Source organism: Mobula hypostoma, chromosome 7, assembly GCF_963921235.1.
Source record: "Mobula hypostoma chromosome 7, sMobHyp1.1, whole genome shotgun sequence".
Lineage (NCBI taxonomy): Eukaryota > Metazoa > Chordata > Chondrichthyes > Myliobatiformes > Myliobatidae > Mobula > Mobula hypostoma.
In genome coordinates this window covers 1,108,942-1,253,120 of record NC_086103.1, presented here as the reverse complement: position 1 = coordinate 1,253,120, position 144,179 = coordinate 1,108,942, and the positions used below count along the sequence as shown (strand labels likewise).

General features: G+C 42.8%; 1 long non-coding RNA gene across 1 annotated transcript; it reads right to left on the bottom strand.

The window, feature by feature from the left end:
- Positions 1 to 43,418: 43,418 nt before the first annotated feature.
- Positions 43,419 to 120,553, bottom strand: LOC134348834 (uncharacterized). Its single transcript, XR_010018497.1, has 3 exons — positions 120,428 to 120,553; positions 106,506 to 106,599; positions 43,419 to 43,550 (listed from the first exon to the last, which is right to left on the bottom strand). It is a non-coding gene; the product is annotated as an uncharacterized LOC134348834 (long non-coding RNA).
- Positions 120,554 to 144,179: the final 23,626 nt, after the last annotated feature.

The window sequence follows — 144,179 nt, the reverse complement described above, 5'->3', positions numbered from 1 at the left end:
GTTTCCCCTCCACCATCAGATTTCTGAATGGCTCGTAAACTCTAGAACACTACCTCACTAGTCCCCTTCTGCATTATTTATTTTATCTTTTTTATTGTAACTTATAGTTTTTTTATGTTTTGTGCGGTACTGCTGCCGCAAAGCAACACATTTCACAACATATTTCATTGATAATAAGCCTGATTCTGATGATGATTCACTGCAGTCACAGATTTCAAAGAGGGTTTGGAACTTGTAAAACTGAATCTGCACATGAAGAAATCAGTGGTATTCTGATCTGCAATAAAATTCTCTCCAAAATTACTCCTTCAATAAAAGGAAACAACAGGAATTCTGCAGATGCTGGAAATTCAAGCAACATACATCAAAGTTGCTGGTGAACGCAGCAGGCCAAGCAGCATCTGTAGGAAGAGGTGCAGTCGACGTTTCAGGCCGAGACCCTTCGTCAGGACTAACTGAAGGAAGAGTGAGTAAAAGAGGGGGAGATCCAAAATGATAGGAGAAGACAGGAGGGGGAGGGATGGAGCCAAGAGCTGGACAGGTGATTGGCAAAAGGGGATACGAGAGGATCATGGGACAGGAGGTCTGGGAAGAAAGACGGGGGGGGGTGACCCAGAGGATGGGCAAGAGGTATATTCAGAGGGACAGAGGGAGAAAAAGGAGAGTGAGAGAAAGAATGTGTGCATAAAAATGAGTAACAGATGGGGTACGAGGGGGAGGTGGGGCCTTAGCGGAAGTTAGAGAAGTTGATGTTCATGTCCCTCTGAATATACCTCTTGCCCATCCTCTGGGTCACCCCCCCCCCCTTGTCTTTCTTCCCGGACCTCCTGTCCCATGATCCTCTCGTATCCCCTTTTGCCTATCACCTGTCCAGCTCTTGGCTCCATCCTTCCCCCTCCTGTCTTCTCCTATCATTTTGGATCTCCCCCTCCCCTTCCAACTTTCAAATCCCTTACTCACTCTTCCTTCAGTTAGTCCTGACGAAGGGTCTCGGCCTGAAACGTCGACTGCACCTCTTCCTACAGATGCTGCCTGGCCTGCTGTGTTCACCAGCAACTTTGATGTATGTTCCTTTAATAAAAGGTCCCAGTTCATCAAAAGCCATGGCATTTGTTTTCTGTAATCTACCTTTTTATTTTACTCGTAGAACCACTGATATAGATTTTGTTATCTCAAGCGTGTGCTCTGTCCCTGCAAAGATTGATAAAAAGCAATCAATCCTTACATTTTTATAAATATATAATGCACCAGGATATGATCAGTCCAGCTCACTGTCTGCATTCAGTCCCACACTAATCCCCTGTCAGCTTCTGTTCACCGCAGCACCGGTGAGATGGCCATGTGAGGGGTCCCAAGATGCAGCATCATGGGCTGTGACTGGTAGGAGCAAAGTCTCAGTCCTGAGCACTGCCCTTATATTATTGTTAAGTGATGTTCAAAAAAATCCATACACATATCAAAGCAGGATAAATGAATTTAAATATCATTAAATGTTTAAACATTAATTTAAAATAAAAATCTGTTACAATTCATTGAACATCTGTAAAATAATTAAAACATAAATATAAATTGATAGAAATAAAAATCTGGAGCAGGAAGAAGAACAGCTAGAGGAAATCAGCAGGTCAGTGGCAGGCACCATCTGTGGTGGGAAACGGGCAGACTACATTTTGGATCAAGACCCTCTATCTGGAAAGGCAGTCTGCCATCTCTCGTTCAGAATTCAAAGTAAATTTATTATCAGAGTACATTTATGTCACCATAGACTATGCTGAGATTAATTGTATTGCGGGCATGCTCAATAAATACACAATGGAATGAGAACCCTTAATAGAATCAATGAAAGACTGCACCAACTTTGTGTCTCTAAACACAATCTGGTCCATGTGAAAAAATAGTATCAGGACTGATTGCTTTTGATTGGGGAGGATGGAACAGAAACTTGAGAACTTAACTGATTCAAGATAGTCAATGAGCGTGTTCAGATGCATGGGGTCACAGTCTGAATGCAGCAAAGTGTGTCGTGCTCTTCAGCTTATTTCCACTTGGCTGGGATCAACAAAGAGTCCAATGGCATTGTGGGAAGTCAGTTACAGTGTACACCAGCATCTGACCTTCAGATACACCAGCATTTGACCTTCAGCGTGGTTATGTTATCCACATTCTATTTTAAAGAAGTGGAAGCTGAGTTAAACTGGCCATTGGGGAACAGAAAGGGTACTGTTCCCATTCTTGGTAACAGCATCAGAGCCTCAACCAGGCCAACACTTATTTTCAACCCTTTTAATATTGCTGATTGCCTTGCTCAATTTCCATTGTGCTGTCACTTCCCTTTGCATCCCTCATACAGTCTGAAACAAGAAAATCTTGGGCATTGTCTTATCAGATGAACAGTCCTGGATCCAGTGCTGAGATGCAATCAGAAGCAAGGTGGGCCAGCATCATTACATTCCTGAAAGGTTAAGGAGATTTGGCATGTCAACAAACACTCTAATGAACATTTACAGATGTGCTAGTGAAAGTATTCTAACAGGCTTCATCTTGGTCTGATATGGCAATTCAATTGCGCAGGAAGGTAAGTAGCCAGAGAGAATAATGGTCTCTCCTTGACAACGGCAGTATTTACCATGAGGCACTGCCTCAAGAGAGCACAACCATTCATCAAAGATTCCACCATCCTATTTCTCACAACTACCATCAGGCAGGAGGTATAGAACTCTGAAGTCCCACATCACCAAGCTCAAAAACAGTTATTCAGTCATTCCGGTCCTTAAACCAAATGACACAACCCTAATCACTACTTCAGTACGGCAAGATTATGCCCTTCTTGACCACTTTGTACTATAATAGATTATTTTTATCATAAACAAGAGAAAATCTACAGATGCTGGAAATCTGAGCAACACACAAAAAATGCTGGAGGAACTTAGCAGGCCAGGCAGCTTCTATGGAAAGAAGTACAGTTAAAAGTTTTGTGCCGAAACATTGATTGTACTTTTTTCCATGGATGCTGCCTGGCCTGCTAAGTTCCTCCAGCATTTTGTGTAGATTATTTTTAAGTTGTTTCTTGTCAAATTTATGCAGAATTTGTGTGGTTCTTTTATATTTCTCTCGTGCACATTGTCTATCTGATGCTATGCTATTGTGAGGCTACCGCAAGTAAGTTTTTCTTTGCACAGGTGCTTGAACACATGTCAATAAGCTTGACTTTTACTTTGATGTTAAACGTAAAGAAGTACCAGGATGTTTAATCAAGGCCAAGTCCACACATACGGATAGATTCAGGATATAGATTGAAGCCTCAGAACATAGGAAGTAGAACACAGAACAATACAACAGAAGAACAGAACCCAGGGCTCACAATGCCGGGCCAACCCCGAAGATGCACATCTGTCTGTATATGATCTATATTGTTCCATTTTCTGTCAGTTCATGTGTCTGCCTACATGCCTGCTTGTATAAGTGCTTATTTCCAAAGATACAGATGTTGCGGCAAGTTCAATAGTACAGAGAGAGAGAGAGAGAGAGAGAGAGAGAGCACGGATCAGTGTGCATGGTAAGTTATCAGTCCATAAATAGTGCAAAGGGGAGTCATTGCTCTAAAAGAAATAGATCCATACATTACAGAAACTATTAAGGGTTCTCCCTTAACTTTAAAGGGCAGTCAAAATACAAGATGACTGAAAACAAAGGGAAGCCATTCAAATGAATTCTATATCAAAGTGGCCAGTGAAAGCAAGAAAAGCAACAATCAAAACCACAGCTTTGTTAACCTAGAAATAAGGAAAGAAATTTAATCTGACTTGCATGTAGGAAGGAATAAATGATTATGTATCAAGTTCAAGTTTAAATTCCAGTTTATTATCATTCAATCATACACATATTTGCAGGTTGAGTCCCTGGGGAGGATGGCAAATGCGATGTTAGCATTCATTTTGAGAGAACTAGAATATAAAAGCAAGGATGTAATGTTGAGGCATTATAAAGCACTGGTGAGGCCTCACTTGCAGCATTGTGAGCAGTTGTGGGCCACTTATTTAAAAAAGGATGTGCTGACATTGGAGAGGGTTCAAAGGAGGTTCACAAATACGATTTCAGGATTGAAGGGCTTGTCATGTGAGGTGTGTTTAATGGCTCTGTCCCTCTACTAACTGAAATTCAGATGAATGAGAGATATCCTCATTGTGACCTATCAAATGTTGAATGGCCTTCATAGAGTGGACGTGGATAGAATGTTTCTTATGGTGGGTGAGTCTATGACCAAAGGACACACCCTCAGAATATAGGGGTGCCAAGATAACAACCTCTCCATCGATGTCCAAAAAACAAAAGAGCTGGTTGTGGATTGCAGGAGGAATGGAGACAGGCTCACCCCGATCAACATCAATGGGACTGCAGTTGAGAGGGTGAGTAGTTTCAAATTCCTTGGTATACACATCACCACATCACCAAAGCTCTCACCTGGGTTGTACATACCAGCTGTGTGGGGAAAAAGCACAATAGCATCCCCTCCACCTCAGGTGGCTGAAGAAGCTTGGCCTGAGCCTCTAAACCCTCAAGGCCTTCTACAGGGGCACCACTGAGAACATCCTGACTGGCTCTGTCACTGCCTGATACGGGAACTGCACCAACCTTATTCGCTGGGCACTGCAGAGAGTGGTACGGACAGCCCAACGCATCTGTGAATGTGAACTTCCCTGCATTGAGGATGTTAGTAGCAACAGGTGCAGAAAGAAGGCCTGGAAGATCATCGGGGACACCAGTCACCCCAACCATAAACTGTTTCAGCTGCTTCCATCTGGCAAATGCTACCGCAGCATTAAAGCCAGGACCAACAGTCCACAGGACAACTTCTTTCTACAAGCCATTAGACTTACAAATTCACATGTCTGTACTTTGTAACAAAGTCATAACACAAAGATTTTCACTCCCTCACTTTATGGGATGGATGTAAGATTTAAATAAATTCAATAATTTCAATAGCAGTTGGCACGACGCTATTACAGCTTGGGGCACTGGAGTTCAGAGTTCAATTATGACATCATCTGTAAGGAGCCTGCACATCCTCCACGTGGAATGCATTGGTTTTCCCTGGGTGCACCAGTTTCCTCCCACAGTCCAAAAACATTTCAGTTCTTAGTTTAATTGGTCATTGTAAATTGCCTCATGCTAGGACAAGATAGGGTGTTGCTGGGTGACGTGGCTGGAAGGACACACTGTGTCTCAATAAATAAATAAAATAATACTAGCAAATGTCCCTGATTAGCATAGACTGAAGATTGATGGTGTATAAGATGTTGTCCTGGAGCCATGTTTCTCTAAGAATAAGCATTTAGCAGCTTCTCATCTCACCCTGGATCAGACGCAGAAGAAGATAATCTACTTTCTTTTCCAGGGATTGAACATTGGAGAGCAGTAGGTTTTGCTACTGCTTTCAGGAGGAGCCAACTAAAACCTCTTGTATTGGTGCATCCCTTTTGCTGACCACAAGATAATTCATTATGTATACTTGTGGCAAGCCTTAAGTCCTCTATGGTGGCACAGCAGTTAGTGCTGCTGCTGCACAATTCCTGTAATTTGGGTTCAATCCTGATCTCAGCTGCTGTCATGAGATGTTGACACATTTTCTCTGGAACCATATATTAAAAAAAACAAACAGCTGGCTCAGACTGCATCTGGGGAGGTATAAATGGACACTCCTCACTTCCACTCGTCGTCTGTAAAAGCTCTGAATGTTTATACTAGACCCTTCATCTGGAGTCCATTTCTCATCAGAGATGTTGAGTTCCTCCAGTAGATCTTCTGTTGATTCAGCTTCCAGCATCTGCAGTCTTTTGTGTCTTTCCTGTGAGAATGTGGGGTACTCCAGGTTCTCTGATTTCTTCTAGCTTCACAAAGAATTACTGGCAAATTACTTGGTTAACCTTTAGTGTAAAATCTCCAAGGTCCATTGATGACTGATAATTGAACAAAATTTCCTACCTCTTTTTTTTAAACATTTGAAATCACATCAGCAATGAATTCAGGAGGTTGGAAAGAAATTGAATTGTAAAATGCACTGAATCCATGATCCTCTGAACCTTGTTCACTGTGGAAGACACTAACAGTATGGTAGAAGTTTTAGGTGGCAGAGGTCATGAAGTGTGTGAAGTTGCCATTACCAGAGAGAAAGTTCTTGGGAAACTGAAAGGTCTGAAGGTAGATAAATTACCTGGACCAGATAGTGTACACCCCAGGGTTCTAAAAGAGGTGGCTAAAGAGATTGTGGAGGCATTAGTAATGATCTTCCAAGAACCACTAGATTCTGGAATGGTTCCAGAAGACCGGAAAATTGCAAATGTCATTCCACTCTTCAAGAAGAGAGAAAGACAGAAGAAAGGAAACTCTAGGCTAGTTAGTCTGATCTCAGTGATTGGCAAGATGTTAGAGTCAATTATTACGGAAGAGGTCTCAGGGTACTTGGAGGCACATGATAAAATAGGATTTAGGTAGCATGGTTTCCTCAAGGGAAAATTTTGCCTGATTAATCTATTGGAATTCCTTGAAGAAATAACAAGCAGGGTAGACAAAGGAGAATCAGTTGATGTTGTGTACTTGTGTATCCCCTGGTAAGCCTTAGGCTCACTCTGCTCGCTTTCGTCTGGGGGAGCAGCCTTCGGCCCCACCAAACTGGGTAATCAAGTTGGTGTAGATGCTGTGTGATGTACCCCACCACGCCAAATAACAGACAGTACACCATATGAGATTAAATGATTACACTTTATAAGTATTTCTTGGTGATGGGTTAGTACAAACAAATACAATAAAGGCGCCAAGTTAGTAACTCTATCAGTTCTATACACAAATAATTTGTTGGAGTTCTTACAGAACTGGGTCTCCCTTTCCTCCAGTCGATGTCCTCCAAACTCCGCCGACCCTTGAATGGGACCACCCTCGGTGATTGACCAAACACTCCACACGAGTCTGTCCTCATATCCTCTCCTCGCCGAAGACCCTGGGCCTTGGACTCCCACGCGGGGTCTGTTCCGTTGCCCAGCTTACAGCATCACATGTCCTCTCTCTGTCCCATCGCGCCTTCTGGCCAAAGCCTGCGAAAACAATAGCTTACAGACACACAAGAAAGAATAACGTCTATCCCAATTGGTTAACAAATGAATACAATTCTTGTTATCAGCAATTATAACCCAAACAAGCTGCTACCGTTAACTTAGCAGTTAACGTTACAGAGAAGCCATTTTATTATAACATAACAAAGAAGCCATTTTAAAAACGCAAACAACAGGAATTCTGCAGATGCTGGAAATTCAAGCAACACACATAAAAGCTGCTGGTGAACGCAGCAGGCCAGCAGCATCCCCAGGAAGAGGCGCAGTTGACGCTTCAGGCCGAGACCCTTCATCAGGACATGAGAGTGACATAGTTAATTCAGAAACAAAGGTTCTGAACTTAAAGAGGGGTAACTTTGAAGGTATGAGACGTGAATTAGCTAAGATAGACTGGCAAATGACACTTAAAGGATTGACGGTGGATATGCAATGGCAAGCATTTAAGGATTGCATGGATGAACTACGACAATTGTTCATCCCAGTTTGACAATAGAAAAAATCAAGGAAGGTAGTGCACCCGTGGCTGACAAGAGAAATTAGGGATAGTATCAATTCCAAAGAAGAAGCATACAAATTAGCCAGAAAAAGTGGCTCACCTGAGGACTGGGAGAAATTCAGAGTTCAGCAGAGGAGGGCAAAGGGCTTAATTAGGAAGGGGAAACAAGATTATGAGAGAAAACTGGCAGGGAACATAAAAGCAACATACATCAAAGTTGCTGGTGAACGCAGCAGGCCAAGCAGCATCTATAGGAAGAGGCGCAGTCGACGTTTCAGGCCGAGACCCTTCGTCAGGACTAACTGAAGGAAGAGTGAGTAAGGGATTTGAAAGCTGGAGGGGGAGGGGGAGATGCAAAATGATAGGAGAAGACAGGAGGGGGAGGGATAGAGCCGAGAGCTGGACAGGTGATAGGCAAAGGGGGTACGAGAGGATCATGGGACAGGAGGCCTAGGGAGAAAGACGGGGGGGGGGTGACCCAGAGGATGGGCAAGAGGTATATTCAGAGGGACAGAGGGAGAAAAAGGAGAGTGAGAGAAAGAATGTGTGCATAAAAATGAGTAACAGCTGGGGTACGAGGGGGAGGTGGGGCCTAGCGGAAGTTAGAGAAGTCAATGTTCATGCCATCAGGTTGGAGGCTACCCAGACGGAATATAAGGTGTTGTTCCTCCAACCTGAGTGTGGCTTTATCTTTACAGTAGAGGAGGCCGTGGATAGACATGTCAGAATGGGAATGGGATGTGGAATTAAAATGTGTGGCCACTGGGAGATCCTGCTTTCTCTGGCGGACAGAGCGTAGATGTTCAGCGAAGCGGTCTCCCAGTCTGCGTCGGGTCTCACCAATATATAAAAGGCCACATCGGGAGCACCGGACGCAGTATATCACCCCAGTTGACTCACAGGTGAAGTGATGCCTCACCTGGAAGGACTGTTTGGGGCCCTGAATGGTGGTAAGGGAGGAAGTGTAAGGGAATGTGTAGCACTTGTTCCGCTTACACGGATAAGTGCCAGGAGGGAGATCAGTGGGGAGGGATGGGGGGGACGAATGGACAAGGGAGTTGTGTAGGGAGCGATCCCTGCGGAATGCAGCGAGAGGGGGGGAGGGAAAGATGTGCTTAGTGGTGGGATCCCGTTGGAGGTGGCGGAAGTTACGGAGAATAATATATTGGACCCGGAGGCTGGTGGGGTGGTAGGTGAGGACCAGGGGAACCCTATTCCTAGTGGGGTGGTGGGAGGATGGAGTGAGAGCAGATGTACGTGAAATGGAGGAGATGCGTTTAAGAGCAGAGTTGATAGTGGAGGAAGGGAAGCCCCTTTCTTTAAAAAATGAAGACATCTCCCTCGTCCTAGAATGAAAAGCCTCTTCCTGAGAGCAGATGCGGCGGAGACGGAGGAATTGCGAGAAGGGGATGGCGTTTTTGCAAGAGACAGGGTGAGAAGAGGAATAGTCCAGATAGCTGTGAGAGTCAGTAGGCTTATAGTAGACATCAGTGGATAAGCTGTCTCCAGAGACAGAGACAGAAAGATCTAGAAAGGGGAGGGAGGTGTCGGAAATAGACCAGGTAAACTTGAGGGCAGGGTGAAAGTTGGAGGCAAAGTTAATAAAGTCAACGAGTTCTGCATGCGTGCAGGAAGCAGCGCCAATGCAGTCGTCGATATAGCGAAGGAAAAGTGGGGGACAGATACCAGAATAGGCACGGAACATAGATTGTTCCACAAACCCAACAAAAAGGCAGGCATAGCTAGGACCCATATGGGTGCCCATAGCTACAGCTTTAGTTTGGATGAAATGGGAGGAGCAAAAGGAGAAATTATTAAGAGTAAGGAACATAAAAGCTGACTGTAAAAGCTTTTATAGATATGTAAAAAGGAAAAGACTGGTAAAGACAAATGTAGGTCCCCTACAGACAGAAACAGGTGAATTGATTATGGGGAGCAAGGACATGGCAGACCAATTGAATAATTACTTTGGTTCTGTCTTCACTAAGGAGGACATAAATAATCTTCCAGAAATAGTAGGGGACAGAAGGTCCAGTGAGATGGAGGAACTGAGCGAAATACATGTTAGTAGGGAAGTGGTGTTGGGTAAATTGAAGGGATTAAAGGCAGATAAATCCCCAGGGCCAGATGGTCTACATCCCAGAGTGCTTAAGGAAGTAGCCCAAGAAATAGTGGATGCATTAGTGATAATTTTTCAAAACTCGTTAGATTCTGGACTAGATCCTGAAGATTGGAGGGTGGCTAATGTAACCCCACTTTTTAAAAAAGGAGGGAGAGAGAAACCAGGGAATTATAGACCGGTTAGCCTAACATCGGTGGTGGGGAAACTGCTAGAGTCAGTTATCAAAGATGTGTTAACAGCACATTTGGAAAGCGGTGAAATCATCGGACAAAGTCAGCATGGATTTGTGAAAGGAAAATCATGTCTGACGAATCTCATAAAATTTTTTGAGGATGTAACTAGTAGAGTGGATAGGGGAGAACCAGTGGATGTGGTATATTTGGATTTTCAAAAGGCTTTTGACAAGGTCCCACACAGGAGATTAGTGTGCAAACTTAAAGCACACGGTATTGGGGGTAAGGTATTGATGTGGATAGAGAATTGGTTGGCAGACAGGAAACAAAGAGTGGGAATAAACGGGACCTTTTCAGAATGGCAGGCAGTGACTAGTGGGGTACCGCAAGGCTCAGTGCTGGGACCCCAGTTGTTTACAATATATATAAATGACTTGGATGAGGGAACTAAATGCAGCATCTCCAAATTTGCGGATGACACGAAGCTGGGAGGCAGTGTTAGCTGTGAGGAGGATGCTAAGAGGATGCAGGGTGACTTGGATAGGTTGGGTGAGTGGGCAAATTCATGGCAGACGCAATTTAATGTGGATAAATGTGAAGATATCCACTTTAGTGGCAAAAATAGGAAAACAGATTATTATCTGAATGGTGGCCGATTAGGAAAAGGGGAGGTGCAACGAGACCTGGGTGTCATTATACACCAGTCATTGAAAGTGGGCATGCAGGTACAGCAGGCGGTGAAAAAGGCAAATGGTATGCTGGCATTTATAGCGAGAGGATTCGAGTACAGGAACAGGGAGGTACTACTGCAGTTGTACAAGGCCTTGGTGAGACCACATCTGGAGTACTGTGTGCAGTTTTGGTCCCCTAATCTGAGGAAAGACATCCTTGCCATAGAGGGAGTACAAAGAAGGTTCACCAGATTGATTCCTGGGATGGACTTTTATATGAAGAAAGACTGGATGAACTGGGCTTGTACTCATTGGAATTTAGAAGATTGAGGGGGGATCTGATTGAAATGTTTAAAATCCTAAAGGGAATGGACAGGCTAGATGCAGGAAGATTGTTCCCGATGTTGGGGAAGTCCAGAACTAGGGGTCACAGTTTGAGGATAAAGGGGATGCCTTTTAGGACCGAGATTAGGAAAAACTTCTTCACACAGAGAGTGGTGAATCTGTGGAATTCTCTGCCACAGGAAACAGTTGAGGCCAGTTCATTGGCTATATTTAAGAGGGAGTTAGATATGGCCCTTGTGGCTACGGGGATCAGGGGGTCTGGAGGGAAGGCTGGTGCAGGGTTCTGAGTTGGATGATCAGCCATGATCATAATAAATGGCGGTGCAGGCTTGAAGGGCCGAATGGCCTACTCCTGCACCTATTTTCTATGTTTCTATGTTTCTATGGTATTGCAGGAAAGATTTTAGCATGGATAAAGCAGAGGCTGATTGGTAGAAAGCAAAGAATGGGAATACAGGGAACCTTTTTTGGTTGGCCGCCAGTGACTAGAGGTGATCCCCAGGGGACTGGGTTGAGACTGATTATTTTTACGTTATTTGTCAATGATTTGGATGATGGAATTGATTACCTTGTTGCAAAGATTACAGATGATATGAAGATGGGGTGGGGCAGGTCATTTTGAGGAAGTAGAGAGGCTATAGAAGGACTTAGACAAATTAAAAGAATGGGCAAGGAAATATCAGATGGGATACAATGTTGGGAAGCGTATGATCATGCCTTTTGGTAGATGAAATGAAAGAGCTGACCATTTTCAAAATGGAGAGAAAATACAAAAAAAACTGAGACGCATAGGATCTTGGGAGTCCTTGTGCAGGATTCCTTAAAAGTTAATTTGCAGGTTGTGTGTGGTGAGGAAGACAAATGTGATGTTATCATTCATTCCAAGAGGACTATAAAAGGAGAATTGAACCAGCCATATTGAGGAATATTAAAGCAAGGGTGTAATGTTGAGACTTTATAAAGCACTGGTAAGGCTTCACTCAGAGTACTGTGAGCAGTTTTGGGCCCCTTATCTTCGAAAGGATGTGCTGAAACTGGAGAGGGTTCAAAGGAGGTTCACAATAGTGATTCCAGGATATGAAGAGCATTTGATGACTCTGGGCCTATATTCACTAGAAATCAGAAAAATTATGGGTAACCTCATTGAAACCTATCGAATAGCAAAAGGCCTTGATTAAGTGGATGTAGACAGGATGCTTCCTATGTTGGGAGTGCCTAAGACCAGAGGACACATCCTTAGAATAGAGTGGTGTTCTTTTAGAATGGAGAAGTTAAGAATTTCTTTAGCCAGAGAATGGTGCATCTGTGAAATTCTTCCTGATCAGTCAGGGCATGAAGGGATATGGGAAGAAGGCAGGAGATTGGGCTGAGAGGAGACTTGAATCAGCCATGTTGAAATGTTGGAGTGGACTTGATGGGCTAAATGGCCTAATTCTATTCCAATATCTTATGCTTTTATGGTCTTATATTCTCAGTGGTCAATTTACCACGTACACCTATACACATGCTCCTTTATGCAAATACAGCATCTAATCAGCTAATCATGTGGCAGCAAGTCAATGCATAAAAGGATGTAGAAGTTCAGGTCAAGAGGCTCATTTGTTGTTCTGGCCAAACACCAGAATTGGGAAGAAATGTGATGTAAATGACTTTGACCATGGAATAATCGTTGGTTCCAGACAGGGTGGTTTGTGTAACTCAGAAACTGCTGATCTGCTGGTATTTTCATGCACAACTGTCTCTTCAGTTTGCAGGCAATGTTGCGACAAATGAAAAAAACATCCAGGGAGTGTCAGTCCTATGGGTGAATATGACTTGTTATTGAGAGAAGTCAGAGAATGACCAGACTAGTTCAAACTGACAGGAAGGCAACAGTATCTCAGATAACCACACATTACCACAGTGATGTGCAGAAGAGCATCTTGGAACACACAGCACACTAAATCTTGAAGTGGATGGGCTTCAGAAACAGAAGACCACTAACATACCTAATAAAGTAGCCACTGAGTGTAGGTTAATCAACAAAAATATCCACATTATCCATTGTTATTAAGTGATACAATGATTATGAAATTGCTATGGTTGACTATTTTTTTGACCCAGAGCAATAATTAACTGGCTTCATGTTTCGGACAAATATTTATGACTTTTTTCTTGAAGGGAAGCAAAATATAAATGATACCTAGAACATTTACTATTCCAAAATTAAATGCTATCCTTGTTAGTTACCTCAAATTTCTATTTTGCTTTCTTGAAGGATGACTGACATGATGTCATTTCTTACAGTGATATTGCCAAGGTCAAACTAAGGTTCATATCAGATTAATTTTTTAAATTCCTTTTTGGGATCTGGCCTCAACCTGTATTTATTGCCCATCACAAAATGCCTTTGAGAAGATAGTGAGCTGTCTTTTCGAGCTGCTACAGGGCTGCTGGTGAAGATGTGGGTGGCTTTGCAGTGTTGCACCATACTATTGCAACACTAGTGACCTAAGTTCAATTCTGCTGTTGTCTGTAAGGAGTTTATGCATTCTCCTTGTGTCCTCATGGGCTTCTTCTGGGTGCGCTGGTTTCCTCCTGTATTGTAAAGATATACAGGTTAGTTGGTTCACAAACTAGAAATCCAAGCAACACACACGAATGGTCGACTCCTGCTCCTTTGTTTTATGGTCATATAGTCTAAAATGCTGGAGGAACTCAGCAAACTGCCAGCATTTGCGTGTATTGTTTAGGTTAGTTGGTTAATTGGACACATGGGTTTACTTGGGTGGTGCTGGCTCATTGGGCTGTACTGTATCTCTAAATAATAAAATATATACATTCAGTGGCCACTTTATTAGATACATCCTTTTTCTAACAATGTGGCCACTAAGTGCATGTTCATGATCTGTTGCTATAGCCCATCCACTTCAAGTCCTGTGTTCAGAAATACTCTTCTGTACACCACTGAAGCGGTGTGCGGTTATCTGAGTTATTATCATCTTCTTGTCAGCATGAATAAGCCTGTCCATTCTTCTCTGACTTCTCTCATTAACTTTGGCATTTTCACCCACAGAACTGTCACTCAGCGGATTTTTTTTTTTTTTTTGTTTTTCACATCATTCTCTGTAGACTCTAGAGACTGTTGTATGTGAAAATCCCAGGAGTTCTGCAGTTTCTGAGATACCCAAATCAAACCATCTGCCCCAACAATTATTCCACGGCCAAACTCACTTAGATGGCATTACTTCCCCATTCTGGTGTTTAGTCTGAGCAACAAATGAGGGTCTTGACCTGAACATCTGCGTGCTTTTATGTACAGTACTGAGTCGCTACCACGTGATTGACTGATTAGATATTTGCATTAAAGAGCAGATGTGCAGGTGTACCCAATAAAGTAGCCACTGACTGTATATACTCACATAAAATACTCTCACAATCCTGTTGGCAAATAGTTCCAGGTTTTACCTTCAATGATTATAAAGGTCCAGCATTCAAGTCAGTATGGTATGTAATTTGCTGCAGTTTGTGGTCTATTGTCCTATCATTCTCAGTGGAAGAGTTCACAGATTTGGAAAGAGATGATAAAGTAGGTGAAATAAATAACTGCAGTGCATTTTGTAGGCGTTGCACACTGTAGCATTGTACATTGGAGGTGGGAGAATGGACGTCTAGGGTGGCTAATGGAATGCTGATCAAGTGAGATGATTTTCACAGGGATGGGTGCCGATCTTTTAGAAAGTTGCTCATATTTAGACATGACATTCATCCTGGTAAGAGGAGGATATTCCATCATGCCCCTGACTTGCATCTTGCAGATGATGGAAATCCTTCTGATGTTGTGTAGAGAGTATTAGTTACAGAACATGGAACATAGAATATAGAAGATTACAGTACAGGCCATATGACCCATGATGTTGTGCCAACCCTTAAACATTGTCTAGGATCAATCTAACACATCCCTTGCTCATAGCCCTCCATTTTCTCAGAGTCGGACTGTGGTCGGATGCTTCCAGGATGCTGCTTTGTCAAGTTTGCGGCGCTGGAGATTCACCGTCTGCGTGAGATGATGGGGCCTTCGAGAGACTTTGAGATTTTTTACTGTGCCATAGTCTGTTCTTTATCAAATTACAGTATTGCTTTGCACTGTTGTAACTATATGTTATAATTTTGTGGTTTTTGTCAGTTTTTCAGTCGGTTTGTCATGTGTTTCTGTGATATAGAAACATAGAAACATAGAAAATAGGTGCAGGAATAGGCCATTCGGCCCTTTGAGCCTGCACCGCCATTCAGTATGATCATGGCTGATCATCCAACTCAGAACCCTGCACCAGCCTACCCTCCATACCCCCTGATCCCTTTAGCCACAAGGGCCATATCTAACTCCCTCTTAAATATAGCCAATGAACTGGCCTCAACTGTTTCCTGTAGCAGAGAATTCCACAGATTCACCACTCTCTGTGTTAAGAAGTTTTTCCTAATCTCGGTCCTAAAAGGCTTCCCCTTTATCCTCAAACTGTGACCCCTCGTTCTGGACTTCCCCAACATCGGGAAAAATCTTCCTGCATCTAGCCTGTCGGATTCCTTTAGGATTTTATACGTTTCAATCAGATCCCCCTTCAATCTTCTAAATTCCAATGAGTATAAGCCTAGTTCATCGAGTCTTTCATCATATGAAAGTCCTGCCATCCCAGGAATCAATCTGGTGAACCTTCTTTGTACTCCCTCTATGGCAAGGATGTCTTTCCTCAGATTAGGGGACCAAAACTGCACACAATACTCCAACTGTGGTCTCACCAAGGCCTTGTACAACTGCAGTAGTACCTCCCTGCTCCTGTACTCGAATCCTCTTGCTATAAATGCCAGCATACCATTTGCCTTTTTCACCGCCCGCTGTACCTGCATGCCCACTTTCAATGACTGGTGTATAATGACACCCAGGTCTCGTTGTACCTCCCCTTTTCCTAATTGGCCACCATTCAGATAATAATCTGTTTTTAAACACAAACAACAGGAATTCTGCAGATGCTGGAAATTCAAGCAACACACATCAAAGTTGCTGGTGAACGCAGCAGGTCAGGCAGCATCTGTAGGAAGAGGTGCAGTTGGCCTGAAACGTCGACTGCACCTCTTCCTACAGATGCTGCCTGCCCTGCTGCGTTCACCAGCAACTTTGATGTGTGTTGCAATAATCTGTTTTCCTGTTTTTGCCACCAAAGTGGATAACTTCACATTTATCCACATTAAATTGCATCTGCCATGAATTTGCCCACTCACCTAACCTATCCAAGTCACCCTGCATCCTCTTAGCATCTTCCTCACAGCTAACACTGCCGCCCAGCTTCGTGTCATCCGCAAACTTGGAGATGCTGCATTTAATTCCCTCATCCAAGTCATTAATATATATTGTAAACAACTGCAGTCCCAGCGCTGAGCCTTGCGGTACCCCACTAGTCACTGCCTGCCATTCTGAAAAGGTCCCGTTTATTCCCACTCTTTGTTTCCTGTCTGCCAACCAATTCTCTATCCACATCAATACCTTACCCCTAATACCGTGTGCTTTAAGTTTGTACACTAATCTCCTGTGTGGGACCTTGTCAAAAGCCTTTTGAAAATCCAAATATACCACATCCACTGGTTCTCCCCTATCCACTCTACTAGTTACATCCTCAAAAAATTCTATGAGATTCGTCAGACATGATTTTCCTTTCACAAATCCATGCTGACTTTGTCTGATGATCTCACCGCTTTCCAAATGTGCTGTTATCACATCTTTGATAACTGACTCTAGCAGTTTCCCCACCACCAATGTTAGGCTAACCGGTCTATAATTCCCTGGTTTCTCTCTCCCTCCATTTTTTAAAAAGTGGGGTTACATTAGCCACCCTCCAATCCTCAGGAACTAGTCCAGAATCTAACGAGTTTTGAAAAATTATCACTAATGCATCCACTATTTCTTGGGCTACTTCCTTAAGCACTCTGGGATGCAGACCATCTGGCCCTGGGGATTTATCTGCCTTTAATCCCTTCAATTTACCTAACACCACTTCCCTACTAACATGTATTTCCCTCAGTTCTTCAATCTCACTGGACCCTCTGTCCCCTACTATTTCCGGAAGATTATTTATATCCTCCTTAGTGAAGACAGAACCAAAGTAATTATTCAATTGGTCTGCCGTGTCCTTGCTCCCCATAATCAATTCACCTCTTTCTGTCTGTAGGGGACCTACATTTGTCTTAACCAATCTTTTTCTTTTCACATATCTATAAAAGCTTTCACAGTCAGCTTTTATGTTCCCTGCCAGTTTCTGGAGAAACATTGTATCACTTCTTAATGCATGCATTATTAAACAACAATAAAAGAGGACTGCGTGTCCTCATGATCTGCTCTAATCTAATCTAATCTGTCATCTATGTGCCTATTAGGCAAAGTTCATAAGAGGTGTGAGCTGCAAGATTTTTGCACAAAGAGTAGTTGGTGGGTGCTTGGAATGTGCTGCCTGGGCTGGTGGTAGAGGCAGATACATCAGGGACTTTTAATAGACACATGAATATGAGGGAAATAGAAGGATGTGCACTTTGTATAGGCAGAAAAAATAAGTTGAGCTGGCCATTTCATTACAATTTTAATTGTTTTGGCACAACATTGTAAGAGGAAGGGTCTGGTCCTGTGCTGTGCTGTTCCATGTTCCTTATATTCGATCTAAGACTCTCTGAATCGTTCCTAATGTGTCTGTTCCTACCACCTCCTGTGCAGCACATTCCTCTCCGTGTAAAGGATCGACCTCTGACATTTTTTTTCTGTTCTTTCCCCTAATCATCTTAAAAATATACCCCCTCGTAATAGACTTTCCCATCCTGGGAAAAGGTATCTGGCTCTCCACTCAATCTATGGTCGGTTCAGTTGAATTTCAATGTTCAAAGTTCATTAATCGTCAAAGTATGTATATGGTATACAACCTTGAGATTTGTCTTCCTGCAGGCAGCCATCAAACAAAGAAACACCATAGAACCCATTAAGAAAAAACACCCAATGTGCAAAAAAAAACAAATTGTGCAAACAATAAAAAAGTATGCAAATAACATACAGAAAATTAAGCACCGAGTCCAGAGCCATGAAGCTGGTTCAGTGCTGAGATGAGTGAAGCTGGTCCTAAAGCCTGATGGCCACAGGCTATAGCCACAGCTGTAGAATTGTTTCAGTGGTGAGTCGAGTACCAATGGTTGCAGGCCCCAGCTGCAGAGTCAATGATGGTGAACTGCTCACCAATGATGCCCTGAAAGATCTGATGATGTTGTAATAGTCACCTCTACTTTATTGCACTGCACAGAGATGTGAGCACTGAAAATGCCAGCACCGTATGTTATAACATTGAATAAATGAATGAGGCCTCTGCCGGTCAGGGTCGACCATGGATGATGCATCCTAGCTGTCTGAACATGCAAGCCAAGGCAATACAATATGGAGAGCAAGCTGTTGCCCACATAGCAAGCTCCCCTCTCCACGCATCTGATGAACCCAAAGGAGCGGCAGAAATCGATACATTTTGGCACCAGCAGTGTCACGGGAGTTGCCAGTCAGCACTGAACTCAAAGTAGGACTGCCCTGGGGACTCCAGCTCTGGATTTTTCCCTCAGGGTTTATTTCCGAAGCCTTCCCCATGAGTGGGTATATCTGCAAGGACAGCGTAGGTTTGAGATCAGAGTTTTCCTTCTCCTAGATGAGCTGCCAACCACGGCTGACATGCCCAAAGCGACTGGTTTTAAGGCACAGTAGCCTGCTTTTGCCCTTTCGCCTGTCAGTAGAAACGGTTCCGCCAGGATTAGTATCACGTGAAGGAACACGTGAAGGCCAGGAGCTGGACTTAGTTATCAGGGGCTATTTGAGTTGCATGCCATTGGGAGAATTTAATAGATAGTGGGAGCTTATCCCCATTGCATACCCTGGCTATAACAACCTTAAGGAACATTGTTCACAGTAATTTTATTTGAGAGTGAAATGCGCCATTGAAAATAGCTCCTACTTAACTTAACAGCTTCCTTGAGGCATTATAGCCAGTAAGTGGAAAAAAGGTGAACTTATTTTGTGTGATAATTGTCTTTTACTGGTATAAAAGTCATGATACATTAATCTTTCCATACTTGCAAAAATATTCTCTGCTAATGGTAATGCCATTGAATGTTAAAGGTAAATAGGTGTCACAGTAGCATAGTGGTTAGTGCAAGTGCTTTACAGCACCAGCATTCACTGATCAGGGGTCAATTCCCGCCTCTGGTAAGGAGCTTATATGTTTTCCCTGTGACCATATAGGTTTCCTCCGGGTGCCCCAGTTTCCTCCCACATTCCAAAGGCCTACAATTAGGATTAGGCTTAGTAAATTGTGGGCATGCTGTATTGCTGGCAGAAGTGAGGCAACATTTGTAGACTGCCCCCCAACACAATGCCCGGACAACAGTGGTCATTGACACAAAGTGACACCCTTCACTGTAGGTTTCTGTGTTTTGACAAATAAAGCTAATCTTTAATATTCACATGTATGCAGTGTCTCTTTGTCATCGTCTGGCACTTTGTGGTGTGAAGTTTATCTAAGAATCCATTCACAAAGCACCTTCATCACAGCAAAATATCCTAAGGTTCTTTGTAGGATATTCAGGCAGATTGTCAATAGATTGATTAGAATAGTAGATTCTGAAAATCTTAAAAGTGAGAAGAATAAGAGTAAAGGAGTGAGTTTATAGAGGCAATTCTAAAACTAAGCCATTCTCAGTGACAAGACAGCTACCAAAGATGAAATATTTAATTTTGGTTTGATCATAAGGACAATATTACAGTATTTTAAAAGAGTCACAGAGTGCTACACCACAGAAACAGACCTTTCAGCCCATCTAGTCCTTGCTGACCTATTTTCCTGCCTAGTCCCATTCCTGGACCATAGGCCTCCATGCACCTTGCATCTCTATACCTATTGAGACTTCTTCTAAATATTGCATCCATCACTTCCTCTGGGAATAAGATATAGAAGATTATCATGGGATTTGAAAACATGGATGATTATTTTAAATCTTAAAAAAATACAAGTACTCTTGTGACATGGCAATCATATATGATTATCGAGTGGTGTCTGCTGATGAATTGGACCAGCTGTAAGCTATGGAGATGAACTAAGTGGATTCCAGGTGACGTTTATAAGATAGATCTTCTGCTGAGATCCACATAGATATCCTCATGGATCCCAAAGGAGCACTGAATATTTTTCACAATTTCCCAACACATCTCTGTCCACTGAAATGTGGTGAGTTAACCTTCATGCAAGAGAAATGGCCCCATAGAGATATATAGCGGTAATCAGCTGACAGGAGAAATATAGGAAAGTTTGAGAGTTTTCTTGTTTAATTTAATTTAGTCAATTTAAACATTTTCAATTATTTTAAGGAAGTTTACATTATTTCTTTAGAGAGGGTATAGAGAAGATATACCAGGAAGCTAAATGGATTCGAGAGCACGTCTTATGAGGAAAGATTGAGTGAGCGAGGAGGTTTTCTCATTGGAGAGGAGGATGAGAGCTGATAATAGAGATGTACAAGATGATAAGAGGCATAGATCAAGCGGACGGCCAAGAGACATCATCCCAGGGTGGAAATGTCTAATGCAAGGAGGAATCATTTTAAGGTGCTGAGATGAAGATAGCGCGGGAATGTAAGAGGTGAGTTTTTTATACGGAGAGTGGTGAATGTATGGAATGCTCTGCCAGAGGTGGTGTTAGAGACAGATACATTAGCGGTATTTAAGAAAATATAGATAGAATATGGATGATAGAAAATTGGAGGGATGTAAGAGGAAAGGGTTAGTTTGAATTTAGAGCAGATTAAAACATGGCCCATCACTATGGGCTGAAGGGGCAATTATATATATTCTATATTCTATTTAGTTTAAAGCATATATTTTAATTTTTAATGTTTTTTTAAAGAGGTTCTGAACATTTTTATAAATTTTCATTAATATTAGAGGTGTTCAAGTTCAAATTTGACAGTGACAGCTGGTCTAACTTATGGCAGTCAAACCATGCTGTCAATTTGGTCAGTCAGTTACGCTGAGAGCGGCTCTGCATTGCCCTATGATGCCCTGCATGGATCTTACCCATCTTCTCTGTATCAGCTCCTAGCAGTAAATGTGCCTTGGACCAAGTCGGAAGAGAGACTGTAGTTCAAGTGTATGTGAAAAGTGATCATGAGGTGGAAGATTTTACTTATTTATTAGATACAGGTTGGAACGGGCTCTTCCAGCCCTTCGAACCACCTTGCCCTGCAACCCTCGATTTAACCCTAGCCTAATTAGGGGGAAATTTACAATGGCCAATTAACCTGCCAATCGGTAATTCTTTGGACTGTGGGAGGAAACTGGAGTACCTGTGGAAAGCCCACGCATTCCATGGAGAGGACAGACAGACTCCTGACAGAGGATAGAAACATAGAAACATAGAAAATAGGTGCAGGAATAGGCCATTCGGCCCTTCGAGCCTGCACCGCCATTCAGTATGATCATGGCTGATCATCCAACTCAGAACCCTGTACCAACCTTCCCTCCATACCCCCTGATCCCCGTAGCCACAAGGGCCATATCTAACTCCCTCTTAAATATAGCCGGTGAACTGGCCTCAACTGTTTCCTGTGGCAGAGAATTCCACAGATTCACCACTCTCTGTGTGAAGAAGTTTTTCCTAATCTTGGTCCTAAAAGGCTTCCCCTTTATCCTCGAACTGTGACCCCTCGTTCTGGACTTCCCCAACATTGGGAACAATCTTCCTGCATCTAGCCTGTCTAATCCCTTTAGGATTTTATACTTTTCAATCAGATCCCCCCTCAACCTTCTAAATTCCAACGAGTATAAGCCTAGTTCATCCAGTCTTTCATCATATGAAAGTCCTGCCATCCCAGGAATCAATCTGGTGAACCTTCTTTGTACTCCCTCTATGGCAAGGATGTCTTTCCTCAGATTAGGGGACCAAAACTGCACACAATACTAGTGATGGATGGATGCTGGGATTGAACTTTGAACTCCAACATCCCGAGCTACAATAGTGTTACACTGACTGCTATGTTACTGTGGTGTCCTTCTTTCTTCTTTTCAGAGAGAATAGCTGGAATGTGATGTTTAGTTTCATTGACATGACCTTTTAACTTTTCTAACTAGATATGTAGCATATGTAGATCCAGAAAAAGACGATCTAGCACGCTGATCTATACATAGTATCTTGGCTTGAAAGTGCCCTTAAAGGTGTGTCTGCCAAAGGAAAAATCTTCTCAATGACATAATGTTAGAATTTAGAAATGCCTTTAATTATCATAAGTCCTGTGGTAAAGGGGTCTTTGGAATGATTGCATTAAATGTTATTGATTTTTTTATAGAGCAACCCACATTATCCAAACCTGTTGCTGCTTTTGTCCTTTAAAAATGGAGACCATTTAAAAAGAAGTCTGCCACCTTCTGAGGGACAAATCTTATGTTACGATCCACTTGGATTCTCAGTGCGTAAACGTTGCACCAAACAGATTGGCAGCTAAAGCTAAGCATGGAAGCAGGGCTTTCTGCACATCCCAGCAATGAAGAACGGAAGACTTGAAGACATGGAATCTGATACATAAATCCTAGTGCTTTCATACTGAATATTGATTTCTTCTTCCAGTGAACAAATTCCACTTCTTCTGTTCCCCACTCTGACCTTCCACTTCTTCTCACTTGCATATTGCTTCACCCTGGGTCTCCTCCTCCTTCCCTTTCCCTTACTGTCCACCATCTTCTCCTATCAAATTCTTTCTTCTCCTGCCCTTGACCTTTGACACCCACCTGGTTTGCCTATCACCTTCCAGCTAGCTTCTTTCCCCTACCTCCACCTTTCTATTAAGGCAGCTTCCCATTTCCTTTTCAGTCCTGATGAAGGGTCTCAGCATGAAATGTCGACAGTTTATTCTGTTCCATTGATACTACCTGATCTGCTGAGTTCCTCCAGAACTTTGTGTGTGTTGCTTCCATATTGTTCTCTTCCTGCTTCCTTGTTTCCTTTTCATGTAAAGGAACAATCTGATCTTAACTTCCACGCCACAGTAATGACCAATCTTGCAGTTACAATCCCTTGGGATTGGGACACCACTGGAATTTTCTTCTGGAATCCTAGATCCTCCTACTAATCTTCTTGCCCTCTTCTTGTAAACCCCTTCGAGACTATCTTCCACATGAAGGAAGCCATTCATTGCCACCGTGACGTGGCTATAAGCATTGCTGCACACTCATTGTGTTCCGTGCTACAATATAATTCCATTTTGGCTTGTATCCCAAGGCAGAAGTGATATAAATTTTGATGAGTGAAATGTAATTGCATCAAAATAAAATGGACAGGGTGACCTCGTAAACGTTACAATTAAAATCAATCTTGCACAGCCTTCCACACGGTAAGTAATGCATCAAGATAGCATAACATCCCATATATTTACCAATCTCTACTTCATCGTACTACACAGAATTGTGGGTACAGTAATCACCAGCACCACCTTTTATAACATTGTTTACGGTATATTGAAGATAGCTCATGCTTAATTTAACGGCTTTCTCAAGGTGTCAGAGCCAGCAGGAGCTGAACTTACTTTGTGGGGTAATAAACTTTTACATGTATAAAGTTCATGATACGTTAATCTCTTTTCACACTTACAAAAATAATTCCCATCATAGTTCATTTTTATAGTTTTATTGGAAATTAACTCCCAATAAAAGCAACTGTCAGGTACAGATGGTATTCAGATGCTGATGGAAAATAACAGAAGGTTTATACACCCAGTTATCTAGCCAGTATATGATCCATCACAATATATAACTACCATAAGTGGATATGATTGCCCCAGATTTCCAAGCATTCTCTTCTTTGGAATATAATATGCCTCACCACTACCAACACCTATCACATCCTGCCTTTTGTCTACTCTCCCCCAAGCCTCATACCCATCCCTCAGAAATCTCAGATGCAGTTTCAGTCCCAGATTGACTGAGGAAGGCTATAGATGCCATTGCAATCAAAGATCCTTCCCACTCCAGTCAATCATTTTTCTCCCCCTACTCCAACAGGCAGAAGGTGCAAAAGCCTGTAAATTCATACTGCCAGGCTCAATGGGAACTTCAGTTCTGCTGCTATATGGCCCTTGAATGGATGTCTAGTATGATAAAGATGAATTCTTGACATGGATGGTAGGGGTATGGAGAGCTACCGTCCCAGTGCAAGCTGATGAGAGTAGGCAGATTAAATGGTCTGGCATGGACTAGATGGGCTGAAGGGCCTGTTTCTGTGCTGTACTTCTCTATGACTCCATGACCCACAGTCTATCTCATTATGACCCTTGCAACTTGCTTCTTATTTGCCTGACTGCACTGCACAATTTCTGTAATGATAACACTGTATACCACATTCATGGAGTCACAGAGCACTACAGCACAGGTAAAGCCCCTTCTATTTATATACTTATTTATTGAGGCGCCACGTGGAATAGGCCCTTCCAGCCTTTTGAGTCACAAAGCCCAGCAATCCTCCAACTTAATCCTTGCTGAATCATGGGACAATTTACAATGACCGATTAACTTATCAACCAGTACACCTTTGGACTGTGGGAGGAAAACAGAACACTCAGAGAAGACCCATGCAGACTCAGGGGAATGTATGAATGGTTCTACCCATATACTTACTGAGACAGCTTTTAACCGTTCATTACACGCCTGCTTCAAACACTATTTCTGGTAGCTCATTACAAATACACACCACCCTATGTGTGAAGAAGCTGCACCTGATCTCCCTTTAAATCTCTTGCTTCTTATCTTAAACCTCTGCCCTCTTGTTTTTTAGCAGCCCTTTCCTGTCAATGTGCTTCCATGTGCTTTAACTTGTCAATGCCCTTCATGGCTTTGAATACCTCTGTCAGATCACCCATCAACCTACATTCTAGGGAATAAAATCCTAATTTATTTGTTTATTTAGAGATTTAAAACCCAGCAATCCCGCAATTTAATCCTAGTGTAATCATGGGACAATGTACATTAACCAATTAACCTACAAACCAGTACATCTTTGGACGGTGGGAGGAAACCAGAGCACCCGGAGGAAACCCACAAGGTCACAGGGAGAATGTATAGACTCCGTACTTTGGGGAGAACTGAACCCAGGTCACCTTTACTGTGCTAACCACTATGCTACTGTCCCGCTCGGCTCATCTAGTCTATGCCAAACTGTTATTCAGCTTCGTCCCATCAACCTGCATCTGCACACAGCCCTCCATACCCCTCCCATCCATGTACCTATCCAAACTTCTCTTAAATATCGCAATCAAACCCACATCCACCACTTCCGCTGGTGCCTCATTCCACACTCGTACCACCCTCTGAGCGAAAGACCTCCCCCTCAGGTCTCTCTTAAAATTTTACCCTTATGTTATGACCTTACGATCTAATCTCACCCAGCCTCAATGGAAATAGCCTGCTTGCATTTACCTTATCATAATTTTGTATGCCTCTGTCAAATTTCCTCTCCTTTTCCTGGGCTCCAAGAAATAAATATGAGTAAATCTGAAGATGCTGGAAATCCAAAGCAACACACACAAAATGCTAGAAGAACTCAGCAGGCCAGGCAGCATCTATGGAAAAGAGTAAACAGTCAACATTTTGGGCCAAGGCTCTTCCTGATGAAGCGTCTCTGCCGGAAATGTCAGCTGTTTATTGAATTGACTTTACTTCTTACATCCTTCACATACATGAGGAGTAAAAATCCTTACGTTACGTCGCCATCTAAATGTGCAATGTGCAATCACAGTAATTTATAATCATTTATAGAATAGTTGATGTAACATAGAAATACACGCAAATCAGCGTGAGTTAATCAGTCTGATGACCTGGTGGAAGAAGCTGTCCTGGAGCCTGTTGGTCCTGGCTTTTATGCAGCGGTACCATTTCCCAGATGGTAGCAGCTGGAATAGATTGTGGTTGGGGTGACTCAGGTCCCCAATGGTCCTCCTGGCCCTTTTTACACACCTGTCTTTGTAAATGTCCTGAATCATGGGAAGATCACAACTACAGATGTGCTGGGCTGTCAGCACCACTCTCTGCAGAATCCTACGATTAAGGGAGGTACAGTTCCCATGCCAGGCAGTGATGCAGCCAGTCAGTATGCATCACTCTTTTCCATAGATGCTGCCTGGCCTACTGAGTTCCTCCAGCAATTTTTGTGTGTTCCAGAGAATAAAGTCCCAATTCAGTTATTGCTTTCCCTTCTGTGCTTCTTCAATGTGCCTGTTCTTCAAAGAATCACGTGGGTGGAATAAAACACGTTTATCATTGTGATAATAATGAACTAATTACCAATTATCAGATTAGTCTGAAGGAATTGCACCAGTGTGGTGGAAAGTTGAAGTGACAAGTCTCCACCATTACAATCACTGAAAGAGAGAGAGATTCATGGCACCCGTCATAGTCTGAGGGCATCAGAACAGCAGACAGCCTTTCAGCTACTCCTATCCTTGCAAATGGAATCTGCTTTAATTGGAAATCAAAAGCTGAAATGTTAACTGTTTCTCTGTCTGCAGATACTGCTTGACTGGTTATTTTTAGCATTTTCTGTTTTTTTTCTTTCTTATACCGAGATGAGCCTGATATTCAATGATCTTGTATCACCAACTGTACAAAGCTCAGATTTCCCCCATTTCAACCTAATCCTTGTCAATATTTGGACTTGTTGAAAGCGTCTGGCCCGAAGAGCAGTGGCCAGTTAGAATTGAAATTGGTTTATTATTATCACAGATACTGAGGTACAGTGAATATTTTGGTTTGCATATTCTTCATATGAATCAATTCATTACACAGTGTATTGAGGTAGTACAAGGTAAAACAATATCAATGCAGAATAAAGTGTCAAATCTACTGAGAAAGTTCAGTGTAGATTGACAATAACGTGCAAGATCATAACGAGAGAGATTATGAGGTCAAGAGTCCATCTTACCGTATTATTAAGCCATTCAGTAGTCTTACAACAAGTAGAATTTTGAATGTCTGTTGAGAGCTGAAAAGACTGTTACATTCAACCTGAACTGATATTTCAGCATTGCTTAGTGATGTTCTCTGTACATCTACACACATTCATGGAAATTATCAGTACGGCTGGAAATTGATATTGACCACAAGCAGTTTAACCTCAATTCTTGGCCTGACTTCAGTATGACAAGATACTGGTATCAGCACCCTGATGCCTCTCATGCCCATCATTGTAATGAAACATACACGCTTTACGAGTGCTCAAGGCACTGAAATTTGATTCCCTGTCAGCATTCGTTCCTTCCCTCCCAGCAATTGGGTTTAAAAATTCACCTGCTCCTTCCTGACAAGAAAAATATATTTAAATTATGCATGAAATAATATTAACGTGAATTATAGAAATAATGTGTTTTATTCAAAGTAATAAAGTGAACATGTGATGCACGTATAGTCCATTAAATGAATAACTCAACATACAATTTCTGAATGGTCTTTTGAATCAACCATTCATTTTTCATGTTAAACCTATTAGTGTAGACAAGCAGAGTGAATTAAGATTGATTGGATTTGAATTAAGTTAACGTGAAGCTGATGTTTGCTTTGGTCATGTAGTAGTAGATTATTATTCTGTGCTGTACTGATGGAGATTTTACAAGATTGAATTCAGCCTCTTAACCTTTTTTCAATCTTTGCCGAATAGTCTAACATTTTGATGCTTCAGAAATCTGGGTTCACAAAGAGTACTGGACAATACTCACATCATTCTACAGATCCACAGTAGAGAGTATTGTATAGTTAATATTTCAGTAATATTTGAGTAATATTAAAATGTATTGTTTAATTAAGCATGCCATCTTCTTTGCATAATTCCTTATGGGTTATATGTAAAAGTACATGAATGGCATTCGCGATTATGCCAAAAAATCATATTATGTGACCTCAGTAAAATAAAATGAAACTCAGCACATGCATTCCCGACTCCATGGTTTTCTTTCGATTGGTTTTATATTTTGTAGTTACAGAACATAACAGTGATGATGAGGTAGTGTTAAAATAAACGCGTGATGGCCACCTGCTTGTTGAAGCACAGCATTTTTTTTTAACAAGAGCAGAGACAGGTTGAGTTTATAAAAAGCAGAGCACGTGTCTCTTCAAAAAGGGGAGGAAGACGGCAAGTAAAAAAAAGGCAGAAAATAGAAAAAGTTCACAGATTCATAAACAGAGAGTATCAGGTGATAATAATAATAAATGATAAAAAAAATCAGAAATGGCTAGCTGTGTCATGCTAGATCTTCTACAATAGAGTCAACCAAAAGTAATTTAAGAAAGGTACTAGATGATGCCACAGCAGTGTTCAAGGACAACTTTGGAAACCAAAGGGCAAAATAGTGTTAAATGATATTGCCACACCCAAGTTTTTGAAGCCAGTCCAGTTCCTTATACCATCTATGGTAAAGTAGCCAGTGCGCTAGATCACATGAAGGCTGAAAGAATTCTTTTGAAGGTTGAGTGGAGTTCATGGGAAACCCCAATGGTCCCAGTCACTAAGAACAAATGGTCATATGAAGTCTGTGGTGATTTTAAGGTCACCATCAACCCAGTACTGAAAGTAAATCACTACCCTCTGCCCAGGTTAGAGGATATTGTTGCAAACCTTTCTGGAGGAAAACACTTTAGCAAAGTGGAGTTAGCTGAGGTCTACCTACAGATGGTGATGGAAAATAATTCCAAAGTGTTTCTCACCATAAACACTCACAAAGTGCTTTTATCACTATAATGGGCTTATATTTTGAAGTAGCACCTGCAGAAAGCTATAGACCAGGTGCTGCAAGGTTGCCCAGGCACTCAGTGTTACCTGGATGACATCACTGTTACTGGTAAGGATGACAAAGAACATCTCCAAAATCCCAAGACTGTGTTAAAAGATTAAAAGATTCTGGGCTCAGAGCACAATACAACAGGTGTGAAGGCCAGTGATGTTGTGGGGATGGAACTGGACTCTTTGACAGTGGTGTCTGAAAAGAGGATGCTGTCCAAGTTGCATGCCATCTTGGTCAATGTCTCCCATCCACTACATAATGTACTGGTTGGGCACAGGAGTACATTCAGCCAGAGACTCATTCCACCGAGATGCAACACAGAGCGTCATAGGAAGTCATTCCTGCCTGTGGCCATCAAACTTTACAACTCCTCCCTTGGAGAGTCAGACACCATGAGCCAATAGGCTGGTCCTGGACTTATTTACTAGCATAATTTACATATTACTATTTAACTATTTATGGTTTTATTACTATTTATTATTTATGGTGCAACTGTGACGAAAACTGGTTTCCCCCGGGATCAATAAAGTATGACTATGACTATGTATGACTATGACTAATTATTTAAACCAAGCATCGCTTATTGTGGTCACACCATTGACGCACAAGTTTTTCACAAGTTTACTGATAAAATTCAAGCAGTAGTGAATGCTCCAAGGCCAAAGGATGCATCACAGTTGCAGTCCTTTTTAGGATATGTCAATTACTATACCAGGTTCCTGCCAAACTGGGCTACTGTGTTCTACACATTGAACTTATCACTACAGGTCAGGAATAAATGGTAATGGAATAAACAGTGTGAAATGACTTTCAAAAAGGTAAAGGAAATGGTGATGTCAGATGCTGTACTCACATATCATTCAGTGAAACTTGCCTGTGATGTCTTGCCTTATAGTATAGGTGTAGTCATCTCACATATCACATGACTCACACCATGAGGTTAAAGAACAGTTACTATCCTTCAATCATCAGGCTGCTGAACAAAAAGGTGATCATCAGCATCTCTTGCCCCATTATTGAAATGTTCTCAAAACCAATAGGCTCACTTTTAAAGACTCTTAATCTCATGTTCTCCATATTTAATGCTATTTATTTATATTTGCCTTCGCACAGTTTGCTCTCTTCTGAAATCTGGTTGAACGACCTAGTTGGGTGATCTTTCCTTGATCCCATTATAGTTACTTTTCTATAGATTTGTTCATTCTGCTCACAAGAAAATGAATCTCAGCGTTGTATATGGTGACATAAATGTTCTTTGATTATAAAATTTACCTTGAACTTTGAACTTTGTCCTGAGTGATGGAAAAGAACACCATAGGCTTTGCATTATGTTCCCTTATAACAGCAGAGAAAAGTTACACACAGATTGATAGAGAGACCTTGAGTCTAGTTTGGGTTGTAAAACGTTTCGCCTAGCACTTGTATGGGAGAGAGTTTACCCTTATTACTGAGCATCTACCACTAGTGCCCATTTTCAATCCACAGAAGAGTGTTCCACTAAGAGCAGCAGCTTGAATGCAGAGATGGGCTCTGCTTCTTGGATTCAAGAAGACAACTAACCCTGGAAATGCTGATGGATTGTCCCATTTGTCCTTAGGAAAGGAAATACCTGAACAATTGACAAAAGAGGACACTCCTGTTGACATATTCTAACGCAAATTGAAAGTATTGCTATCATGGCAGAGATGATTTAAAGGGAAACTAGAAAAGACCCCACACTGTCCCAGGCCTACATGACCACACAAAATATCTGCAATATGCATCAGAAACTCCAGTTCACCCATTTTTTTTTACCAGAACCAGGATGAACTTGCCCTTCACAGGGGTTGCCTTATGCGGGGATTGAGAGATGTTGTACCATTCAACCTGAGAGTTGAAGTATTGGAGGAGCTACATGCTGGTCATCTGAGCATGGTCAAAATGAAAGCTCAATGCTTTGTCTGGTGTCCTAGGATAGATCAGCAGATTGCACAGCTCACCATGCACTGTATAGGATGTCAACATATCCAGAAGATGCCAAGAGCATTACTTCTCCATCCCCGGAAATCGCCTTCATTGCCCTGGCAGTGGATTCATGTGGATGTTACCAGACCATTCATGGGCACAAATTTCTTGGTAATAGTGGATAGAAGTGTTCTCAAAAGTTTCCACTACAGTCTCGCACACTGTTAATGTTTTGAGAAGCCTCTTTGAAAGGATTGGTGTTCCAGAACACATTTAGTCAGTGACAATGGACACAGTTTGGTACAGAACAATTTGAGTCATTCCTGAAAATGGTCTCGGCCTGAAACGTCGACTGCACCTCTTCCTACAGATGCTGCTTGGCCTGCTGCGTTCACCAGCAACTTTGATGTATGTTGCAAATATATTGTTTGATTAAACATTCTTTTACATAATTCATTACAGGTTATATGTAAAAGTACATGAATGGCATACGTCATTATGCCACCACATCATATTGTGCACACTTCACTGAATCAAAATGGAATTGAGCACACATATCTCCAGCTCCATGCTTTCCTTACAATTAGTTCTGGAGTTACAAAGCATAACAGAGGGTATCCTAACAGGTTGCAACACTGCATGGTACGGAAACTGCACTGTGATGGATAAGGAAGCCCAAAACATCACTGATGCTAGCCTACCCACCATCAGAGACATATGTATAGGAAAGTGCTGGGAAAGGGCCAGTAAGATCATAAAGGATCACACCCACTCTGCTCATGGACTATTTGTATCACTCCCTTCCAGGACAAGGCTACATAGCATCCTCACCAGGACCACCAGAATCGGAAACAGTTACTTTCTCCAAGCAGTAAGGCTAGTCAACACCTCCATCCCTAACCCACACCATCACACCTTTATTTATTCCTGTTAGTCATCTTATATACAGATACCCCTGTGCCTAGTGTCACTTTATAAATGTACAATAAATGAATGAATATAAGCAATCTTATGTATTTTTATAAATTGTGTGTTCATTACTATAATTATTGTGCTTTTTTATCTTTTGTGATTTATTTAATGTTACATTGGATACAGAATAACAATTATTTCATTCTCCTCTACATTTGTGTACAGGAAATGAAATTAAACAATTTTGAATTTTGAATCTTGAATCTTGAAATGTACACCCAGTGGCCATTTATTAGGTACATCTGTACACCTGCTCATTAATGCAAAGATCTAATCAGCCAATCATGTGGCAGCAAATCAGTGCACAATAAAATATGCCAACATGGTCAAGAGGTTCATTTGTTGTTCAGACCAAACATCAGAATGGGGAAGAAATGTGATCTAAGTGTGAGAAGACTGCTGGGTGCCAGATGGAATAGTTAGAGCACCTTAGAAACTGCTGATCTCCTGGGATTTTCCCACTCAACAGAATCAACAGTTTGGAAATGAGAATAGTACAAGAAACAAAACACATCCAGTGAACAGCAGTTCTGTGGACAAAAATGCCTTGTTAATGAGAGAGATCAGAAGAGAATGGCCAGACTGGTTCAAGCTGACAAGAAGGTGGCAGTAACTCAAGTAACCACATTTTACAACAGTGGTGTGCAGAAGAGTATCTCAGAATGCACAACATGACAGACATTGAAGTGGATGAGCTGTAGCAGTGGGCTACCATGAACATTCACTCATTGGTCACTTTATTTGGTGCAGGAAGTATGTAATAAAGGAGCCACTGAGTTTATTTCTACATTTTATTTCAAAGCAACTTTTTGAAGATGAACCACTCAGTAAACATACTACTAGAGGAAAGTAGAGATGTGTGAAGCTTGATGAAAGGAAGAGTGAGCAGGTTAATGAATCATTGCATGACTTAGGCTCAAAACTAGACTGGAGTTGTGGCCTTCATCATATTTGTAAGCAAGCACGGTGGTGCATCTGTTGGAAACACAAGTGATGGCAGATGCTGCTTTTGGAGCAACAAGCAATCTGCTGGAGCAGAGTTTCCCAAGTTTTTTTTTTGTGCCATGGACACAATACCATTAACCAAGGGGTATGTGGACACCAGGTTGGGACCCCTTGTACTTAACAAGCTGAGCAGCATCTGTGGGAGAAAAGGAACTCTCAATGATTTCGGCCAACACTTTTGGTTTGTAGCAAGGTTCTAACCCAAAGTGTTGCCGACTCCTTTCCTCCTGCAGATGCTGCTCTGCCCGCTGAGTTTCTCCAGCAGATTGTTTGTTGAGAGTAGAGCTGCTGCCCCAACACTCCAGCAATACTGATCTCTGATGTTGTCCTTGTGGAGTTTTCACATTTCATCATTAACATGTGGGTTTCCCATATCCCAAAATTGTGTAGGTCCATCTGTTAACTGATCACTGCAGAAAAATTGCCTCTGTTGTTTAGGTGAGTGCTGGACCCGAGGGGAAGTTGATGGGAAGGAGTGGATTTTAAAATGAGTTGGGACAGGATTAATGTAAATACCTAGGCATGGACTTAGATCAAGGATCAAAAATCAACTTTATTCACCATATGCAATACATGTATTAGGAATTTGCTGTGGTGTGTTGGTCAGCGTGTTACATGTAACAAAAGACAACGTTCAACAATTATAAAGTATAAAAGTTACATAAAATGTAAAGTTTGAGGTTAAATTGTGGATATGGAATAAAACGTATAAATACATAAATACTAGCATGATTTACAATGTAAAGAGCTTTATAATCAGTGGTTTAAAGTGTTTACAATGCAGTGTAGTGATGTGTATAATAGATAGAGAGGGGGTGAGGGGGTAACTAGAATGGTTGCTAAGGTTAAATCCCTGGGGGAAGAAACTTCTAAGACGGTATGAAGTTTTTGTTTTAATAGCCCTATAGTGCTTTCCAGGAGGGAGCTTTGGGAAAAGGCACTTTGCGGTTGTGGGTAGTGTGGGTAGACTATTAGACATCAGAGCAAAAATGAGGCCCTTAGGCCCCTCGATTCTAAACTGCCGTTTAATCATGGCTGATTTATTTTCCCTCTCAACCCTATTCTCCTGCCTTCTATTTGTAACCTGATATACCCTTACTAACTTTGTACCTATCAACCTCTGCTTCAAATAGACTAATGTGTAAAGTACTTAACCTTAACCTCTCATTGCTAACCTTTAGGAAATGGAATCTCTAAGTAATGTGAGCATTCAGGCAAATTATTCAGTATGACATATCGTATAGCCAATTATTGCTCAATCATGATACTGAGAGACTGAACTATTCCATAACTGTTCTTCAGCTTGAGAATCTCAAAATTCTCATTAAGGACTACAAGTTTTCCAAACCAAACCAAACCAAAGGGCAAGTGATGGGAATCTCACACTATTCAAATTTATAAGCAGAATATCAGAAAGGTAAGTCAGAAATATGTTCCACCATTCCATCATGGCAGATTTATTATCCCTCTCAACCCAATTCTCCAGCTTTCTCTTCATAATCTTTGAAGCCTTGACTAATCAGTAACCTATCAACCTTCACCTTAAATATACCAAATGACTTAGCCTGCACACCTGCCTGTGACAATAAATTTCACAGATTCACCAACCTCTGGCAAAAGAAATTCTTCCTCATCTCTGTTCTAAATGGATGTCCCTCTATTCTGAGGCTTTGTCCACTATATGAAACAACCTCTACACATCCACTGTATCTAAGCTATTCAATATTCAATAGGTTTCAATGAGATCCCCTCCAATCTCCTAAACTCCAGTAAGTAAAGCTCTTCAAATGTTAATCCTTTCATTCCCAGAATCATTTTTGAAAACTTCCTCTGGAGCCTCTCCAATACCAGTTAATGGGCCCAAAACTGCTCACAATATACTGTGTATTCTGAACAATGCTTTATAAGCCTCAACATTACATCCTTGCTCTCATATTCTACTTCCCTGGAAATGAATGCTAACAACTGCCTTCCTTACCAGCACATCAACCTGCAAGTTAACGTTTAGGGAATCCCTTTGTATTTCTGATTTTTAAAGTTTTCTTCTTGTTTAGAAAACAATCTGTGCCTTTATTTCTTCTAACAAAATGTATGACTATACACTTCCCTCGACTATACTCCATCTACTACCTCTTTGCCCATTCTCCCAATCGGTCTAAGTCCTTCTGCACATTCCTGTCTTCCTCAACACTACTTGCCCCTCCACCTATCTTTGTATCATCCACAAACCTCATCCAAATCATTGGCATATAATGTGAAAAGAAGCAGTTTAAACACTGACTAGTGGTTGTGGAACACCAATAGTCACAAGCAGCCAACTAGAAAAGGCCCCCTTTATTTCCAGTCTTTGTCTCTTGCCAGTCAGCCAATCTTCTATCCATGCTAATATCTTTCCTGCAATACCATTGGCTCTTATCATTTTAAACAGCTTCATATGTGGGACTTCAAAGGCCTTCTGAAAATCCAAGTAAACAACATTCACTGATTTTCCCGTCTGTACTGCCTGTTATTTCAACAGATATGTCAGGCAAGATTTCCCCTTAAGGAAACAATGCTGATTTCAGTCTAATTTATCAAGTGCCTCCAAGGTCCCCAAAACCTCATCCTTAATAATGGACTCAAGCATCGTTCCAACCACTGAAGTGAGGCTAACTGACCTACAATTTCCTTTCTTATTCTTCTTCCTTTATTATGAAGTGGAGTGACATTTAAAAAATTTCTTGTACACCGAAATCATTCCAGAATCTAGTGATTCCTAAAGGATCATTATTAATGCTGCCACATTAGCTTATCTGTCTAGTATGTATGTATCTATCTATCTAACTACTGAGTTATTTATTTATTTATATGCCTTTTATATTTGAAGTTTTTCTTCTTTTACATATTCGTTGTTTTTTAGTCTTTCTGTTTAATTTTTATTGATCCCCTTCCCCTTCCCTTTCGCCTTCCCCTTCCTCTTCCTCCTGCAACCCCTGCCTGAAGCCTTGCCTGCAACCTCGCCTGCGTCCTCGCCTGTATCGCTGTCAAGTTCTACCGCCGGGGCAAGACCGGAGCCTTGCTGTGTCGAGATGAGGAACTGTCTATCATTATTTGGAACTGTCTCTGCGTTCATACCTTCGCAAGGTAGGTCCGGCCGTTTGCCACTACCTTTTGTTGGGAACTGTCTCTCTGTGTTCTGTGCATGAGTCCCGGCCCTAAGTCCTGTTCCCAAGAAGGGGACCAAGTCTCTGTGTTCTGAATTCCTGTCTCCCAAGACAAAGGCTCTGTGTTCTGCGTTCCTGTCTCTCAAGACCAAGTCAAGGCTTCGGGGTCTCGTCCTGTCCTTGTGCCTCACCCAACCCAGGAGTACCTCGTCTAGTCCAAGCCATGACCAAGAACCTCGTCTAGTCCAAGCCACGTCCAGGAACCTTGTCCAGTCTCTGGCTCAGAGTCCAAGCCCAGGCTCCTTTTTCCTAGTTCCTTGTCTGGGTTCCCTGTTTCTTGACGATGTCTTAGCCCAGGCCCTGCATCCTAGTCTTGTCCAGGGCTTGTGTCAACGTCCAGTGTCCTTTCTTCCCCACTTCCCTTGCTTTCTTGACACTCTGAGTCCTATTGCTAGTACTTCAGTGTCTGTGTCTTGCATTTGGGACTGCCACTAGCGCCCCTGCCTATGACAAAAGGAAGGAGGAAGAAGTCAGAATAAGAAGGTGAGGTGGGGGGTTGCAGGAGGAAAGGCTAAGGAGTACAAGCTAGAAGGTGATAGGTGAAGCCAGTTGGCTGGGGGAGGGGTGATAAAGCAAAAAGCTTGAAGGTAATAGGTGGAAAATGTAAAGGGCTGGGGAAGAAGGAATCTGATGAGCTGAAATTTTTGGGTTGAAGATTTAACCAGCAGAAAAGAAGGAGAAGAGGGGAGGGGAACAACACACAGAAAATGCTGGAGGAACTCAGCAGGCCAGGCAGCATCTATGGAAAAGAGTACAGTGTTCTCTAACACCGTGAGGAGGTCACACTTAGACTGGAGGAACTGAAGAATCCCTGAAAGTATGCCCAGAGCCATTTCAGCACTCAAGTTAGTGCAGCTGAAATGGCTCTCATCTTATCTCCTTACCTACCCTTTGCCTCCCTCTGGTACTCCTCTCCCGCTTTTCTTTCTCCAGCCTTGTGTATCTTTCACCAGTCCATTTCCCAGCTCTTTACTTCACCTCTCCCCCTCCTAGTTTCACCTATCACCTTGTGTTTCTCGCTCCCCTCCTTCACCTTTTAACTCCGACTCCTCATCTTTTATTCCCAGTGCTGTTGAAGGGTCTCGGCCTGAAATGTTGACTGTTTACTCTTTTCCAGTTTCTCCAGCATTTTCTGCACGTTGCTTGGATTTCCAGAATTGGCAAATTTTCTCTTGTTTCTGATTGTCATTTACATTGAAAAGGATAAACAGTGCTTTTCAGATTGTAATTATGAGACCGTCACTAAACTATTAATAGCAAATTATGACTGCTTGGATTAAGAATAGATCAACCAAACTGAATCTGAAAATGAAATGAGAAACTTACTTTCCTTCGCTACATCGACATTTTGGCTTTGTGGAACAATCTATGTTCCGTGCCTATTCTGGTATCTGTCCCCCACTTTTCCTTCGCTACATCGACGACTGCATTGGCGCTGCTTCCTGCACGCATGCAGAGTTCGTTGACTTTATTAACTTTGCCTCCAACTTTCACCCTGCCCTCAAGTTTACCTGGTCCATTTCCAACACCTCCCTCCCCTTTCTAGATCTTTCTGTCTCTGTCTCTGGAGACAGCTTATCCACTGATGTCTGCTATAAGCCTACTGACTCTCACAGCTATCTGGACTATTCCTCTTCTCACCCTGTCTCTTGCAAAAACGCCATCCCCTTCTCGCAATTCCTCCGTCTCCGCCGCATCTGCTCTCAGGATGAGGCTTTTCATTCTAGGACGAGGGAGATGTCTTCCTTTTTTAAAGAAAGGGGCCTCGCTTCCTCCACTGTCAACTCTGCTCTTAAATGCATCTCCCCCATTTCACGTACATCTGCTCTCACTCCATCCTCCCACCACCCCACTAGGAATAGGGTTCCCCTGGTCCTCACCTACCACCCCACCAGCCTCCGAATCCAACATATTATTCTCCGTAACTTCCGCCACCTCCAATGGGATCCCACCACTAAGCACATCTTTCCCTCCCCCACCCCCCGCATTCCGCAGGGATCGCTTCCTACGCGACTCCCTCGTCCATTCGTCCCTCCCATCCCTCCCCACTGATCTCCCTCCTGGCACTTATCCGTGTAAGCGGAACAAGTGCTACACATGCCCTTACACTTCCTCCCTTACCACCATTCAGGGCCCCAAACAGTCCTTCCAGGTGAGGCAACACTTCACCTGTGAGTCGGCTGGGGTGATATACTGCGTCCGGTGCTCCCGATGTGGCCTTTTATATATTGGCGAGACCTGACGCAGACTGGGAGACCGCTTTGCTGAACACCTACGCTCTGTCCGCCAGAGAAAGCAGGATCTCCCAGTGGCCACACATTTTAATTCCACATCCCATTCCCATCCTGACATGTCTATCCACGGCCTCCTCTACTGTAAAGATGAAGCCACACTCAGGTTGGAGGAACAACACCTTATATTCTGTCTGGGTAGCCTCCAACCTGATGGCATGAACATCAACTTCTCTAACTTCCGCTAATGCCCCACCTCCCCCTTGTACCCCATCTGTCACTTATTTTTATGCACACATTCTTTCTCTCACTCTCCTTTTTCTCCCTCTGTCCCTCTGAATATACCTCTTGCCCATCCTCTGGGTTTCCCCCCCCTTGTCTTTCTTCCCGGACCTCCTGTCCCATGATCCTCTCGTATCCCCTTTTGCCTATCACCTGTCCAGCTCTTGGCTCTATCCCTCCCCTATCATTCTCCTATCATTTTGGATCTCCCCCTCCCCCTCCAACTTTCAAATCCCTTACTCACTCTTCCTTCAGTTAGTCCTGACGAAGGGTCTCGGCCTGAAACGTCGACTGCACCTCTTCCTATAGATGCTGCCTGGCCTGCTGCGTTCACCAGCAACTTTTATGTGTGTTGTGAGAAACTTACCGTCAAGCTACAGTTTATCCATGAACATGGGAAACTAGCACATGATCAACTATTACTGAACTGACTCTGTAGCTGTACCCGACAGGCACTGGGCTCCTGGACCAGCTGCAGCTGTGAATTGGCTCTGTGGCTGTGGGCTCACTTTCAGAAACTCTGCGATTATGTTCTGTGTATTATTTGTTTACTTTTTTATTGTTTACATGATTTTTTTTTCTATTTTCGCACATTGAATGTTTGATGGTCTTTGTGTAAGTTTTTAATGGATTCTGTCGTGTTTCTTTGTTTTCTTTGTCGTGGTTGCCTGCAAGAAAATTTATCTCAAGATTGTATATGATATATAAATTTAGATAATAAATGTTCTTGGAACTTACTCCTGAACCAGTTTTCTTTTTCCAGAGGTGTTGCTTCACCTCACTAAACACAATAAGTAGAGAAATGCGAGCTTGCTTGCTTGCTTAAATCCATTACTCCTGCTGGGTCCTAGGCTGCTGAAAGCAGCTCAACAGAGTTTTCTGTTCTGGGCCATTCTTCCAAGTGTAGTCCATCTTCTCGAATCCTTCACCTCCCAGGGTTGAGGTCTTTGGAGCTCTGGTGTTTCTGTAGCTCTGGGTTTTACCAGATGTGGTTGCTAGCTCCGTGCCCAACCCTCCTCCTTTTGCAGTTAGGATTCCGACCATCCATAGCAAAGTTACAGAGATGCAAGACTTTTCCCATTTCACAATACATAAGTGTTCTTTTTAATGTTTGTCAAGATGTTCAAAAATTGTGCCTTTCAAACTCACGAAGATAATTGCCTATTTTCGACTTGGACGCTACATTTTCTATCTAATCACTTGATTACTTGCAAAAACTTTTGCTTTGAGCAGCAAGAAGGTACAAAAGGGATAAGCACTTTCCAAGTTAAAGGAAGTGCTTACAATCTACCTTCAGTGTGGTTCCTTGTCAAAAATCAGCATACTCTTGCTGGGTTGTGATAAGTAGGGTGAGACGCTAAAAAACAATCTACAATCATTGTTTCCTTATAAATCACAGTTGTGGTCATGTATAGCAATCATCTTCTACAGTTTAAAAAAAGTTTCCCTCCCGCCCTCATGTTGTGATAATTACTTCTGGGAGTAAGTGATTTTCCTTTCTTCCCATTGGTAATTACTATCAATCAGGGCTTCACAAAATACTTGTAATCATTACAATCATTTCTTCTGAATGCAGGAAATGAGTGCTAAGTGATATATCTCAGTCAACTAACTGTACTGCGCATTTAATTTTGCTTTGTAAAGGGAATATGTGTGTGTGATGTTGATTTCTTCATTTTATTTAAAAATACATCATGAAACAGGCCCTTTAGTCTCAACCCAGTAACCCACCTATTTAACCCTAGCCTAATCACACAGGACAATTTACAATGACTAATTAACCTAGTAACTGGTATGTTTTGGACTGTGGGAGGAAACCAGAGCACCCAGAGGAAACCCATGTGGTTTATATGAGAGAACGTATCTACTCCTTGCAGACAGTGCTGGAATTGAAATGCACCGAGCTGTAATAGCATCGTGCTAACGGTTACATTACTGTGGCATCCATCATTGTTTAGAGATAAAACATAGTATTGAGTAGAAAATATGATTAATAAGATAATAATATTTTTAAATAAGAAAATATGATTAATTTGTATAACCCTCTTATTGTGTTTGTATGGAAATGTGGCTCAATAGCCAACTCAGTTAACAACCATGTGACCTCGGCAGTGAGAAGGCCACCTTTTATAAACGATATATGTCTAGGTTTGGTATGATTTGGGTTTCAACCAAACAGGAATGTTGTGATGTTCCGATTAAAACAACTTCCATTTGCGCGATTGCTGTGTAAATACTGCTCATACACAATTATCGGTTGGCAAGAAATACACAGCATAAAACTATAAAGAAAGTATATTTACCTGTTTCAGCTTTATCAAACAGTTACTAGGAAAAAGAAAAGAAAAGGACCCATTTCAGTTAAACTAGTCCAATGTGCATATGACCGTTCAGGCGCATACTGGAGGATTCGGGAGTGTAGCTCAAACTCACGCGCTGGACCCACGGCCTGTGTGTAAGTATCTACCATGTTCTCAAACTCCCCTTGAAGACTATCTCAAGCAAACTCTCTCTCTCTCTCTCTCTCTCTTGCATTGCCCCTCCTCCTCAGAATCATTCATCTGCACAAAGCATTCCTTGCAACAGGGACTCTCCTTCCTATAGCGTTCTGCGGCATCTTCCGTTCTGTCCCAGTCCATAGCTCCCACCAAAAGGCACCAAATCAGACTACTGTCCTTTGAAAAACTCTTCCCCATTGCTCCCTAGAACCTTCTCTCACATCTCACAATCCTGATGGGCTGACTCACATCCCTAAATTGGCCAACATGGGTCCTTATCTTAGCCGAAGCCAAAACACACTTTCCTGCATGGCACACGGCTTTCACAGAAAACTGCTAATATTAGCTAACTCACAGCATAGCAGTAGAAATCTTAACCAGGGTATTACATAGGAAAAGCTATTTCATTTCTAGTAACTAAGTAATACATTCATTATGTTGAATTGGTGATCATCATCATCATTATAGTATGATGTGGGCAATCATGGTTGCATGAGCATGATTGTTCTTGGCAATTTTTTCTAGAGAAGTAGTTTGCCATTGACTTCTTCTGGGCTGTGCCTTTGCAAGGTGGGTGACCCCAACCATTATCAATACTCTTCAGGTGTCAGTGGTCACATAACCAGGACTTGTGATATGCACCAGTTGCTCCCCTGGGTTCACATAACCCTGATGGTGGTGGGGAGAGTGGAAGAATAGGAGGTGCTAGACTTTGTCGAAAAGTAACCTACAGGCTAACGGAGGGAAGGAACATCTTATGCTTCCTTTGGTAGAGATGTCTCTCTACCCTACCACCCCAAGTTAGTGATAGATTTTTATCGACAGCTGTGTCAGCCGATAAGGTTGGATGAGGGTAGAGTTTGTGTTTGGCAGTCTTCTGCTAAAGCCTGAGATAGATTATTGATCTGCAGGGGAAACAAGGTTAATAGTGATTAGGTAGGAGAGTGAGTTAAACCCAATGATCTTACATAGTGGCAGAGCACGGCTTGAGGAGCTATGCAACCTAATTCTGCCCTTTTTCCTCTTGTTCTTTTGAAAGAAAGCAATGCACTCAAATCTGATATTAACCCAAGAGAATGTAGTGTTAGATCTGGTGTAGATGGAATAGCTAAGCTACATAGAGCTACTATTCACCGCATTATCAGCTGATAAATGGTATGCGGCTATGCAAGGTACCATAGTGGTTATCACGATCGCTTTACAGTGTCAGTGATCTTCGATCGGGGATTGATTCCTGCCGCTGTCTGTAAAGAGTTTGCCTGTTCTCCCAGGGACTGGGTGGGATCCCTTCAGTTTCCAGCTTCCTCCCACATTCCCAAGACGTATAGTTAGGGTTAGTAAGTTGTACGGATGCTCTGTTGGCAGTGGAAGCATGGTGACACTTGTGGGCGTCCCTCACCCCCACTTTAGCTACTTCTTCCAGGTTTTCACCACCCTCTGTGTTATTCACAGATCTCCTTTAAATTCCTCTCCTCTCGCCTTCAACCTGTTCATTGGGAAAATGAGTCTGACTATCCTTCCTATCTATGCCTCAAATGTTCTTGGACATCTTGTAAAGAATGTTCTTGAATGTGCTGTTTACATTCTCATGAGGATAAATCCAGCCTATCCAAGCTGTCCTTATAACAAATGCCATCCATTCTGGGCAACTTCACACATAAAATGCTGGAGGAACTCAGCAGGCCAGGCAACATGTATGAAAACAGTTAACAGTCAATGTTTCAGGTTGAAGGGTCTCGGCCTGGAACATAGACTGTTTACTCTTTTCCATAGATGCTGGCTGGCCTGCTGAGTTCTTCCAGCATTTTGTATCTGTTGCTTTGGCTTTCCAGCATCTGCAGTTAGATTTTCTTGAGATCTTGGTGAAGCTTTTCTTCTCCTTCTCTATTGCTGCAAAAACCTTCCTATAGGGATGTTGAGAGGTACTCATGGAGTGGGAATTAAGTTACATATCAACTAAGATCTCACTGAATGCGTGAACAGGCATCAGAGGACAAAATGGATGTTATTTCAGTTGTTGAAGAGTGGAGGAGAGGGATCTCATGTTAATGGGGATAGTTGGGATGAAGTAATTTCACATTAATAAATGTAGAAGATAGTAGGCATTCATTAATTATGAGCACAAGAAATTCTACAAAAGCTAGACATCTAGAGTAACACATACAAAATGCTGGAGGAACTCAGGAGGTATGGAAGCATCTATTGAAGGGATGGTTGGTCCTAATGAAGGGTCTTGGCCTGAAACATTGACTGTTTATTCCCTTCCATATACAGTATGCTGCCTGAGCTGCTGAGTCCCTCCAGCATTTTGTATGTGTTACATTAATTAGGGGGTCAAGATTTCCAAGCCTATAAACTTTACCTCTCAATATGTACTCAGTGTTATTTAGTATTATAACAGATTGAATTTGGCAATGGAGCTCTCCATTAGCCTGAATATACAGCTTAACAAGATACTCTAAATGTGAGGAGATTTATTAATAGATTGCACTTAAAATATACATAAACTCCTTACCACTCTCCATTCTTCCTGGTCCCTTGTAAGTGACAAATTTTCTAAAATCCGACTGTGTCATCTCGTATCACATCTTCCTTTAACATTTTTCAAGTTGACTGCACAATTGAACTGGCTCTTCACCTGGGCTCCTGAATAAAATATAAAGCAAAACACTGAAAGCTCAAACAATATTCAGCTCTGCTGTCCAATGATGATTGCATTACTTAGTTTTCTAAGGGCTTGTCTACTGAGTCCTTATGGGTGGAGCTGAGAAACAGGAAAGGTATGGCCAAATTAGTGGGGTTGTATAACAGACCACCCAATAGTCAACGAGACTTGGAAGAGCAAATTTGCAGAGAGATAGCAGGCAACTGCAGGAAACATAAAGTTGTGGTGGTAGGTGATTTTAATTTTCCATACCTTGATTGGGACTCCCATACTGTTAGGGGTCTAGATGGTTTAGAGTTTGTAAAATGTGTTCAGGAAAGTTTTCTAAATCAGTAAATAGAGGGACCAACTAGAGGGGATGCAATATTGGATCTCCTGTTAGGAAACGAATTAGGGCAAGTGACAGAAGTCTGTGTAGGGGAGCACTTTGGTTCCAGTGATCATAACACCATTAGTTTCAATTTGATCATGGACAAGGATAGATCTGGTCCTAGGGTTGAGGTTCTGAACTGGAAGAAGGCCAAATTTGAAGAAATGAGAACGGATTTAAAAAGCGTGGATTGGGACAGGTTGTTCTCTGGCAAAGATGTGATTGGCAGGTGGGAAGCCTTCAAAGGGGAAATTTTGAGAGTGCAGAGTTTGTATGTTCCTGTCAGGATTAAAGGCAAATTGAATAGGAATAAGGAACCTTGGTTCTCAAGGGATGCTGCAACTCTGATAAAGAAGAAGAGGGAGTTGTATGAAATGTATAGGAAACAGGGAGTAAATCAGGTGCTTGAGGAGTATAAGAAGTGCAAGAAAATACTTAAGAAAGAAATCAGGAGGGCAAAAAGAAGACATGAGGTTGCCTTGGCAGTCAAAGTGAAGGATAATCCAAAGAGCTTTCACAAGTATATTAAGAGCAAAAGGATTGTAAGGGATAAAATTGGTCCTCTTGAAGATCAGAGTGGTCGGCTTTGTGCGGAACCAAAGGAAATGGGGGAGATCTTAAATAGGTTTTTTGCGTCTGTATTTACTAAGGAAGCTGGCATGAAATCTATGGAATTGAGGGAATCAAGTAGTGAGACCATGGAAACTGTACAGATTGAAAAGGAGGAGGTGCTTGCTGTCTTGAGGAAAATTAAAGTGGATAAATCCCTGGGACCTGACAGAGTGTTCCCTCAGACCTTGAAGGAGACTAGAGTTGAAATTGCGGGGGCCCTGGTAGAAATATTTAAAATGTCACTGTCCACGGGTGAAGTGCCGGAGGATTGGAGAGTGGCTCATGTTGTTCCGTTCTTTAAAAAAGGATCGAAAAGTAATCCGGGAAATTATAGGCCGGTGAGTTTAACGTCAGTAGTAGGTAAGTTATTGTAGGGAGTACTAAGAGACAGAATCTACAAGCATTTGGATAGACAGGGGCTTATTAGGGAGAGTCAACATGGCTTTGTGCGTGGTAGGTCATGTTTGACCAATCTGTTGGAATTTTTCGAGGAGGTTACCAGGAAAGTGGATGAAGGGAAGGCAGTGGATATTGTCTACATGGACTTCAGTAAGGTCTTTGACAGGGTCCTGCATGGGAGGTTAGTTAGGAAAATTCAGTCGCTAGGTATACATGGAGAGGTGGTAAATTGGATTAGACATTGGCTCAATGGAAGAAGCCAGAGAGTGGTGGTAGAAAATTGCTTCTCTGAGTGGAGGCCTGTGTCTAGTGGTGTGCCACAGGGATCAGTGCTGGGTCCATTGTTATTTGTCATCTATATCAATGATCTGGATGATAATGTGGTAAATTGGATCAGCAAGTTTGCTGATGATACAAAGATTGGAGGTGTAGTAGACAGTGAGGAAGGTTTTCAGAGCCTGCAGAGGGACTTGGACCAGCTGGAAAAATGGGCTGAAAAATGGCAGATGGAGATTAATACTGACAAGTGTGAGGTATTGCACGTTGGAAGGACAAACCAATGTAGAACATACAGGGTTAATGGTAAGGCACTGAGGAGTGCAGTGGAACAGAGGGATCTGGGAATACAGATACAAAATTCCCTAAAAGTGGCATCACAGGTAGATAGGGTTGTAAAGAGAGCTTTTGGTACATTGGCCTTTATTAATCGAAGTATTGAGTATAAGAGCTGAAATGTTATGATGAGGTTGTATAAGGCATTGGTGAGGCCGAATCTGGAGTATTGTGTTCAGTTTTGGTCACCAAAATACAGGAAGGATATAAATAAGGTTGAAAGAGTGCAGAGAAGGTTTACAAGGATGTTGCCAGGACTTGAGAAACTCAGTTACAGAGAAAGGTTGAATAGGTTAGGACTTTATTCCCTGGAGCGTAGAAGAATGAGGGGAGATTTGATAGAGGTATATAAAATTATGATGGGTATAGATAGAGTGAATGCAAGTAGGCTTTTTCCACTGAGGCAAGGGGAGAAAAAAACCAGAGGATATGGGTTAAGGGTGAGGGGGGAAAAGTTTAAAGTGAACATTAGGGGGGGCTTCTTCGCACAGAGAGTGGTGGGAGTATGGAATGAGCTGCCAGATGAGGTAGTAAATGCGGGTTCTTTTTTAACATTTAAGAATAAATTGGACAGATACATGGATGGGAGGCGTATGGAGGGATATGGTCCGTGTGCAGGTCAGTGGGACTAGGCAGAAAATGGTTCGGCACAGCCAAGAAGGGCCAAAGGGCCTGTTTCTGTGCTGTAGTTTCTATGGTTTCTATGGTTTCTGAATACATTTTCTATTGAACAATATCTTGTTGTCTGTCTCCTATATGAGGAGAAAAACCGTGAAACTAGAGTTAGGGAAGGTGTTGTCAAGTTTTTCATGTGCATCAAAACTATTCTTTTGGAAACATTTAAATTCAATGACTTATGCATACTTCAATTTTTGTGATGTTAGAATGTTAAACTTTTTTGAATTTTTTTTCAGTAAGGATCTTATTTTTTTAAGGCGCACCCTGAGGAACTTGGGGGGACCATCATTTCAGGAGTGGGTCACAGAAGTAGCCAAAGTGGCAGCTTTTGAACGCATGTCTTACAAACAGTTTGATAGATTGGACATCCATACATAAAAATGGGACAAATTATTTGCAAATGTTTGTAGGTTTCCTGGGGGGGGGGGAATAGTGGTGAATGTGTGGTGAAGCATATCGCTGAATGTCAGCCTCTTCTGTTATTAGAGGTCGAAATATTGATACTTATTTCTGCCATGTTTGTTTTTATTTTATGGATATTTTTACTTTTTGTAAGCTATGATTTATGTAATTCTAACACTGACTCAAGGGTTTGGGTTAAAAAAATTTCTAGAAATAAAATTTGAAAAAAATATTAAACTGTCAAATATTTTAGGGAAGCACTAGATTGTATGATAAAGTAGTAACATTGAATGTCAGAACAAATCTACAATTTGTGGAAATGTAAGCAACATTTATTTAGTTTTTTTGTTTGTCATTACGAATTCAGGCAATTAAATAGAGTGGATGGAAAAACCTCTTTTGAGAACATAGTTACAAAGCTGGGCCTTGTTTCCAAACTCCCAATGCAACGAGATGAAAGTCAACCTCTCCAGGGTTTAATGTCCCAGGCAACACATCTTTGGTCTTTTGAGTTCTCAGAGCTGCATCCTTGAAATTCCATATCCTATAATAATAGGTTTGAGTGAAGGTGCAGAGATACGTTTCTACCAAAGGAGCTGTAAGGCATTCCTTCCCTCCACTAGCTTTCAGGTCACCTTTGGGCATGGTGTAGCACCTCCTTAGGCCCCCACCCCTGATGAGGGGAGGTGGTAGGTGATCACATGAACAGTTGGTGTATATCACAAGTCCTAGCTATACGACCACTGACGCCAGGCAGACAATCACTGAAGAATATTGATAAAGCTGGGGTCACCCATCTTGTAAAGACACTGCCCAGAAGAAGGCAATGGCAAACCACTTCTATAGAATTTGCCAAGATCAATCATAGTCATAGACCACGATCACCCACATCATACGACATGGCACATAACAATGAATTAAATAATAAAACTGAGATAGTTCTTTTGATGAGGAGCAAGCTGCAGAGACACAGTGATGTTCTGCAGATAGCTAACGAAACCAGTAACTATTTGACTTGTTACGAGAATACACATAAAATTAAGATGTTTGCTGGCCTGGGCTAGCATCAGTGGCATCAGCAGTTGGTCTGCCACCTGCCCTCAGGGGAAGGAGAGATAAGGAACAATGGAGCAGCGTCTGGAGATGTGTAATGAAGGAACGGGGGAGAGAGAGCTGTCTGGAGCGGCTCCCCCCTTTGAACCCTGAACTGTTTGAAGTGATGGACAGGCGATACCCCAGCAGGGGGATAAAAAGGGGACAGGTTCGCTAAGACAGACACACACGCCACCCGAGGTAACGAGACCCTGGAAGCGGTACGCTTCTCACGAGTGGGTGAGAAGTACCAGACAATGACCAGGGTGGAAAGGTACGATCAGCGGGAACCCGGTGTGTGTCCGCCCTTGCCTGGGTGCCGGGTTCACTGCAGAGGATCGACCGCATCTGGAGGAGGGGTCACAGTCGGTGACCTCAGGTGACATCACCAAGGACCCGCCCAAAAGTTGCTCGTGAGCCATCCCGCCGGTCTGTGAGTGAAGCTGTGCTGAATGATGAGTTGTTCTCTCTGTCTCTCTTCCCCCACGTTGTCCACCGCCATGGCAACGATTACTGCGAACTGAACTACAAACTGGACTGAACTTTGAGTCATTTTGAAATTGGTCATTTACCCCTAGACAACGATAGAGCTTGATTGATGCTGTTATCTTAATTCTGTGCACATGTGTGGTTATCATTGTTGAATTGTTGCATTTATTATCCTTTCGATTACTGTGTTGCTTGTTTCTTTAATAAAACTTTCTTAGTTCTAGTACTCCAGACTCCAACTGAGTGATCCATTTCTGCTGGTTTGGCAACCCAGTTATGGAGTACGTAACATAAGTGGGGGCTCGTCCGGGATTTTGAACGCTAAATTTGGGACGGAGTAAATTGATTGGGTTAAAATTCCCGAAAGAAAGAAAAGACAAACAGCAGAAATGGAGGTTGAGGAATTTATAAAGGCGCCGACCTTGGAGGCATTAGAGGATGCCAGGAAATCGGAATTGATAGCTGTGGCCAAACGGGTGAATCTTGCTAAGGTGAAGTCGACAATGAGGAGAGAGGAGATACACAGAGCTATTGTAGAGCACTATGTATCTAAAGGTGTGTTTCCCCAAGGTGAGCTGGGGGAGGTGTCTATTGAAAAACCTGCTGGAGACGCGGTACAGGTACAGCTTGAAAAACTGAGACTCGAGCACGAGTTCCGGGTACGGCAGTTAGAACACGAAGAGAAGCAGTTAGAAAGGCAGGAGAGAGAGTTAGAAAGGCGGGAGAGAGAGAAAGAGTTAGAAAGGCGAGAGAGAGAGAAAGAGGTAGAAAGGCAAGAGAGAGAAAGACAGTTGGAGAGAGAGGAGAAACAGAGGGAAAGGGAATTTGAGCTGGAGAAGTTAAAGATAAGGGCCAAGCAGGGGCTCGTGCTGAACCAAGGTGGAGGGTTCCGGGCGACCCAGGAGGTTAGGCTGGTTCCCCCATTTGACGATACCGATGTGGATCGGTACTTTCTCCACTTCGAAAAGGTGGCTATAAGTCAGGAATGGCCGAGGGATAAGTGGGTTGTTTTACTTCAGAGTGTACTGAAAGGGAAGGCCCAACAAGCTTACTCCGCTTTATCCGCGGAAGATGCCCAGAAGTATGAGGTGGTGAAGGAGGCCATCCTCAGGATTTATGAGTTGGTCCCGGAGGCATACCGGCAGAGGTTCCGGAATGCGAGGAAGCGGTGGGACCGCACGTATTTGGAGTTTGCTCGTGAGATGCAAACATATTGTGAGCGTTGGTGAGCCTCGAAGGGGGTAGAGGGGGATTATGACAGACTGCTACAACTGATTCTGATTGAGCAGTTTAAAGGTTGTGTCCCTGAGGGTATGAGACCCTACCTCGATGAGAAAGAGGCAGCCACGTTAGCCGCAACTGCTAAGTTAGCGGATGAGTATGCGTTGACGCATAAAATGAAGTTTGCCCCGAGTAAAGGCTACCAGAAGGGTAGTCAGGACGGCGGGGAGAGTCCGCCGGAAAAGTCAGAAAGTAAGCCGGGGACTAGTGAAAAGGATAAGGTAGACCGGGAGCAGTCTGGTAGGAAGTCTCCTGGGGTCGTCTGTTATAATTGTGGGAAAGTCGGACACTTTGCGTCCAGGTGCTTTGCCCCAAGGAAGGAGACGGGGAAAGGAAAAGCGGAAATTTTGAATGGCTGTATTGAGCTGTTAAGCGAACCGCTAGGGAAGGACAGGTCTGAAAAAGTCCAGGAAGGGCGCGAGAGGTTTATCTCGGCCGGACTGGTGTCAGTGAAGGAGAGGTTAAAACCAGTTCCAGTGCGGATCTGGAGAGACACGGGAGCGTGTCAGTCACTAATACTGAAGAGTGTATTAGAGTTTAGCTCAGAGACCCAGACTGGGGAGGTAGAGGTCAAAGGTGTTGGGGAAGGGACAGAGTCAGTCCCTTTGCACCAGATACATTTACAGAGCAACCTGGTCTCTGGACTAGTCACGATCGGGGTGAGGTCCGAATTACCGATGAAAGACGTGGAAGTCTTGCTCGGTAATGACATCGCCGGAGGAATCGTGTTCCCAGTCGTGAGATTGACGGGTCAGCCTGCCAGCATGGAGGCCCCGCCCGCGATGGTGAATTTGGCTGAAACATTTCTGCCAACCTTGTACGAGACAGGGTGTAGTGAGGTAAGAGGTAGTGAGGGAGCTGGGACGGACGTAGCAGTAGCCAGGAAAGAATTTGTGCAGACGCAGGAGCGAGACGAGGGGCTGATGGTTTTTGCCGAGACAGCTCTCTCTGACACAGCCTTGACAAGGGAACTAGTAGGCTATTGTGCGGATGAGGAAGTGCTAAGGAAGAAAGGGAAATCAAGGACAGTATCCGCAGATGAGGAGTGGGGGGTGGTGCAAAAGAGTTATGGGGATGAGGTTTTTAACATGGCCCACGAGGTACCCCCCGGTGGACATTTTGCGGTGCTGGAGGAAACAGTTGGTGGAATCATGAAAGAGATTTACCGGCTGCCCAGGGGGAAGAATGTTATTGATCATGACCGACGCGAACTGAGACGGTCACCGGCTTTTGATATGCTAACAAACCTAGTCGGTGTTAGCGTGGAAATCAATGAAGCTAGGGGCCCCTTGATAAGAGGAAAAAACCATTTTGAAAAGATTAGGATGGGATCGGTCAGATGGGAGAAGGCTATTGTTTTGGCCAGGTCTACTGATAAGGTCTCTCCCTTAATCCCCGAAGGAGTAATTAAACGACTCGCACCCATGTGTTTGATTGTCCCGAGGAAATGCAAAGAACTGGGACGTTGGGTTATGTCTGTTACAATAGGGCAGCCAAGTAAACAACACCCATATTTTTTGAGTAATTCAGTGACTAAAGGGCTGATGAACACAGAGGTGTGTATTGGCAATTTAATACGGCTGTCTGAAGCCAGCTTGATAGTGAACCTTGAAAAAAATGAATTCGGCCACACGAAGGTCACTTACCTGGGAATTGTGGTGGCACAGGGGCAGCTGGCAGCGATGCAAGCTACAGTGCAGGCTATCGCTGACCTCCCAACCCCGACAGACAAGAGGGCCCTCAGAAGGCTCTTGGAGATGGTGGGGTACTGCAGGAAGTTTTGCAATAACTCTGCGGTCAATACCCGTCCCCCTCCTACTAAGCCCTTGCGAGAGAAAATTGAGTCGGAATGGGACGACCCTTGTTGTTGTGGTCCGGGACAAAACCAAATGAGAGGTTACATTGGTCGCAATTCATCAGTGTTTTTGGCCACTATGAAGTTTGCTGAGTTGGAGCCTGGTCTAAGGGATTATTAATAACACGTGTAAAAGGAACAGAAAATGTGATGACTGTCTGTCAAGGTGTTGACAGCTTCAAATTCTCTGTATTAGCTAAATAACTGTTAAAGATGTATATTGTGTATGTATCAGATAATGTAGTCATGTTTGTAATTTTTACCTCCCGGTAAAAATCCTTAAAGGGGGGAAGTGTTACGAGAATACACATAAAATTAAGATGTTTGCTGGCCTGGGCTAGCATCAGTGGCATCAGCAGTTGGTCTGCCACCTGCCCTCAGGGGAAGGAGAGATAAGGAACAATGGAGCAGCGTCTGGAGATGTGTAATGAAGGAACGGGGGAGAGAGAGCTGTCTGGAGCGGCTCCCCCCTTTGAACCCTGAACTGTTTGAAGTGATGGACAGGCGATACCCCAGCAGGGGGATAAAAAGGGGACAGGTTCGCTAAGACAGACACACACGCCACCCGAGGTAACGAGACCCTGGAAGCGGTACGCTTCTCACGAGTGGGTGAGAAGTACCAGACAACGACCAGGGTGGAAAGGTACGATCAGCGGGAACCCGGTGTGTGTCCGCCCTTGCCTGGGTGCCGGGTTCACTGCAGAGGATCGACCGCATCTGGAGGAGGGGTCACAGTCGGTGACCTCAGGTGACATCACCAAGGACCCGCCCAAAAGTTGCTCGTGAGCCATCTCGCCGGTCTGTGAGTGAAGCTGTGCTGAATGATGAGTTGTTCTCTCTGTCTCTCTTCCCCCACGTTGTCCACCGCCATGGCAACGATTACTGCGAACTGAACTACAAACTGGACTGAACTTTGAGTCATTTTGAAATTGGTCATTTACCCCTAGACAACGATAGAGCTTGATTGATGCTGTTATCTTAATTCTGTGCACATGTGTGGTTATCATTGTTGAATTGTTGCATTTATTATCCTTTCGATTACTGTGTTGCTTGTTTCTTTAATAAAACTTTCTTAGTTCTAGTACTCCAGACTCCAACTGAGTGATCCATTTCTGCTGGTTTGGCAACCCAGTTACGGGGTACGTAACAGACTAAATATACATTTTCTGTACTGCAATCACTGTGATCTGCAGCTTGTAATTTCCCAGTGGGAGATGAGCCTTTGAACCGTCTGTACAACCTGACATTTTTGGCGGAATCCTGAAGGATTTGGCAAACTGGTCTCTTGAGAATGCAGGTTCTGCCACAATGGCCATGGCTGGAGTGGTCTTCAAGCCAGATTGAAGCTGTTGGGTCCGGCCCTGAGGGCAACAAATGAACCAACGTTTGCCCGATTCAAGCGGTGAGCCAGATTAAAAAGACTAGGAATCGAGACAGAGGGCGAAGGACAAACCAGTGTTCAGCTCATGACTCCATGAGGCTTTGCTTGTCTCAGCGCTGAACTGACGGCGCAGCTGTGGCCTGCAAATGATCACACTCACCTCAGCGATGAACACCTCTGTGGCTGTGGACTCACTTTTGGTGATGCTGCAGATCATGCTCTGTGTCTCATTTCTTTATTTTGTTTATCATTTGCACAATTTGTTCTTTTTTCCGCACATTGAATGTTTGATGGTCTTTGTGGTGTGGTGTCTTTTGTGTGACGAAAGAGGGTTACAAAAGTACACCTAGACTAAGATGTTAACTGTCCTGTGCTAGCACCAGTGGGATCAACAGTTGATCTGCCACCTGTCTTCAGGAGAGAGAGATAAGTAAGACAATGGAGCTGCATTTGGAAATGTTAATGAAGAGACAGAGAGTTTAACGGAAGGAGACACCAGTCTGAGTATTGTCAAGACCGGCTCCTTTTGAACCCTGAACTGCTTGAAGTGTGATGGACAGGCGATACCCCAGCAGGGGGATAAAAAGGGGCAGGTTCGCTAAGACAACACACATGACACCACAAGGTAACGAGACCCTGGAAGCGGTGTGCCCCCCACAAGTCAGTGGGAGTTTTTGGAGGACTGTCGCGGGTCCAGCCATAGATGCACAGGGTGGAAAGATACGGTCGGCGGGAACCTGGTGTGTGTGTCCACCCTTGCCTGGGTGCCGGGTTCACCGCAGATGAACGATCGTATCTGAAACAGAGGGGTCACAGTCGGTGACCTCAGAAGACATTACAAAGGGCTCGCCCGAAAGCTAAGTGCAAGGAATATCAAAGATCTGTTGAATCCGATTTGAATATCAGCATTCACTCTCTCTCTCTCCAACGGCACAACGGCAATTACTGCCAACTGAACTAAACTGAACTCTGTCACTTGTGATTGATCATTTTACCCCTAGACTGCGATAGAGCTGATTGACCCTATTATCCTAGTTCTGTGTACATGTGTGTTTATTCATTGCTAACCTGTTGCATTTATATCCTTACTATTAGAGTACTGTGTTGCTTATTTCTTTAATAAAACTTTCTTAGTTCCGGTAATCCAGACTCCAACTGAGTGGTCCATTTCTGCTAGTTTGGCAACCCAGTTACGGGGTACGTAACATTTGTGATTCTATTGTGTTTCTTTGTTTTGAGGCTGCCTGCATGAAAATGAATCTCGAGGTTGTATATGGTATACAGTGAGGCCCACTGTTGGTCAAGGCTGACATGAACATTGCGTCCCTGCTGTCTACACGAGCCCGGTACATAAGCCAGGGCAATATGATGTGGAGAGCAAGCTGCTGCTCATGCACGATGCGCCCCCTCTCCACACAGTTGATGAATCGAAAGGAATGCCAGTCAGCTTTGAGCTCAATATAGGACTGCCTTCGGGACTCCAACTGTAGATATTTCCTCAGGGTTTACACCGAAGGCTTTCCCATGAATGAGTATAGCAACAAGGTCGGAATTGTAAGTATTCAGCATGAAGAAGCGGGCAAGAAAAAATTAATTGTGAGCATTGCCATCCAAGTAAACTGCTTTTCCAAAATCTTCCTTCTGGAAAATGCTATCATCATCATTATGTGCCATATTGTATGATGTAGACGATCATGGTCTCATGATAGTTCTTGGCAAATTTTTCTACAGTAGTTTGCCACTGCCTTCTTCTGGGCAGAGTCTTTACAAGACGGGTGATCCCAGCCATTATCAATTCTCTTCATGAGATTGTCTGCCGGCTGTCAATGATCGCATAACCAAGACTGATAATATGCACCAGCTGCTCATATAACTATCCAACTCCAGATCCCTTGGTTTCACATGACCCTGAACGGGGGGGGCTAAACAGGTGTTACACCTTGCCCAGGGGTGAGCTGCAACCTAGCAGGAGAAAAGAGAATGCTATAGGGCTATCAAAACAAAAACTTCACACCATTTTAAAAGTTTCTTACCCCAGGCAGTTAATCTGTTCAATATTTCAAGTTAGACCCCACCCCTTTCTAGCTACTACCTCGTTCTCTGTAATACACTGTAAACAACTTAAACTCCTGTTTTATACTGCTGTTTACATTGTAAATACAAGCTTAACATTGTAAATGCATACTTATCCATATCTGTACTTCAACTTCTACCTTTGTGTGATTCTTTGTTCTTTGTAATCCTGAATTATTATTGTGTTTTGTGGCCTGTTGTGCCAACACACCACAGCAAATTCCTAATACATGTAAATATATATGGCAAATGAAGTTGATCCTGGATTCTTGATAAAGAAAGATAATTATTATTTCATTAGAATTGTGGATTAACAAAGATGCAATGCTTTGAAGCAACTATAGAAGCAGGGAAAGGGAAGATGCATATATAATAAAAATAAAAGGAAAGCTACAGTATGGGTATTTGACATAAGGGATGTTGGTGGCAATTTATTTTCAAACAGCCTTCCAACCAAATCCGGTGGACTTTCCACCAGGAATGAAATCAAGAGTCGATTAATAGTAATTGTAACCTAAACTATGCATTTTTTCTTTTCTTCAAATTAGTTGTGACCCTGTCTTTTTCACAATCATTCATCGACTATAATAACTGAGATATTAATTATTTAAACAAGTAGGTTCATTGGTGCATTAAGTACACAATCAGGGAACTGTCATTTTTCTTGTGTTTCATGTGTTTCAGTGCATTATTTAAATCCAGCCCTGCGTGCAGCATTGAAGGTAAAGAGAGGAAAAGCCAAAGCACACTCGTCAGTATAAAGACAGCCTACAGTATCTTGATGTTAAGTGTTAAATAAATACCAAAAATGTTCTTTCAGGTTATGCTAGGAACAATCTCTCACTACCTATTAAATGCTCTCAATGGTGTGTGCCTTAAATGAAATCTGACAAGGAAGATTCAATATCCTGAGTAGGGAGGGTGAGCAGCCAGAGGTCAGGGTACATATTGGTACCATTGACAGGTAGGAAAAGGGAGGAGATCTTGAAAACAGAATATAGAGAGTTAGGAAGGAAACTGAGAAGCAGGACCTCAAGGGTAGTAATGAAGTGGCCTGATATATGATAATCAGTTTTTGAAAGAGAAAATGTCAAGTTTGAGCATGCTGGAATTGAAATTTCACAAAATGTCTTCAAGAGCAGAGGTTCACCACATTTTATTTGCCACAGACCAATATCATTAAGCAAGGAGTCCATGGACCTTAGGTTGGGAACCCCTGTTCTAAAGGAAGTTGAGTTAAGTAGACTTCATTTAAATAAGTTAAGCATGTTTTCTTAATACATCGTAAATCCAAAGAGATCGTGGATCAAGGAAGAGGCAGGATGTGAGGTGTGGGATTAACTTCAAAATTAATCCAGTCTTCACCACTGAATATGGAGTGATATGGACTTTTCTTAAGAGGCTCAGAGCCTTTCATATCTGCTTCCACCGCCAGTGCATTTCAGGAAACCACAGGCATAAAAACTAGCCCCAAAAATCTACTTTGAACATAGCCCCATCTGAACTAAAATGCACACCCTCTAGTATTAGACATTCTGACCCTGGGTTAAAGATACTGTCTGTGTCTCTGTTGATGTCTCTCATAATGTGATTAACTTCTAGCAGGTGTCCTCTCAGTTTCTGCCACTTCAGGGAAACAGTCCTCATTTGAGGTGAGGGTATCCTCCATGGTGAGGAGGGTTTTGGCTGACATAGAGCTGGTTGAGTCCACAACTTTATTTATCCTCTTGTGATCCTGTGCATTGGAGCCTCCATACGAGGCTATCCCAGCGCAACTGAATGCTTCTAGAATATAAAATTGCATCCTCATTGTTTAAAGTTGAACTTAATATTAAAATTGTGATTGTAAGGTGTGATGGGAAGCATGGTTGAATAAACTAGTGATTAAGGGCTTCTGTGTCTAATATGTAAACTATTCACGCGCTAAGTGTTACTGTTAACTGCAATTACCTGAAATCATGCAATTACCTGAGGAGATGCTACAGAACTGGCACAGGTTGTAAAAGCCTCTTTGAAAAGACATTTTCCCTGTAGTGACTGTCAATGCAATAATTTGCACATTCAGAGAAAAGCCAGAAAATGCCAGTGTGATTATTGAAAAGATAAATTAGCTTTATTTGTCATGTGTGTATCGAAACATGGGCAATTTCAATATGCAGGTAAATTGGGAAAATCAGGTTGGTGCTGAATCACAAGACACAGAACTTGTAGAATGCCTACAATATAACATTTTTGAACAGCTTGTGGTTGAGCCCAATAGTTGGTCAGTTATTCTGGACTGAACCCTATTTGATTAGGGAGTTTTAGGAAAAGTAACATATAGGAGATATTTAAACGCAAACAACAGGAATTCTGCAGATGCTGGAAATTCAAGCAACATACATCAAAGTTGCTGGTGAACGCAGCAGGCCAAGCAGCATCTATAGGAAGAGGCGCAGTCGACGTTTCAGGCCGAGACCCTTGTCTCGGCCTGAAACGTCGACTGCGCCTCTTCCTATAGATGCTGCTTGGCCTGCTGCGTTCACCAGCAACTTTGATGTATATAGGAGATATGATGTAATTCACCCTGCAATTTGAGATGAAGAAGCTAAAGTCAGATGTATCAGTTTCACAGTGAAGAAATGGAAATAACAGAGACATGAGAGAGGAGTTGGCCAAAATTGTTTGAAAGGGAACACTAGCAAGGATGACAGCAGAGCAGCAATGGCTGGAATTTCTGGGAGCCATTCAGAAGGTGCAGGATAGATACATCCCAAAGAAGAAGTATTCAAAAGGCAGGATGAAATCATCAAGGCTGACAATGGAAGTCAAAGACAACCTTATAGAATTTTTTGAGGATGTAACTAGTAGAGTGGATAGGGGAGAACCAGTGGAAGTAGTATATTTGGAGTTTCAAAAGGCTTTTGACAAGGTCCCACACAGGAGATTAATGTGCAAACTTAAAGCACACGGTATTGGGGGTATGGTATTGATGTGGATAGAGAATTGGTTGGCAGACAGGAAGCAAAGAGTGGGAATAAACGGGACTTTTTCAGAATGGCAGGCAGTGACTAGTGGGGTACCGCAAGGCTCAGTGCTGGGACCCCAGTTGTTTACAATATATATTAATGACTTAGATGAGGGAATTAAATGCAGCATCTCCAAGTTTGCAGATGACACAAAGCTGGGTGGCAGTGTTAGCTGTGAGAAGGATGCTAAGAGGATGAAGGGTGACTTGGATAGGTTAGGTGAGTGGGCAAATTCATGGCAGATGCAACTTAATGTGGATAAATGTGAGGTTATCCACTTTGGTGGCAAGAACGGGACAACAAATTATTATCTGAATGGTGGCTGATTAGGAAAAGGTTGAGAGGGAAATGGATCAAAGATGATGAAATGGGGGGAGCAGGCTCTAATGGCCTAATTCTGCTCCTATATCTTATGGTCTCATGGAAACATGCAGTAAAATGCATTGTTTTTGCATCAATGACTAATATATTCCAATGATTGTTCTGTGGCAGCCCAGAAGCGTTGCCTGTTTTGGGGTCAACATAGCATGCCCACAGCTTACTAACCTCAACTGCAAATCTTTGAAACGTGTGAGGAAACTGGAACACCCAGAAGAAATCCACCAGGTTACAGAGGGAATGTACAAACTCCTAACAGAGAGTGGCAAAAATCAAATCCTGATCAGAAATCACTTGTACTGTAATATGATTGATCTAATGGCGACACTACCATGCCACCCCAGTAATATTGATAGGAATGAGGAGATATGAGCAAATGTTATGGAGAACAGAGGTCTCTGAAGATATGAATGGATATGAACAATCTGTGTGACAATTCCAACATTTGAAAGACATTTGGATGAGTAGATAAATTGGATGGCAAAGCAGCATAGATGTTAGCCCATAACTTTACAGTTCCATTGATCGCCAATCGGGGTTTGATTTCCACAGCTGTTTGTAAAGGGTTTGTACATTCACCCCATGACTGCTGGGTTTCCTCCAGGTGCCCCAGTTTTGTCCCCCATTCCAAAGATGAACACCTAGCATTAGTGACTAGTGGGCATTCTATGTCTGAGCTGGAAGAGTGGTAGCTATTGCTTGCTGCCCCCCAGCACATTCTCGGACTGCTCTGGTCATTGATACAAATAATATTTTTCAATGTATGTTTCATTTATTTACTTATTGAGATACAAGGTGGAATAGGCTCTTGGGATCCTTCAAGCTACGTCGCATAGCAGTCCACCAATTTAATTCTAGCCTAATCATGGGACAATTTACAATGAATAAATAACCTACCCAGCAGCACGACTCTGAATTGTGAGAGGAATCTGAAACACCTGGAGGAAACCCACATGGTCATGGAGAGAATGCATCCAATCCTTACGGGCAGTGGCGGGAAATGAACCCTGGTCGCCTCTACTGTAAAGCATTGTGCTCTTTGCTACGCTACCGTGCTGTGTAGATGTGACAATTAAAGATAATATTTATCTTTCTCTTTTCCTGGAAAGATTTAGAAGGATGTGGGCAGGCCAATGGGACCATTCCAGGTAGATTGAAATGGATGAATTGGGCTGAAGGACATGTTTTCGTGTTGTTTAACTCAATGACTTTATGACTGAGGTGCTATTGTGCATGAAGCATAAAGGTCACCCTCTGCAAACAAGAGAAAATCTGCAGCTTCTGGAGATCCGGCAACACACTCAAAATGTTGTAGGAATTCAGCAAGCCAGGCAGCATCTATGGAAGAGAGTACAGTTCACATTTTGGGTCGAGACCCTTGTGATCCTGTGGATTGTTGCCTCTACACCAGGCAGTGATGCAACCGGACAGAGTGCTCAGAATGGGGTACTTTTAACCACTGGAGCCAATAAAATCGATCAGACTCTGTTAAAGAGCACTAGAGCTATTAGTCATAGACATAGAGTGAAGTACCATAGAAACAGCCTGTTGATTCACAAAGCCCATGTCAGCCATTAAGCATCCTCCCACACTAATCCTACGGAAATTGAACTTGTTTTCCCTCCGGGGGATTTGGTATGTCACCCATGTGGCTAGTTGGGGATACGTTAAAGGTACATCTGCTAAAGGAGGTGTAAGGCACTCCCTCCCCCTGCTAGTCTGAAGGTCACCCTTGCACAAGGTGTAGCACCTGCTTAGCCCCCCTCCCCCACTGATCAGGGTCACATGAAGCCATAGGGGCAGGTGACAGATAGTTGTAAGAGCAGCTGGTGCATATCGCAAGTCGTGGTTATGCTACCACTGACGCCAGGCAGACAATCTCTGAGGAGTGTTAACAATGGTTGGGGTCACCCATCTGGTAACCAGAAGAAGGCAATGGCTAATCACTTCTGTAGAAAAATTTTCAAAGGACAATAATGGTCAAAAGATCATGATCACCCACATCATACGATGATGGCCTGTCACCAAAGACTCTGACAAGTTTCTGCAAATGCACCATGGTGAACACTCTGACTGAATGCTTCAGCATCTGGTATGGAGGCACAGAAATTGTTACTGGAAGGGATGATAGAAGGAAAGAGGGAAAGAGGAAGGCAGCAAACCACTTGGTATGATAATGTGAGGCAATGGATTGGGTTGAGTTATGCTGAGGCCAGAAAAAGAGTGCAAGATGGAAGAAGACGGAGGTGCATAGCCACCAACCCTGGATTCAGGACGGCACCCACTGACTGACTGACTGATGGAGGTGCCAATGCACAGGATCAGAAAACATTGCTTCACAGGGCTGTAGGCTGAGCCAACTCCAACACAGCCACAAGCTCCCAACCATTGAGAAAATCGCCATCTGAGCCCCAGTTAGAAAAACTAGACAAACTCAGTTGGCTAATTACTACTCAATTGGTCTATACTTAGCCATCAACAAAGTCATGGATGACGACCTCAACAATGTTATCAAGCAGAAGGCAAAAGGACTGAAAAGGCAGGGTGTCAGGGCCAGAGACAATGATTCTGTGATGATTACTCCGCTCTCTCTGACGCTATGTCCTGCTATGGTGCTCTGGAGTGCATGTCTGCGAGCGTCACTGCGATTTGCCCCACTATGTGATTGTCTGAGGCTGAGGTTAAGGGCCTGCTCCAGCTGCTCCAGGCTTCCAGGCGATGGACTCACTTTCGTTCTGAATGCTGTTGCTTGCTTTTATTGTTTGCAAGATTTTGTGTTTTTTTTTCTCTGTGCATAGGCTGTCAATCTTTTCTTAATTGGGTTCTTTCGGGTTTCTTGTTTTGCGTCTGTAAGCCGATGAATTTCAATGTTGTATAAATTATACGTGCCTGGATAATAAATTTACTTTGAACTTCAAAATTTGAAATACCTCATCAATAGCCTCCTCATCAATGTGTACGTTAGATTTCACTGTAACCTCATCACAGTTTGATCTGAATATAGACCAAGGAGTTGAAGTTTAGTGAAGAGATGTGAGTGACTGCCATTAACATCAAGGCAGCATTTGGTGGATGCCAAAGGAACGTCCAGTGAAATTATTAAAGAACTCCACTGAGAGACAGAGCAATCTTTGTGTGACCTGAGGCTTTCAGAGCTAATGGAAAGATTGGATAAAAAACACACAGCGGTAGTGTTAATTTAGTCCCTTGGACTCTGGTTGGGTATACTGGGATGGCAAAGCAACCATTTCCCTCAGAGAGAAAACTATGATCCAAGGGACATTCCTCCCATGATTTCATAGTGTTGGTATTGGTAAATATAGTTAGTCATAAGTATTTGTAATTTCTAATGTTAACTGGCCGTACAAGATTTCCTCTCTGCTTCCAATCTTTATGAGTACCCAAACATTAGAGTAAACAAAACTCACGATTTGTTTGGAGCATAAGTGTGAGCTGGCCCCCACCAGTTGTATCGATGAAGGACTGGGGGTTGACAATATGTCTGTAGAATTCAAGAGTTTTTGGAATGATTATTCCAAAATCCATCAAGCAGAATTAATGAATTCAACCATTTAGATTGATATAGAAAAATATTTATAAATGTGAACACCTGGTTTTGTTTACTACGAAGGTTTAGATGGAGTGAATGATGCAGAAAGGCGACTAAAACAATTCTGTTGATGCAACCTAGAGAAGTGATTTAAAATATATAAAAATTGCTCCTTATTCTATTTGGGGGAAGAGAACAAACACTGGTTGAGAGACCAAATACTCATGCTCTTAACTGACATGCTTTTTGGTCCAACATGGACTGTTTATTCATTTCCATAGAAGCTGCCTGACCTGCTATGTTCCTCCAGCATTTTGTGTGTATTGCTTTGGATTTCCAGAATCTGTAGACTTTCTCATATTTATATTTTCTTTAGGAGCAACATTGGTATTAGATTAGAAAATGTGTCCATTCTTGCACCTATTCACCCAAAATTAAGTTACACTCTTTCGATTATTTCCCCAGAGACCATGGTGTTAAATGGATGTGAATTAGCATAAACAACCAGAGCTCAAAGCCAAGTGCTGAATGCACAAAATAGATCTCCCTTCTTTTAGTTTTCAGCTCATTTAATCATTGTACGTACTCATTAGCAATGGCATATTTAGGAGCTGTGATTGGCGAGCTTTTCAGTTTTTAACGTGACTAATGTTTCTGCCAGAAAAATGCATTAAAAGAAACAGAAAATACAGTTCAAAGTAAATTGGAGAACAATGCTGGCAAATTTGCAATAAATCACAAGAGAAATAAATCTGATTCAAGCTGTGCCTGAAAATCTGGCTGCAGATTGAGCAGAAACTCTGGGTGAGTGCAGTTGGAAATAGTCACCAAAGGCTTTTCAGTTAAAGGGTCAGGCTAATTTTATTGACCGTAACCATCCAGATTAGAGGGACTGATAAATACATGTAAATGAAGGAAGAGAGCTTGGCTTGTTTACATCCAAAATTAAATCCAAAACACAGCACTGTACAATTACTGGTCACTTTATTAGGTACAGCAAGTTCTTAATAAAGTGGCCACAGAGTGTATTTCTGTATGTTTATCATCTTCTGCTGCTGCAGCCCACCCACTTTAAGGTGCAATGTATTGTCATTTAGTTACCTATTTGAACATCACTGTTGTAACACGTGGTTAGTTGAGTTACTGTCGCCTTCCTGTCAGTTTGGACAAATCTGGCCATTCTCCTCTGACCTCTCTCTTTGACAAGGTGTTTTCACCCACTGAACTGCCATTTGCTTACTGGGTGATTTTTGTTTCTTGCACCATTCTCTGTAAGCTCCAGAGGCTGTTGTCTATAAGAATTCCAGGTATGCAAACCACCCTATCTAACATCAACAATCATTCCACGGTCAAAGTCACTCAGATCACACTTCTTCCCTCATTCTATTGTTTGGTCTGAACAACAACTTTTCACCATGTCTGCATGCTTTTATGCATTAAGTTGTTGCCATCTGATTGGCTGATGAGATATTTACATCAACGAGCAGGTGTATCTGACGAAGTGGCAAATGAGAGTAGAATGTTAATGGCATGTAACAGGCCATTTAGTCCTTCATTCCAGACCAGTTTACTGTACAGACATCTATCTAGTCCTGTTCCTCTTATCTTCCCAATAAGTGTTCAAATTGGGGCGTCACAGTTAGATAATGTTATTACAGTACCAGCGACCACTGATGGAACATATACAACATAGAAATCTACAGCACATTACAGGTCCTTTGGCCCACAATATTGTGCCAACCGTGTAACCTACTTTAGAAACTCCCTAGGATTACCCTACTGCATAGCCTTCTATTTTTGTAAGCTCTGTGTACCTATCTAAGAGTCTCTTAAAAGACCCTATATCTCTGCCACCACCACCATCGCCAGCAGTGCATTCCATGCACCCACCACTCTCTGTGTGAAAAACTTACCCCTGACAGCTCCTCCATACCTATTTCCAAGCACTTTAAAACTATGTCCCTTCATTTTAGCCATTTCAGCCTCAAGAAAAAGCCTCTGGCTATCCACAGAATCAATGCCTCTCATCATCTCATACACCTCTATCAGGTCACCTCTCATCTTCCATCACTCCAAAGAGAAAAGACCAAGTTCACTCAACCTATTCTCATATGACAGGCTCTTTAATCCAGGCAAAATCCTTGTAAATATCCTCTACACTCTTTCTATAGTACCAACATTCTTCCTGTAATGAGGTGACAAGAACTGAACACAGTACTCCAAGTGGAGTCTGACCAAGGTCTTAGGACAGCTGTAACATTACTTCAAGGCTCTTGAACTCAATCCCATGGTTCATGAATACAAACACACCACATGCCTTCTTAACAGCACTGTCAACCTGTGCAGCAGCTTTGAGTGTCCTATGGACATGTACCCCAAGATCTCTCTGATTCTCCACACTGCCAAGAGTATTACCATTAATACTATATTCTGTCTTCAAATTTGACCGACCAAAATGAAGCATTTCACACTTATCTGTGTTGAAGTCCATCTGCCACTTCTCAGCCCAGTTCTGCATTCTATCGATGTCCAGCTGTAACCTCTGAGAGCTCTCCAGACTATCCACAACACCCCCAACCTTTGTGTCATCAGTAAACTTACTAACCCACCCTTCTACTTCTTCATCCAGGTCGTTTATAGAAATCACAAAGAGGAGGGTTCTCAGAACAAATCACTGTGGAGCACCATTGGTCACCAACCTCCATGCAAAATATGAACCATATACAACCACCCTTTTCCTTCATGGGCAAGCCAATTCAGGATCCACAAAGCCAAGTCTCCTTGGATACCATACCTCCTTACTTTCCGAATGACACTTGCATGGGGAACCTTATCAAATTCCTTACTGAAATCCATATACACAACATCCACTGCTCTACCTTCATCAAGTGCTTTGTTACTTCCTCAAAGAATTCAGTCAGGGTCGTAAGGCACAATCTGCCCTTGACGAAGCCATGCTGACTAACCCTGATCAGATTATATCTCTCCAAAGGCTCATAAATCCTGCCTCTCAGGATCTTCCCCAACAAATTGCCTACCACTGAATAAGACTCAGTAGTCTATAATTTCCTTGGTTATCTTACACCCCTTCTCGAACAAGGGAACAACATTTGCAACCCTCCAATCCTCCGGTACTTCTCCCGTCCCTATTGATGATGTACAGATCATCGCAAGAGGCTCAGCAATCTCCTCCCTCACTTCCCACAGTAGCCTGGGTTATATCTTGTCTGGTCCCAGAGACTTATCTAACTTAATGCTTTTCTAAAGCTCCAATATGTCCTCTTTTTTACTGTCTATCTGCTCAAGCATTTCAGTCCGCTGTAAGTCATTCCCACAACTGCCAATGTCCTTTTCCCTGGTAAATACTGAAGCAAAGTATTCATTAAGTACCTCACCTACCGCATCTAACTCCATGCACACGTTTCTACTATTGGACCTGACATCAGGGGTCATCAGGGTTCAGGTTTGCTACTACCTGTAAGGAGTTTATACTTTCTCCAGTGTGACTTTATTGACTTCTTCAGGTATTCCAGTTTCCTCTCACAGTCCAAAGATGGACAGATTAGGGTTAGCAAGTAGAGGGCATGTATAAACACAAAAGATTCTGCAGAAATCCAATACACACAAAATGCCGGAGGAACTCAGCAGGCCAGGCAACATATATGAAGAGGAATAAACATTTTAATGTTTTAGGCCAAGACCCTTCGTCAGGACTGATGTGTAATGTTGGCACCAGAAGCTTGGCAGCCCGTGTGGGCAGCCTAGCACAATCCTCGCTGATTTGATTTGGTGCAAATGATACATATAACTATATATTTCAATGTTGCAACATAGATGTGGGAAATAACAATAGACTTTAAAATTATTTGGAACTCCTCATTGATTTTGCCTCCACCTCCTTCTCCGGCAATGATCCAAGACATTGCAAAAATGGCTGTTTCTTACATTACCTTGATACCCTTCATCTTTGTCTAATTGTAACTGTCTACTCATAGGAACAACTTCTTCCTATTTAACACATCATAATTGTGCACTCTTATTAATCAACCCCCTTATTAATATTTTGTTATCTCTCACAACCATGAGTTCTCTACTCTTGAGGAAAATAATTATAAAGAAATGCAAAATTTAGGAGTATGTTACCCAAAACCAAAATTTTAGCCAAAGCAGAGAACTTAGCACCACAATCAAAGAATTAATTGAAGACAGGGCAGACAGTTATCTTTTGGCCCATAATAACAGTGCTGGTTGTCCCAAATCCAGATGTCCATCACCAACCAACAAACTACTCAGAAACAATATCAGAATCAAGTTTAATATCATATATGTCATGAAATTTATTGTTTTCCCACAGCAGTTCAATGAAATACATAAAAATCCATAAATTTAAAAGGAGATATATTTAATAAATTTTATATAATATACAAATTTAAATTAACTAAGTAGTGGCAAAGGAGAGCAAAGAAAGTGAGGTAGCGTTGATGAGTTGGTTCATTGTCTGTTCAGAAATCTGTTGGTGAAGGGGAAAAAGCTGTGCCTAAAACATTGAGCATTCATCCTTAGGCTCCTGTACCTTCTCCCTAATGGCAGTGATAAGAAGAAAGCATATCCTGGGGAGTTCTGACTGATGAATGCCACCTTTTTGAGTCATTACCTTTTGAAGAAGTCCTTAATGTTAGTGAGGCTAGTGCTAATGACGGACCTAATGGAGGAACTCCAGAGGTCAAACAGCATCTGTGGAAGGAAAGGGACTGTTAACATTTGGGATTGAAATCCTACATCAGTACTGGGAGTGAAGAAGCAAAATGGCCAGTGTAAAGAGGAGAATAAGGGTGATGTGAAAGGAGTCTGAGGTGAGTAATGGACTGGCGAAGGGTAGCAGAGGACAGATAGATAATGCTAGGTAGGTGAGGGAGGCAAGGGTGGTGTTGGAAGACAGGTGAATGATAGATAGAGACCAACAAAGAGAGAGAGATAGAAATAAAAATATGAAGATGCAATGGAGAAATGGGGAGGGAGTAAAATGAAGACTAGAACAAGCTGCTGGAAGGAGATAAGCAGGGGCACGAAGTGTTACCAGTGCTGAACTCTAATAAGTAAAGGAGGTACTTATGTCTGTTCCTTATCCTCCATTGTGTTACCTTTAACATCACAAAATATCATGGGATATACTTTATACTTTATACTTTATACTTATACTTGGTACCAAACAAAATTTGACATAGAGCTACTATCAAGAAGATAATGTAAAGCTTGGTCAAAGAGATAGAATCAAAGAAGTTAAGTAAAATAACAGCAAGGAGGTAGGGAAGATTGGTTTGGAGGAGTCTGGATTTCTCTAAGGTTCAGAAAGCAGTGAAAGTGTGGACAAGCTGCTGGCAGAAGTGGTGGTTGCGGGTTCGATTTCAAAATTTATGAGAAATTTGGATAGGTGTATGGATGGGAGGGGTATAAATTTGCTGATGATACAACCATTGTTGGTAGAATCTCAGGTGGTGACGAGAGGGCATACAGGAGTGAGATATGACAACTAGTGGAGTGGTGCCACAGCAACAACCTGGCACTCAACATCAGCAAGACAAAAGAGCTGATTGTGGACTTCAGGAAGGGTAAGACAAAGAAAAACATACCAATCCTCAAAGAGGGATCAGAAGTGTTTAGAGTGAGCAGTTTCAAGTTCCTGGGTGTCAAGATCTCTGAGGATCTAACCTGGTCCCAACATATCTATGCAGCTTTTAAGAAGGCAAGACAGCAGCTATACTTTATTAGGAGTTTGAGGAGATTTGGTATGTCAACAAATACACTCAAAAACTTCTATAGATGTACCGTGGAGAGCAGTCTAACAGGTTGCATCACTGTCTGGTATGCGGGGGGGGGGGGGGGGCGGTGAGGAGCTACTGCACAGGACCGAAAGAAGCTGCAGAAGGTTGAAAATTGAGTTAGCTCCATCTTGGGCACTGGCCTACAAATGTACGCAGTACATTTCAACTTGATCATGGACAAGGATAGATCTGGTCCTAGGGTTGAGGTTCTTAACTGGAAGAAGGCCAAATTTGAAGAAATGAGAAAGGATCTAAAAAGCGTGGATTGAGACAAGTTGTTCTCTGGCAAGGATGTGATTGGAAGGCGGGAAGCCTTCAAAGGAGAAATTTTGAGAGTGCAGAATTTGTATGTTCCTGTCAGGATTAAAGGCAAAGTGAATAGGAATAAGGAACCTTAGTTCTCAAGGGATATTGCAACTCTGATAAAGAAGAAGAGGGAGTTGTATAACATGTATAGGAAGCAGGGAGTAAATAAGGTGCTTGAGGAGTATAAGAAGTGCAAGAAAATAGATAAGAAAGAAATCAGGAGTGCTAAAAGAAGACATGAGGTTGCCTTGGCAGTCAAAGTGAAGGATAATCCAAAGAGCTTTTACAGGTATATTAAGAGCAAATGGATTGTAAGGGATAAAATTGGTCCTCTTGAAGATCAGAGTGGTCGCCTATGTGCGGAACCAAAGGAAATAGGGGAGATCTTAAATAGGTTTTTTGCATCTAAGGAAACTGGCATGAAGTCTATGGAATTAAGGGAAACAAGTAGTGAGATCATGGAAAATGTACAGATCGAAAAGGAGGAGGTCCTTGCTGTCTCGAGGAAAATTAAAGTGGATAAATCCCCGGGACCTGACAGGGTGTTCCCTCGGACCTTGAAGGAGACTAGTGTTGAAATTGCAGGGGCCCTGGCAAAAATATTTAAAATGTCGCTGTCTACAGGTGAGGTGCCGGAGGATTGGAGAGTGGCTCATGTTGTTCCGTTGTTTAAAAAAGGATCGAAAAGTAATCCGGGAAATTATAGGCTGGTAAATTTAACGTTGGTAGTAGATAAGTTATTGGAGGGAGCACTAAGAGACAGAATCTACAAGCATTTGGATAGACAGGGACTTACTAGGGAGAGTCAACATGGCTTTGTGCGTGGCAGGTCATGTTTGACCAATCTGTTGGAGTTTTTCGAGGAGGTTACCAGGAAAGTGGATGAAGGGAAGGCAGTGGATATTGTCTACATAGACTTCAGTAAGGCCTTTGACAAGGTCCCGCATGGGAGGTTAGTTAGGAAAATTTAGGAAAATTCAGTCACTAGGTATACATGGAGAGGTGGTAAATTGGATCAGACATTGGCTCAATGGAAGAAGCCAAAGAGTGGTAGTAGAGAATTGCTTCTCCGAGTGGAGGCCTGTGACTAGTGGTGTGCCACAGGGATCAGTGCTGGGTCCATTGTTATTTGTCATCTATATCAATGATCTGGATGATAATGTGGTAAATTGGATCAGCAAATTTGCTGATGATACAAAGATTGGAAGTGTAGTAGACAGTGAGGAAGGTTTTCAGAGCCTGCAGAGGGACTTGGACCAGCTGGAAAAATGGGCTGAAAAATGGCAGATGGAGTTTAATACAGACAAGTGTGAGGTATTGCACGTTGGAAGGACAAACCAAGGTAGAACATACAGGGTTAATGGTAAGGCACTGAGGAGTGCAGTGGAACAGAGGGATCTGGGAATACAGATACAAAATTCCCTAAAAGTGGCATCACAGGTAGATAGGGTCGTAAAGAGAGCTTTTGGTACATTGGCCTTTATTAATCGAAGTATTGAGTATAAGAGCTGGAATGTTATGATGAGGTTGTATAAGGCATTGGTGAGGCCAAATCTGGAGTATTGTGTTCAGTTTTGGTCACCAAATTACAGGAAGGATATAAATAAGGTTGAAAGAGTGCAGAGAAGGTTTACAAGGATGTTGCCAGGACTTGAGAAACTCAGTTACAGAGAAAGGTTGAATAGGTTAGGACTTTATTCCCTGGAGCGTAGAAGAATGAGGGGAGATTTGATAGAGGTATATAAAATAATGATGGGTATAGATAGAGTGAATGCAAGCAGGCTTTTTCCACTGAGGCAAGGGGAGAAAAAAACCAGAGGACTCGGGTTTAGGGTGAGGGGGGAAAAGTTTAAAGGGAACATTAGGGGGGGGGCTTCTTCACACAGAGAGTGGTGGGAGTATGGAATGAGCTGCCAGACGAGGTAGTAAATGCGGGTTCTTTTTTAACATTTAAGAATAAATTGGACAGATACATGGATGGGAGGTGTATGGAGGGATATGGTCCGTGTGCAGGTCAGTGGGACTAGGCAGAAAATGGTTCGGCACAGCCAAGAAGGGCCAAAAGGCCTGTTTCTGTGCTGTAGTTTCTATGGTTCTATCTTCAAGGAGCAGTGTCTCAGAAAGGCAGCATCCATTATTAAAGACCTCTCGCACCCAGGACATTCCCCTTTTCTCACTGTTACCATTAGGTAGAAGGTACAGAAGCCTGAAGGCACAAACTCAACGATTCAGGAACAGCTTCTTCCCCTCTGCCAACTGATTCCTAAATGGACGTTGAACCCTTAGACACTACCCCAATTGTCATACATAGCATTTCTGCTTTTGCATGATTTTTTATCTATTCAATATAGATATACTGTATTTGATTTACTTATTATATTTTTCTTCTATATTATGTATTGCATTGAACCGCTGCTGCTAAGTTAACAAATGTCACGTCACATGCCAGTGATAATAAACCTGATTCTGATTCTAGAGGGCTATGGTCTGTGTGTGGGTCAATGGGACTAGGCAGATTAATGATTCAGCATGGACTAGATGGACCAAGTAGTCTGTTACTGTGTTGTAGTGTTCTAAGACTCTATGACTCTATTGTAGGGCTGAAAAGGATTCAGACTGAGGCAATGGAGTAATTTGAAAACAGGGATGAGTATGTCAAATAAAATTAAATATTGATGGAAATAGTTAAGATGTCAGGCAGCACCTAAGGAGGGAGAGCCAGAATCAATATTTTGTGCCCATGACTTTTCATCAGAATTGGGAATGATCTGAAAACAGTTGGTTGGTGCATCCCCATTGTGTCCGAGAATGACAGGAAACCTGTGCGGGAGAGTTGTTAAAGTGGAAAAGACATTGCACTGAGGCACTTCCACTCTCTTGACCTCAGAAGTCTGGCTCTAGTGGTACGAAAAAGTGTCACAAACTGGGACTTCATCTTAATACAAACATTATTTTTGTTCTCTCTAATCCTCCTGCTTCTTCATAACTTGGAGCATGCTTGTTTTAAACTTTTCTAATTAAACCATCCACTGAAACACCAAATCTATTTCTCTTCCTAGAGGCTGTTTGACTTGACAAGTTGTTTTGGGCATTTTTAAAATTTAATTTTAGATTTCAACATTTGGAGTTGAGAGTTTTTTTTCCATTTTTCATCACAGTATGGTTGAAACTGAGGTTTTAGTATAAGAGGGAGCCAAAATGAGTTGACATGTCCTGCGTAATATTAGCTTCCATCACCCAGGACATGTCCTGTTCTCATTGTTACCATCAGGAAGGAGGTACAGAAGTCTGAAGGCAGACACTTAATGAGTCAGAAACAGCTTCTTCTCCTTTGCCATCTGATTTCTGAATGGGCATTGAACCCATGAACATTACCTCAGTACTTTTTTGTTTCTATTTTTGCACTAATTATTTAACTATTTAATTTATATATCCTACCATATTTCATAAATTTTTCTCTATTATTATGTAATGCATTGTTCTGCTATTGCAAAGACAACAAATTTGATGACAAATGCCAGTGATATTAATCCTGATTCTGATTCTCAGTTTGGAATGATTAAAACTCCAACAATTCATGGAGTGAAAAACATTCCTTATTTCCTCCTAAGATCTTTAAATTCGATGCCGCTTTCTGGTTGTTGCCTCACTCATCCACACAACCACTCTCTTATCCATCCTTTTAAAACCTTGCATCATCTGAAAAGTCTCTCTCAAGTTACCTCTTAAAGAAGGTTCAATATCAGACTGCCAAATATTCAATCCACTCACTGCCCAGCTTACTTTCTGGGATATATTTGAAGCCTCAGTACTGTTTGTTCATATTCCAAGAGAAATCATAAGTCTGAGCATAAGGATAGCCAGTGAGCTTTATTAAGAGACACTGTGCATTATGATGTAATATCATATACAGTACTGTGCAAAAGACTTAGGCATATATATACAGCTAGGGTGTAGAACATAGAACATAGAATAGTACAGCACATTACAGGCCCTTCGGACCACAAGGTTGTGCCGAACCTCAAACCCTGCCTCCTATATAACTTCCCACTTAAATTCCTCCATATACCTATCTAGTAGTCTCTTAAACCTCACGAGTGTATCTGCCTCCACCACTGACTCAGGCAGTGCATTCCACACACCAACCACTCTCTGAGTAAAAAACCTTCCTCTAATATCCCCCTTGAACTTCCCACCCCTTACCTTAAAGCCATGTCCTCTTGTATTAAGCAGTGGTGCCCTGGGGAAGAGGCGCTGGCTATCCACTCTATCTATTCCTCTTATTATCTTGTACACCTCTATCATGTCTCCTCTCATCCTCCTTCTCTCCAAAGAGTAAAGCCCTAGCTCCCTTAATCTCTGATCATAATACATACTCTCTCAACCAGACAGCATCCTGGTAAATCTCCTCTGTACCCTTTCCAATGCTTCCACATCCTTCCTATAGTGAGGCGACCAGAACTGGACATGGTACTCCAAGTGTGGCCAAACCACAGTTTTACAGAGCTGCATCATTACATCGCGACTCTTAAACTCTATCCCTCGACTTATGAAAGCTAACACCCCATAAGCTTTCTTAACTACCCTATCTACCTATGAGGCAACTTTCAGGGATCGGTAGACATGTACTCCCAGATCCCTCTGCTCCTCCACACTACCAAGTATCCTGCCATTTACTTTGTACTCTGCCTTGGAGTTTGTCTTTCCAAAGTGTACCACCTCACATTTCTCCAGGTTGAACTCCATCTGCCACTTCTCAGCCCACTTCTGCATCCCATTAATGTCTCTCTGCAATCTTTGACAATCATCTACGCTATCTACAACACCACCAACCTTTGTATCGTCTGCAAACTTGGAAAGCGGCTAGTGAGTGAGTGGGCCAGTGAAGGAGTGGAGCTTTGAGGCTTTGACTCGAGAGGCTTTGATGAGAAGAGGCGGAGGACAAGCTTGATCACAGTTAGTCTTTACAATGCCTCCTGAGATGGTGATGTGCCTCTCACGTGAGATGTGGCAGTCTTGGGGGAACGCCCCTCTCCCACAGAGTCACATCTGCCAGAAGTGCATACGGCTGGGCGATCTGGAAGACCATGTTAGGAATCTGGAGCAGCAGCTGGATGACCTTCGACTCATAAGGGAGAATGAGGCAGTCATAGATGAGAGCTACAGGGAGGTAGTCACACCTAGGCTGTCGGAAGCAGGTTGATGGGTGACAGTCAGAGGGGGGAAAGTGAAGGTGAGCAGACAGGTAGTGCAGAGCACCCCTGTAGCCATTCCCCTGAATAATAAGTTTACCGTCCTGGATACTGCTGGCGGGGACGAATGACCAGGTGTGAGCCACGGTGGCAGGGCCTCCGGCACTGAGTCTGACCCTGTGGTGCAGAAGGGTGGGACGGAGAAGAGGAGAGCTGTCATCATTGGAGACTCTATAGTCAGGGGAGCAGACAGATTTTGTGGACGTTAGAAGGACACCTGCATGGTTTGTTGCCTCCCAGGTGCCAGGGGCCGGGATCTCTCTGACTGGGTGCACAACATCCTGATACAAGAGGGAAAGCAACCAGAAGTCGTGATACACGTTGGTACCAACGACATAGGCAGGAAGAGGGATGAGGTCCTCAAGTGTGAGTTTCAGGAACTAGGCAGAAGGATGAAGAACAGGACCTCAAGGGTGGCGTTCTCAGGACTGCTGCCAGTGCTACGTGACAGTGATGGTAAGAATTGGAGGAGCTGGCAGTTGAATGCGTGGCTGAGGAGTTGGTGCAGGGAGCAGGGTTTTAGATTTTTGGATCATTGGGATCTCTTCTGGGGAAGGTGGGACCTGTACATATTGGATGGGTTGCACCTGAACTCGAGGGGGAGCAATATCCTTGCAGGTAGGTTTGCTAGCATGGTTCGGGAGGGTTTAAACTAATTTGCAAGGGGGATGGGACCCAAAGCGATAGAGCAGTGAAAAAATGCATGGAGTAAAGCCAGTTCTAACATATAGAGAGGGTTTGAGGAAAGAGAAGCAGAATAAACGGTGTAAATATAGTAAGGTAGAAGGGCTGAAATGTGTGTACCTCAATGCAAGAAGCATCAGGAACAAAGGTGATGAACTGAGAGCTTGGATACATACATGGAATTATGATGTAGTGGCTATTACAGAGACTTGGCTGGCACCAGGGCAGGAATGGATTCTCAATATTCCTGGATTTCAGTGCTTTAAAAGGGATAAAGAGGGCGGAAGAAGGGGAGGAGGGGTGGCATTACTGGTCAGGGATACTATTACAGCTACAGAAAGGGTGAGTAATGTAGCAGGATCCTCTTTTGAGTCAGTATGGGTGGAAGTCAGGAACAGGAAGGGAGCAGTTACTCTATTGGGAGTATTCTATAGGCCCCCTGGTGGCAGCAGAGATACAGAGGAGCAGATTGGGAAGCAGATTTTGGAAAGGTGCAAAAATAACAGGGTTGTTATCATGGGTGACTTTAACTTCCCTAATATTGATTGGCACCTGATTAGTTCCAAGGGTTTAGATGGGGCAGAGTTTGTTAAGTGTGTCCAGGACAGATTCCTGTCACAGTATGTGGACAGGCCGACTAGTGGGAATGCCATACTAGATCTAGTACTAAATAATGAACCGGGTCAGGTCACAGATCTCTCAGTGGGTGAGCATCTGGGGGACAGCGACCACTGCTCCCTGGCCTTTAGCATTATCATAGAAAAGGATAGAATCAGAGAGGACAGGAAAATTTTTAATTGGGGAAGGGCAAATTATGAGACTATACAGCTAGAACTTGCGGGTGTGAATTGGGATGATGTTTTTGCAGGGAAATGTACTATGGACATGTGGTCGATGTTTAGAGATCTCTTGCAGGATGTTAGGGATAAATTTGTCCCGGTGAGGAAGATAAAGAATGGTAGGGTGAAGGAACCATGGGTGACAAGTGAGGTGGAAAATCTAGTCAGGTGGAAGAAGGCAGCATACATGAGGTTTAGGAAGCAAGGATCAGATGGATCTATTGAGGATTATAGGGAAGCAAGAAAGGAGCTTAAGAAGGGGCTGAGAAGAGCAAGAAGGGGGCATGAGAAGGCCTTGGTGAGTAGGGTAAAGGAAAAACCCAAGGCATTCTTCAATTATGTGAAGAACAAAAGGATGACAGGAGTGAAGGTAGGACCAATTAGAGATAAAGGTGGGAAGATGTGCCTGGAGGCTGTGGAAGTGAGCGAGGTCCTCAATGAATACTTTTCGTCCGTATTCACCAATGAGAGGGAACTTGATGATAGTGAGGACAATATGAGTGAGGTTGATGTTCTGGAGCATGTTGATATTAAGGGAGAGGAGGCGTTGGAGTTGTTAAAATACATTAGGACTGGTATGTCCCTGGGGCCTGATGGAATAATCATATCCACAGGTAGATATGATTATAAAGAAAGCTTTTGGCATCTTGGTCTTCATAAATCAAAGTACTGAGCACAGGAGATGTGATGTTATGTTGAAGTTGCATAAGATGTTGGTGAGGCTTGATTTGGGACATTGTGTGCAGTTTTGGTCACCTACCTATAGGAAAGATGTAAATAAAGTTGAGAGAGTAAACAGAATATATACAAGGAAGTTGCTGGGTCTGAGTTGCAAGGAAAGATTGAACACGTTAGGACTTTATTCCTCAGAACATCGAAGATCGAGAGGAGATATTTGATAGAGATATACTAAACTATGCGGAGTATATATAGGGTAAATGCCAGCAGGCTTTTTTCACTGAGGTAGGGTGGGACCACAACAAGAGGTCATGGGTTAAGGGTGAAAGGTAAAAGTTTAAACTGAAGGAAAATTTCTTCACTCAGAGGGTTCTAAGAGTATGGAATCAGCTGCCAGCAGAAGTCGTGCATGCAAGCTCAATTTCAAAGTTCAAGCAAGGTTTGGATAGGTATATGGATGGTAGGTGTATAGAGGGTAATGGTCCCAGCACTGGTTGATGGGAGCTGACCCGCAGATTAAGTGGTTTCGGCATGAACTAACTGGGCCAAATGTCCTGTTTCTGTATTGTACTTTTCTATCACTCCATGATTCTATCAAATTCCACTTTAAATATGGACCATAAGACCATTAGACCATAATATTCCACCCACTGAGTCATCAACTGTATGACCAATGGATTCAGCCACCTGCAATTAAATTTTTACAACTGCATGAAGCAGCTATGAATTATTTACAATATGAAAAGGTTGGTGCAGTCAGGCAGCCAACACAGAAACATCGGATGTTTGGTGTCAGGAGCGTCCAAATGTCTCCAAGTACCTGTTATAAATGTGGTGGGGCTTTCAAAATTCCTGCTCACCAGTTTGCAATGACATTTCATCGATTTTGAAAGACATTGCTGAAACCAGTGGGGACCAGAGCAGAACTAATTTAATCATGGAAAAATCCTCATTTTAATTACCTCAGTGCCTCCCCAGAGTTGGATAAGGAAAGAGACCAACTCTGCAATATCAATTTAATATTAATAAGAGATGTGTTAATATGCAAACAAATCATCTTTGTTCATATGAGGTCTAAATTGAATATCTAAATAATGCATGTCATACTTAACTGGCATGAAATGCTAATATTTCCATTTTTACAAAATTTAATGGTTGGGATTTTGCATTCAGTGTTGAACAAAAATGTGTGCCATTTGCTCCAGCTCCCCTTCCACAGGCATTTGTTCACCTACAGCTGACATTAGGTTAGATCTGTCCGCATCCACAAGGAAAGAAGCAGGATTACAGCTTGCAAACCTTTCATCAGCACTTTCGTGTTGTGGCCGTCAGTCATTACGTGACTTCCTACAGTGAAACTGTGCAATAAGTTGTTGCAAAAACTTTATTGTATGTAAAGTACTGTGTAAAAGTCTTAGACACATGTATAGTGCAGAGGTCTAAGAGGATTACACAGTACTGTAGTGATTTTATGTATTGCACTGTATTGCTTCCATAAATGGAATATGTGAATGACGATAGCCTTGATTCTGATATGGGTCTCCATTGTGCCTGAGAGTGAGAAGGGGGCAGGAAGAGGCGAATCATAGCTGGGAAAAGGGGAAGGGAGAGGAACATTCTGTAATGATCAGTAAACCAATTGTTTGAATCAAGTGACCTTGCCTGGTGTCTCAGGGCTGGGTGTGTCTGCACCTGCACCACCCCCAGCAGTCCTTCTCTGCCACCTTTCCCACACCCTCCCATGGTGCTCCATTCTTGCTGTTCCCAATATTCTTTGCTCCCACCAGATTTAAACACTTGCTCTCTGCTCCATGTTAATAAATGAAGTATTGTGCAAAGGTCTTGGGCACCCTACCTAAGGCTTTTGTCCAGTACTGTAGTTCCTGCGCAACTCTCCCTCACTTAGATCCAAATCACGCGCTAGTCTCAACACCATCAATAATGGTGTCGAGGTCCTCATCGACATCAACGATGGACGAACAACAACAGTTCCTGTTGCTGAAGCGTGTGGTAACATTAACTTGACTGCTCAACCTAAACCTTAGAAGATAAATGCAATGCTATCATAGTATTTCCTAATTGCCTAATTCAGTTTTTCCCAGATTGCTGCTAGTTCATGGCATTGAAGAGTTTGAACACATTTATTTGATTGTAACAGCAGTATCAAATCTACTCTATTCATTATAGTTCTGTTAGTTTACTTGTGCTAATATTATTTTATGTACTATGTGTGTGTTGTGCACTTTGGTTTGGAGGAACGTTGATGTGTTTGGTGGTATACCTGTATATGGTTGAATGACAATAACATTGAACTGAAAATTTAACTTGATCTTGAACAAAGGAGAATAAAAGGAGTTAAAATCTCTTTGTATTCTGTATAAATAACTTGATTCTTTGAATCTATTGACTCCTGACCAACACTCCAGGGAAAAAGGCCACAGCTGATGGATAAGATCAGCTATAATTACTAGAAAGCACAGAGAGGTTTGCATTGCTTTCTGATATAATATTATACTAGTTCTGGTAAATGATCTTGACCAATACTTTTATTTCTTCTTATCCTCCTGTTTCAAGAAATTTATATTTTTATTTCAGAACTCCTGTTTGCACATCATTTTGCAATTTTTAAAGAATTTGAATCGGAACTGGTTTATTGCCACATGTAGCAAGATAGAGGGAAAAGCTCACCTTGCATACCGTTCATAAATATCAAAGCCAATACACAGTATGTTCTGAAATGGCAGGGCTGTGAGGAGACAACTCCACAGATGTGAGTGCGGAGAATAAAGAATTAATTAACATAGCCTCAAGATTTGAGGGAGTAGATTTAGGACGGAGATGAGGAGAAACTGCTTTTCCTAGAGAGTAGTATATCTGTGGAATTCTTTGCCCAATGAAGCAGTGAAGACCACCTCAGTAAATATATTTAAGACAAAGTTGGATAGATTTTTGCATAGTAGGGGAATTAAGGATTATGGGGGAAAGGCAGGAAGGTGGAGATGAGTCCATGGTCAGATCAGCCATAATCTTACTGAATGGCAGAGCAGGCTCCATGGGCCAGATGACCTACTCCTGCTTCTATTTCTTATGTTTATGTAAAAAGAAATTTAGAGGTTAAAGTACGGATACAGAATACAATATGCATAAAGAAGAGGCTTACTGGGATTCTGTCTGGTTTAAAGGGCATGTGCTATCCTGAGAGGCTGGATAAACTCCTCCTCCTAGAGATGCTGCCTGGCCTGCTGCGTTCACCAGCAACTTTGATGTGTGTTGGTTGGATAAACTTGTGTTGTTTTCGCTGGAACAGCGAAGTCTGAGGACAAGATCAGACAGAGGCTCATAAGGTTATGAGAGGCATGGACAGAGTAGACAGGGGGTATCTACTTCCCAAGATTGAGATGTCCAATACCAGAGGGCATGCATTGAAAGTGAGAGGAGTAGGTTCAAAGGGGATGTGAGGGGTAAGTTTTTTTATTCAGAGAGAGGTCGATGCCTGCAATACTCTGCCTGGTATGGTGGTAGAGGTGAGTACATTAGAGACTTTTAAGAGATGTTTACATAGGCACGTCAATGAAGGAAAATGGATGGATATGGACATGGTGTAGATAGGAGAGATTAGAGTATGGGTGTTTTTGATTTGCTTTTTAGCTAGTTCAGCATAACATTGTGGGCTAGTCAAGCATCTATCAACCTCTGTCGTAACTATACATATAGATTTGGTCCTCAGAGCTGCCTATGGCAAAGAATTCCACAGATTTACCACTCACTTGATAAAGAAATTCCTCCTCATCTCTGTCCTAAAAGGACATCCGTCTATTCTGAGGCAGTGTCCTCTGGTCTTAGACTCCCCCACCACACAAAACATCTTCTCCACTTCCACTTGATCAGACCTTTCACCATTCAATAGGTTTCAGTGAGGCCACCCACCATTCTTCTGAACAGTGAATTCAGGCCCTTGGCCTTCTAACGCTCTTCCTATGACAAGCCATTCAATCGTGGAATCATTTTCATAAAGCTCCTTTGAGTCCTCTCCAGTTTCAGTACATCCGTTCCAAGATAAAGGGCCCAAAACTGCTCACAATACTCCAAGTGAGGCCTCACCAGTGCTTTATAACGTCTCAACATTACATCCTTGCTTTTATATTCTAGTCCTCTTGAAATAAATGCTAACATTGCATTTGCCTTCCTCACCACAGACACAACTTGCAAATTAATCTTTAGGTAGTCTTGCACAAGGATTCTCAAGTCCCTTTGCACCTCAGTTTTTTTTTGTAAATTCTCTCCATTTAGAAAATAGTTAACCCTTCCATTTCATCTACCAAAGTGCATGACCACTCAATTCTTGTCACGGTATTCCATCTTCCCTTTCTCTGTCCATTCTCCTAATTGTTCTAAGTTCTTCTGCAGCCTCTTTATTTCTTCAAAACTACATTCCCTTCACCTACCTTCATATCATCTGCAAACTTTGCAACAAAGTCCACAATCTCATCATCCAAATCATGGACATATAACATAAAAACTCATATAATAGTGTAATCGTATTAATGTATAATCGGTCCAAACACAGACACCCGTGGAAGATCATTAGTCACTGGCAGCCAACCAGAAAAGGCTTCCTTTATTCCCACTGATTGCCTCCTGTCAATTAGCCACCACTTTACCACGCTAGAATCTTTCCTCTAATACTATGGGCTTATAGCTTATTAAGCAGCCTCATGTGAGGGACCTTGTCAAAGGCCTTTAGAAAACCCAAGTACACAACATCAACTGATTCTTCTTTGTCTATCTTGCTTGTTATTTCTTCAGGGAATTCCAACAGATTTGTCAGGCTATTTTTTCCTTTGAGAAAACCATGCTGACTATAGCCTATGTTATGTGATTGAAAGTATCCTGAGACCTCATCCTTAAAAATCAACTCCAGTATCTTCCCAACCACTGAGGTCAGACTAACTAGCCTATAATTTCCTTTCTTCTGCCTCCCTCCCTTCTTGAAGAGTGAAGTGTCATTTGCAACTTTTCCATCTTCTGGATCCATTCTAGAATCTAGTAATTCTTGAAAGATCATTACTAATGCCTCCACGATCTATTCAACCATCTCTTTCAGAACTCTGAAGTGTACACAATCTAGTCCAGGTGAATTATCTAACTTCAGGCATTTCAGTTTCCCAAGAACCTTCTCTCTAGTTATGATAACTTCACACACTTCATGCCCCCTGATACGTACCTGGAACTCCCACAATACTGCTAGTGTCTTCCACAGTAAAGATTGATGCAAAATGCTTATTCAGTTCATTTGCCATTTTTTTGTCCTCCAGTACTACCTCTTTAGCATCATTTTCCAACAGTCCAATATCCGGTCTTATCTCTCTTTTACACTTTATGTATCTGAAGAAACTTTTGGTATCCTCTTTCATATTATTGGCTAACCTGTTTTCATATTCTATCTTTACTTTCTTAATGACTATTCGGTTGCCTTCTGCTGATTTTTGAAAGCTTCCCAATCCACTATGCACTAGTTTTTGCTCTATTATATGCCCTCTTTTGGGGTGTATGTTGCCTGTGAATTCTCTTGATAGATATGGTTGTGTCATTTTGCCTTTAGAATACTTCTTCCTCTTTGGGATGTATATATATTCTGTGCCTTCTGAATTTCGTCCAGAAATTGCAGTCATTGCTGCACTTCTGTCATCCCTGCCAATGTTCTTTTCCAATCAATTCTGGCCAACTCCTCTCACATGCCTCTCTAATTCTCCTCATTCCGTATACTGCATGCATTCACATACAACATTTTTAGTCCTGTATTCACCCTTTTTGATTTTGCCTGTCTTTTACATTGCAACTCATCCTGTAGACTGCAATTTTGCTCTAGCAACAGCTTCTCCTCATCACAGATTGCTGTTCCTCTGTTTGTAAACCTGCTACCTCATGTTCAGCATTATCATCTGCCTTTCCTGCAATACTTCTTCCATTGAAATGTACACAGCTCAGGACACTAGTCGCACCATGCTCAACCTTTTGATTCCTAACTTTGTCTGAGGTCTTACCAACATCTGCTAGGATGTTTAAGACTTTTTCACAGCAATGTAATTATGTTATGTATGCACTGTTTTGCTGCCATGAAACAAAACAAACTTCATGACAAATGTGAGTGATGATAAACCTGATTCTGATATGGGTCTCTATTGTGGACTGAGAGTGGGAAGGGGGGCAGGGAGAAGGGAATCATGATTGGGAAAGAGGGAAGGGATAGGAGCAGGAGTAGGAAACACCAGAGAGACATTCTGTAATTATCAATTAACCAGTTGTTTGGGATCAAATGATCTTGCCTGGTGTCTCAGGGCTGGGTGTGTCTGCACCCACACCACCTTCTGCCCTGGCACTTTTTTTCTGCCATCTGTCCTACACCTCTCTCACTGGGTTTTACCCTCACCATCCCCAACAACCTTTGCTCCTGCTGGATTTACAAACTTGCTCTCCATTCCATCTTGAAATACAGTACTGTGCAAGAGTTGTATAGATTAGATTGAAATCATTGATAGAAAATAGAATAAAGATTGGGAAGGGAAATAGGAATGGGAGAGAGGGAGAGAGAGGGAGGATGAAGTAAATGGGAGTGAGGGAAAGTGAGAAGGAATAAGGAGGGCAGAAGGGGAATGAAATAAATTAAAAAAGCAAAACAACAATGAAAAAGTAATTTTCCAAATTTAATTGGGAAGAGGAGAAAGCACCCAAAGTTTTAATTACCTCCCTGGAGTTAGATAAAACACCATCGCTGCAAAAGCCAATGAAAGGTGGGTTAGTATGCAGCAAATCACCTTTGTTCATATGAGAGCTAAATGCTGATATGAGTTAATTAAATTTCCAATACCAGGTAGGTTTTTTGTCTTTGTTATGACTGATTGCATTGTTTATACAGTATGTGAATTCACTGTACCTAACTCTTCTGCTGCATTTAATATGGAATTTTTTCATGAGTATTACTGTGTCATGCTCCTAAACTTCTATGAGCAAATTACATTCATATCTCAGTCTGCAGTCACTGATTTTCCACATAAATCTATAATAACAGTTAGTCTCATGTCTATTCAGATCAAAACATCTGGGTTGTATGTATGTAGTTAAATATCTGATGACATCACTATTGTTAGCAAAACTTCAGATGGTGACAAAAAAACCACATATGGGATAGATTGGCTAGTAGGCTGGGGTTCATGTCACAACAACATCATCACTCTCAACATCTGCAAGACCAAGAAATTGATTGTGGACTTCAGGAAGCACCAAACCAGTCCTCATTTAGCAATAGAAAGAGTGGGCAGCTTCGAGTTCTTGGACTATCAACATCTCAGATGAGAATATAAAAGCAAAGATGTAACGTTGAGGCTTTATAAAGCACTGATGAGACCTCACATGGAGTACTTTGGGGCCCTTATCTCAGAAAGGTTGTGCTGAACCTGGCTCAAAATTTCGATGATTCCGCAATTGAATGGCTTGTTATGTGAGCAACATACATCAAAGTTGCTGGTGAACGCAGCAGGCCAGGCAGCATCTATAGGAAGAGGTGCAGTCGACGTTTCAGGCCGAGACCCTTCGTCAGGACTAACTGAAGGAAGAGTGAGTAAGGGATTTGAAAGCTGGAGGGGGAGGGGGAGATGCAAAATGATAGGAGAAGACAGGAGGGGGAGGGATAGAGCCGAGAGCTGGACAGGTGATAGGCAAAGGGGGTACGAGAGGATCATGGGACAGGAGGCCTAGGGAGAAAGACGGGGGGGGGTGACCCAGAGGATGGGCAAGAGGTATATTCAGAGGGACAGAGGGAGAAAAAGGAGAGTGAGAGAAAGAATGTGTGCATAAAAATGAGTAACAGCTGGGGTACGAGGGGGAGGTGGGGCCTAGCGGAAGTTAGAGAAGTCAATGTTCATGCCATCAGGTTGGAGGCTACCCAGACGGAATATAAGGTGTTGTTCCTCCAACCTGAGTGTGGCTTCATCTTTACAGTAGAGGAGGCCGTGGATAGACATGTCAGAATGGGAATGGGATGTGGAACTAAAATGTGTGGCCACTGGGAGATCCCGCTTTCTCTGGCAGACAGAGCGCAGATGTTCAGCAAAGCGGTCTCCCAGTCTGCGACGGGTCTCACCAATATATAAAAGGCCACATCGGGAGCACCGGACGCAGTATATCACCCCAGTCGACTCACAGGTGAAGTGATGCCTCACCTGGAAGGACTGTTTGGGGCCCTGAATGGTGGTAAGGGAGGAAGTGTAAGGGCATGTGTAGCACTTGTTCCGCTTACATGGATAAGTGCCAGGAGGGAGATCAGTGGGGAGGGATGGGGGGGACGAATGGACAAGGGAGTTGTGTAGGGAGCGATCCCTGTGGAATGCAGAGAGAGGGGGGGAGGGAAAGATGTGCTTAGTGGTGGGATCCCGTTGGAGGTGGCGGAAGTTACGGAGAATAATATGTTGGACCCGGAGGCTGGTGGGGTGGTAGGTGAGGACCAGGGGAACCCTTTGAGACCTTCCTGATGGGGGATGGAAGTATATAAGGATGTCCAGTCCTTATATACTTCCATCCCCCATCAGGAAGGTCTCAAAGCTCTACGCTTATTTTTGGATTCCAGACCTAATCAGTTCCCCTCTACCACCACTCTGCTCCGTCTAGCGGAATTAGTCCTTACTCTTAATAATTTCTCCTTTTGCTCCTCCCATTTCCTCCAAACTAAAGGTGTAGCTATGGGCACCCATATGGGTCCTAGCTATGCCTGCCTTTTTGTTGGGTTTGTGGAACAATCTATGTTCCGTGCCTATTCTGGTATCTGTCCCCCACTTTTCCTTCGCTATATCGACGACTGCATTGGCGCTGCTTCCTGCACGCATGCAGAACTCGTTGACTTTATTAACTTTGCCTCCAACTTTCACCCTGCCCTCAAGTTTACCAGGTCTATTTCCGACACCTCCCTCCCCTTTCTAGATCTTTCTGTCTCTGTCTCTGGAGACAGCTTATCCACTGATATCTACTATAAGCCTACTGACTCTCACAGCTATCTGGACTATTCCTCTTCTCACCCTGTCTCTTGCAAAAACGCCATCCCCTTCTCGCAATTCCTCCGTCTCCACCGCATCTGCTCTCAGGATGAGGCTTTTCATTCTAGGACGAGGGAGATGTCTTCATTTTTTAAAGAAAGGGGCTTCCCTTCCTCCACTATCAACTCTGCTCTTAAACGCATCTCCTCCATTTCACGTACATCTGCTCTCACTCCATCCTCCCACCACCCCACTAGGAATAGGGTTCCCCTGGTCCTCACCTACCACCCCACCAGCCTCCGGGTCCAACATATTATTCTCCGTAACTTCCGCCACCTCCAACGGGATCCCACCACTAAGCACATCTTTCCCTCCCCCCCTCTCTCTGCATTCCACAGGGATCACTCCCTACACAACTCCCTTGTCCATTCGTCCCCCCCATCCCTCCCCACTGATCTCCCTCCTGGCACTTATCCATGTAAGCGGAACAAGTGCTACACATGCCCTTACACTTCCTCCCTTACCACCATTCAGGGCCCCAAACAGTCCTTCCAGGTGAGGCATCACTTCACCTGTGAGTCGACTGGGGTGATATACTGCGTCCGGTGCTCCCGATGTGGCCTTTTATATATTGGTGAGACCCGACGCAGACTGGGAGACCGCTTTGCTGAACATCTGCGCTCTGTCCGCCAGAGAAAGCGAGATCTCCCAGTGGCCACACATTTTGGTTCCACATCCCATTCCCATTCTGACATGTCTATCCACGGCCTCCTCTACTGTAAAGATGAAGCCACACTCAGGTTGGAGGAACAACACCTTATATTCCGTCTGGGTAGACGCCAACCTGATGGCATGAACATTGACTTCTCTAACTTCCGCTAGGCCCCACCTCCCCCTCGTACCCCAGCTGTTACTCATTTTTATGCACACATTCTTTCTCTCACTCTCCTTTTTCTCCCTCTGTCCCTCTGAATATACCTCTTGCCCATCCTCTGGGTCACCCCCCCCCGTCTTTCTCCCTAGGCCTCCTGTCCCATGATCCTCTCGTACCCCCTTTGCCTATCACCTGTCCAGCTCTCGGCTCTATCCCTCCCCCTCCTGTCTTCTCCTATCATTTTGCATCTCCCCCTCCCCCTCCAGCTTTCAAATCCCTTACTCACTCTTCCTTCAGTTAGTCCTGACGAAGGGTCTCGGCCTGAAACGTCGACTGCACCTCTTCCTATAGATGCTGCCTGGCCTGCTGCGTTCACCAGCAACTTTGATGTATGTTGCTTGAATTTCCAGCATCTGCAGAATTCCTGTTGTTGGCTTGTTATGTGAAGAGGGTTTGATGGCTCTGGCCAGTATTCACTAGAATTCAGAAAAATGAGGGGTAACCTCTTTGAAACCTATTGAATGGTGGAAGACCTTGATAGAGTGGATGTGGAACAGATGTTTCCTATAACGGGAGAATCTAGGGCCAGAGGAAATAACCTCAAAATAGAGGGGAGTCCTTTTAGAACAGAGATGAGGAGGAATATCTTTAGCCAGAGAGTGATGAGTTGGTGGAATCCTTTGCCACAGGCAGCTGTGAAGGCCAAGTCTTTATGTATATTTGAGGCAGAAGTTGATAGATTCTTGATTGGTTGGGTCATGAAAGGATACGGGGAGAAGGCATGAGATTGGGGCTGAGAGGAAAAATGGATCAGCCATGATGAAATGGCGAGCAGGAGCTTTGGGCCAAATAGCCTAATTCTGTTCCCATATCTTATGATCTATCTATTTGTAAGATCCCCTATCTCACAGCTGAGTGTTTGGCGTTCTGTCCTGAACACTCGTGCAGTTTATGTGGACCTTGAATATTCTCTCCATAACTTTGTGGGTTTCTTCCACATTGCAAACATATATAGTTTGGTAAGTTAACTGGCTACTGTAAGTTACCTCTATTGTGTAGGTAACTGTTAGAATTTGGAGAGAGTTAAAGGAAATGGTCAAAGACATATTGGAGAACAAAAGCTCCCTTCTATAAGGTAAGGCCATAGAGAAATTCAATTGTTCACGACTATTAGCCCAGATTAATTTAGATTCAAACACCCTCTAATTATGTACTCTATCTTCTAACAATACATTACTTAAAGAAATCTATGCCATCTCTATACCTTGGTAAAGATGTTGCATCAATATCCAATAATTTTCAACAGAATAAAACTGGAAGTATTGCACCCAATATCATTGTATTAATTAGAGAATAACTGCATTTAATCTGACTTTAGGTACTCAAGGTGATAAAATTACTCAAAAGCAGGTATTCCCAACCTTTTTTTATGCCGTGGACCAATACGATTAAGCAAGGAGTCCGTGGACCCCAGGTTGGAAATCGTTGTTCCAAAGGAATGATAAAAAATTGATTTCTTCTTACTGGGGAAACCAGCATGTAAAAGCATAAAACTGGAGTTTACCATTGGGAGTTAAAAAAGGAAAGCACTTCCTCTCACAAGGATAGTAAACACCTCAATACCCTTTCTCTACAAGGGATATACTTACAGGGTTAATTGAACTTTTTGGGATTTAATCGGTCAATTTTGCTGGTGTTGGATACAGTAAAGATTAACTGAGATACGATTAATAGACAGAAATCAAAGACTCAGTAGACCTCTCCTACCTCTGTATACTTTGCCACAACAACAATAGCATCAATTTAACAGTTGACAACCGTAATGCAGCAAAATATCCCAATGTCACTTCACAGGGCCGTTTTTAAGCAATGAAGCTGACACTGAGTGACATAGAGAGGTATCAGGAAAGACAGCTGAGGGCCAGGTCAAAATGATATGTTTCAAGGAGCATTTTTAAAGAGGGAGGAGGAGGAAAGATGACAAACACATCAAGCTGAAGCACTGTAAATCTTCAGGCCGTGGCAGATGATGGCATGGCCTCCAATGGTGGAGCAATTAAATTCAGGGTTGCCTAGGAGATTAGTACCAGAAAAGCACAATCAGTTGGGAGAGTTGTAGGAGCAGGGTGGTAAGGTAATGTAGTGGTTAGCATAATGTTATTGAAGTGTGAGATGTAAGATCGTGATTCAATTCTTGTTGCTGTCTGTAAGGAGTTTGTGCAGACTCCCGATTACCATACAAGTTTTCCCCGGGAGCTCCAGGTTCTTCCCACATTCTGAAGACGTATAGCACCATGCAAAACCCTTAGGCACATCTGTATCATTAGGGTACCTTAGCCGTTTGCACAGTGCTGCGTTGGTCAATGTGGAGCGGTGAGCACGTTTGTAAATCTGGTGGAAGCAAGGGATGTTGGGAATGGTGAGGGTGGAGTGCTGTGGGAGGGTTGTGGGACAGGTGGCAGAGAAGGAGTGCCGGGGTAGTGGGTGGTACAAGTGCAGACACACTTACCCTGAGACACCAAGCAAGGCAATTTGTTTGCAAGCAATTGGTTTATTGATCATTAGACAATATTCTCTGTTGCTTTCCACTCCTTCCACTCTACCTTCCCCTTTCTACAACCATTTCCTACCCCCTTCCCACTCTCAATCCACAAAAGAGACCCTTATCGGAATCAGGTTAACCATCACTGACAGACTGTATTTTTTTGCATCAGTACAGTGTAATACATAAAATTACTACAGTAGAGTGTAAAATTCTTAGGCATCCTAGCTGTATATCTGCACCTAAGACTTTGGCATAGTACTGTACATTTAAGGGTAGTGAGCTGTGGGTATGCTATGAAGGCACCAAAATCACAGCAACACTTGTTGATCCTCACTGATTTGATTTGATGCAAATTGATACTTTTCACGGTGTGTTTCGATGTGATAAATAAAGCTCTTCAAAAGAGTATAGAGAAAAGTCTGAAAAAAATGTCCTTGCATATTGTAATGATTGTTGATTTAATGACATTACTGCACAAAAGGAGACCATTTGAAGGACTATTTTTTACCCCAGCCTCAGAGATGAATGATCAAAGGATATTGATCACAGAACTCTCAAGAAAATAAAGCAAAGAATACTTTATACTTTATTGTCGCCAAACAATTGATACTAGAATGTACAATCATCACAGCGATATTTAATTCTGCTACTGTGACAGAAATATCAGATTCAGGTTAATTATCACTCATATGTGTCATGAAAAGTGTTGTTTTGATGCAGCAGTAGAGTGCAATACGTGAAAATTCCCATGGAACATAGAAATCTACAGCACTTTACAGGCCGATCGGCCCACAATGTTGTGCCGACAATGTAACCTGCACTAGATACTGCCGAGAATTTCCCTACCACATAGCCCTCTATTCTTCTAAGCTCTATGCTCCTATCTAAGAGTCTCTTTAAAGACCATATTGTATCCACCTTTATCACCATCGCTGGCAGTGCATTCCACTCACCCACCACTCTTTGTGTGAAAAACTTACCCTTGACATCCCCTCTGTACCTACTTCCAAGCACCTTAAAACAATGCCCCCTTATGTTAGCCATTTCAGTTGTGGGAAATGCCTCTGGCTATCTACACAATCAATTCCTCTCATCATCTTATACACATCTGTCAGGTCACCTCATCCTCTGTCGCTCCAAGGAGAAAAGGTCAAGTTCACTCAATCTATTCTCATACGGCACACTCTCCAATCCAGGCAAAATCCTTGTAAATCTCCTCTGCACTCTTTCTATTATAGCAACATTCTTCCTGCTGTGAGGTGACCAGAACTGAACACAATACTCCAAGTGGAGTCTGACTAAGGTCTTATATATTATAACATTACATCACGGCTCTTGCCAACACTGCCAACAGTCTTACAATTAATATTATATTCTGTTTACAAATGTTACCTACCAAAATGAACCTCCTCACACTTACCTGGGTTGAACTCTATCTGCCACTTCTCAGCCCAGTTCTGCACCCTATTGATGTGCTGCTGTAACCTCTGACAGCCCTCCAGACTATCAACAACACCTCCAACCTTTGTGTCATCAGCAAACTTACTAACCCACCCTCCTAGTTCTTCATCCAGGTCATATATAAAAATCAGAAAGAGGAGGGGTCCAAGAACAAATCCCTGCAGAACACCACTGGTCACCAACTTCCATGCAGAAAATTAACCATCTACAACCACCTTTTGCCTTCTGTGGGCAAGCCAAATTCTGGATCCATAAAGCAAAGTCTCCTTGGATCCCATGCCTCCTTACTTTCTGAATAAGCCTTGCATGGGCAACCTTATCAAGTGCCTTCATTAAATCTATGTACACTACATCCACTGCTCTACCTTCATCAATGTGCTTTGTTACATCTTCAAAGAATTCAATCAGGCTCATAAGGCACAACCTGCCATTTGACAAAGCCATGCTGAATATCCCTAATCTCCAAATGCTCATAAATCCTGCCTCTCAAGATCTTCCCCAACAACTTGACTATCTCTGGTCTATAATTTCCTGAGTTATCTCTACTCCTTTTCTTGAACAAGGGAACAACATTCGGAACCCTCCAATCCTCTGGTACATCTCCTATTCCTACTGATGATGCAAAGATCATCATCAGAAGCTCAGCAATCTCTCCCCTGCTTCCCGCAGTAGCCTGGAGCATATCTCATCCAGGCCTGGCCACTTAACTGACTTAATAGTTTTCAAAAGACTTTCTTAATATCTATATGCTCCAGCGCTTCAGTCCGCTCTCAGTCATCTCCACAACTGCCAAGGTCCTTTTCTGTGCTGAATACTGAAGCAAAGTATTCTTTAAGTACCTCCCCTACTGATTCCAAGCACATGCTTCCACTATCGTACCTGATTGGTCCTATTCTCACACGGCTCATCCTTTTGCTCTTTACATACTTGAAGAATGCCACGGGGTTGTCCTTAATCCTGCTTGCCATGGCCTTCTCATGACCCCTTCTAGTTCTCCTAATTTAGAAACACAGAAACATAGAAACAGAAATCTACAGCACAATACAGGCCCTTTGGCCCACAAAGTTTTGCCAAATATGTCCTTACCTTAGAACTACTAAGGCTTACCCATAGCCCACTATTTTTCTAAGCTCCATGTACCTATCCAGGAGTCTCTTAAAAGACCCTATCATTTCCACCTCCACCACTACCACCAACAGCCCATTCCATGCACTCACCACTCTCTGCATGTAAAAGACTTACCCATGACATCTCCTCTCTACCTACTTCCAAGCACCTTAAAACTGTGCCCTCTCATGCTAGCCATTTCAGCCCTGGAAAAAAGGCTTTGACTATCCACACGATCAATGCCTCTCATTATCTTGTACACCTCTATCAGGTCACCTCCCATTCTCCATCGCTCTAAGGAGAAAAGGCCGAGTTCACTCAACCTATTCTCATAAGGCATGCTCCTCAATCCAGGCAACATCCTTGTAAATCTCCTCTGCACCCTTTCTATAGTTTCAACGTCCTTCCTGTTCTGAGGCAACCAGAACTGAGCACAGTACCCCAAGAGGGATCTGACCAGGTCCTATATAGCTGCAACATTACCTCTCGGCTCTTAAACTCAATCCCATGGTTGATGAAGGCCAGTGCACTGTATGCCTTCTTAACCACAGAATCAACCAGCATAGCAGCTTTGAGTGTCCTATGGACTCATACCCCAAAATACCTCTGATCCTTCACACTGCCAAGAGTCTTACCATTAATGCTATATTCTGCCATCATACTTGACCTATCAAAATGAACCACCTCACACTTATCTTGGCTGAACTCTATTTGCCACTTTTCAGCCCAGTTTTACATCCTATCAATGTCCTGCTGTAACCTCTGACAGACCTCCACACTATCCACAACATCACCAATCTCTGTGTCATCAGCAAATTTACTAACCCATCCCTCCACTTCCTCATCCAGGTCATTTATAAAAGTCACAAAGAGTAAGGGTCCCAGAACAGATCCCTGAGCAAAACCACTAGTGACTGTCCTCATGCAGAATATGACCCATCTACAACCACTCTTTGCCTTCTGTGGGAAAGCCAGTTCTGAATCCACTAAGCAATGTCCTCTTGGATCCCATGCCTCCTTACTTTCTCAGTAAGCCTTGCATGGGGTACCTTATCAAATACCTTGCTGAAATCCATATACACTACACTTACTGCCCTTCCTTCATCAATGGGTTTAGTCACCTCCTCAAAAAATTCAATCGGGCTCTTAAGGCACAACCTGTCTTTGACAAAGCCATGCTGACTATTCCTAATCGTATTATGCCTCTCCAAATGTTCATAAATCCTGCCTCTCAGGATCTTCTCTATTAACTTACCAACCACTGAAGTAAGACTCACTGTTCTATAATTTCCTGGGCCATCTCTACTCCCTTTCTTGAATAAGGGATCAACATCTGCAACCCTCCAATCCTCTGGAACCTCTCTTATCCTCATCGATGATGCAAAGATCATCACCAGAGGCTCAGCAATCTCCTCCCTCACTTCCCACAGTAACCTAAGGTACATCCCATCCCGTCCCGGTGACTTATCCAACTTGATGCTTTCCAAAAGCTCCAGCACCTCCTCTTCCTTAATATTTACATGCTCAAGCTTTTCAGTCTGCTGCGTCATCCCAACGATCGCCAAGATCCTTTTCCGTTGTGAATGCTGAAGCAAAGTATTCATTAAGTACCTCTGCTATCTCCTCTGGTTCCATACACCCTTTTCCACTGTCACACTTGATTGGTCCTGTTCTCTCATGTCTTATCCTCTTGCTCTTAACATACTTGTAGAATGCCTTGGGGTTTTCCTTAATCCTGTCCGCCAAGGCCTTCTCATGACCACTTAAGATTTCATTCTTAAGCTCCTTCCTGGAAACTTATATTGTTTTAGAACTCTGTCAGTGCCTTTTCTTTCTTCTTAACTAGATTTTCCACATCCTTTGTACGCCATGGTTCTTTTAGCCTGCCATCCTTTCTCTCCCACAATTGAACATACCTATGCAGAACGCCATGCAAATATTCCCTGAACATTTTCCACATTTCTGCTGTACATTTTCCTGAGAGCATCTGCTCTCAATTTGTGCTTCCAAGTTCCTGCCAAGTAGCATCAGATTTCTCCCTACCCCAGTTAAATGTTTTTCCAAATTGTCTGCTCCTATCCCTCTCTAGAACTATGGTAAAGGAGAGAGAGTTGTGATCACTACCTCGAAAATGCTCTCCCATCAAGAGATCTGACACCTGACCAGGTTCATTTTCCAATACCAGGTCAAGTATAGCCTCTCCTCTAATTGGCTTATATTTATGTTGCGTCAGGAAACCTTTCTGAACACACCTGACAAACTCCACCCCATCTAAACCCCTTGTTCAGAGAAGACGTCAGTCAATATGAGAAAAGTTAAAATTTCCCATCACACAGCCCTGTTAATATTCCACCATTCCAGAATCTGCCTCCCTGTCTGGTTCTCTATGTCTCTGTTACTGTTGGGGTGGGTCTATAAAAAACAATCAGTAGAATTATTGTCCCCTTCCTGTTTCTGACTTCCACCCACACGAGCTGAGTAGACAAACCCTCCATGACTTCCTTCTTTTCTGTAGATGTGACACTATCCCTGATCAGCAATGCCACGCCCCCACCTCTTCCGCCTCCCTCCCTGTCCTTTCTGAAACACCTATAGCCTGACACACTCAGCAGCCGCTCCTGCCCCTGAAGCATCCAAGTCTCTGTAATGGCCACAATGTTATAGATCCATGCTCTAAGATCATCAACCTTGTTTATGATATTCCTTGAATTAAAATAGAACCATCTCAAACCATAGAAACCATAGAAACTACAGCACAGAAACAGGCCTTTTGGCCCTTCTTGGTTGTGCCGAACCATTTTCTGCCTAGTCCCACTGACCTGCACACGGACCATATCCCTCCATACACCTCCTATCCATGTATCTGTCCAATTTATTCTCAAATGTTAAAAAAGAACCCGCATTTACTACCTCATCTGGCAGCTCATTCCATACTCCCACCACTCTCTGTGTGAAGACCCCCTTAATGTTCCCTTTAACCTTTTCCCCCCTCACCCTTAACCCATGTCCTCTGGTTTTTTTCTCCCCTTGCCTCAGTGGAAAAAGCCTGCTTGCATTCACTCTATCTATACCCATCATAATTTTATATATACCTCTATCTATACCCATCATAATTTTATATACCTCTAAAGCTGAGTGCACCTTTGCTCTATCATCTGCCTATCCTTCCTCAGAAACTCCCTACTTGCACACCAAACACCCTGTCTTTCCAATTCGGTTCCCACCCTCCTACAAATCTAGTTTAAAGCCTCCGCAATAGCATTAGCAAATCTCCCCACCAAGATATTGGTCCCCCTCAGATTCAAATGCAACCTGTCCTTTTTGTACAGGTCACACCTGCCCCAGAAGAGATCCCAATGATCCAGAAATCTGATTCTCTGCCTTCTGCTCCAATCCTTCAGCCACGCATTTATCCGCCACGTCATTCTATTCCTATACTCACTGTCGCGTGGTACAGGCAGCAATCCTAAGATTACTGCCCTTGAAGTCCTGCTTCTCAACTTCCTTCCTAACTCCCTGTATGCTGCTTTCAGGACCTCCACCCTTTTTCTACCCATGTCATTGGTACTAAACATGTACCACAACCTCTGGCTGCTCACCCTCCCATTTCAGGATATTGTGAATGCCTTCAGAAACATCATGAACTAAGGCACCTGGGAGGCAAACTACCATCTGTGTTTCCCTTCCGTGTCCACAGAATCATCTAACTGTCCCCCTAACTATAGAGATCCCTACTGTTGCTGGCATCCTCTTCTGTTTACTACCCTTCTGAGCCACAGGGACAGACTCAGTGCCAGAGGCAGGGCCACTGTTGTTTCTCCCAGGTAGGTCCCCCCCAAAAATAGTACTCAAAATGGAGTACTTATTGTTAAGGGGGATAGTCACAGGGGTGCCCTCCACCACCTGATGCCCACCCTTCCCTCTCCTCACCCACTTATCCGCTCCCGTGACTACCTGCTCGATCACCTCCTCACTCTCCCTATCAAGCCGAAGGTCATCGAGCTGCAGCTCCAGTTCCTTAACGCGGTTTCTAAGGAGCTGCAGTTCAATGCACCCGGCACAGATGTGGCCATCAGGGAGGCTGGAAGTCTCCCGGACATCCCACATCTGACATCCAGAGCAGAAACCTGGCCTCACAGTCATACCCACTATTTATAAGTTAGCGGAAAAAAGAGAAATGAAAGTAACTTATCTCCTCCCATCGCCTAGGCCCATCCTTGCCAAAGTCCTACTACTCTGCCTCACGCTTTTCTGGTGACCGCTCTGCTAGGCTGTCTCCTCCTTTTATTCCGAAACCTTCTCTGTGGTCTTGAGCGATGATGAGCTACTGCGTCTGCTCACTTCTCCCAGTCGAATCTCCTGCTGAATGTTACAATAAGGAATTTATATATCATACTGTGCAGAAGTCTAAGGTACATATTTATATATTGCTGAAGTGCCTAAGACTATTAGTGTGACTGTTAATTTGTCAATGTGAAGTACTTTGCCTTTCTCCAATTATGATTCCTTGTTTCCTGCCTCCATATCAGAATCAGGTTTATCATCACTCACATATGTCATGAAATCTGTCAACACACATAAAAGTTGCTGGTGAACGCAGCAGGCCAGGCAGCATCTCTAGGAAGAGGCGCAGTTGATGTTTCAGGCCGAGACCCTTCGTCAGGACTAACTGAAGGAAGAGTGAGTAAGGGATTTGAAAGTTGGAGGGGGAGGGGAAGATCCAAAATGATAGGAGAAGACAGGAGGGGGAGGGATGGAACCAAGAGCTGGACAGGTGATTGGCAAAAGGGATACAAGAGGATCATGGGACAGGAGGTCCGGGAAGAAAGACAAGGCGGGGGAGACCCAGAGGATGGGCAAGGGGTATATTCAGAGGGACAGAGGGAGAAAAAGGAGAGTGAGAGAAAGAATGTGTGTATAAAAATAAGTGACAGATGGGGTACGAGGGGGAGGTGGGGCATTAGCGGAAGTTAGAGAAGTCGATGTTCATGCCATCAGGTTGGAGGCTACTCAGACGGAATAGAAAATAGGTGCAGGAGTAGGCCAATCGGCCCTTCGAGCCTGCACCGCCATTCATTATGATCATGGCTGATCATCCAACTCAGAACCCAGCCTTCCCTCCATACCCCCTGACCCCTGTAGCCACAAGGGCCATATCTAACTTCCTTTTAAACATAGCTAATGAACTGGCCTCAACAGTTTGCTGTGGCAGAGAATTCCACAGATTCACCACTCTCTGTGTGAAGAAGTTTTTCCTAATCTCGGTCCTAAAAGGCTTCCCCTCTATCCTCAAACTGTGACCACTCGTTCTGGACCTCCCCAACATCGGGAACAATCTTCCCGCATCTAGCCTGTCCAATCCCTTTAGGATCTTATACGTTTCAATCAGATCCCCCCTCAATCTTCTAAATTCCAACGAGTACAAGCCCAGTTCATCCAGTCTTTCTTCATATGAAAGACCTGCCATCCCAGGATTCAATCTGGTGAACCTTCTTTGTACTCCCTCTATGGCAAAGATGTCTTTCCTCAGATTAGGGGACCAAAACTGCACACAATACTCCAGGTGTGGTCTCACCAAGGCCTTGTACAACTGCAGTAGTACCTCCCTGCTCCTGTACTCGAATCCTCTCGCTATAAATGCCAGTATACCGTTCGCCTTTTTCACCGCCTGCTGTACCTGCATGCCCACTTTCAATGACTGGTGTATAATGACACCCAGGTCTCATTGCACCTCCCCTTTTCCTAATCGGGAGGAGGCCGTGGATAGACATGTCAGAATGGAAATGGGATGTGGAATTAAAATGTGTGGCCACTGGGAGATCCTGCTTTCTCTGGCGGACAGAGCGTAGGTGTTCAGCAAAGCGGTCTCCCAGTCTGCGTCGGGTCACGTCAATATATAAAAGGCCACATCGGGAGCACCGGATGCAGTATATCACCCCAGCCGACTCACAGGTGAAGTGTTGCCTCACCTAGAAGGACTGTTTGGGGCCCTGAATGGTGGTAAGGGAGGAAGTGTAAGGGCATGTGTAGCACTTGATCCGCTTACACGGATAAGTGCCAGGAGGGAGATCAGTGGAGAGGGATGGGGAGGACGAATGGACGAGGGAGTCGCGTAGGGAGAGATCCCTGCAGAATGCAGGGGGGGGGGGAGGGAAAGATGTGCTTAGTGTTGGGATCCCGTTGGAGGTGGCGGAAGTTACGGAGAATAAAATGTTGGACCCAGAGGCTGGTGGGGTGGTAGGTGAGGACCAGGTCAACCCTATTCCTAGTGCGGTGGCGGGAGGATGGAGTGAGAGCAGATGTACGTGAAATGAGGGAGATGCGTTTAAGAGCAGAGTTGATAGTGGAGGAAGGGAAGCTCCTTTCTTTAAAAAAGGAAGACATCTCCCTCGTCCTAGAATGAAAAGCCTCATCCTGAGAGCAGATGCGGCGGAGACGGAGGAATTACGAGAAGGGGATGGCGTTTTTGCAAGAGACAGGGTGAGAAAAGGAATAGTCCAGATAGCTGTGAGAGTCAGTAGGCTTATAGTAGACATCAGTGGATAAGCTGTCTCCAGAGACAGAGACAGAAAGATCTAGAAAGGGGAGGGAGGTGTCGGAAATGGACCAGGTAAACTTGAGGGCAGGGTGAAAGTTGGAGGCAAAGTTAATAAAGTCAACGAGCTCTGCATGCGTGCAGGAAGCAGCGCCAATGCAGTCGTTGATGTAGCGAAGGAAAAGTGAGGGACAGATACCAGAATAGGCACGGAACATAGATTATTCCACAAAGCCCACAAAAAGGCAGGCATAGCTAGGACCCATGCTGGTGCCCATAGCTACACCTTTAGTTTGAAGGAATTGGGAGGAATCAAAGGAGAAATTATGAAGAGTAAGGAATAATTCCGCTAGACGGAGCAGAGTGGTGGTAGAGGGGAACTGATTAGGTCTGGAATCCAAAAAGAAGCGTAGAGCTTTGAGACCTACGATGAGATGGGGGATGGAAGTATATAGGGACTGGACATCCATGGTGAAAATAAAGCGGTGGGGGCCAGGGAAATGGGGGATGGAATCCACACCATCACTGACTTTATCCGCTCAGGGGATCTCCCATCCACTGCTACCAACCTTATAGTTCCCACACCTCACACTTCCCATTTCTACCTCCTACTCAAGATCCACAAACCTGCCTGTCCTGGTCGACCTATTGTCTCAGCTTGCTCCTGCCCCACCGAACTCGTTTCTGCATACCTCGACACGGTTTTATCACCCCTTGTTCAATCCCTTCCTATCTATGTTCGTGACACTTCTCACACTCTTAAACTTTTCGATGATTTTAAGTTCCCTGGCCCCCACCGCTTTATTTTCACCATGGATGTCCAGTCCCTATATACTCTCGTATCCCTTTTGCCTATCACCTGTCCAGCTCTCGGCTCCATCCCTCCCCCTCCTGTCTTCTCCTATCATTTTGGATCTCCCCCTCCCCCTCCAACTTTCAAATCCCTTACTCACTCTTCCTTCAGTTAGTCCTGACGAAGGGTCTCGGCCTGAAATGTCAACTGCACCTCTTCCTAGAGATGCTGCCTGGCCTGCTGCGTTCACCAGCAACTTTTATGTGTGTTGCTTGAATTTCCAGCATCTGCAGAATTCCTGTTGTTTGCGTCATGAAATCTGTTTTTTTTTGTCTCAGCAGTACAGTCCAATACATAAAAATACTACAGTATTGTGCAAAAGTCTTAGCCATCCTAGCTATATACAGGTACATGTGCCTAAGACGTTTGCACAGAACTGTCTATAATATAAAAAATGCAAAGTGAGGGCAAAATGGGAAAATAGCGTCTACGGGTTCATGGACTATTCAGAAATCGGCTGGCAGAGGGGAAGAAACTATAGAGTGCGTGATTTCAAGCTCCTGTACCTCCCCCCCGATGGCAGAAATGAGAAGAGGGCATCTCCACAATCAATCCTTTGGTGTTACTGAAGGAAGGTTGGAGGGTAAAGATGAAGAAAAGATTGACAATCAGACAAAATGTTTTTGAATGTAACTTACCCAAGATACAGAATTATCTCCAGAAGAGTCACCTTCAGTAAACAGTGAACAGAAATGTATCACAGCCAAATGTTACAACACACAAGGGGAAGAGATTCGAACCCGTTGAGTTTATTTTCATTCCTCACTGGGAGACCCCAGTCAGTGTGTATCTGTAATAACATCTTGTCATCGCTGACGTCAACGCAGTCACAACACAAGGATGCACAAGGACTACTCTCCCTGCACTCATAGATGAGCGCAGCTAAAATTCCTTCCGCAAATTTGCCAATGACACTACTGCTGTGGGCAGAATTTTAGATGCAACATTGGCTTGTTCAGGAGTCATAGAGATTAGCTGGTTGTTTGATGTTTTAGCAACCACACAATGTCAGCAAGACCAAGCAATTGAATGTAGATTTGTTTCAAATTTCTTCTTCTTTAGCCCTTTTCACAAGACAAGATTACAAGACGAAGGAGCAGAAGTAGGCCATCGGCCCATCGAGTCTGCTCCGCAACTCCCCCATGAGCTAAACTATTCTCTCATCTAGTTCCGATTTCCGGCTTTTTCCCCCATATCCCTGGATACCCTGTCTAATTAGATACCGATCAATCTCCTCCTTAAACACTCTCAATGATTGGACCTCCACAGCTGAATGTGGCAACGAATTCCACAAATCCACGACCCTCTGGCTAAAGAAATTTCTCCTAATCTCTGTTTTAATTGGGTACCCTCTAATTCTAAGACTGTGGCCTCTTTTCCTGGACTCACCCACCAAGGGAAACAGCCTTTCCACATCTACTCTGGCCAACCCTTTCAACATTTGAAATGTTTCTATGAGATCCCCTCTCATTCTTCTATACTCTAATGAATACAGTCCAAGAGCTGACAAACGGTTCTCATATGTTAGCCCCTGCGTTCCAGGAATCATCCTCGTAAATCTTCTCTGAACTCTCTCCAACATCAGTACATCCCTTCCAAGATAGGGGGCCCAAAAATGCACACAGTATTCCAAATGAAGTCCCACTAATGCCCCATGGAGCCTCATCAACACCTCTTTACTCTTATACACTATTCCTCTTGAAATGAATGCCAACATAGCATTCGCTTTCCTTACCGCCGATCCAACTTGGTGGTTAACCTTTAGAGTATCCTGCACGAGGACCCCCAAGTCCCTTTGCACTTCCGATTTTTGAATTTTATCCCCATCTAAATAATAATCTGCCCGATTATTTCTTCTTCCAAAATGTACAACCGTACATTTCTCAATATTGTATCTCATCTGCCATTTCTTTGCCCACTCTCCTAAACTGACCAAGTCTCTCTGCAACCTTTCCGTTTCTTCAACACTTTCTGCTCCTTCACCTATCTTGGTGTCATCCGCAAATTTAGCCACAAAACCATTTAATCCATAATCTAAATCATCGATATACATTGTAAAAAGAAGCGGCCCCAACACCGACCCCTGCAGAACACCACTAGTAACCGGCAACCAATCAGAATAGGATCCCTTTATTCCCACCCTTTGTTTTCTGCCTATCAGCCAATGCTCCACCCATTCCAATATCTTTCCTGTAATTCCATAGGCTCTCATCTTATTAAGCAGCCTCATATGTGGCACCTTATCGAAGGCCTTTTGAAAATCCAAATACACAACATCCACAGCCTCTCCCTTGACAATCTTATTTGAGATTACCGCAAAGTATTCCAATAGGTTGGTGAGACAGGATCTTCCCTTCATGAAACCATGCTGGCTTTAGCCTATTTTGTCATGCACCTCAAGGTATTTCATAACCTCGTCCTTGAGGGTTAGGGTTAGGGTTTCCAACTACCGATGTCAGACAAATAGGTCTGTAATTTTCTTTTTGCTGCCTCTCTCCTTTCTTAAACAGCGGAACTACATTTGCAACCTTCCAGTCCTCTGGAACCATGCCAGAGTCTATTGATTCCTGGAAGATCATTTCCAATGCTTCCACAATCTCCAAAGCCACCTCCTTCAGAACCCTTGGGTGCACCTCATCCGGACCGGGAGACTTATCTATTCTTAGTCCACTTAGCTTCCCAAGCACTTTCTCTCTAGTAATCTTGACTGTACCTAATTCTATTCCCTGATACCTCTGGCTATCAGGTATATTGCTCATGTCTTCCACTGTGAAGACTGATGCAAAATACTCATTTAGTTCCTCCTCCATCTCTTTGTTACCCATTGTAATTTCTCCAGCATCATTTTCAAACAGTCCTCTATCTACCCTTGTCACTCTTTCGCGCTTCATATATTTAAACCACCTCATATTTTTCCCACCTCACTATAGGAAGGATGTGGAAGCATTGGAAAGGGTACAGAGGAGATTTACCAGGATGCTGCCTGGTTTAGAAAGTATGCGTTATGATCAGAGATTAATGGAGCTAGGGCTTTACTCCTTGGAGCGAAGGAGGATGAGAGGAGACATGATAGAGGTGTACAAGATAATAAGAGGAATAGATAGAGTGGATAGCCAGCGCCTCTTCCCCAGGGCACCAGTGCTCAATACAAGAGGACATGGCTTTAAGGTAAGGGGTGGGAAGTTCAAGGGGGATATTAGAGGAAGGTTTTTTACTCAGAGAGTAGTTGGTGCGTGGAATGCACTGCCTGAGTCAGTGGTGGAGACAGATACACTCGTGAAGTTTAAGTGACTACTAGACAAGTAAATGGAGGAATCTAAAGTGGGAGCTTATATGGGAGGCAGGGTTTGAGGGTCGGCACAACATTGTGGACCGAAGGGCCTGTACTGTGCTGTACTATTCTATGTTCTATGTTCTAAAAAAAACTCTTAGTATCCTTTTTTATGTTAATCGCCACCTTCCTTTCACAATTCATCTTTTCTTTCCTAATGACTTCCTTAGTTTCCTTCTGTAAGTTTTTAAAAATCTTCCAGTCCTCATTTTCCCCACAAATTTTTGCTTCCTTGTACGCCGCCTCTTTTGCTTTTATTTTTGCCTTAACCTCTCTCGTTAGCCACATTTGTGCCATTTTTCCATTCATGATTTCCTTTTTTCTTCGAATGTATTTTCCTTGCACTTTCCTTATTTCTTGTAGGAATTTCATCCAATTGTGCTCTGCCGTCCCTCCATCTAGCTTACTTTTCCAATCAACTTGGGCCAGTTCCTCTCTCATACCACTGTAATTTCCCCTGTTCCACTGAAATATCGATACACCTGATACCAGTTTCTCCTTTTCAAATTTGAAACTGAACTCAATCATATTATGATCACTACTTCCAAGGGATTTCATTACCTCCAGCTCCTTAATCGCCTCAGGTTCGTTACACGGCACCCAATCCAAAACAGCCAATCACCTGGTGGGCTTATGGACAAGCTGCTCCAAAAAGCCATCCTGTTGGCATTCTACAAACTCTCTCTCCTGAGATCCAGTACCTTCTTGACTTTCCCAATCCACTTTCATATTAAAATCCCCCATAATTATCTTGACATTTTCCTCTGACACACTTTTTCTATTTCCAGCTGTGACTTGTAGTCCACACCCCGACTGCTGTTTGGAGGCCTGTATATAACTGCTGTTAGTGTCTTTTTACCCTTGCCATTTCTTAACTCTACCCATAATGATTCTACCTCTTCTGATCCTATGTCCCTTCTTTCTAGTGATTTAATGTTGTTGCTCACCATCAGGGCCACACCACCCCCTTTACCTACCTTCCTGTCTTTCCTATACACTGTGCATCCTTGGACATTCAGCTCCCAATCACATCCATCATTTAGCCGTGACTCGGTGATGGCCACAATGTCATATCTTTTAACCTGTAGCTGTACAAGGTCATCCACTTTATTTCTAATGCTGCGTGCATTTAAGTACAGTACTTTTAGTTCAGTGTCTGTTACCGAATTTGCTATATTTCTATCTCGCAACAAATTATCCTGTATATTCACCGGCCTGTCCTTCTTATCATCTTTGCTGCACAGTATCTTTGACTTATTTCTGTTTTCCTCTTCCTCAGCCTTAACACCCTGGTTTCCTTCTCCCTGCCAACTTAGTTTAAACCCTCCTTAACAGCTATATTAAACAATCCCACCAGGATATTAGTACATTTTGAGTTCAGGTATAACCCATCGTTTTTGTAGAAGTCATACCTCCCCAAATAGATCCCAATGATCCAAGAATTTGAAGCCCTGCCCCCTGCACCAGTTACTTAGCCACACATTCATCTGCTTAATTCTGCTATTCTTACCTTCATTAGCGCACGGCTCAGGCAGCAATCCTGAGATTATTACTCTGGAGGTCCGGCTTTTCAATTTTCTTCCTAGCTCACAGTAATCATTCTTCAGGACCTCCTCTCTTTTTCTGTCTATGTCATTGGTACCAACATGTACCAAGACTTCTGGCTGCTCGCCCTCTCTCCTCAGAATTCTCTGGACCCGATCTGAGACATCCCATACCCTGGCACCAGGGAGGCAACACACCATCCGGGTATCCTTGTCCGGCTCGCAGAATCTCTTGTCCGTCCCCCTTACTATGGAATCCCCTAAAATTACTGCATTTCTCCTTGCTCTCTTGATTGCGGCACTGGGCAGAATGCCAGAGTCTCATTCACAGTGGTCCTCCTCTGTCAGGTCAGCTTCTTCAGCAGTATCCAAAACCATGTATCGATTTCTGAGGGGGACTGTCACAGGCGTGCTGTCCACTGCCTCTCTATAGGTAGTATCTATCACCTCCTCACTTTTCCTTTTCCACCAATCACCTCCCAGCTTCTCACTTCATCCAGCCTCTTCACCTCCAGACTACATTCCTCCTCAACTGGCTTCACCTATCACCTTCCAGCCTGTTGTTTTTTTCTAGCTTCCTCCCCCTTCTTTTCCAGGCCTGATGAAGGGTCTTGGCCCAAAACTTTGACTTTTTTAAAATAATTTGTAATTTTTTTTTGCTCAGCATAACAAAACTTTCAATTTCCAGATACACTTACATTTACATTTCTTTCCCTCATAGATATCAAGTATCAGAACACTTCCATCAAAATATAGACATCACCACTTTTTAACCCTTTCCACAGAGGCTGCCTGACCTGCTGAATTCCTTCAGCGTTTTGCGGGTGTGTTAAAAAAAATAAAATATGCTTACTGTCTCCTGGGAGTCTCTGACCCTCGGCCACAGGGGGAAGAAGGAGCTATTTTGAATCTCAAGGGCAGGTATTGAAAGCAAATTGAGGCCGTGCATAAGCAATGGAAATCTACATCTGTGAAAAGCTTATTTAGCTATCTCAGAACCTAGAATCAAAATCAATTGTCAGTCCCAGGAAAGTGTCTAAGGAGATGAGCTGGTGAGTCCCGGATCAAACTACCTCTTCAATGGAAGCATAATATCATGAGGCATCAAAACACATTAGTACAGAAACTGAGTTCCTATAAAAAAGATATCTAATTTAAATAAGGCATGGAACATGGAGATTTGTGCTCATTCTGAAGAACAAACAGTGAAGCCTACATGAAAATTCTATATTAATGGCAAATTGCCTTTGTGTTCAAAGTGTAAATGAAGCCTAATAAATTAATGTGCTTTCTGAAACTCTGTCTCACCCTGGTCCCTCTTGTTTCCTTCTCCAACACAAGCAAATTACAAAGACAAACTATCTTTCTCCGTAATTGCTCCTTCCCACACCTTATCCCAAGATCTCCCCAGGCAGCTGACATCATTCCCAGCTGCAAGCGGTTAAACAATTTTATCCACTTTCTTGGTGGCACACACCAGAATCATGTCACAAGTGAGTTTTGCCAAACCACAGGTCTTGGGGTCCTGGAGTGAAATATGTATTTGATAGGAGGACAGTGGTGCCTGGCACTTAGAGTAAATTGCTCTCCATTTTCATCTCTCATTTCAGAGAGATTGTAGGCAGCTTTGGTAACATGTGCGAACTGCATCAGGAGCCACTGATGCTGATGTGTCTCAACAATATATCAAGTGATCCTTTCTCATCTAATGATGAGCTTCATGAGTAATTTTCAATTAAAAAAGAAAGAAAGAAAAATAAATGTTCCTCTGAGTATTTTCCAAAGGCAAGGGATTCAATCACAGCTTCAGCTAGTCTGTGTGAGACTTATTTGTCTGCACTTGAAAAATTATGTATTTTCTTTCATTCTCTCTAATGCTGTGAAGCCATTATCACTTTTGAATCAAGTATCATGCTGTTTTATTCCTGTGTGATGCCCTGACATTTAAATGTTGAATCTTTAAGGCATCAGAGTGAAAAAAGGGAGATTTTTTTTCCATTGTGTGTCATGTCCACCTTTCTTCCTCTTTGTGGTCAATAAACTGAAGACTTACTGAGGCTACTAACAATGGTGCTGATTGTTAGCTTTCTACTTGTCCTGCCCTAGTCTTGTAATTGGAGGTCAATCAACCCGGCTACAAGACAATGTGATAAAGTTCCTCAGGAGACAGTGTCCCAGGTCTAATCAGATTCCGTTAACTATACTTATTATTGTTTATTTTATTTTTATTTGGTCCTTTTAAATGTCTCAGAGACTCACTACAGCAATGTGACCATTAGTGTGACATTATTAGAGCTCAGGGTGTTGAAGTTCAGATTTCTAATTCCAATGCCGTCTGTGAGGAGTTTGTATGTCGTGGCCCATATACTCCTGATTCTGGAGACATACTTAGATTATTGGAATTGTTCATTGTAAATTGTCCTATGATTTGGCTAGTTGGGTTGCTAGGCATGTAATAAGTTCATTGGGCCTGTGCATTGTGCTGGAGAGCATTGGGCTCCAAAGGTTTTAGAGCACCTGAAACAGTTAATCATTGTTAAATGAAAGTCATTAATCATTTAAAGTTCCTTGTGTTTCTCCCAAGTGACTTGCTCTTTGTAATGTGGTTTTCTAGTGCTTTCTGTATCAGCTCATTAAGTTTATTTTGATAGGTACAGGGATTTCATGTGACTTGTATTATTTAATCGGCTGCCTGATTAGTACTAATCATGGGGTCCTCGTTTTGAGAATATTACTTTTCGCAGTGTTGCTTGACCAAGTCACTGATGGTCTTTTGGAATCATTATGAATAAACTCTCATTACTGTCTCTATATCAGGGTCAGTCTTTCCTCCACACATGGGTTTCAATATTGCCAGCTGTGCAGCTCATTGGGCCAGAAGGGACTGTTCCATGCTGGAACTCTACATAAAAAAAAAATTAAAAATTTAGAACGGTTAAAATCAATGGCATGCCAAGCTTTGGTTCCACCTTTGCCCTTTGTCAAAGCCTAACAAGGACAGGCTGGGTGAATGGTCTCCATATTCTATTACCAGAAGCCTGGCCACTACCTAGGCCTCACTACCCAACTGAACAGAGTGGAGAGTTGTGATATTGGCCTTCTAAATTTGGTTAAGGTAAGAACAGGGCTGTGTGGATAATGGATTGTGCTTCTCGTCAGCAAAATCCATTGGTGCTTGTGAGATCTTGATATGTACAGTACAAATCACTTTCTTACTTTATCAACAATGCAACAACAAGTACACTTGAGACATTCCTAATTGACTGCAAAAATCTTTGGAATATCTTGAAGATGTGAAGGACTGCTTGCCATATTTTGTTGCACTCAAAGGATTTACATTGATTAAAATCAATAAACACCTAATAAAAATCAAGTCCCTTGGAAAATGCAGCTGAATGCGCTTGTGTTCTAAAGCAATATTGTAATGTTAATTAACCTGTGGAAAACACTAAATATGGGCAAAGATGCAATTAGATTGCCAAAGTATCATTTACTGGAATAAAATACAGGAAAGCTGAAATGGTTGAGGGTTCAGTTATAGACCTTACACTTCTGGGGCATTTGAATGGAACAAAATTTGTCAAGAAATAATTTAACAACTTTGTTATAAGTTGCACCCCAATGGAAATCTTTCTCTCCTTTATATGGACATTTAGACTTCTCAATTTGGAATTAAATTATTTAGCATTTTAAAGAAAAACAATTAAATTCAGTTCATTTTTCAAGAACTTTTAAATTGCTTGTTTGGCTGGACCTTTCCAGCAGGTAAACACCACCAACTTAGGATCAGTTATTACCCTTCAGTCACCTCAACTCGGAGCTGATTCCACGACCTATGGACTCACTTTCAAGGACTCTACAACTCACGTACTCAGTATTATTTATTTACACTTACTTACTTACACCGTCTTCTTTTATGCTTCGGTTGTTTGTCAGTCTTTGTGTGTAGTTTTTCATTGATTCTATTGTATTTCTTTGTATTACTATGAATGCCTGCAAGAAGATGAATCTCAGGGTAATATATGGTGACATATACATTTTTCAGTAATAAAGTTATTTTGAACTTTGAACTTTAAGCTTACATGGAACCACTAGCAACTCTCAATGTTATTGCCACAGCAGTTTGACACAAAGGCTTTGCCCTCCCACCACAAGTTTGCCACCAGTGTCAGGACCTGCCCCTGTCACTCTCCATCCTAATCCTGGTCCCCTTCTCTTCCACCCAGCTGCTCCAACACCACTGCCCTCTACCGGCCTGCATCTTCCCCCTCACGTGACCTACCCTTCCCACTTGCTTTATTAGGGGAAAAAAAAGTCCTTAACTTTTTTTCTTTTTTTTTTGCATTTCTGGTTGACATCAATTTTCAGAATCATTCAATATTCACAGATTTGTCAGCTTGCAAGACGCTGTACTGTGGCCCAGCCAGGTAGCAAAGCTTTTCCACCTCAGGGTAGGTGAGACATTTTAGTTCTGTAGCACCAGTGAACTGTATTGTCCTGTCATTTCATGGGACTTGCAATATATATATGATATATAATGTGTGTGATATATATAGCAAAGGTGCCTAAGACCTTTGTCAATATGGAGCAGATGGTGAGTTTGTAAATCTGGCAGCAGCAAAGCGTGCTGGGAATGGTGATTCTGGAGTGCTATGGGAGGGGAGTGGGACGGGTGGCAGAAAAGGAGTGCCAAGAGCATGGGAGGGTGATGCGGGTGCAGACACAGCCAGCCCTGAGACAACCGGCAAGATCATTTGATTCCAAGTGACTGGTTTATTGATCACTAAAGAATGTTTCCCTGGTGCTTTCCACTCCTTTCCCTCTCCCTTCCCTTTTCGCAACCATGATTCCTTTCTCCCTGCCTCCTTCCCATTCTCAGTCCACAATAGAGACCCATTTCAGAATCGGGTTTATCATCACTCACATGTCATGAAATTTGTTTTTTTTATGGCAGCTGTACAGTGCAATACATAAAATTATTACAGTACTGTGCAAAAGTCTTGGGTACCCTAGCTATCTATATGTGCCTAAGACTTTTGCACAGTATTATCTATATGTCAGTGCTGTGTGCAGATGACTCATTGCTGCCAGCAAGCTCTGACCCTTTTTCTTATCAATAATTGAAACAAAACAATTCTCTGGGCACGTAATCAAACTGCAGAATAATTGCATTTTGAATACTGAACACATTTGCTAGCTTAATAGAGGCATAAATTCATTTCTTTTAGATGAATCAGCACATCCACTAAAATACAAAGCCAGCAATTTCACGCACTAGACCTTCTGCAGTGTTATTTAAAGGCCAGAATATTTGACCTTCTGTAATTTAGCAGGATAGGTGGAATATGCATTTGCTCAGGTAGAAAGAATTTGTATGACAATGTTCCTTTTATTTTTTGAAATCATGATATCCAAAAGCATTCAAAAAACAATCCTGATTTGATGGAGACAGACATGAGAAGAACGGAGGAACACCTGGAGAAACTTCTGAAATGCCTGCTTCGCTGCCGTTGCTACTGTGCGATTGAGAATCTCTGGAGGGGAAGGCCCTAAATCCTCAGCTTTGCCTATTGCCTGTTGCCTGTTGCCATGGCTGGGGTCGAAGCGCTCGGCAGAGATGGTGCTCAGTGCTTGGTGTCAGAGGGCTGGTCGGAGGCTTGAAGTTTTCGGACAGACTCAAGAGTCGGCTGTGGTTGGGTGCTTCCAGGATGCTGCATCGGCAAGTTTGCAGCGCTGGAAGTTCATGGCAGGAAGAGAGTTTCTCTTCCTTCTACTGTCTGCGTGAGATGGTGGGACTTTTGAGGGACTTTGAGACTTTTTGTTTACCGTGCCCATGGTCTGTTCTTTATCAAATTATGGTATTGCTTTGCACTGTTGTAACTATTGTGACGAGAATACACATAAAATTAAGATGTTTGCTGGCCTGGGTTAGCATCAGTGACATCAGCAAGTGGTCTGCCACCTGCCCTCAGGGGAAGGAGAGATAAGGAACAATGGAGCAGCGTCTGGAGATGTGTAATGAAGGGACGTGGGAGAGAGAGCTGTCTGGAGCGGCTCCCCCTTTGAACCCTGAACTGTTTGAAGTGATGGACAGGCGATACCCCAGCAGGGGGATAAAAAGGGACCGGTTCGCTAAGGCAGGACACACGCCACCCGAGGTAACGAGACCCTGGAAGCGGTACGCCTCTCACAAGTGGTGAGAAGTACCGGACAACGCACAGGGTGGAAAGGTACGATCAGCGGGAACCCGGTGTGTGTCCACCCTTGCCTGGGTGCCGGGTTCACTGCAGAGGATCGACCGCATCTGGAGGAGGGGTCAAAGTCGGTGACCTCAGGTGACATCACCAAGGACCCGCCCAAAAGTTGCTTGTGAGCCATATCGCCGGTCTGTGAGTGAAGCAGTGTCTGAATGATCAGTTGTTCCTGTTCTATCTCTCTCTTCCCCCACGTTGTCCATCGCCATGGCAACGATTACTGCGAACTGAACTACTAAACTGGACTGAACTTTGAGTCACTTTGAAATTTGGTCATTTACCCCTAGACAACGATAGAGCTTGATTGATGCTGTTATCTTAATTCTGTGCACATGTGTGTTTATCATCGCTGAACTGTTGCATTTATTATCCTTTCGATTACTGTGTTGCTTGTTTCTTGAATAAAACTTTCTTAGTTCTAGTACTCCAGACTCCAACCGAGTGATCCATTTCTGCTGGTTTGGCAACCCAGTTACGGGGTACGTAACACTATATGTTATAATTATATGGTTTCTGTCAGTTTTTTTAGTCTTGGTTTGTCTTGTGTTTCTGTGATATCATTCTGGAGGAACATTGTATCATTTCTTAATGCATGCATTACTAAATGACAATAAAAGAGGACTGCGTGTCCTCATAATCTAATCTAATCTAATCTAAAAGCATTCTTAAAATGAGATCACTGTTGTATCAGAAAACAATATCTGAATTTCATTGAACAGAAACAACTGTGACAATATCCAGGTAATCAGTTTTGCTGTTGCTTGAGTTTCACTGTTGTTAGATATTGTGTTGCATACAAGAGATCCTTCCTGATCTTCTTTGAAGTAGAACCAAGAGATACCTTCCTTCCACCTCAGAGAACTAATGGAGTCCATCCAAGCTGAACACTTAAGTACTCATTTATACTGTTTCTGTTTACCAGCAGTAGGTCCATAATTTTATATGCTTTGGCGATTCAAGTGCTCATGCAGATACTGTTGAAATGTGAGAGTTCATGTCTTCACCACCTTTCAGGGAGTACATTTCAAATTGCAATCTCCTATCTATAGATCTTCTCCAGCCCTCTTACATCTCACCTTAAATCTATGTTTCAGGTTTAAGGAATGTTGATTATGATGAATATTGTGAATAGCAATATGGTGAAGGACTCACCCACCCTGATGGACTGTTTGTCCCACTCCCATCAGGGAAGAGGCTATGCCACATTCATGCCAGGACCACTAGACTCAAAAACAGTTACTTCCCAAAGCTGTCAGGCTGATTAACACTTCACCCATTAACTCACCGCACTACATCTCCCACCTCTACTATTTCATCAATTCCTATTAGAGTCACCTTATAAACAGATACTTTTGCATCTAGTGTCACTTTATATACAGTACTGTGTAAAAGTCTGAGACACATATATATAGCTTGGGTGCCTACGACATTTACACAGTACTGTAGAAATTTTATGTATTCACTCTACTGCTGCCGCAAAAGAAAAGCAAATTTCATAACATATATGAGTGATGATAAACCCGATTCTGATATGGGTCTCTATGATGGACAGAGAGTGGAAAGGGGGCAGGGAGAGGGCAATCATGTTTGCGAAAAGAGGAAGGGAGAGGGGAGGGAGTGGGAAGCACCAGAGAGACATTCTGTAATGATCAACAACCCCATTGTTTGGAATGAAATGAACTTGCCTGTTGTCTCAGGGCTGGGTGTGTCTGCACTCGCACCACTCCCACCCCTGGCAGTCCTTCTCTACCACCTGTTCCACACCCCTCCTGTGGTGCTCTGCCTTTACCATTTCCAGCATCCTTTCCTGCCAGTAGATTTACAAACTTGCTCTTCACTCCACGTTGGCAAACACAGTACTGTGCAAAATGGTTAGGTACCCTAGCTATATATATGTGCCTAAGTCTTTTGCACAGTACTGAACATATAATCAGTCCATGTATATAAGCTGATCTTATAGAAACATAGAAACATAGAAAATAGGTGCAGGAGTAGGCCATTTGGCCCTTCGAGCCTGCACCGCCATTTATTATGATCATGGCTGATCATCCAACTCAGAACCCCGCCCCAGCCTTCCCTCCATACCCCCTGACCCCTGTAGCCACAAGGGCCATATCTAACTCCCTCTTAAACATAGCCAATGAACTGGCCTCAACAGTTTGCTGTGGCAGAGAATTCCACAGATTCACCACTCTCTGTATGAAGAAGTTTTTCCTAATCTCGGTCCTAAAAGGCTTCCCCTCTATCCTCAAACTGTGACCCCTCGTTCTGGACCTCCCCAACATCGGGAACAATCTTCCCGCATCTAGCCTGTCCAATCCCTTTAGGATCTTATACGTTTCAATCAGATCCCCCCTCAATCTTCTAAATTCCAACGAGTACAAGCCCAGTTCATCCAGTCTTTCTTCATATGAAAGACCTGCCATCCCAGGAATCAATCTGGTGAACCTTCTTTGTACTCCCTCTATGGCAAAGATATTTACATTAATGCATTATGCTTATTATAACCATATAACCATATAACAATTACAGCATGGAAACAGGCCATCTCAGCCCTTCTAGTCCGTGCCGAACTCTTACTCTCACCTAGCACAACCGACCTGCACTCAACCCATAACCCTCCATTCCCTTCCTGTCCATATAGCTATCCAATATAACTTTAAACGACAGCATCGAACCTGCCTCAACCACTTCTGCTGGGAGCTTGTTCCACACAACTACCACTCTCTGATTAAAGAAGTTCCCCCTCGTGTTACCCCTAAACTTTTGCCCTTTAACTCTCAACTCATGTCCTCTTGTTTGAATCTCCCCCACTCTCAATGGAAAAAGCCTATCCACATCAACTCTATCTATCCCCCTCATAATTTTAAATACCTCTATCAAGCCCCCCCTCAACCTTCCACTCTCCAAAGAATGAAGACCTAACTTGTTCAACCTTTCTCTGTAACTTAGTAAATGAAACCCAGGCAACATTTTAATAAATCTCCTCTGTACTCTCTCAATTTTATTGACATCTTTCCTGTAATTCGGTGACCAGAACTGTACACAATACTCCAAATTTGGCCTCACCAATGCCTTATACAATTTCAACATTACATCCCAACTCCTATACTCAATGCTCTGATTTATAAAGGCCAGCATACCAAAAGCTTTCTTCACCTCCCTATCCACATGAGATTCCACCTTCAGGGAACTATGCACCATTATTCCCAGATCCCTCTGTTCTACTGCATTCTTCAATGTCCTACCATTTACCATGTATGTCCTATTTTGTGACATATGAAAAATGTAGCACCTCATATTTTTCAGCATTAAACTCCTTCTGCCATCTTTCAGCCCACTCTTCTAACTGGTCTAAATCTCTCTGCAAGCTTTGAAAAACTACTTCATTATCCACAACGCCACCTATCTTAGTATCATCTGCATACTTACTAATCCAATTTACCACCCCATCATCTAGATCATTAATATATATGACAAACAACATTGGACCCAGTACAGACCCCTGAGGCACACCACTAGTCACCGGCCTCCAATCTGACAAACTTATCCACCACTACTCTCCGGCGTCTCCCATCCAGCCACTGCTGAATCCATTTTACTACTTTGATATTAGTGCCTAACGATTGAACCTTCTTAACTAACCTTCCATGTGGAACCTTGTCAGAGGCCTTACTGAAGTCCATATAAACAACATCCACCGCTTTACCCTCATCAACTTTCCTAGTAACCTCTTTAAAAAATTCAATAAGCTTTGTCAAACGTGACCTTCCACACACAAATCCATGTTGACTGTTCCTAATCAGATCCTGTCTATCCAGATAATTATATATACCATCTCTAAGAATACTTTCCATCAATTTACCCACCACTGATGTCAAACTCACAGGCCGATAACTGCTAGGTTTACTCTTAGAACCCTTTTTAAACAATGGAACAACATGAGCAGTATGCCAATCCTCCGGCACCATCCCCGTTTCTAGTGACATTTGAAATATTTCTGTCAGAGCCCTTGCTATTTCCACGCTAACTTCCCTCAAGGTCCTAGGGAATATCTTGTCCGGACCGGAGACTTATCCACTTTTATATTCCTTAAAAGTGCCAGTACTACTTCTTCTTTAATCGTCATACTTTCCATAACTACCCTTCTTGTTTCTTTCACCTTACACAATTCAATATCCTTCTCCTTAGTGAATACCGAAGAAAAGAAATTGTTCAAAATCTCCCCCATCTCTTTTGGCTCCGCACATATCCATCCACTCTAATTCTCTAAGGGACCAATTTTATCCCTCACTATCCTTTTGCTATTAATATAACTGTAGAAACCCTTTGGATTTATTTTCACCTTACTTGCCAAAGCAGCCTCGTATCTACTTTTAGCTTTTCTAATTTCTTTGTTAAGATTCTTTTTACATTCTTTATATTCCTCGAGCACCTCATTTACTCCAAGGTGCCTACATTTATTGTAGATCCCTCTCTTTTTCCGAACTATGTTTCCAATATCCCTTGAAAACCATGGCTCTCTCAAACTTTTAACCTTTCCTTTCAACCTAACAGGAACATAAGGATCCTGTACCCTCAAAATTTCACCTTTAAATGACCTCCATTTCTCTATTACATCCTTCCCATAAAACTAACTGTCCCAATCCACTCCTTCTAAATCCTTTCACATCTCCTCAAATTTAGCCTTTCTCCAATCAAAAATCTCAACACTGGGTCCAGTCCTATCCTTCTCCATAATTATATTGAAACTAATGGCATTGTGATCACTGGACCCGAAGTGCTCTCCAACACATACCTCCGTCACCTGCCCTATCTCATTCCATAACAGGAGATCCAACACTGCCCCTTCTTTCGTTAGTATCTCTATGGATTGCTGCAAAAAACTATCTTGCACACGTTTGACAAACTCCAAACCATCCAGCCCTTTTACAGTATGGGTTTCCCAGTCAATGTGTGGAAAATTAAAATCTCCCACAATCACAACCTTGTGCTTACTACAAATATCTGCTATCTCCTTACAAATTTGCTCCTCCAATTCTCGCTGCCCATTAGGTGGTCTATAATACACCCCTATAAGTGTCACTACACCTTTCCCATTCCTCAATTTCACCCAAATAGCCTCCCTGGATGAGTCCACCGATCTATCCTGCCATAGGACTGCTGCTATATATTCTCTGACAAGCAATGCAACACCTCCCCCTCTTGTCCCTCCAATTCTATCACACCTGAAGCAACGAAATCCAGGAATATTTAGTTGCCAATCACACCCCTCCTACAACCACGTTTCACTAATAGCTACAACATCATATTTCCAGGTATCAATCCATGCTCTAATCTCATCCACCTTTCTTACAATGCTCCTAGCATTAAAATAGATGCATTTAAGAAACTGTCCACCTTTTCCCACTCTCTGTTTATCCTTAATGGAGCAAACAACTTTGTTCTCCTTTTCTACCTTCTCCCCTACATCTTTGTCTGAGTGCTCCTCATCTCTGTCCCCTGCCTATCCTCCTTCACACACTGTCTGCTAGCTTTCTCTATTTGTGAACTAACCTCCTCTCTCCTAGTCCCTTCAATTTGATTCCGACCCCCCAACCATTCTAGTTTAAAGTCACCACAGCAGCCTTCACAAATCTCCCCACCAGGATATTGCTTCCCCTAGGATTCAAGTGCAACCCATCCTTTTTGTACAGGTCACACCTGAGCCAAAAGAGGTCCCAGTGATCCAAAAACTTGAATCCCCACCCCCTGCTCCAATCCCTCAGCCACACAGTTATCCTCCACCTCATGCATTCCTACTCTCACTGTCGTGTGGCACAGGCAGTAATCCCGAGATTACAACCTTTGCGGTCCTTCTTCTCAACTCCCTTCCTAACTCCCTATATTCTCCTTTCAGGACCTCTCCCCTTTTCCTACCTATGTCATTGGTACCTATATGTACCACAACCTCTGGCTCCTCTCCCTCCCACTTCAGGATATCTTGGACGCGATCAGAAACATCCCAGACCCTGGCACCAGGGAGGTAAACTACCATCCAGGTCTCCTGACTGCATCTACAGTATCGCCTATCTGACCCCTTAACTATCGAGTCCCCTATTACTACTGCCCTTCTCTTCCTTTCCCTACCCTTCTGAGCTACAGGGCCAGACTCTGTGCCGGAGGCACGGCCACTGTCGCTTCCCCCAGGTAAGCTGTGCCCCCCAACAGTACTCAAACAGGAGTACTTATTGTTAAGGGGCACAGCCACTGGGGTACTCTCTAGTACCTGACCCTTCCCCTTCCCCCTCCTAACCGTGACCCACTTGTCTGCCTTCCCGTGGTCCCAGTGTGACCACCTGCCTGTAACTGCTCTCTGTCAACTCCTCACTCTCTCTGACCAGACGAAGGTTATCGAGCTGCAGCTCCAGTTCCCTAACACGGTCCCTTAGGAGCTGCATCTCAGCGCACCTGGCGCAGATGTGGACGTCTGGGAGGCTGGGAGACCCCAGGACCTCCCACATCCGACAGCAAGAACAACAAACTGCCCCCACACTCATACTTCCCCCTCTCCTCAAACAGCAGGAAAAAATGAAAGCCAAACCTACTTTGCCTCACCCGTTTCCACCTAAGGCCGTTGAGCCAAAGCCCTAAAGCCCTCACTCTGCTCCCGGCTCACTCTGCAGCCCGCAAACAATGCTGCCCACTGTATAAGTCTGTGTTCCTTTTAAATCTTCCCGCTTCACTGCCCGACGTCACACGCCTGCGCAGTCTTGTCTCTCTGAACTCCGATGGAAAAAAAATGAAAAATTCAAAATAGCTTCCACCGCACTCCTGCTCTGATTCTCAGACTTCCTTCTCTGAATTAAACCCAAATCAGGATTTCTGACCTTTTAAATCTTCCCACTTCACTGTCAGATGTCACACGCCTGCGCAGTCCTGCCTCTCTGAACTCCGACAAAAAAAAATGAAAAATTCAAAATGGCTTCCACCACATTCCCGCTCTGATTCTCAGACTTCCTTCTCCGAACTGTGATTTTATTATTCTGCATTGGATCTGGAGTAACAAACATTTCATTCTCCTTTATAATTACGTGCTGGAAAATGACAAAAATCAATTTCAAATGGGTAAAGTGTCTTAATATCCTGTGCTTCCCCCATTTTTTGTGAACCCCTATCAGGTCTCTCCTCAGCTTCCTCCACAACAAAGCCAACAAACCCAGCATTTCCGGCCTTTCTTCTTATCTGAATAATGTTCAATCCTAGAAAACATCCTCATGATTCTCCTTCACATTCTCTCCAGTGCGGTCAAGTCCTTTTAAGATCTCACCTGACTATACATCTAACCATAATGATTGAATTACATCATCTTCTAAAATTTGGCCCTGATGACTTTGTGATTGGACTTTCTAAATAATTGGCTGAGCCATGTCATTTCCTCTGGTTGTTCTGGGTGCCTCTTCCCTCTGCTAGCCTGCAGGTCACCCTTGTGCAAGGTGGCACACTTGCTTAGCCCCCTGATTAACACCACGTGAAGCCATGGGAGCAGGTGGTGGATAGTCATATGAACAGCTGGTGCACATCACATGTCCTGGTTATGTGACCACTGATGCCAGGCAGACAATCTCTGAAGAATATTGATAATGGCTGGGGTTACCAGTGTTGTAAAGACACTGCCCAGAAGAAGGCAATACAAAACAATTCTGTTGTCAAATTTGCCAAGAACGATCATGGTCACTTGATTGCCTACGTCATGGTCACGTTGATGATCATTCCATGAAACATTCACAGTCACTGAAATGCTTTTGAAGAATATGAACTTTTATGGTGCTGGTGAACTTGACATTACACGGCTGGTCAGCAGAAAACAGAGAGCGGGTATTCTGGCTGGGTACCAGTTCCCGGTAGGGTTCCACAGGTGTCAGTGTTGGGACCAATGCTTTTTACAATATATGTTAATGATTTGGACTATGGTATTAAGGGATTTGTGGCTAAATTTGCCAATGATACAAAGATGGGTGGAGGAACAGGTAGTGCTGAGGAAACAGAGAGCCTTCAGAGAGAATTAGATAGTTTAGGGGAATGGGCAAAGAAGAGGCAAATGAAATACAATGTTGGAAAGCGTATGGTCATGCACCTTGATGGAAGAAATAAATGGGTGTCTATTAATTAGATGGGGAGAGAATTTAAAATGCAGAGATGCAAAGGGACTTGAGAGTCCTTGTGCAGGATACCCTGAAGGTTAATCTCCAGGTTAGAATCTGTGGTGAAGAAGGCGAATGCAAAGTTGGCATTCATTTCCAGAGGAATAGAGTATAGGAGCAGGGATGTGATGTTGAGGCTCTATAAGGCACTGGTATGACCTCACTTGGAGTACTGTGGGCAGTTTTTGTCTCCTTATTTCAGAAATAATATACTGACATTGGGGAGTGTTCAGAGAAGATTCACAAGAATGATTCCAGGAATGAAAGGGTTACCGTATGAGGAATGTCTGGCAGCTTTTGGGCAGTATTCCCTGGAGTTCAGGAGAATGAGGGGGGATTTCACAGAAACATTCCAAATGTTAAAATGCCTGAACAGATTAGATATGGCAAGTTATTTCCCATGGTAGGGGAGTTTAGGACAAGAGGGCATGATTTCAGGAATGAGGGATGTTTACTTAGAATGAGATGTGCAGAAATTACTTTAGTCAGAGGGTGGTAAATCTGTGGAACTTGTTGCCACGTGTAGCTGCAGAGGCCAAGTCATTGGGTGTATTTAGGGCAGAGATAGATAGGTTGTTGATTAGCAAGGGCATCAAGGTTGTTGATTAGCCAGGGCATCAAAGGGTGTGGGGTGAAGGCAGGGGAGTGGAGATGACTGGAAGAATTGGATCAGCCCATGATTGAATGGTAGAGCAGACACGATGGGTCGAATGGCCTACTTCTGCTCCTATATCTTATGGTCTTATGGTCCCTGACTCCATTATTAATCAAGAGCCTATCAACCTCTACTTTAAATACAGTATATCCAATGACAGCTTGCACAGCCTTTTTTGGCAATGTATTTCCCAAATTCACCACCATCTGGCTGAAAAAGATCCTCCTCACTCTGACTCTTCTGCCAGGGATTTCACCTGAATTATCTTGGACTTGAAATTAAAGGAGGTAAGTAATTACACATGAGATTTTTATTCCACACTAAAGATAACCTATAACATTCTTTGTTCTGTCTGCAAAAGGGAGAATTTCCTGGTGGCCAACAATTTTAATTCCACTCCCTAATCCCATTCCAACATATCTGTCCAAGGTCTCCCTTGCTGCCATGATAAGACCACTCCCTGGTTGGAGGAGCGAGAGTTCATATTCCATTTGGGTAGTTTTCAACCTGATACATGAACGTTGCTTTCTTCAGTCTCTGGTAATTTCTCTGTCCTCCCCTTCTCTCCATTTCCATTTCCATTCCCCATTCCTCTCCTCTCCTCTCCTCCTCACCTGCTATCTCTTCCTGCCCTTTCTCCAATCAAGTTCCTTCTCTTTTAGCACTTTACTTTTTTCATCTATCACCTCCATGTTTCACACTTAATCCTCCCTCCCCCCACCTACCTTCCTGCTCCCATGCATTCAGCTGTCACTTGACTTTCTAGATTGTGCTTCCTTCCCTCCATCCACTTTCTTGTTCCAGCTTCATGCCCCTCTCTTTCTAGTCCTGATGAAGGATGTCGGCCAAAAGCTCCGACTCTTCCTCTCTCCTCAGATGTTGCTTGCACTGCTGAGTTTCTCCAGGATTTTCTGTGGTGCTACCCTATAACATTCTGAAGCACCTACATTTCATGAGGAAAGTTTACTGGCTAAAAATGCAGGCTGCTTTCTCCTTCCACAAATGCTGCTTGACCAGATGAGCTCTTCCAATATTTCTGTTTGTGCTTTGGATTGCAACATGGAGGTCGGTCACCAGTGGTGTGCCTCAGGGATCTGTTCTGGGGCCCCTGCTCTTCGTGATTTTTATAAATGACCTGGATGAGGAAGTGGAGGGATGGGTTAGTAAATTTGCTGATGACACAAAGGTTGGAGGTGTTGTGGATGGTGTGGAAGGCTGTCAGAGGTTAAAGCGGGGCATCGGTAGGATACAAAACTGGGCTGAGAAGTGGCAAATGGAGCTTGACCCAGGTAAGTGTGAGGTGGTTCATCTTGGTAGGTCAAATATGATGGCAGAATACAGTAATAATGGTAAGACTCTTGGCAGCATGGAGGATCAGAGGAGAGGGATCTTGGGGTCCGAGTCCATAGGACACTCAAAGCTGCTGAGCAGGTTAACTCTGTGGTTAAGAAAGCATTTGGTGCATTGGCCTTCATCAACCATGGGATTGAGTTTAGAATCCGAGAAGTAATGTTGCAGTTATATAGGACTCTGGTCAGACCCCACTTGGAGTACTGTGCTCAGTTCTGGTCACCTCACTATAAGAAGGATGTGGAAATCATAGAAAGCATACAGAGGAGATTTACAAGGATGTTGCCTGGATTGGAGAGCATGCCTTATGTGAATAGTTTGAGTGAACTTGGCTTTTACTTCTTGGAGCGACGGCGGACGAGAGGTGACCTGATAGAGGTGTATAAGATGATGAGAGGCATTGATCGCGTGGATAGTCAGAGGCTTTTTCCCAGGGCTGGAATGGAATGAATGAATGAAAGAAATTTATTTTGGTCAGTACAAACATAACAAAAAGCATAATTTTCAACAATGATTTCATAACGATGATTTCATAGGACAAAATTACAACAAAAAATTACAACAAGAAACATAGATATTCTTTAGAACAGACCAAAAGGGTGTAGGCTGAAGCTACAGCTTATTACGCCTACCCCTCCTATACAACAACATATTTGGCATCAATCATCACATCAAAACAAAAAATTTCATAATCTTTTAACACAAAATCCAATTCCAAGTATCATTCATTTACATTACTCCCATTCATTTTAAATCAAGTATTTTACATTTGTTCATTAAATTATTTTGAAATAATTTTTTAAATTTGTTAAGTGTGGTACATGTTTTTAAATTCTTACTGCAACTGTTCCATAGACTCACCCCTCTGACTGAAATACAATGATTTTTTACATTTGTTCTTATCCTTTGTTTTTGAAATATACATGTTCCTCTCAAATTGTGTTGACTTTCTCTCATTTTAAACAAGCTTTGGATACTTTGTGGTAGCTGTCCAATTTTTACTTTATACATGGCTTGCACAAGAGGGCACAGTTTTAAGGTGCTTGGGAGTAGGTACAGAGGAGATGTCAGGGGTAAGTTTTTTATGCAGAGAGTGGTGAGTGCATGGAATGGGCTGCCAGCGACAGTGGTGGAGGCGGATACGATGGGGTCTTTTATGAGACTCCTGGAGAGGTATGTGGAGCTCAGAAAAATAGAGGGCTATGGGTAACCCTTGGTAATTTCTAAGGTAAGAACATGTTCGTCACAGCTTTGTGGGCCGAAGGGCCTGTATTGTGCTGTAGCTTTTCGATGTTTCTATCTGCAGTATTGTCTGCTTTTCGCTGACCTTTCATTTTACTTAGAGAGTTTAAACATTAAATCAAGCTATAAATACACACCTGCTAGAAGTCGTCTTCTTTACGAATGTCCATTCATTCAACAAATCCCACACTCGGAGTCCACTGCGTTCCAAGACCAATGATTGTTTAAAAGGCACACTGTGCTATATATAGCTAGGATGCCTGAGATTCTTGCAGAGTACTGTAGAAGTTTTATGTATTGCACAGCACTAAAAAAAAATCATGACATATGTGAGTGATGATAAACCTGATTCTGATAGGTGTCTCTATTGCGGATTGACAGTGGGAAGGGGACAGGGAGAGGGGAATCATGGATGGGAAAAGGGGAAGGGAGAGCGGAGGGAGCAGGAAGCACCAGAGAGATACTGTGTAATGATCAATAAACCAATCAAATGACCTTGCCTGTTGTCTCAGGTCTGTGTGTGACTGCACACACACCACTTCCCACCCCAGCACTCCTTCTGTGCCAGTTGTGTCGCACACCTACCATGGGGCTCCACTCTCACCATTCCCAACATGCTTTGTTACCCCCAGTTTTACAAACTTGCTCTCCGGTCCACATTGACATATACAGCACTGCGTAAAAGTCTTAGGCACCCTGGCTATATACATTGCCGAAGGTTTTTGTATAATACTGTATATATGCATCAGACCCTCACCAATAACTGTTTGTTTTTTGATTCAGTTGCATCCTAACATCTCCAGAAACATGTTTCTCATGAGGAAAAGATGTGTTCAGATATAAATAAATCACATCGACATAGAATGTTATGATGTTGTGATGTTAGCACCACCTGTTAGTGTAGCTTCTGGTTGATTAGAATAAAGTACATACCCTGGTTTTGAAATGTCTTCTGTGCTGTAGATATTATTGTAATTAAAACTTGCCAGAACATTAGGACGTAATACTACTCTGGACTACAGAGATTTTTCCTCCTGAATTTTTCTGGATGTATCTTATGATTTTGGGCTGCTGATCATGAAAGTGATCATTAAATTTGCCTTTCGTGCACCATTCTTTTGAAATTATCTATATAGTTTTATTTCAATTTATAACTCATGTCAGAATAACTGATGCCAAGATTAAGGAAGTCATGTTTGTTGGTCCACAAATCAAACAGATAATTAATGAGAAGTGATTCAAAGAACTTCTAGTGGGACTGGAGAAAATCACATGGAGTGCATTGAAGGATTTTGCTGAAAATTTTCTTGGCAACTGCAGAGCAGTGAACTACATGCAGACAAACTGCATGTTGACAAAATGCTTCAACCATACAAAACCATGAGGCTGTCACGATAGTGTCACCCATGGTGTCACGATAGATTCATTTTCTGCATTCCCATTTAGACTTCTTCCCTGCAAGTCTTGTCACTGTCAGTGATGAGAATGGTGTACGGTTTCACTAGGACATTGCTTTTATGGAGAAATGTTATCAAGGCAACTGGAATCCATCAACGTTGGCTGATTATTGTTGGACATTTAAGTGAGAAGCCTCAGACACTGAGTACAAATGAAAGTCTTTGACAAAATATTTTAGCTTAGTTGAATGATTTCAAAGCATCAGCACTATTATGCAATTAAATGCATTATATTCAATGGAAGTTAATTTCTTGTTCTCCAATTTTCTATGTGATAAAAATAGTCTGAAATTATATTTGTGTTCAGCTTCAAGCAGTCAATCATAAACAAAAAAAATCTAAGTAAGCAACACGTTCGAAACGATTTGTTGTCCAGTGTTCTTTGCTGGGGATCTCAGCAGGTTAAGCAGGTTCTCTGGGAAGAAAGCAATTGTCAACGTTTTTGTTCGAAAGGCTGCATCAGGACTGAGAGTGGAGAGGGCAAAAGACCAGGAAAAAAAGAGAAGTTCTTTCCTCCCACAGAGGCAGCTTGACCTGCTGACTTCCTCTAGCAGATTGGTCGTGGCTCCAGATATGTGCATCTGCAAACTCATGCCCCTGCAGCATAATACAACAACCATCCAAATTGAATGCAGTGGGGCTGTTAGTAGAGCCACTGTCTCACAACTCCAGTGACCCGAGTCAACACTTTTCACTGGTTACAGAGTCTGAACAATGCTACAGTTTCCTCCCACATCCTGCAGGTTGGCAAGTTAACCAACCACTGTAACTTTCCCTTCGTTTGTAGATGTGGTAACAATGGAGAGAGACGATGGGAATGTGAGAGATTAAAAATGGATGAGAAATTAATGTAAACGTATGTTTGACGGTTGGCATGTACTTGCTGGGCTGAAAGCCCTGTGTTCATGCTGTGCAGATAGATAGATAGATATACTTTATTGATCCCGAGGGAAATTGAGTTTCGTTACAGCCGCACCAACCAAGACGGTAATATTACGAAAGTAAAATTAGAAAACATAGAAGTCCTAGAGGACTACAGCACAGAAACAGGTCCTTTGGCCCTTCTAGTCCATGCCGAACTATTAATCTGCTTAGTCCCATTAAAGTGCACCCAGACCATAGCCGATCAGACTACCTGTAAGGCACTGGATATCAGGCTATTGAGACCATAAAGTACACATGTAAATGAGGACCATTTAAATTCACTCTATATTCCTAAACTTATTCTTTCCTTCTCTGTGAAACATTGAATCATGAAACCATGAAAGATTATAGCACAGGAAGAGGCCATTTGACTGAACTGCAACACCAGCTAACAAACAGAAATTCGAGTTCAAGTTCAAGTTTGTTGTCATTCAATTGTACACATCTATACTGCCAAATGAAACAACATTCCTCTGGACCAAGATGCACAGCTCAGGACAGGTTTCCCCCGCCATCCGAAGGTAGAGCGTTCCTATGAAACAGTTCGTAATCCGAAATGTTTTAAAGCGAAGAAGCAATTACCATTTATATAGGAAAATTTTGTGAGCGTTCGCAGACCAAAAAATAACCTACCAAATCATGGCAAATAACACATAAAACCTAAAATAACAGTAACATATAGTAAAAGTAGGAATAATATGATAAATACACAGCCTATATAAAGTAGAAATACTTTTCCACAATCATTACTGCACTGTTCGCCGAAGCGAAAATCTCACGCAAGCGCTGTTGGCAAAAACACAGCGCAAGCGCTCTCCAGTAACCTTTAAGCTATGAAGCTGCCAAATCATACCAAATAACACGTAAAAATACACAGCCTATATAAAGTAGAAATAATGTATGCACAGCGTAGTATCACTTACCGGAATTGGGAAGACAGCGCTGAGCACACTGACGATGGTGTGTTAGACTGAGTCGTCGCAGGTTGGGTGGTGCAGTGGCCCCCACCCTCCAGGCCCCCGACCGCTACATTGCCGCGAAGCATGCAGGGGTCCAGCGGTAGCCGGGAGGCACACAGCATATCTTTAAGAAAAAAGCCGAAATAAACATGCTAATTAATCAGGTGCCGCCCGACACGTAATTGTCGGGCCAGATCAGTGCCGATTGATCTGGGCCGACATTTACATGTGGGGCGGCACCTAATTAATTAGCATGTTTATTTCGGCTTTTTTTCTTAAAGATGTGCTGTGTGCCTCCCAGCTACCGCTGTATTATCCGTGAATCGCGGGGTGGTGGGACACTGGGGTGTCATCTCGTCATCTGTTTCCATTAGAGCAGGTGGCTCATCTTCTCCTATGACTGCCCGCCTCGATGTCGAAGGTCGAGGTTCGTCGTCTGCTGGGGCTGATGTGGAAGGCTTGCTTGACTGCTGAGCCTCGCGCATTTTTCTATCATACAGTTCTTTGTAAGGACTCAGACCATCTTGCAAATATCCCCCAAACCTACGTACCCTTTCAAAATTAAAGTCGTACTTTATCATTACTCATTCGGTTTCAATTGTTATCCTTTCCTCTTCCAATTGCATCAGCTCATCTATCAGATCTTGGTCATGGGATGCCAAAACCTCTTCAACATTATCTTTGTCAGCTTCCACAAGCCAAACTCACTTTGTCCTTACTTCGTTCGTCACGATCAAAACGCTTAATTATGTCTAGTTTTACGTTAAGTGTTACACCCTTACGAGCTCTTTCAGGCTTTTCCAATAGCTTAGAACTCATTTTGCTAACGGCTGCTCACAGGCATGTGTTAAAGCAATGCCGGCGAAAATGCTGTTCCGAATCCGGGGAGAGCGGCTGCTCGGGGCGCGCGCTGCCTTTTATCGCGCACTGATTTTTTTGTAACGGTGAAAACACCTTCTGTTGGCGAAAACAGGATACTAATGCAGGTCTTTCGTAACAGTGAGGTTTTGTAAAGCGAACGTTCGAAAAGCGGGGGACACCTGTACATATCAATCACACAAAAACATAGTAAGTGATATTATCACAAATAGATCAGCAAATAATAAAATATATTTCAGAAGATTGATACTTAGCATAAAGTGCATTTATGACACAAGTTAAAAGGTAAATAGTATAATGCTATTGTTGCTTCAGAAGTGATGAGAGCTGGGTGGTGGCAGGCAGTTCAGTAGTCTCACAGCTTGGGGGAAGAAGTTGTTTCCCATCTTCACAGTCCTTGTCCTAATGCTACAGTATCACCTGCCTGAAGATAGAGAGTCAGAGAGATTGTTGAACAGATGGAAGGGATCCCTGACAATACTAAGAGCCCTGCGTACACAGCGTTCCTAATAAACATCTCGGATGAGTGGAAGAGAGACCGTGATGATCATCTCAGCAGTCAATCGCAGTCCTTTGTAGGGTCTTGCAGTCAGATAATAAACATAACCTCAGAACACTACAGCACATAACTAAGCTTTTGGCCCATCTAGCTAATGCTGAACTATAATTCTGCCTAGTTCTATCAGCCTGCAATTGCACCATAGCCCCTCCTCTCCGCATCCCTCCTCTCCATGTAATTATCCAAACTTTTAAATGTTGAAATGGAACCTGCATCCACCACTTCTGCTTGCAGCTCACTCCATACTCTCACCACCCACTGAGTGAAGAAGGTCCCCCCCATGTTCATTTCACCCTTTATCCATAAATACCTATATTTCAGATTGCTGTATGATCCATCAATATATTTCCTTAAATCTATACTCCCTTGTTTCTGAGCCCTTTCCTAAATGAAGTAAGTTCTTTACAGGTGTCCTAAAATTTTAAATATAGTCATAGTCATAGTCATAGTCATAGTCATACTTTATTGATCCCGGGGGAAATTGGTTTTCATTACAGTTGCACCATAAATAATAAATAGTAATAAAACCATAAATAGTTAAATAGTAATATGTAAATTATGCCAGTAAATTATGAAATAAGTCCAGGACCAGCCTATTAGCTCAGGGTGTCTGACCCTCCGAGGGAGGAATTGTCAAGTTTGATGGCCACAGGCAGGAATGACTTCCTATGACGCTCTGTGTTGCATCTCGGTGGAATGAGTCTCTGGCTGAATGTACTCCTCTGCTCACGCAGTACATTATGTAGTGGATGGGAGACATTGTCCAAGATGGCATGCAACTTAGACAGCATCCTCTTTTCAGACACCACCGTGAGAGAGTCCAGTTCCATCCCCACAACATCACTGGCCTCATGAATGAGTTTGTTGATTCTGTTGGTGTCTGCTACCCTCAGCCTGCTGCCCCAGCACACAACAGCAAACATGATAGCACTGGCCACCACAGACTCATAGAACATCCTCAGCATCGTCTGGTAGATGTTAAAGGACCTCAGTCTCCTCAGGAAATAGAGACGGCTCTGACCCTTCTTGTAGACAGCCTCAGTGTTCTTTGACCAGTCCAGTTTATTGTCAATACGTATCCCCAGGTATTTGTAATCCTCCACCATGTCCACACTGACCCCCTGGATGGAAACAGGGGTCACCGGTACCTTAACTCTCCTCAGGTCTACCACCAGCTCCTTAGTCTTTTTCACATTAAGCTGCAGATAATTCTGCTCACACCATGTGACAAAGTTTCCTACCGTAGCCTGAATCAAATCCTTTACCTTTCCAACTCTAATTAGACCAAGCTCAGCTTAACCATTCTTTCTTCATGACTAGAAATGTCATTCCCCTAAAACATTATTTTAAATCTTTATTGCAACCTTTTGAGCTTTCACTTCCTTCTTGTAGTTCAGTGATCGGAACTGTACAATGTATTATTGCTATGGCCTAACTCATATTTTCATAGAGGTCAAGCATAATTTCCTCTCTTGCATCCTTAACAAATCTCTTGTGCATTTCCAACCCTTCTGTTTTTAACCTTCCAATTGTCTGCATGTCTTCCTATTTCTAATATACATTGAATCTGTCCTTCCACCTCTAAGATTTGATTTTCCTCATTAACCAGTGTTTTTCAATAAGCAGGTCTTTGTAAGAATCACTGTCTGTATTCTTGGGGGTGTGTAAGAAAGATCAGATGCTATGTCGTAATACCCTGGAGATCGCTTTGAAAGCCATTATTTCATGCTTAGATGTTTTAATTTTCACGATGGATCTGTCATCGGCAGTCATCAGCCCCTCTGTTGTTACATCCTGCATAATTCTCTAGAGTCTAATCATTAGCAATTTTTTTTCTGACATCTTCACTACAGCAAGAAGCAGGTTTAATTGCACAGAGTGTGAAGTTCCTTTAATTTCCCAGCGATTTAATTTTGGAAACTTTAATTGTGTCAACTTTCTTTGTGTCCTTAATTTTCACATTCTTTCAGCACTCACTTGTTTAAGTCTTAACAAGGAAAGCAGCTCATGCAGAAACTTGCTGGGTGCTTTAAGTCACCCCAGCAAATCAAGCAGAAAGTTTACAACCTGAAAATTAAAACTATTGTAAACACCATTATCAAAGGATCTTTTGAAGCTGGTTGTTTAATAAAGAAAGATTGAGTATATCATCTTCCTCATTTTCCAGTACAAGTTAAAGCAATTAATGGTCAAATTTACCTCTGCCAAAATGACTTACCCATAAGATAAACACAAGAACTTCTGAAGATAAACACAAAATAATCTGCAGATGCTGGGGTCAAAGCAACACTCACAACATGCTGGAGGAACTCAGCAGGTCGGGCAGCATCAGTGGAAAAGATCAGTCGACATTTCGGGCCGGAACCCTTCATCAGGACTGTAGAGGGAAGAGGCAGAGGCCCTATAAGGAAGGTGAGGGGAGGGTGGGAAGGAGAAGGCTGGTAGGTTCCAGGTGAAAAACCAGTAAGGGGAAAGATAAAGGGGTGGGGGAAGGGAGGCAGGGAGGGTATAGGCAAGAAAGGTGAAGAAGGAATAGGGGAAAACATAATGGGTAGTAGAAGGAGGCGGAACCAAGAGGGAGGTGATAGGCAGCTGGGGGAGGGGGCAGAGTGACATAGGGATAGGGGAAGGGAGGGGGAAGGAATTACCGGAAGTTGGAGAATTCTATGTTCATACCAAGGGGCTGGAGACTACCTAGACGGCATAAGAGGTGTTGCTCCTCTAAACTGAGTTTAGCCTCATCATGGCAGTAGAGGAGGCCATGTATGGACATATCTGAAGGGGAGTGGGAAGCAGAGTTGAAGTGGGTGGCTACTGGGAGATCCTGTCTTGGCGGACGGAGCGGAGGTGCTCAACGAAGCGGTCCCCCAATCTGCGTCGGGTTTCGCTGATGTAGAGGCGGCCGCACCGGGAGCACCGGATGCAATAGATGACCCCAACAGACTCACAAGTGAAGTGTTGCCTCACTTGGAAGTAATGTTTGGGGCCCTGAATGGTGGCAAGAGAGGAGGTGTAGGGACAGGTGTAGCACTTACACTTACAGGAATAAGTGCCAGGTGGGAGATCCGTGGGGAGGGACGTGTGGACCAGGGAGTCGCGGAGGGACTGATCCCTGCGGAAGGTGGAGAGGGGTGGAGAGGGAAAGATGTACTTAGTGGTGGGGTCCTATTGAAGGTGGCGGAAGTTGCGGAGGATAATGTGTTGGATCCGGAGGCTAGTGGGGTGGTAGGTGAGGACAAGGGGAACCCTGTCCCTGTTGTGGTGGCGGGAGGATGGGGTGAAAGCCGAAGTGTGGGAAATGGAGGAGATGCGGGTGAGGACATCATTGATGACAGCAGAAGGGAAACCACGAAACTTCTGAAGATGCAGGAAATTTTGAGCAGCACACACATGTTGGAGGAACTCAGCAAGGAATAAACAGTTCATGTTTTGGACTGTGATCTGATGAAGGGTCTTATCCCAAAATATTGACCGTTTATTCCTCTCCATAGATACTTGATGGCATGCCTTCATTCAAAACCCATTGTCTGCACAGTAACGTGCTATGGCAGCCATGATTTGATGGCTGATCCAGACAGAACCAGAGATTAAATAAATATGGATATAATTCTTTAAAATTTTAAACAGCACTGTTGAACAAAATGCATTAAGTTTCACTGAGTTCTAGTTAATGCTGTTATTATTAAAGGGAGCCAATAGAGTTGTACAAAGAAGCAATTTCCATTAGTTGGCAGAGCAGAGTAAGGAATATTCTCATCTTTCAGGCTACAGCTTTGTAATACTGCCTCAGACAGAGACATTTCAGAGGCCCGATTGCAAATGGAAATTGATGCTGGACCAGTTGTTAGTTTTATATTTGAGGCTTATTAACTTTGCATTCTGGAACAATGGTGCACATATGGAATTAGTAGAAGGCCTCTGTTGGTCAGAGCCAATCATGGATACGCAAACCAGGGCAGTACATTATGGAGAGCAAGTTGTTACCCATGTGACAAACGACCTCTCTGCACACATCTGATGAACCCAAAGGAATGGCAGAGACCGATACAATTTGGCACCAGCAGCCTTGCAGGAGTTGGCATTTTGCATTGAACTCAATGTAAGCCTGCCTTAGCGACTTCAACTCTGGACTTTTCCCTTGGTGTTTTCTTCCAAAACCTTCCCCATGACTGGGTATAGCTGCAAGACAGTGGAGGTTTGAGATCAGAGATTTTCTTCTGCTAACTGCTAACCCTAGCTGATGAGCCCCATCTGCCTGAAGTGAATAGTCTTAAGGCACAAGTAACCCACCTTTTCCACTTTCCTGACAGTAGAAACAGTTCTGCTGGGCTTAGTAGTTAAGCCACAAGGGAAGGCCAGGAGCTGGACTTGGTTGTCAGAGATTATTTGAGGCACATACCATTTGGAGCATTTAATAGGTAGTGGGAGCTTGTCCCATTACCACCCCCAGCTTTAACAACCTTAAGGAAGCAGGTCTGTAATTAAATGTAGAATATTAGTAAACTATATGAGTCCACTAATTATTATCAGATGAGATCCTGGAGAACTGGATGGATTTCTATAACATTAGTTTTGTTCCATTTTCCTCAGAAAATGCCTCCCACTTTTTTTTTTTGTAAAGATGTGATTCCTGATTGGTCAGGGCATGAAGGGATAGAGGGAGAGGGCGGGAGATTGGGGCTGAGAAGGAAAATGATTCAGCCATGATGAAATGGCAGATGGGCCAAATGACCAAATTCTGCTCCTATATCTTATGGTCTTATGTGATCTATATGGCATATACAGTATATAATATTAGTAATATTAGGACAGATGGTTAAAAAAAACAAAGATAACGTGCAGTCAGACTGTCAGGAAGGGTAGGCAGGTGACAGGACAAAATTGCAGACAGAGACAAGGTGGATGATCTTGTTGCACTTTTACATATTGTTGGGTATGATGTTGTGGCCATCACTGAATAATGGCTGAAGGATGTTTGTAGTTGAGAGTTAAATGTCCAAGATTACAGATTGCATTGGAGGGATAGGAAGGAAGGCAGAGGGGGTAGCATGGCTCTGCTAGTAAAGAATGGCATCAAATCATTAAAAAGATGTTACATAGGATTGGAAGATGTTGAACCGTTGTAGGTTGAGTTAAGAAACTGCAAGATTAAAAGGAACATGATGGCAGTTACATAGAGGCCTCCAAATAGTAGCTGGGATATGGACTACAGACTACAGCAGAAAATAAAAAAAGACGCATCGAAAGTGCAACGTTATGAAATTCATGGGAGATTTTAACATGTAGATAGATTCAGAAAATCAGGTTGCTAATGATTCCCAAGAGAGTGAATTTGTTGAATGCCTACAAGATGGATCTTTAGAGCAGTTTGTTGTTAAGCCTACGAGGGGATCGACTATACTGGGTTCAGTGTTATGTGATGAACTGGAGGCAATTAGGGAGCTTAAAGTAAAAGAACCCTTAGGAGTCAGTGATCATAATACGATTGAATTCAACTTGAAATTTGAAAGAGATAAACTAAAGACTGACATAGCAGTATTTCAGTGGAGTAAAGGAAATCATAGTGGCATGAGAGAGGAGTTGGCCAAAGTAAATTGGAAGGAGATTCTGGTAGGGATGACAGCAGAGCAGTAATGACGTGAGTTTCTGGGGAAAATGTAGAAGGTGATTGGTAAGTTGATGGAGAAGATCCTGAGAGGCAGGATTTATGAACATTTGGAGAGGCATAATATGATTAGGAATAGTCAGCATGGCTTTCTGAAAGGCAGGTCGTGCCTTACGAGCCCAATTAAATTTTTTGAGGACGTGACTAAACATATTGATGAAGGTAGAGCAGTAGATGTAGAGTATATGGATTTCTGCCAGGCATTTGACAAGGTACCCCATGCAAGGATTATTGAGAAAGTAAGGAGGCATAGGATCCAAGGGGACATTGCTTTGTGGATCCAGAACTGGCTTGCCCACAGAAGGCAAAGAGTGGTTGCAGACGGGTCATATTCTGCATGGAGGTCGGTGACCAGTGGTGTGCCTCAGGGATCTGTTCTGGGATCCCTACTCTTCGTGATTTTGTAAATGACCTGGATGAGGAAGTGGAGGGATAGGTTGGTAAATTTGTTGATGATGCAAAGGTGGGAGGTGTTGTGGATAGTGTAGAGGGCTGTCAGAGGTTACAGTGGTTACAGTGGGGCAATGATAGGATGCAAAACTGGGGTCAGAAGTGGCAGATGGAGTTCAACCCAGATAAATGTGAGGTGGTTCATTTTGGTAGGTCAAATATAATGGCAGAATATAATATTAATGATATGACTCTTGGAAGTGTGGAGGATCAGAGGGATCTTGGGGTCTGAGTCCATAGGACACGCAAAGCTGCTGAGCAGGTTGACTCTTTGGTTAAAAAAGCATACTGTGCACTGGGCTTCATCAATCATGGGATTGGGTTTAGGAACCGAGAGGTAATGTTGCAGCTATGTAGGACCCTGGTCAGACCCCACTTGGAGTACTGTGCTCAGTTCTGGTCGCCTCACTATAGGAAGGATGATGAAACCATAGAAAGGATGATTTACAAGGATGTTGCCTAGATTGGGGAGCATGCCTTATGGGAATAGGTTGAGTGAACTTGGCCTTTTCTCCTTGGAGCGACGGAGGATGAGAGGTGACCTGATAGAGGTGTATAAGGTGATGAGAGGCTTGATTGTTGGATAGTCAGAGACTTTTTCCCAGGTCTGAAATAGCTAGCACGAGAGGGCAAAGTTTTAAGGTGCTTGGAAGTAGGTACAGAGGAGATGTTAAGGGTAATTTTTTTAATGCTGTGAATGGTAAGTGCGTGGAATGGGCTGCTGGCGACAGTGGTGGAGGTGGATATGATAGGGACTTTTATGAGACTCCTGGATAGGTACATGGAGCTCAGAAAAATAGAGGGCTATGTTTAACTCTGGGTAATTTCTAAGGTAAGGACATGTTCGGCACAGCTTTGTGGGCCAAAGGGCCTGTATTATGCTATAGCTTTTCTATGTTTTCAATGTTTCTCTGTGAAAGATAGATGTATTCTAAAAGCAAAGAAATACTCAAAAGGTGAAGTAGCACAACCGTGGATGACAAGGGAAGTCAAAGCTAAAGTATAAGCAAAGTAGAAGGCATACAACAAAGCGGAAATTAGTGGGAAGTTAGAAGAGTGGGAATACTTTCAAAAACCTGCAGAAAGCAACTGAAAGAATCATTGGAAGGGAAAAGATGAACTATGAAAGCATGCTAGCAAACGATATCAAGGTGTATAAAAAAAGATTTTTCAAGTATGTAAAAAATAACAGAGAGATGAGAGTGGATATAGGATCACTAGAAAATGAGGCAGGAGAAATAATAATGAAGAACAAGAAGATGGCAGATGAAATAACTGAGTATTTTGCATCAGTCTTCACTGTAGAAGACACTAGTTGTGTGCCAGATGTTGAAGGATGTAAAGGAAGAGAAGTGGGTGCAGTTACTATTACAAGGGAGAAGGTGCTCAAAATGCTGAAAGAATTAAAGGTACATAAGTCACCCAGACCAGATGAACTGCACCCTAGGGTTCTGAAAGAGGTAGTGGTAGAGAATGTGAAGGCAATAATAATGATCTTTCAAGAATCATTAGACTCTTCCATAGTTCCGGAGGACTAGAAAATTGCAAATGTCACTCTGCTCTTTAAGAAAGGAGGGAGGCAGCAGAAAGGAAATTGTAGACCAGTTAGGCTGACCTCAGTGGTTGGCAAGATGTTGGAGTCATTTGGTAAGGATGGGGTTATAGAGTACTTGGTGACACAGGACAAGATAGTACAAAATCACCATGGTTTCCTTAAGGGAAAACCTTCCCAGACAAATAGAAACCATAGAAACCATAGAAACTACAGCACAGAAACAGGCCCTATGGCCTTTCTTGGCTGTGCTGAACCATTTTCTGCCTAGTCCCACTGACCTGCACACGGACCATATCCCTCCATACACCTCCCATCCATGTATCGGTCCAATTTATTCTTAAATGTTAAAAAGAACCCGCATTTACCACCTCGTCTGGCAGCTCATTCCATACTCCCACCACTCTCTGTGTGAAGAAGCCCCCCCCTATACCATCAGGTTCAGGTACAGTTATTGCCCTTCAGCCATCTAGCTCCTGAACCAGAGGGGATAACTTCACTTACCACATCAATGAACTGATTCCACAATCTGTGGACTCATTTTCAAGGACTCTGCAACTCATTACAGGAAGAATTTGAATGCTGTAGAGAGAATGCAGAGGAGATTTACAAGCATGTTGCCTGGATTGGAGAACATGCCTTATGAGAATAGGTTGAGTGAACTTGACCTTTTCTTCTTGGAGCGACAGAGGATGAGAGGTGACCTGATAGAGGTGTATAAGATGACGAGAGGCATTGATCGTGTGGATAGCCAGAGGCTTTTTCCCAGGGCTGAAATGGCTAACACAAGGGGGGATAGTCTTAAGGTGCTTGGAAGCAAGTACGAGGGAGATGTCAGAGGTGAGTTTTTCACACAGAGAGTGGTGGGAACATGGAATGCACTGCCCGCGAAAGTGGTAGAGGCAGATACAATAGGTTCTTTGAAGATACTTTTAGATAGGTAAATGGAGCTTTGAAAAATAGAGGGCTATGTAGGAGGGAAATTCTAGGCAGTTTCCAGAGTAGGTTACATAGCTGGCACAACATTATGAGCCGAAGGGCCTGTAATGTGCTGTAGATTTTCTATTTCTGTTCTATTTCCAAACACAGTATTATTTAATGATTGATTGATTATTTGTTTCCTTTAGAATTTGCAGTTTGTCTTCTTTTGCACATTAGTTGTCTGTCTGTCTTCTGTTTGTGTGTAGTTCTCCAATGATTCTATTGTGTTTCTTAGTAACTGCTGTGAATGCTAGCAAGAAAATGATTCTCAAGGTAGTATATGATGACATTTACGTACTTTGATAATAAATTTACCTTGAAATTCACTTTGAACTTTGGATGCAGGTTTATATGCTCTCAGATCCATGTAGAGGAGAACTGGCCTCCATGACTGACTTTGAGAGTAACTTAGCTGTCACAGAAGACTAACCATGGAAACAGGAATTGACATTCTCAAGTCCTGAGCTTGTTATGCATCTCAGGGTTTCAGCATTCCCACACCATTTGTAATAAATAAGTCACTAACACCGAAAGAGACAGCAGAGCAGAGAGCAAGACTGACCACCAACTGGTCACAACTCCTCAAAAATTCAAACTACATTTATTATCAAAGAATCAATAAATTATAGGACCTTGAGATTTGTCTGCTTACAGGCAGCTGCAAAGTAAGAAATCTGCATGAACCCAATTTAAAAAAAATAAAGACCACCCCCAATGTGCAGCGAAAGAGAGAAAAAACGCAAATCAGGCAAACAACTGAAGTGAGCAACAGCATTCCAAACCAAATTGAGTCCTTAGATCCAAATCCCCAGGGAAGGCCCAAAGCCTCGGTATTAATTCATGATGTTAGCAGGACAAATGACCACAAAGTTAGCAGTGATGAAGCACAGTGTCCGGGGTGGGGGGGGGGCGTTGGGGTCACTGTCTCACAGCTTCAGCTCAGAGTCTTCCCTTCCTACACCTCCTGTAAAGCTTTCTGCCTCTAATTTTTTCCTTTCAATATTGCATCGTGTTTCATATCCACCAATGCTGAATTATCCCTGGATGTGTTAATAGATATTTTACTATCCATCAAGACATGTTTATTCCCAATTCCCTTTCCTCATTACACATGCACACCTCATACTCTTTGTTTTTAGGTCATTAATAAAAAGGTACAATGCAATTAACTCAAGATGAAAATAACATCATTATGGTAATTCATATAAATCAGTACATCATGTAAATTCACACATCACTAAAATGTTAACATTAAGACTGCCTCTTTGCTGGTACTTAATACTTGATATTTATCAAATTAAAGCACACAAGTAGAATTCATGCATTTTTGCCCATTGATGTATTCCCAGGTTAGAGACAGTTTTTGCAAGATTATCTCAGTGTGTTCTTGGAAAAGTACAACTTGAATTAAAGCAGAGGTTTTCCGATTATCCTATTGAAGCTGGTACTAATACAGCCTAGTAATAATGCCAATTCTGCAGCCCTTCGTGAACAGGCAGATCATAACTGGGGCAGGAGTTGAGGTTTGATGTTTTCCCTTTCATGATTGCAGCAGATAATGGGGATGAATACGCAATTCACAATTCCCCAAACAGTGAAGTCTAAGCTGTGATCTCTGCTTGTCATTGAGTAATTGGAGTTTGGGGAGACACTGCAGGATAAGGTTTTGCCTGTTCATTCTCGGATGTGGTAACTCCGACTTCTATTACCCATCCTTAACTACCATAAAATACTTACATAAGAACATAAGAAATAGGAGCAGGAGTAGGCCATCTGACCCATCAAACCTGCTCCACCATTCAATAAGATCATGGCTGATCTGGCCATGGACTCATCTTCACCTACCTGCCCTTTCCCCATAACCCTTAATTCTCTACTATGCAAAATTCTATCCACCCTTGTCTTAAGTATAGTTAGTGAGGTAGCCTCCACTGCTTCATTAGGGAGAGAATTCCACAGATCCACGACTCTCTGGAAAAAGCAGTTCCTCCTCATCTCCGTCCTAGATAGTTAGATAGATAGATAGATAGATAGATATACTTTATTGATCCCGAGGGAAATTGGGTTTCGTTACAGCTGCACCAACCAAGAATAGAGCATAAATATAGCAATACAAAAAACCACAATCAAACAACAAAATGCAAACTATGCCAGATGGAAAATAAATCCAGGACCAGCCTATTGGCTCAGGGTGTCTGACCCTCCACGGGAGGAGCTGCAAGTTTGATGGCCACAGGCAGGAACAACTTCCCGTACCACCCAGTGTTGTATCTCGGTGGAATATGGCCAAAGTCCAACAGCAAAAAGTTCAATATCCGGTCTACAAACACGTTCCTCAATCGTAATATGACCCGATTGCACCATCTGTTGTTAACCAGAACAGTAAGCACCCAACTCCTTTACGTTTACCACTCTCAGTGACTTCTGGTCAGCCCTAAATCTACTCCCCCAAATCTTGAGGTTATGTCTCCTAGTTCTAGTCTCATCTACCAGTGGAAACAACTTTCCTGCCTCTATCTTATCTATCCTTTTTGTAATTTTATATGTTTCTATAAGATCTCCTCTCATTCTTGTGAATTCCAGTAAGTACAGTCCCAGGCAACTCAATCTCTCCTCATAGTGTAACCCCCCTCATCTTTGGGATCAGTCTGGTGAACCTCCTCTGCACCGCCTCCAAAGCCAGTACATCCTTTTTCAAGTAAGGAGACCTGAACTGCATGCAGTACTCCAGGTGGAGCCACACCAGTACCCTGTACAGTTGCAGTATAACCTTGCTGCTCTTAAATTGAATCCCTCTAGCAATGAAGACCAGCACTCCACCCGCCTTCTTGATAGCCTGCTGCATCTGCAAACCAACCTTTTGTGATTCGTACCAAGCACTCCCAAGTCCCTCTGCACAACAGCACGCTGCAATTTTTTTTAACCATTTAAATAATAATATGCTCTTTCATTTTTCCTTCCAAAGTGGATGACCTTTGGAAACATTGTACTCAACATTGTATGCCATCTGCCCACTCACTTACCCTATCTATACCTCTCAGCAAACTCTCCGTACCTTCTGAACAATTTGCTTTTTCACTCAGTTTAGTATCATCAACAAACTTAGATATACTATACTCCGTCCCCTCTTCCAGATTGTTAATGTATACAGGTATTGTGAACAGTTGCTGGCCCAGCACTGAGCCCTGCGGTGCACCGCTCACCACTGATTGCCAACCAGAGTAACACCCATGTGTCCTAACTCTCTGCTTTCTATGAGTTAACCAATCCTCTATCCCCAACTGTAAAAATCAGCAGAGTACCACTAAGCAAGCAACAAAGAAAGGGAAGCTAGAGTATGAAAGTAAACCAGCACAAAATAGAAAAACGGATAGTAAAAGTTTTTATAATTATATAAAGTGGAAAAGGGTGGCTAATACATCATCTGGATATCCAATAAATAATGTCCATCTGTTCCCCTCTACCCACTGCACGCATTATATCCTCAAAGAACTCCGGTAATTATGTCAAACAGGACCTGCCGTTGCCTTTGCTGAACTCATGCTGTGTCTGCCTGATGGATCCATTTCTTTCCAGATGCCTCGCTATTTCTTCTTTAATTGATTGCTTCAAGCATTTTCCCAACTACAGATGTTAATCTTACTGGCCAAATGTTACCTACTTTTTGCCCACATCCTTTTTTGAACAGTGGTGTGACATTTACTGTCTTCCAATCTGCCGGGACCTGCCTCGAGTCTGAAGATTTTTGGTAAATTATCACCTCTATATAACTTCTGCCACTTCTTTCAGAACCCTGAGATGCATTCCATCAAGACCAGGGGACTTATCTATCTTGAGGCCCACAAGTTTGCTCAGCACTACCTTTTTAGTGATAGCTATCAAGATCCTCACCTCTTGTCGCATCCATAAATCTCCCTTTGGCATGTTAGCGGTGTCCTCCTCTATGAAGACCGACACAAAATAGTCATTCAAAGCCTCGGCCATTTCCTCATCACCCAATATCAATTCCCCCTTCTCATCCTCCAAGGGACCTACATTCACTTTAGCCACCCTTTTCCACTTTATATAATTATAAAAACTTTTACTATTTTTTTTATATTTTGTGCTAGTTTGTTTTCATAATCTAGCTTTCTTTCATTTATTGCTTGCTTAGTGGTACTTTGTTGCTTTTTAAAGTTTTCTTAATCTTCCAGTTTCTCAATACTCCTGGAGACTGTATGCATGAGCTTTTAGTTTAATGCCTTCTTTTTTTTCCTTAGTCATCCAAGGCTGGCTCTCCCCACCCTTACTGTCCTTGCTTTTAACTGGAATATATTTTTGTTGAGCACCATGAATAATCTCTTTGAAAGTCTTCCACTGTTCCTCAGCTGTCCCACCATATAGCGTGTGTTCCCAGTCTAGCCAAATCATCCCTCATCCCATTGTAGTCTCCATTATTTAGGCATAATGCACTGGTTTTAGATTGAACTATTGAACCCTCCATCTCTATGAGAAATTCAATCATACTGCTTCTTCCCCTCTGCCATCCAATTCCTAAGCGGACTTTGAAGCTTTGGAAACTACCTCACTTTTTTAATATACAGTATTTCTGTTTTTGCACATTTTTTTAATAATCAATTCAATATATGTAATTGATTTACTTGTTTATTATTATGTTTTATTTTATTTATCATTATTTTTTCTCTTTCTGCTAGATTATGTATCGCATTGAACTGCTACTGCTAAGTAACAAATTTCACGTCACGTGCCGGTGATAATAAACCTGATTCTGATTCGGATTCTAATTCTGATCACTCTTTCCAAGAGGAGCCTTAATATAGTCATAGTCATAGTCATAGTCATACTTTATTGATCCCGGGGGAAATTGGTTTTTGTTACAGTTGCACCATAAATAATAAATAGTAATAAAACTATTAGTAGTTAAATAGTAATAGGTAAATTATGTCAGGAAATAAGTCCAGGACCAGCCTATTGGCTCAGGGTGTCTGACCCTCCAAGGGAGGAGTTGTAAAGTTTGATGGCCACAGGCAGGAATGACTTCCTATATCGCTCTGTGTTGCATCTCGGTGGAATGAGTCTCTGGTTGAATGTACTCCTGTGCTCACCCAGTACATTATGTAGTGGATGGGAGACATTGTCCAAGATGGCATGCAACTTGGACAGCATCCTCTTTTCAGACACCACCGTGAGAGAGTCCAGTTCCATCCCCACAATATCACTGGCCTTACGAATGAGTTTGTTGATTCTGTTGGTGTCTGCTACCCTCAGCCTGCTGCCCCAGCGCACAACAGCAAACATGATAGCACTGGCCACCACAGACTCATCACATCCTCAGCATCATCCGGCAGATGTTAAAGGACCTCCGTCTCCTCAGGAAATAGAGACAGCTCTGACCCTTCTTGTAGACAGCCTCTGTGTTCTTTGACCAGTCCAGTTTATTGTCAATAACTACAAGATAACTAATTTTACCTGTCTCATTGCACAGGACCAGATCTAAGATAACGCATTCCCTTGTAGGTTCAGTAACATGCTGTTCAAGAAGGCCATCATGGATGCATTCTATGATGTCCTTCTCAAGACTGCCTTAGCCAACTTGATTCACCCAACCTATGTGCAAGTTAAAGTCCCCATGATAACTGCTGTTCCATTCTGACATGCCTCAGATACTTCTCTGTTTATTGTCTGTGCCACCATAATGTTATTATTCTGTCGCCGATAAACAACTCCCACCAGTGATTTTTTTGCCTTTACTATTCACTAGTGTGGGCACGTGGCCAAGTGGTTAAGGCATTGGACTAGTGACCTGAAGGTCATGAGTTCGAGCCCCAGCCGAGGGAACATGCTGTGTCCTTGAGCAAGGCACTTAATCACACATTGCTCTGCGATGACACTGATGCCAAGCTGTATGGGTCCTAATGCCCTTCCCTTGGACAACATTGGTGTTGTGGAGAAGGGAGACTTGCAGCATGGGCAACTGCTGGTCTTCCATACAACCTTGCCCAGGCCTGCGCCCTGGAGAGTGAAGACTTCCCAGGCGCAGATCCATGGTCTCACAAGACTAACTGATGCCTTTTACTATTCCTAATCTCAACCCAGATGGATTCAACATTCTGCTCCTTTGATCTTATATCGTCTCTTACTAGCGCCCTGATTTTATCTTTAATTAATATTTCTAAACACCTCCCTTACCTTCCTACTTATCCCTCCGTATTACCTGATATCCTTGGATATTTATTTCCCAATACTCTCCACTCTGCAACCACGTCTTTGTAATGGCCACTAAATCATACCTCTTTTTACTGATTTGATCCACAAGTTCACTGATCTGGTTTCAAATACTACAGGCATTCAAACAAAGTGTCCTGTATCAACACCTCCAGTTGAACTTTGTCTTTATGTGTGTTCTCCCTCTAGCCGTCAGTCTGTGGTTTTGTACTGCCATGTTCTCTTGTTTGTTTTCATGCCCCATGTGCTCCTGTCCCCACTCCTGCTCTACTCCGGCCCCTGTATTACTGAGTACTCTGCCTCTCATCTATTTCTCATTATTACCTGTTTTGCTGCTGCTTCTGTCTCATTGTGCTCCACCTATAATCTGCCTCTCTGTTTATTGCTCAGTGTATTTCAGTCCTGTGTTTTCACCTGTTTGTTACCAGATTGTGTCAGTGACTTTTCCTGAGCCTTTCCAGCTTTCATATCTGTACTCTCTCTGTCTGAATATCGACTCTGCCTGTTTCCCGATTCTGTTTTTTGGATTTCTCTGGATGTTTTGATCTCTGCCTGAACTTTGACACTGACTTTGTTTGCATCTCGGGATTTGTTACTCAATTAATATCATTGTGTGCACAGTACTGGGTCTGTGATTGGATCCCTGCTCCAGTGTCCTGACAATCCTCTCACCTGTTTCTCATTATTGCCAGCTTTGCTGCCACTTCTGTCTCATTGTGCTCCACCTATCAACTGCCTCTCTGTTTATCTCTCAGTGTATTTCACTCCTGTGTTTTCATCTGTTGGTTGCCAGATTGTACTGACCATTCCCCTTTGACATTCCTTCATTAACAAGACATTTCACCCACTGGACTACCGCTCACTGGATGATTTTTTTGTTTTTTGCACCATTCTCTGTAGGTTCTAGGGACTACTGTGTGTGAAAATCCCAGGAAATCAGAAGTTTCTGGCACCAACAATCATTCCTCGGTTATGTCACTTAGATCATAATACCTAATAAAGTGGCCACTGGGTGTAATAATAATAAGGATGATGATAATAGCATCTGTCTGTCTCAAAGGACAATTTTTTTAAGCCTGGGTGGAAGGTATGGAGATCCTGGGATGCCCAGTAGTCGAGATTCCTCTCTCCGCCTCAATAGTGTAGTTCAAAGGAAAGCTTATGAAGCAATACATTTGGCACCAGTTTGGCTGTAGGAGCTGCAAAGGATATTCAATGATGTCCAGCCACCTTATGGGCTCCACTCCAGCTTTTCTGTCTGGGTTTACTCCTACAGCCTTTGTCTCTCCTGAGGCTGCCCTCAAAACAGTGGGGATGTTATTATTATTAATACAAGCACATGAGAGACTAAATTGCAGGGAGTCAAAGATATAAGGAAAGGGGTGGATGGAACTGTTGGGATTACTTAGCTAGCATGGATATCCTCCCTCTGTCAGAATAAATAAATTGTGATGAGGTTATGAACATCTTATATTTATATCTGTAAGACTGGAAATCAATTCTTGCATTAATGAAAGGATGAATTCTCTGATACTGACAGACTGGAATTTTGTATTTGCATTCCCTACAGAATGTACAAACGTGTATATCGTCAATATTCATTCTGTTAAATAACTTTTAGTGAATGCTACCTAATAGGGGTAAGTCATAAACTCATTCACATTGATCCTGTGCTTCCTACTAATAGCATTTGAAATCAGTAATGTCCTATAGAAGTGATTAGGAATGATAACTGCAATGCATTCTGAAGCCAAGGAATGACTGGGAATTGCTTCGAAGATCATGTTCTGCATTCCTTCCCATCAAGATTATAATAAGGTAGGAAAATCCATGATCTATTTATCAATAAATATTACAGAGATGTGAAAGATGGATCTGTCATATTTTGAGACTAGCTTTACTCACTGAAGGAGTATTGAGTTTTGGATGCTCTTAACAGTTCCAGTGTTTATAAATCGGCCTTTTGTTATCATCCAAAGTGCAGACCTTGAGGTCTGCAGAATTTGGTCTAATTGATGCCATATTTGTCATGACTAATCCAATCAAAAACATATACCAATGCAATTCAATACCTGTTTTCCTCTAAAATCCAGCAGAAAATAGTTTATCTCCTTTTCCCAGTAATCTGTCAATGTATTATCTCTTAATGGCTTATCGACAAACACAGTAATTTAGTTTAGAATCCTTGTTAATAGCAGGGCCCAATGTACAATGTATTTTGAAGTTGCTTGAGAGCTATTAGGTACCAGCATAAATACAGCTAATTCCAATTAATAGGCAATATTGCCCTGCAGTACAAAATGTACTTCTGCTTTTAAAATGAAGCAGTATATTCCCCACAAATTACTATAAATTTCTTCATGATTCAGAACTTAGAGCAATAAAATTACTCTGAACTGTATGCTTTAATTTAATAAAAAAGAGGGACATGGTTTATCCAATCATCATTTGAATGCAACATACTTTGGGTACATGAGTAAGGCAACTCCAGATCTGACTCATGCAGAGGTCCAACATGGAAACAAAGCTTTTGATCCACCAAGACTGCACTGATCATTAACTGCCCATTCACACTAGAACATAGAACATTACAGCACATGATTTTAATCTACTCCAAGATCAATCTAAAGCTTCCCTCCTACAAATCCCTCCATTTTTATTTCCTCCATTTGCCTACCGAAGAGTCTCTTAAATGTCTCCAATGTATCTGCCTCTACCACCAACGCTGGCAGCATCTTCCACACACCTACTACTCCTTGTGTAAAAAATAGGCCTCTGACATCCCTACTCTACTTTCCACTAACCTCCTTAAAATTATGCCCTTTCGTATTTGTAATTTCCACAATGCAAAGAGGAGATAGTTGTTCACCCCATCTATGCCTCTTATCATCTGATACACCTAGAAACCATAGAAAAACTACAGCACAGAAACAGGCCTTTTGGCCCTTCTTGGCTGTGCCGAACTATTTTCTGCCTAGTCCCACTGACCTGCACACGGACCATATCCCTCCATACGCCTCCCATCCATGTATCTGTCCAATTTATTCTTAAATGTTAAAAAAGAACCCGCATTTACCACCTCGTCTGGCAGCTCATTCCATACTCCCACCACTCTCTGTGTGAAGAAGCCCCCCTTAATGTTCCCTTTAAACTTTTCCCCCCTCACCCTTAACCCATGTTCTCTGGTTTTTTTCTCCCCTTGCCTCAGTGGAAAAAGCCTGCTTGCATTCACTCTATCTATACCCATCATAATTTTATATACCTCTATCAAATCTCCCCTCATTCTTCTATGCTCCAGTGAATAAAGTCCTAACCTATTCAACCTTTCTCTGTAACTGAATTTCTCAAGTCCCGGCAACATCCTTGTAAACCTTCTCTGCACTCTTTCAACCTTATTAATATCCTTCCTGTAATTTGGTGACAAAACTGAACACAGTACGCCTGATTCGGCCTCACCAATGCCTTATACAACCTCATCATAACATTCTAGCTCTTATAATCAATACTTTGATTAATAAAGGCCAATGTACCAAAAGCTCTCTTTACGACCCTATCTACCTGTGACACCACTTTTAGGGAATTTTGTATCTGTATTCCCAGATCCCTCTGTACTACTGCACTCCTCAGTGCCTTACCATTTACCCTGTATGCTCTACCTTGGTTTGTCCTTCCAACGTGCAATACCTCACACTTGTCTGTATTAAACTCCATCTGCCATTTTTCAGCCCATTTTTCCAGCTGGTCCAAGTCCCTCTGCAGGCTCTGAAAACCTTCCTCACTGTTCACTACACCTCCAATCTCTGTATTATCAGCAAATTTGCTGATCCAATTTACCACATTATCATCCAGATCATTGATATAGATGACGAATAACAATGGACCCAGCACTGATCCCTGTGGCACACCACTAGCCACAGGCCTCCACTCGGAGAAGCAATTCTCTACTACCACTCTTTGGCTTCTTCCATTGAGCCAACGTCTAATCAATTTACCACCTCTCCATCTATATCTAGCGACTGAATTTTCCGAACTAACCTCCTGTGCGGGACCTTGTCAAAGGACTTACTGAAGTCCAAGTAGACAACATCCACTGCCTTCCCTTCATCCACTTTCCTGGTAATCTCCTTGAGAAACTCCAATAGATTGGTCAAACATGACTTACCACACACAAAGCCATGTTGACTCTCCCTAATAAGTCCCTGTCTATCCAAATGCTTGTAGATTCTGTCTCTTAGTAC